Source organism: Lathyrus oleraceus, chromosome 7 (genome assembly GCF_024323335.1).
Source record: "Lathyrus oleraceus cultivar Zhongwan6 chromosome 7, CAAS_Psat_ZW6_1.0, whole genome shotgun sequence".
Lineage (NCBI taxonomy): Eukaryota > Viridiplantae > Streptophyta > Magnoliopsida > Fabales > Fabaceae > Lathyrus > Lathyrus oleraceus.
Genome location: NC_066585.1, coordinates 29,302,761 through 29,446,939, shown reverse-complemented (window position 1 = coordinate 29,446,939; position 144,179 = coordinate 29,302,761).

Below are 144,179 nucleotides of genomic sequence, written 5' to 3'. Positions count from 1 at the left end.
CGCGAATAATACGTTTACCACTGAAGGTTTGGCATTATTATGGGACAAAAGACCTCCACTGACTCCCCTCAACAGGACATCCTAAAGCAAGTTCCCAGTCTCGGGGTCCTCGGGTTGAGCAGCGAGAATGCGCCCACCAGAGCTAATAATCACATCTCAGAGGAGAGGCCTCGACTGAGTTCTCGGGAAATGGTCACCAGAGTCGACGATTTCTAGAGGAACATCCTGCCGTTACGGAACACCCGTAAGACATAATATATCCAAAAGAAACCTCGTCTGGGTGTGGTTCTTCATGAACGACTTAACGTAGCAACACACCACGCAAGCCTCATGATTATCCAGTCTAAAACCTATGTGTACACTCAAGCCTGGGTAATGGGCTTATCTCTCATAGAACACCCCATCCCAACAAACAAACAAACAGATCCAACAGATACAACAGATGCATGCAAGCAGGTAAGCAAATAAAGGTACAAAAGCATGAACACCCAATAAATAAGAAATCACACAAGCTAGGAGGGACTCGCTTAGGGAAGATGGACCAGCAAGAGGTCAACTTTTTTCAATCCCCAGTAGAGTCGCCAGCTGTAGCAACCTGAAAAATACAGTGCGCGAAAAAACAACCGGCGAAAGAAAATGACAGAAGAGTCGCCACCGTGCGTTATTCATCCCAAAGGAGGGAAAGGAAACGCTCGAAGTAAACCTGAAAAAGGAAAGGATAAGACGGGGTCTTGCAACCAAATCTTGGGTTCGGGAGTCGGTTATGCGAAGGGAAGGTATTAGCACCCCTACGCATCTGTAGTACTCTACGGGATCCACTTTTGTAGTTCTTGTCTAAAGGGTGTGGGTTTATCTAATGTGTTATTTACTAAAAAAAAAGGGTTAAACGAAAATGACTCGCGCGGATGTCGCATCCACTGCATACGTATCTCATCTGAATATGAGAATCAGAGTCTTCGTAGCTCGGCTGACCTATGGGTTGGGTAATTGTGCTCGCTAAGACATCGCGTCTTATGCCTACGTATCTCATCTGGAATGAGAATCAGAGCAAGCCGTAGTTCGGCTAACTACGGGGTTAAGGGTAATTGTGCTCGCTAAGACATCGCGTCTTATGCCTATGTATCTCATCTGGAATGAGAATCAGAGCAAGCCGTAGTTCGGCTAACTATGGGGTTATGGATTGGGTTTTGGACGAACGACGTCACTACGCAATCTATTGGATGCTCGACCTTTGGAGACTTACTCGCCTGTAGTAGAAGGAGTTAACGTGTTGCTTTGGGTTTTAGGGTTTGGGATGCTCAAGGGCAAAAAGGTAGTCCTTGACGAAGGAACCGCGCTACCTGCAGGGATACGAACATATACAAAACAAACATGTATAAAGTAAATGTGCCAACAAGGGGCTCAAAAGTAAATAAACAAAAGAAAACAAATGCCTCCTATCGAGGTCTTCCAGCTAAGAAAGCGATAAAATGCGGAAAAGAGGTAAAAGTACCACACGGATAAAGATCCGAAGTAACAGCAATTAAAGGAGCGATAAACCCTGAGATCCTTCCAAGCTAACATCATTAAAGAAAGTGGGTCAGTATAGTTAATCGGAATGAACCTCCAGGGGGTATCCCACAAATAAAGTGGGAAACCACGCAAGTTATCCCTGCAAACGTCATGTGAGCCCTCATACAAAAAAAACTCAACAAACAGGTTAGAGAGAAAAAAATAGGGTAATCAAGGGTTGCCCCCAAATCAAAATGTAACCACATGAATCATGCCCTTTCAATTCACAAAAAGCAACCAAGAGTATGAGGCCTAAACCTCTTGTCAAACACATGCCTCAAAAGGGTATCAAATTCACCCATAACACCTCATACATTTAGAGCATTCAAATTAAAGGCATAAAGATGATGGATATAGGGCAAACCTAATTGGAGAGATCGGTTGAAATCAAATGGCACGGCTGGATTTGCAAACCAATGTCAGGGTTTGCTTGAGCTGAAAGTCTGTGAGTCAGAATGAACCTTTTAGAGTTGCCTGGAGGTTGCTGCAGATTAATTCTCACAATCTCTGTCTAGGTTTCTCTCCAGGTTTTGTCCAGGGTTTTGTTCCAAGGAAACCTCAGAGTGTTTTTGCTTCCCTTCCTTTTTCTGTCTGATCTCCCTCTTTTATAACCTGATTTTCATGGCTTTGTGGGCTCAAATGAGAGAGGTCCAAGTCCAAGTTTTTTCTATTATATTTTATTTATTTTTTTATTATTATTTTTATTTATATATTTATTTATTTATTTATTTATTTATTCTTTTTTTCGTTTTTTTTTGTTTTTTTTATTATTTATTTATTTATTTATTTATTTTCTTGGATCTAATTCTGATTGACATGATGAAATGCAATATGAAATGCTAAATGAATGCATGAATGAGGAGGGCAAATTTTGGGGTGTTACACCAAGTCGTATGATTCAACATATACTGGTGTAAACGCTTAACGATCCAAGCCAAAACACAACATGTCTTCTCAAGCGTTGAGTACCGAGACTCATAATCAGTGAATTTCATACTCAAGTAGTATATTGCATACTCTTTCTTCCGTGATTCATCTTGCTGACCTAATAGACAACCCATAGAGTCATCAAGCACGGTCAAGTACATAATCAATGGTCTCCCTTCCACAGGCGGAGACAGAATCGGAGGCTCAGACAAATACTCTTTGATACTGTCAAAGGCCTTTTGGAAATCCTCGGCCCAATCATGACGCTGATCTTTCCGGAGGAGTTTGAATATAGGCGCACATGTGGCAGTCATGTGGGATATAAATCTGGAAATATAATTCAAGCAGCCAAGAAAACCTCGGACTTGCTTCTCAATTTTGGGCGCAGGCATCTCCTATATTGCTTTGACCTTGGCAGGATCAACTTCAATACCTCTTTCACTGACAATAAAGCCCAATAACTTGCCGGAACAGACTCCAAATGTACACTTGTTTGGATTCAGGCGGAGTTTGTATTTCCTCAAACGCTGGAAAAGCTTCAACAAGTGTTCTACATGTTCAACTTCCGTTTTCGAATTTGCAATCATATCATCAACATATACCTCAATCTCCTTGTGCATCATATTCCGAAACAAGGTAGTCATAATGCGTTGATACGTGGCTCCAGCGTTCTTCAAACCGAAGGGCATCACTCGATAACAAAATGTTCCCCAAGGTGTGATGAATGTTGTCTTCTCCATATCCTCGGGTGCCATTTTAATCTGGTTATAACCGGAAAATCCATTCATAAATGAGAAGACATTGAATTTAGCCGTATTTTCTACCAACATATCAATGTGTGGTAGAGGAAAATCATCTTTCGGACTAGCTTTATTCAAGTCACAGTAGTCAACACACATTCAGAGTTTTCCATCTTTCTTAGGCACAGGCACAATATTGGCCACCCATTAAGGATATGTAGAAGTCACCAGAAACCCCACATCAATTTGCTTGTGAACTTCTTCTTTAATCTTCACTGCCATATCAGGATGAGTTCTTCTAAGCTTCTGCTTCACAGGCACACACTTAGGCTTCAAAGGCAGGAAATGTTGCACGATATCAGTATCTAGACCAGGCATGTCTTCATACGACCAGGCAAAGACGTTGACATATTCTCGTAACAACTCAATCAACCCCTTCTGAACAGACTCTTCCAGGAGTGCCCCAATCTTCACTTCACGAATGCAGTCTTCAGACCCCAACTTGACTGTTTCCAGATTCTCAAGATGCGGCTGAATGATCTTCTCTTCGTGCTCAAGCAGACGGGTAATCTCATCAGGAATCTCTTCAACATCATCTTCTTCTGCTTCAAATACAGGGAACTCAAAGTTGGGAGATGGTGTTGGATCATTATGTTCAATGGGTTTGATCAACCTGCATAATGATTCTGAGTATAAAAGTTTTTTTAGAATTCAAACAAGGAAAATCATTATGCAGATGAAAAGATTGATTTTATTCTCTTTTTTAGGGTTTTATGGTGATCACCAATTTCATGCAAAAAGCAAAAAGGGAAAATAATTTGGAAAAACAAACATTTAACATGTAACTTTTGAATGAATATCATTGTATTAATCAAATATGTGCCAACAATGTCATCACTTATCCTTTTGGCATGGGAGAAGGGTTTTTAAACAAAATGAACATATTACGTGGACTTGTGGATAACAGTTGGAACATCAACAACGACCCAATTATTCCAGATTCCACCAGGTATGACGAAGTTGCCAAGATCTTCCTTTTCATCATCTTCAACAATGACAACAACTTCCTGATCTTCAACGGTGTGGATAAAACCACCACTCTGGAACAACCCTCACTCATTGGAAATACTTGAAGAATACCCTATGCCAACTCGGGATTTGTTATCTTACAGCTTGATCATTTGTCCTAAACCAGTAGTTGCACCATGCTCAATGTCCAACTTCGCATCACTGTAGGAAACAAATGAAGAAGGTCCTTTCCTTGAAGGTTCAGCAATAGACAAGGCTTGGAATGGAGTCCCAACCTCATCCTCAACATCTATATATGAAAAGGAAGATAAATGGCTGTAACACCCCAAAATTTGCCCTCCTCATTCATGCATTCATTTTTAGGTCATTTAACATTTCATATTGCATTTCATCGTGTCAATCAGGATTGGATCCAAGAGTCTATTCGTCAGTCAAAACGTTAATCTTGAAGGAGCAAAAGTTTGTTCAGGAGCTGTCATGCTCGCTAGGTTCTATTCGTCCGTTGACGTCTAGTTGTACCTTCTTCCAGTCATCCGTCGATGTCTGGTCACCTCTCCGTTGGTGTCGATAAACGTCGAACTTCTCCCGTTCGTCCGTTGACGTTTGGTTGAGTCTTCCCAGTTCGTCCGTTGATGTCTGGTCACCTCTCCGTTGGTGTCGATAAACGTCGAGTTTTTCCTAGTCGTCCGTTGGCGTCTAGTTGTGATTTCTTTGTTCCCACTCATCATCTTTCGATGTCTGGACGTGGTTCCTTTTTCTGAAAAAATCAAAATCCCCAGTGGAGTCGTTGGTAAACCTCTTGTCTGGTTCAGTGACAAATATCAGATCCCAGTGGAGGTTGCCATTGGTGAACTTTCTTTTCTTGGATCCCCGCAGAGTGCAAATTTCTACGGTTATTTGGTATTCAATCCTTGTTTACCTTGAAGTTCTGACAGATGTTGCTCTCATCCGTTCAGGTTCCCAGTTGATTGAATAGGGGCAGCTGTAGCACCTCAAATTTGCACCTCCCATTTGTACATACATTTCATTTTTAGGTCATTAGCATTGCATAGCATGTTGCATTTCATCAGTCAAAACTGATCAGGAGAATCCATCTGTGCAAGAGAGCAAGGGTTTTTCCATGAGATATAGGTTCTATGGTTGTTCTAGAGAGCTTGTGTGAATCAAGGATCATTTTGAAGCAACTTGACCAAGGACTAGAGGCTCAAAGTCCACAGTGCATGACCAAGTCATCTGAGGCCCATAAAAGTCAACTGAGGGCTAGGAGATGGAGAAATGGTTTGAGACACTTCATTCATGTCCCAAAGAAGGTTATTCAACATCTAAAACATCTACCTTGAAGATTTTGAAGCCATATCAAAAGTGTCCAAAAATGGAAAGTGACCTGTAATTTGAAAGTTTCCAAAAATGGCAAGTTTTTGGACCAACTTCAACTCAACTTTCCAACATCAAAGAAGCTTCAAATGAAATTATGTCCAACATGAAAGTTGAAGATCTTTCTCTCCCATTTCCAAAAAGTCCAAGATCATGAATTTCTAATGAATGGTTAAGGAGTTATGATCAAATCATTGCAAAGTGTGCTTGAAACTTCAAATGGCCATATCTTTTGAACCAAAACTCCAAATTTGGTGGTTCTTTTTGCATTGTTCTTCTTATGTCATGAGGTTTCCAAACCAACCATCACATTGCTTGAAATGTTAACACATGAGCATTTGCATATCCAAGTCAATTTTGGAGGGAAAAGTGGAAATTTAAAAATGGTGCATTGTATGGACTTTCTACCATTACCATTGAGTTTAAAAAAGGATTTTAAGTGAAAATAATCATTGGAATGGCACTGTTCACGTGTAATTATCCCATGCACCATGCAATTTCCAAAATTTGGTCATAACACCTTATCATGTTTAATTTTAACTAAGCCATGCCTAATGTTGATTAGTGAGAGTATATATTGCTAATCATAACAATTTTCCACAGATTTTCTGGATCTAGATCTCACATTTTCCTCTCCCTCCAAAAATTTCTCCTAATCACAATTCAAAATTCTTCAACATAACACCTTGTTTTTGTTGAAGATTCATGATCAGAGAGTGTGTTTGAGTGTGAATTCATCAATTGTTTGGAGGTTTGGAGCCATTTTTGAGCACTTGAAGCTCAAGAACCTTGCCATGGAAATTCAGAATTGAGCTAGATCTAGCACCTTTCAAGCTTCAATTGCTTCATCAAACATCATTTCAAGCATTTAGAGTGGATTTGGATACTTCAAAGCTGTGGATCGTGCAGTTCAAAGATTCTGCTCTACAAGAGGTCAATTTTCGAACCTTTTAATTCTCAAATCCATGAACATATTCGTGTAGATCTTTGTTTCCTGAGAATTCTGAGCTAAAAATCATGTGAAATGGTGCATTATTCATTGAGTTATGTGTGTTTGAAGTTTGAGATCCAAAAATGTTCATGCTCGATTCTTGTTGATCTTGATGTTTTAAGCTTAAATGTTTGTTGATCGGTGTTCTACATTGCAAGATCTTGCTAATGATATAAAAATCTTTGAGTTCTGGCAATTTCTGGATTTTCTGAAAAATTGATGCATGAAGTTCATGCATCTTCATCTTCATCTTCATGAAGAAGATGAAGATCATATCATTACGTCGTTTTCTGGACAATAGCGTCGGTTTGAACCGTCCAAATCTGGGCGAGCTTAGGGTTTTAATGAAACTGTGTCGTTTCAGGCTTAGCGCGCATTTCATTTGAATCCAAACACGGATCGAATCCCAGCGAGCGCAGTTTTCAAATCTTCATTCCATTTTACCATTTTCCCTCCTCTTTTGCCATGCTTGATCATTTTTTAATTTCATTTGGTATTTCAACTTAGAAAAATCATAATAAATTGGAAAATGCATCAAATCACTCCCAATTTTTTGCAAAATGATCCTTGTTTTGTCTAGTTTCTTATGATCATGAGTTTGAAAGTTGTGCCTGGCTGGAATTTTATTTGCTCTAGGTTGATTGAACACATGTGCACTTGTGACATTGCTTTGTTCAAACTATCATGAAATGCTTGTTTTTAATCCAATGGACTTGAAATTTTACATGCTGATTCTAGACACATTGATGGATGTTTTAGGCTTGGTTTGGTATTTTTCTCATGTACCATTTCTGTTTTATGCTCATGTTAGCATGGTGTGACAATTTGTGTCACACCTTTGGTTGTTCAACTTGTGCAATTTGATTTCCATTCCAAATGACCTCTAATGCTTCTGATTTTTTGCATGATGGATGTTTTGGATGTGTTGATTACTCATTATTTTTTCCATATTTGTTTGAATCATTTCTGTTTTGATTTGGAATTTTCATTCATGATGATCATTTGGATGCCTTGAATTGGTCATTGACTTCTCTTGCCTATTACATGAACTTGCATGATGATTTTGCTTTGGTCCTTTTTAGGACTTGTTCTTGATTGGTTAAGCATGATTCATGTTGAGTTTGAGCTTCTGTTTTGGATTTTTGATTCACTTTTGACCCTAGGCTTTGACCTAGTGGTTTGTTACTTACATTTGAGTTGTGAATTTCAGGTCCAAGTATGCATCTCCATGATTGATGTTGCTCCTTCATTTGAGCTTGATCATGTGTTATTATTGGCTAACATTGGTTTGTTTTGTAGGCTTTGAGGACAATTCACTTGTGTTTATGGCTTGCTCATTGTTGTTTGATTGGTTTTGTCTGTCTGTCTGATATTGACTATTAACTGTTTATCTGAGTGTACTGATTGGTTTAGCTGTTTCCACAGGTACCTAAGTTGCTTTAAGTTCATTTGAACTTGCTTTGCATTGCTTGTGGTTTGCATACCACTGAGGTATAATTCCTTGATCTTCATGTAGTCTGGAAGACCTGTCATGTTATGTTGGCAGGCACCTGTCTGAAGCCCTCCTTAAGAGGCAATGCTTGTGGTTGTTTAATTTTGTGCCAAGCAGGTAAAGACCTCTTAAGAGGCAATTGGCAGATAAAAGGGATGTGCAATCCATCCCCTGCTATTCAGTTGAAGCATTCACTTTGCTCACACACCATGTGTTGATGCATTGTGAATAAGAACCCAAGATCTTGTTGTGTTAGTCATGTGGAGAAGAGTTCCCTCATTCTGAACTCCCACACTTTCTATTTGATTCAAGCTCTCCCAGGCCAGGGATAAGAGCTATGAGCATAACCCTCATCTCCATTTCATCTGCTTCACCCTAACTCTCAATGTTAGAGTTAAGAGCTAAAAACACCCCATTCCAGTTGGCTTGTTTCTACAACCTAGCCTTGTGTGAGCCAATTGTTTGCATATAGTGTGTGTGCTTGCTCTCTTGTGCTTGTATTTGCTTGATTGTGCTGTTAGGCTAGCTTGCTTCCTGTGCAAGTTAGGATAGAGACCTCAACATAGGGATCGTATGCATGACAACTTCTAGGCTCGAGTCGTAGTCTCCCTAGTAGCTTGTTATCTCCCATTGTCTCTAGTTAGGATAGAAGTTCTTTCCCTGTTTAGGGGAACTACGTTGCCCTGATCCTCATACCAGATGAGGTACGTAGGCAGGAGATGAGCAGATCTCTCCGGGCGCCCTTTTTCTTTTTCAACCCCTTTGTGTGTGTTGGAGTCTGACATAAGTCCAGCGATTGGAAGTTGGTTTCCTATGTGTGTGTTTGTTGGTTCGGAGTCTGACATAAGTCCAGCGATTGGCAGTTGGTTTCCTGTGTGTGTGTTTGTTGGTTCGGAGTCTGATGTAAGTCCAGCGATTGGCATTCGGTTTCCGTGTTTGCCTGTTGGTGTGGAGTCTGATGTAAGTCCAGCGATTGGCATTCGGTTTCCTATTTGTGTTTTGTTTGGCGTGCGTTAGCCGAGCTACGAGTGCTCTGATTCTTCTCTGGTTAGAGAAGATACGTATGCATAGGATGCGACATCCTAGCGAGCTCGTTCCGCTTTCCCCCCGAACTACGTCGACTCTGATGTCTGTGTCTGGCAGGCTACGTAGGCTCAGGATGCGATATCCTGCCGAGTCCCGTTTCTTCCGTCCTTTCTGTGTTTGATTCCAGTCTTGTGCACTGTTTGAGCAATCTTTAGCAACCTTTCTTCTATTCTTTCTGAGCGTGGATCCCGTCGAGTACGACGGATGCGTAGGGGTGCTAATACCTTCCCTTCGCATAACCGACTCCCGTACCCATCCATCTCTAGTCGCGAGACCATGTCCTTTCCAGGTTTACTTCGAGCGTTTCCTTTCCCTCCTTTGGGATAAATAACGCACGGTGGCGGCTCTGTGTTTCTTTTTTCCGCCGGTTTTTCGCGTAATGCGACAGCTGGTGACTCTGCTGGGGATCTATCCGAGAAGTTGACCTCCTGCTGGTCCATCTTCCCTAAGCGAGTCAGTCCTAGCGCTCTCTAGGATAGCGTTGGTTGCTTTTACTGCTTTATTTATTGCATCCCTGTTTATTATGCTATGATTGTATATATTTGCATAGATACTTGCATGCATCATACTGTCATCATATTGGATTCTGTACAGGTGGGTTCCTCTGATTTGGGGTGGGTGTTCTGAGTGAGGCCCAATACCCAGGCCTGAGTATACACCTAGGATTAGCGTGGTCTCATGTTTCTTCACATGTTGTACGACATGATGAGGAGACGTGTCACCACAGCCGGACGAGGTTCATTTGAGAGAGTCCTTCTGTTTGGAGTTATTCCACTCAGGTTGGGTTATCTCATCTGAGCTATTGACTTCGGTGACCGTTCTTTCCCGGATCATTGGTTTAGATAATCTCAAGAGAGCTGCAACGGCACACCCGAAAGGGCAAACCCGTTGACTATCTTCGCCCGATTGTCGAGACCATTATCCGCCTTAGGATGGCCTTGTTAGAATTCACCTGTGAGGGGAGGGCTTGATTCTTGCAAGTACAGGGTCCGTCAGTGATTCTGTGATGACGACTATGGTTCAGATGGATTTATGGGTCTTTATTTTTTAAGACACCGGAGGTTTGACCTTGGAATGGATCAGAGGGTTCCGTTTATTTCGGATCCCTGGGCTGAATTTGAGGGTACTTGCTCAGATGGCGACTTGGTTCTGAAGTATGGGTTCCAGATGACCTTGGGTTCTAGTTGATTTGCGTCTGTGGTTTCCAGTGCCGAGTTCATGCCAAAGTTTTGATCCTGTGTCGTGTGAAACTCAGCCAACCTGCCATGGCGTCATCATTTGCATCATAGCATGTTTATTTTCAAAAATAATAATAATAAAAAAAAAGACAGTTAACCCGCATATGTATATCCTTTTCAGGATCATTCATGATAAACAACATACGCATCATGCGCATCATGCACATATCATCTTGCATTACAGGTGTTCTTGAACAAGACTTCTCACCCTGGTTCCTGTTTTAGGCAGGATTGTTGATCAACATCCGCACCGCTACGCTACCAGACTGAATCAACAGAGGAATATGGATCAAGTTCAAGCTGAGTTAGCAGAGATGAGGGCTAACATGGCCCAATTCATGACCATGATGCAAGGAGTTGTTCAAGGGCAAGAGGAGCTACGTGCCTTAGTCCAGAGACAGGAAGCTGTGATCCCACCTGCCAGTCGTGCTTCACCAGTGGGTGTTCCTGTGAATGATAATGTTGTTGCTGCCACCGTCCCTGTCAATGATTATGCTGTGGGTGATGAATTGAGGGGAATAAGAATTAATGGACAACCTCTAGCTGCAGAGACTGTTAATGCCAGAGTGACCCGTGCTCCAGTGCGCCATCCTGCTCCGTTGGTTGACAGGCAGGAATATATGTTCACCCTGCTTAGTGATGAAGACGAGGTTGGAAGGGTTGAAGAGAGGGACAGAAAAGTCGATGCCCTAGCTGAGAAGATCAGAGCCATGGAGTGTCAGAACTCTTTGGGGTTCGATGTGAAAAATATGGGCTTGGTTGATGGATTGAGAATCCCTTATAAGTTCAAAGCGCCTTCCTTTGACAAATACAACGGTACTTCCTGTCCTCGCACCCATGTGCAGGCCTATTACAGGAAAATCTCTGCTTACACTGACGATGAAAAGATGTGGATGTACTTTTTCCAGGATAGCTTGTCTGGAGCTTCCTTGAACTAGTACATGGAGTTGAAGAGAGAATCCATTCGAAGTTGGAGAGATCTGGGGGAAGCCTTTTTGAGGCAATACAAGCACAATATGGACATGGCTCCGAGCTGAACTCAGTTACAGAGCTTGTGTCAAAAGTCTAGAGAAAGTTTCAAAGAGTACGCCCAGCGATGGCGGGAATTAGCTGCAAGGGTGCAACCTCCTATGCTAGAAAGGGAGTTGACCGATATGTTCATTGGGACTTTACAAGGAGTGTTCATGGACCGGATGGGGAGTTGCCCGTTCGGTAGTTTTTCTGATGTAGTAATTTATGGAGAGAGAACCGAGAGCCTCATTAAAGCTGGAAAGATTCAGGATGCTAGTTCTTCGTCTTCAAAGAAGCCGTTTTCTGGGGCACCTCGCAGGAGGGAAGGTGAGACTAATGCGGTGCAACACAGAAGAAATGTGAACAGAGGACAGTATCGCCAGGTTGCTGCTGTAACTATCCCAGCACCTCAACCACGACAACAACAACAACAAAGAGGACCACAACCACAACAACAACAACAACAACAGCAACGTCCATTTCAGCCGAGGCAGAGAATGCCGGATCGCCGTTTCGACCCGTTACCTATGACATATGCTGAGTTGCTGCCCGAATTGCTCAGATTGGGGTTTGTTGAATTGCACACAATGGCTCCGTTGACGAAGATACCTGCTGGGTATGATGCCAACGTTTGATGTGACTTTCACTCCGGTGCATCTGGGCACCATATTGAGAACTGTAGGGCTTTTCATCATAAGGTCCAGGACTTGATTGACGCCAAAACAATCAATTTTGCTCCTGTGCCTAATGTTGTGAACAACCGTATGCCTCAACATGGTGGGCCTAGGGTAAACAATGTGGAAGATGGAGGAGCTGTGGATTTGGTGGTTAATGTTGAAGATATTCAGACGTCGCTGTTTGTTGTGAAAGAGCGTCTGTTGAATGGGGGAGTGTTCCCGGGCTATGGTAAGGGCTGTTTAGACTGTGCTGATTCAGAGAATGGTTGTATGCAGTTGAAGAATGGTATCCAGGGTTTGATTAATGAGGGCTGCTTGCAGTTTGCTCGGGCTGTGAAAGATCGTGGGGTGGTGTCAACTGTCACCATTTATTTCAAACCGTCTGAAGGTTCTGGACATGGCCAGAGAACTGTTAATGCACCTGCAACCGTTAGTGCTCCTGTTACTATATCTGCTCCAGTAACTGTCAGTGCTCCCACTACTATTGTTGCTTCTGGTAGAAGGGCTGTTGAGAATAGTAGGGTTGTGCCATGGAAGTATGATAATGTTGATCGCAATAACAGAAGGGCAGAAAGTCAGATCAGGCTAGTTAGTTAAGCTCCAGTGACTATTGGTTTGCCGAGTAGAGCTCCAGTGACTGTTGGTCCGGTTGTGGATAATGTAGGGGACCTGGAGGTTTTACAAGGAGTGGTCGTCTGTTTGCACCGCAGCCGTTGAGAGACAACAATGCTGAGGCTCTCGCCAAAGCGAAGGGTAAATAAGTTGCGGTTGATGAGGAACCTGTACAGAAGGAGGCGCCTGAGGGCTCATTTGAGAAAGATGTGGAGGAGTTTATGAAGATTATTAATAAGAGTGACTACAAGATTGTAGATCAGCTGAATCAAACTCCGTCCAATATTTCTATACTCTCATTGCTATTGTGCTCTGAGGCACACCGTAATGCCTTGCTGAAAATGTTGAATTTGGCTTACGTGCCTCAGGAGATCTCTGTCAACCAACTTGAGGGTGTTATTGCTAATGTGAGCACAAGACACGGTTTGGGGTTCACAAACTTGGATCTGACACCTGAAGGTCGTAACCATAACAAAGCCCTACATATCACCATGGAGTGCAAAGGCGCAGTATTGTCACATGTGTTGGTGGATACTGGCTCGTCTTTGAATGTATTGCCCAAGAAGACTTTGAGCAAGATAGATGTTGAAGGGGTTGTCCTCACTCCAAGCGATCTCATTGTCCGTGCATTTGATGGATCCAAACGGTCTGTTTTTGGTGAAGTCACATTGCCAGTGAAGATTGGCCTAGAGGTATTTGATATTATCTTCTATGTGATGGACATCCAACCAACATATAGTTGCTTATTGGGGCGTCCCTGGATACATGGGGCTGGGGCAGTTTCGTCAACTCTCCATCAAAAGCTGAAGTATGTTTGGAACGGTCAGATCGTAACCGTGTGCGGCGAGGAGGACATTCTGGTGAGTCACTTATCCTCTTTCAAGTATGTGGAGGTGGGTGGTGAGATCCATGAAACTCTATGCCAGGCATTTGAGACCGTTGCTCTTGAGAAGGTGGCTTTTGCTGAGCAGAAGAAGCCAAGTGCCTCAATTGCGTCCTACAAACAGGCTATGGAGGTTGTCAACTCGGGCAATGCAGAAGGCTGGGGCAAGATGGTTGATCTGCCCGTTAAAGAGGACAAGTTCGGTATTGGTTATCAACCTCTGCAGGCAGAGCAGGGTGAGCAGAAAGGGCCGAGTACCTTCACCAGCGCTGGGCTGATGAATCAAGGTGACGTCTTTGCAGCCAGTAGTGAAGACGAGGACAACGACTGTGATCTGAACAACTGGGTTCGCCCGTGTGCACCAGGGGAGTCGATCAACAACTGGACGGCTGAAGAAGTGGTCCAAGTTACTCTTCAAACAGAATAATTTTCTTTTGTTTTTCATTTTGCACAAAACCCTACGTCCTGCCCAAGGCGTAGTGGTTCATTGTAGGGCCTCAGCATGTTTTTCAATGATATCATTAATAAAGGACGTTTTGCAAACAATTTTGTGATCCCTGTCTTTCTGTTTTATTTTCATTTTTCAAAAACAATAAAATGGCAATGTTTTTTGTTTTTGTGACTTTCTTGAACTCTTTTTTCTAAAATAAAGCATTAAACATGCAGAATTGATCTTACGGACTCCACTATAAACAGTTCTGTTATGGCTCAGTATGATTTCAATAATCCCATCTACCAAGCTGAAGAGGAGAGTGAGGAAGATTGTGAACTCCCTAAAGAACTGGTCAGATTATTGAAGCAAGAGGAAAGGATCATCCAACCTCATCAGGAGGAGTTGGAGATATTAACTTGGGTACTGAGGACGCCAGAAGAGAGATCAAGATTGGGGCTGCTTTGAAGGAAGATGTCAAGAGAGGGATGATTGAGATGCTGAGAGAATATGTGGAGATATTCGCCTGGTCGTATCAAGATATGCCTGGGTTGGATACAAATATTGTGGTGCACAGGCTACCTCTTAGAGAAGATTGTCCTTCGGTGAAGCAGAAGCTGCGCAGAACTAGTCCTGATATGGCGGTCAAGATCAAGGAAGAGGTTCAGAAGCAGTTGGATGCGGGTTTTCTGGCAGTGACCAATTATCCCCCTTGGGTGGCCAACATCGTTCCCGTGCCGAAGAAGGATGGCAAAGTCAGGATGTGTGTCGATTACCGGGATCTAAACAGAGCAAGTCCAAAAGATGATTTCCCATTACCTCACATTGATGCATTGGTTGATAACACTGCCCAATCCTCGGTTTTCTCTTTCATGGACGGTTTCTCTGGCTATAATCAGATTAAGATGGCGCCAGAAGACATGGAAAAGACGACATTCATTACACCTTGGGGCACGTTCTGCTATAAGGTGATGCCATTTGGGCTGAAGAATGTCGGTGCTACCTATTAGAGGGCTATGACGACTCTCTTTCATGACATGATGCACAAAGAGATTGAAGTGTACGTGGATGATATGATTGCGAAGTCGCAGACAGAAGAGGAGCACCTGGTAAATCTGCAGAAGTTGTTTGAAAGGCTGAGAAAGTTCAAACTGAGGCTGAATCCAAACAAGTGTACGTTTGGGGTGAGATCCGGTAAGCTGTTGGGTTTCATTGTTAGTGAGAAAGGGATTGAGGTTGATCCGGCAAAAGTAAAAGCTATTCAAGAGATGCCTGAACCGAAAACTGAAAAGCAGGTTCGTGGGTTTTTAGGGAGATTGAACTACATTGCACGGTTTGTATCTCACCTAACTGCCACGTGTGAACCGATATTCAAGTTGCTAAGGAAGAATCAAGCAATCAGGTGGAATGATGACTGTCAGAAAGCTTTTGACAAGATAAAAGAGTATTTACAGAAACCTCCAATCCTTATACCTCCAGTTCCTGGGAGGCCTCTGATAATGTACCTATCAGTGACTGAGAATTCGATGGGGTGTGTATTGGGATAGCATGACGAGTCTGGTCGAAAAGAGCATGCCATATACTACCTTAGCAAAAAGTTTACCGACTGTGAAATAAGATATTCGCAGCTCGAGAAGACTTGCTGTGCTTTGGCCTGGGCTGCTCGCCGACTGAGACAGTATATGTTGAACCATACTACCTTGTTGATTTCTAAGATGGATCCAGTGAAATACATATTTGAGAAGCCGGCTCTCACCGGACGTGTCGCTCGTTGGCAGATGATTCTAACAGAATATGATATCCAGTACACGTCGCATAAGGCCATCAAAGGTAGTATTTTGTCAGACTACCTTGCCGAGCAACCAATCGATGATTATCAGCCGATGATGTTTGAATTCCCTGATGAAGACATCATGTATCTGAAGATGAAAGACCGTGAAGAGCCTCTTGTCGAGGAAGGACCGGATCCTGATGACAAGTGGACATTGATGTTTGATGGGGTTGTGAATGTGAATGGCAACGGTGTTGGGGCAATGCTTATCAATCCAAAAGGTGCAGATTGACTTTTGACGTAACCAACAACGAGGTTGAGTATGAGGCTTGTATCATGGGGATAGAAGAAGCCATTGATTTAAGGATCAAAACTATGGACATATATGGAGAGCGATCTAGTGATTAACCAGGTCAATGGAGATTGGAATACTCACCAACCGCATTTGATTCCTTACAGAGATTACACCAGAAGGATCCTGACTTTCTTCAAGAAAGTGAAGTTGTATCACGTCCCCCGAGATGAGAATCAGATGGCTGATGCCTTGGCTACTTTGTCTTATATGATCAGAGTTCATTGGTGGAATCATGTGCCACATGTTGCTGTGAATCGACTCGAGAGGCCTGCGTATGTGTTTGCAGCCGAGTCTATTGTGGATGAGAAACCGTGGTACTATGATATCAAGAATTTCCTCAAGAGCCAGGAATATCCTGAAGGTGCGTCAAAGAATGACAAGAAAACCCTGAGAAGGCTAGCTGGAAGCTTTTATCTAAATCAGGACGACGTGCTGTACAAGAGGAACTTTGACATGGTTCTGCTCAGATGCGTGGATAGACACGAGGCAGACATGTTGATGCAAGAAGTGCACGAAGGATCTTTTGGTACCAATGCTGGTGGTCATGCAATGTCCAAGAAATTGTTGAGAGCCGGTTATTATTGGATGACTATGAAATCTGATTGTTTCAAGTACGCTCTGAAGTGCCATAAATGTCAGGTCTATTCTTATAAGGTGCATGTACCACCAAGCCCTCTGAATGTCATGAACTCGCCTTGGTTGTTCGCGATGTGGGGCATTGACATGATTAGGAAGATTGAGCCTACTGCTTCTAATGGGCATCGCTTTATCCTGGTTTCGATTGATTACTTCACCAAGTGGGTAGAAGCAGCTTCCTATGCTAACGTTACCAAACAAGTGGTTGCCCGGTTCATCAAGAAGGAAATCATCTATCGTTATGGGGTTCCCGAGAGAATCATCACTGATAATGGTTCGAATCTCAATAACAAGATGATGAAAGAGCTGTGCAAAGATTTCAAGATTGAACATCACAATTCTTCTCCTTATAGACCGAAGATGAATGGTGCTGTAGAGTCGGCAAATAAGAATATCAAGAAGATTGTGCGGAAGATGGTCGTAACGTATAAGGATTGGCATAAGATGTTACCTTTCGCTTTGCATGGGTACCGTACCTCAGTACGTACGTCAACCGGGGCAACCCCTTACTCCCTTGTGTATGGTATGGAAGCGGTCCTACCTGTTGAAGTGGAGATTCCTTCGCTGAGAGTCTTGTTGGATGTCAAGCTTGATGAAGCTGAGTGGATTCGAACAAGGTTTAACGAGCTGAGCCTTATCGAAGAGAGGTGGTTAGCAGCTGTTTGCCATGGGCAGTTGTATCAGAGAAGGATGAAGAAGGCATTTGATCAGAAAGTGCGTCCTCGAAGCTATCAGACTGCTGATTTAGTTTTGAAGAGGATCCTTCCTCCCGGTACAGATAACAGGGGCAAGTGGACTCCTAATTAGGAAGGTCCATATGTTGTTAAGAAGGTTTTCTCCGATGGAGCCTTGATGCTTACAACTATGGATGGTGAAGATTTTCCGTCCCCTATTAACTCAGATGTAGTCAAAAAATACTTCGCATAAATTGACCCGCTGGACAAAAAAAAAGAGAGTCCAGGCAAAAAAGGGCATCCCGGCGAACAAAAAAAAAGAAGAAAAGGTTCGGGCAAAAGTAAGGGATAAAAGAATGAAGAATATGTACACCCGGTAAGTCAAAAACCCGCAAGGGCGGCTTAGGCAAAAATGGGTATCCCGGTGTATTGAAAACCCGAAAGGGCGATCCAGGCAAAAGAGGGATTAAAGCGAAGACTACAGTCTGAGTTATCTGTACTTCATCACACCTCAGTGTCTACCATCTCAAAGGATATGATCAGTCCAGTCATTCTTCTCAGAAAGCAAGGAATTTTGGGGAGAAAGTTGAGGATTTGTGAGTCATAATAGAATTGGAAAATGGTGGATGTCGTGTTCACATTGCCATTAGGATAGATTTTTCCTTTTGTGCGCAATTACCTCTTCCTAGGAATTGCTTCCTGATGTATTTGCCTTTTCAGGCCCATTTTCAATCAATAAAAGTCGTTATTCAGATAAATTGCTCTCTCATTTTTATTTTACTATTTTGTTTGCAAAAACGTCCGAATTTTTGATAAACATTGCATATAAAAACATGAAGGCTAGACAATAACGTGCGGAAAGATAAAACATTTGAAAATCATTTTGAATGTTGAGTACACTTGAGTGTATCTTGTCCATACAATCGCCTGGGGCATGTATGTCTTGTTGTTTTGCAGGTTATCACCTTTGGTTCCTGGCTAGAGCAGACAAGCCACGATTTGTTCAGAGATGTTTCAACACTGTCCGATAGTGTGAGAGGTTGGGTTGTCTGAAGCAAGTTCAGGACTTGTCTCCCCAGCATAATCCAGATAAGGGATTCCTCAGCAGGGTTGAGGATGTTTCCCCAGCAGGTTGGAAAGTGGCTAGGTCCCCAAGCAAGTCTGAAAGCTATTAGAGCTGTTTTTCCTTGGCAGAGGCGGCTGTGAGTAGTGTCCCTCAGCAGCAGGTTCAAAGGCTATCCTATCCCCAGCCAGTCTGAAGACTGTTAGTCCCCACTGAGTCGGAAGGTTGTTGTGTCCCCAGCGGAGGTATCGGTGAGTAGTTTGTTCCTCAGCAGTCGGGTATGAAGTACTGTAATCCTCAGCATGGTCGTGAATGCTTTTCCCCAGCAGGGTTGTGAATATTCTCCTCAGCAATTTTGAAGTGGGTAGTTTTCCCGGCGGAGGTTTGCATTGATGGTTTTCCCCAGCCAAGTCCCCGAGTGGATCATGTTCGGTGAAAATTATCCCCCAGTAGAGTTTATACTGCTCATGGGTTGACAATTATCCCCAGTAGAGGTGAGCTTTGGTTGTTTCCCCTAGCGGAATCCCTAAGTGGATTGGATTCGGTGGAAGTTGTCCCGGTGGGATTTATCCTTTCTCCAGTAGCAATTACTATTCCCCAGCATGTTTGAGAAGTTGGTGTGTTCCCCAGTCAGGGTCTCCGCATTTAGTTGGTTCCTCTGCCGTCCCCAGAGTATCAGATCAGCGAAGCACCCCCAGCAGTGCGTCTTCCCATAGAGTTGGAGAATCTAATCAGATTGTGCGCTCAAAGGAGCGACCATTTGCTGCCCAGCAGGAGTTTTCATAATTTGCATCTTGCATGTAGTAATCATTGCATCCTCAAATCGCGTAGCATTTCCATTCAATATGGAACATTACGCCATAGAAAAATTCAAACATATGCATTCATATGTCAAACCTAATTGGACCATATCCCCAGCAGAGGCGGATCATTGTTCAACATCTGTACAACACATTTGCTACAATTGCTCTTGACAGACAGCATTCAGGACTGATAATCCCCCAGAGAGGTTTATTTCCTCACCCGCCCGTGGAAGGAAAGTTTGATTCTCCCTAGTGATATCCCCAGCAAGTGTTGGCTCTGTCCTGACATATGTAGCTATTATCCCAGTCATCGGTAAGTGTCTGGTCGTCTTTCTTTGGTGTCGGTAAACACCATTTTTCGGTGTCGGTAAGCATCATAGCCTTTCCCAGTCATCCGTTGATGTCTGGTCACCTCTTCGTTGGTGTCGATAAACGCCGAGCTTCTCCCAGTCGTCCATTGACGTCTGGTTGAGTCTTCCCATTCATCCGTTGATGTCTGGTCACCTCTCTGTTGGTGTCGATGAACGTCGAGTTTTTCCTATTCGTCTGTTGACGTCTGGTTGTATATCCTCTTCCCATTCATCCGTTGATGTCTGGTCACCTCTCCGTTGGTGTCGATGAACGTCGAGTTTTTCCCATTTGTCCGTTGACGTCTGGTTGTATATCCTCTTCCCATTCATCCGTTGATGTCTGGTCACCTCTCCGTTGGTGTCGATAAACGTCGAGTTTTTCCCATTCATCCGTTGATGTCTGGTCACCTCTCCGTTGGTGTCGATAAATGTCGAGCTTCTCCCGTTCGTTCATTGACGTCTGGTTGAGTCTTCCCATTCATCCGTTAATGTCTGGTCACCTCTCAGTTGGTGTCGATAAACGTCGAGCTTCTCCCGTTCGTCCGTTGACGTCTGGTCGAGTCTTCCCATTCATCCGTTGATGTCTGGTCACCTCTGTGTTGGTGTCGATAAACGTTGAGTTTTTCCTATTCGTCCGTTGACGTCTAGTTGTACCTTCTTCCAGTCATCCGTCGATGTCTGGTCACCTCTCCGTTGGTGTCGATAAACGTCGAACTTCTCCCGTTCGTCCGTTGACGTTTGGTTGAGTCTTCCCAGTTCGTCCGTTGATGTCTGGTCACCTCTCCGTTGGTGTCGATAAACGTCGAGTTTTTCCTAGTCGTCCGTTGGCGTCTAGTTGTGATTTCTTTGTTCCCACTCATCATCTTTCGATGTCTGGACGTGGTTCCTTTTTCTGAAAAAATCAAAATCCCCAGTGGAGTCGTTGGTAAACCTCTTGTCTGGTTCAGTGACAAATATCAGATCCCAGTGGAGGTTGCCATTAGTGAACTTTCTTTTCTTGGATCCCCGCAGAGTGCAAATTTCTACGGTTCTTTGGTATTCAATCCTTGTTTACCTTGAAGTTCTGACAGATGTTGCTCTCATCCGTTCAGGTTCCCAGTTGATTGAATAGGGGCAGCTGTAGCACCTCAAATTTGCACCTCCCATTTGTACATACATTTCATTTTTAGGTCATTAGCATTGCATAGCATGTTGCATTTCATCAGTCAAAACTGATCAGGAGAATCCATCTGTGCAAGAGAGCAAGGGTTTTTCCATGAGATATAGGTTCTATGGTTGTTCTAGAGAGCTTGTGTGAATCAAGGATCATTTTGAAGCAACTTGACCAAGGACTAGAGGCTCAAAGTCCACAGTGCATGACCAAGTCATCTGAGGCCCATAAAAGTCAACTGAGGGCTAGGAGATGGAGAAATGGTTTGAGACACTTCATTCATGTCCCAAAGAAGGTTATTCAACATGTAAAACATCTACCTTGAAGATTTTGAAGCCATATCAAAAGTGTCCAAAAATGGAAAGTGACCTGTAATTTGAAAGTTTCCAAAAATGGCAAGTTTTTGGACCAACTTCAACTCAACTTTCCAACATCAAAGATGCTTCAAATGAAATTTTGTCCAACATGAAAGCTTAAGATCTTTCTCTCCCATTTCCAAAAAGTCCAAGATCATGAATTTCTAATGAATGGTGAAGGAGTTATGATCAAATCATTGCAAAGTGTGCTTGAAACTTCAAATGGCCATATCTTTTGAACCAAAACTCCAAATTTGGTGGTTCTTTTTGCATTGTTCTTCTTATGTCACGAGGTTTCCAAACCAACCATCACATTGCTTGAAATGTTAACACATGAGCATTTGCATATCCAAGTCAATTTTGGAGGGAAAAGTGGAAATTTAAAAATGGTGCATTGTATGGACTTTCTACCATTACCATTGAGTTTAAAAAAGGATTTTAAGTGAAAATAATCATTGGAATGGCACTGTTCACGTGTAATTATCCCATGCACCATGCAATTTCCAAAATTTGGTCATAACACCTTATCATGTTTAATTTTAACTAAGCCATGCCTAATGTTGATTAGTATGTGATTAGTGAGAGTATATATTGCTAATCATAACAGTTTTCCACAGATTTTCTGGATCTAGATCTCACATTTTCCTCTCCCTCCAAAAATTTCTCCTAATCACAATTCAAAATTCTTCAACAAAACACCTTGTTTTTGTTGAAGATTAATGATCATAGAGTGTGTTTGAGTGTGAATTCATCAATTGTTTGGAGGTTTGGAGCCATTTTCGAGCACTTGAAGCTCAAGAACCTTGCCATGGAAATTCAGAATTGAGATAGATCTAGCACCTTTCAAGCTTCAATTGCTTCATCAAACATCATTTCAAGCATTGTAGAGTGGATTTGGATACTTCAAAGTTGTGGATCGTGCAGTTCAAAGATTCTGCTCTACAAGAGGTCAATTTTCGAACCTTTTAATTCTCAAATCCATGAACATATTCGTGTAGATCTTTGTTTCCTGAGAATTCTGAGCTAAAAATCGTGTGAAATGGTGCATTATTCATTGAGTTATGTGTGTTTGAAGTTTGAGATCCAAAAATGTTCATGCTCGATTCTTGTTGATCTTGATGTTTTAAGCTTAAATGTTTGTTGATCGGTGTTCTACATTGCAAGATCTTGCTAATGATATAAAAATCTTTGAGTTCTGGCAATTTCTGGATTTTCTGGAAAATTGATGCATGAAGTTCATGCATCTTCATCTTCATCTTCATGAAGAAGATGAAGATCATATCATTATGTTGTTTTCTGGACAATAGCGTCGGTTTGAACCGTCCAAATCTGGGCGAGCTTAGGGTTTTAATGAAACTGTGTCGTTTCAGGCTTAGCGCGCATTTCATTTGAATCCAAACACGGATCGAATCCCAGCGAGCGCAGTTTTCAAATCTTCATTCCATTTTACCATTTTCCCTCCTCTTTTGCCATGCTTGATCATTTTTTAATTTCATTTGGTATTTCAACTTAGAAAAATCATAATAAATTGGAAAATGCATCAAATCACTCCCAATTTTTTGCAAAATGATCCTTGTTTTGTCTAGTTTCTTATGATCATGAGTTTGAAAGTTGTGCCTGGCTGGAATTTTATTTGCTCTAGGTTGATTGAACACATGTGCACTTGTGACATTGCTTTGTTCAAACTATCATGAAATGCTTGTTTTTAATCCAATGGACTTGAAATTTTACATGCTGATTCTAGACACATTGATGGATGTTTTAGGCTTGGTTTGGTATTTTTCTCATGTACCATTTCTGTTTTATGCTCATGTTAGCATGGTGTGACAATTTGTGTCACACCTTTGGTTGTTCAACTTGTGCAATTTGATTTCCATTCCAAATGACCTCTAATGCTTCTGATTTTTTGCATGATGGATGTTTTGGATGTGTTGATTACTCATTATTTTTTCCATATTTGTTTGAATCATTTCTGTTTTGATTTGGAATTTTCATTCATGATGATCATTTGGATGCCTTGAATTGGTCATTGACTTCTCTTGCCTATTACATGAACTTGCATGATGATTTTGCTTTGGTCCTTTTTAGGACTTGTTCTTGATTGGTTAAACATGATTCATGTTGAGTTTGAGCTTCTGTTTTGGATTTTTGATTCACTTTTGACCCTAGGCTTTGACCTAGTGGTTTGTTACTTACATTTGAGTTGTGAATTTCAGGTCCAAGTATGCATCTCCATGATTGATGTTGCTCCTTCATTTGAGCTTGATCATGTGTTATTATTGGCTAACATTGGTTTGTTTTGTAGGCTTTGAGGACAATTCACTTGTGTTTATGGCTTGCTCATTGTTGTTTGATTGGTTTTGTCTGTCTGTCTGATATTGACTATTAACTGTTTATCTGAGTGTACTGATTGGTTTAGCTGTTTCCACAGGTACCTAAGTTGCTTTAAGTTCATTTGAACTTGCTTTGCATTGCTTGTGGTTTGCATACCACTGAGGTATAATTCCTTGATCTTCATGTAGTCTGGAAGACCTGTCATGTTATGTTGGCAGGCACCTGTCTGAAGCCCTCCTTAAGAGGCAATGCTTGTGGTTGTTTAATTTTGTGCCAAGCAGGTAAAGACCTCTTAAGAGGAAATTGGCAGATAAAAGAGATGTGCAATCCATCCCCTGCTATTCATTTGAAGCATTCACTTTGCTCACACACCATGTGTTGATGCATTGTGAATAAGAACCCAAGATCTTGTTGTGTCAGTCATGTGGAGAAGAGTTCCCTCATTCTGAACTCCCACACTTTCTATTTGATTCAAGCTCTCCCAGGCCAGGGATAAGAGCTATGAGCATAACCCTCATCTCCATTTCATCTGCTTCACCCTAACTCTCAATGTTAGGGTTAAGAGCTAAAAACACCCCATTCCAGTTGGCTTGTTTCTACAGCCTAGCCTTGTGTGAGCCAATTGTTTGCATATAGTGTGTGTGCTTGCTCTCTTGTGCTTGTATTTGCTTGATTGTACTGTTAGGCTAGCTTGCTTCCTGTGCAAGTTAGGATAGAGACCTCAACATAGGGATCGTATGCATGACAACTTCTAGGCTCGAGTCGTAGTCTCCCTAGTAGCTTGTTATCTCCCCTTGTCTCTAGTTAGGATAGAAGTTCTTTCCCTGTTTAGGGGAACTACGTCGCCCTGATCCTCATACCAGATGAGGTACGTAAGCAGGAGATGAGCAGATCTCTCCGGGCGCCCTTTTTCTTTTTCAACCCCTTTGTGTGTGTTGGAGTCTGACATAAGTCCAGCGATTGGCAGTTGGTTTCCTGTGTGTGTGTTTGTTGGTTCGGAGTCTGACATAAGTCCAGCGATTGGCAGTTGGTTTCCTGTGTGTGTGTTTGTTGGTTCGGAGTCTGATGTAAGTCCAGCGATTGTCATTCGGTTTCCGTGTTTGCCTGTTGGTGTGGAGTCTGATGTAAGTCCAGCGACTGGCATTCGGTTTCCTGTTTGTGTTTTGTTTGGCGTGCGTTAGCCGAGCTACGAGTGCTCTGATTCTTCTCTGGTTAGAGAAGATACCTATGCATAGGATGCGACATCCTAGCGAGCACGTTCCGCTTTCCCCCCGAACTACGTCGACTATGATGTTTGTGTCTGGCAGGCTACGTAGGCTCAGGATGCGATATCCTACCGAGTCCCATTTCTTCCGTCCTTTCTGTGTTTGATTCCAGTCTTGTGCAGTGTTTGAGCAGTCTTTAGCAACCTTTCTTCTATTCTTTCTGAGCGTGGATCCCGTCGAGTACGACGAATGGGTAGGGGTGCTAATACATTCCCTTCGCATAACCGACTCCCGTACCCATCCATCTCTAGTCGCGAGACCATGTCCTTTCCAGGTTTACTTCGAGCGTTTCCTTTCCCTCCTTTGGGATAAATAACGCACGGTGGCGGCTCTGTGTTTCTTTATTCCGCCAGTTTTTCGCGTAATGCGACACCAGGCAATCAATTTTTCTCAGGTGCCTAATGTTATCCAAAACCCGATGCCAGCTCACGGCGGGCAGAGGGTTAATGCTGTTGATAGTGGGGAAACTTTGAATTTGGTTTCTGATGTGGCTAAAGTGAAGACTTCGCTATCGGTAGTTAAATACCGACTTTTGAAAGGCAGATTTTCCCGGGCTGTGGGGAAGAGTGCGGAAATTGTCAAGCTGTCGAGAATGGATGTGATAGTTTGAGAAGAGGTATTCAGCAACTGATAGATGAAGGTTGTCTTCAGTTCAACCAGGCCCGTCCAGTGAAGAATGATGTGTCAATAGTGACGATTTATTTTACTCTTGTAGAAATATATGTTCTCGAGAGACCCGCTTCGACAATAATATATTTCCCAGAAAGTCCAGCACCAATTTACTCTAACAACCCTCAACCGACTTTGGTTGGTCCGGTCACCATCACGGAACCAGGACATGTTCCGTATGAGAAAGACAGTGTTATCCCATGGCACTATGGGGCTGATGTCTACTGCCAGGGGCAGAAAGTTAACGAAGAAGACTTTGACATTGGTAGCTCCGTTGTAGACAATGTTGGAGGAGTTGGTGGCTTCACTCGCAGTGGACGCCTATTTGCACCATCAACATTGCGCACGAATGCTGAAGCTGAGGCAGCTGCCAAGGCTAAAGGAAAACATGTATCCACTGAAGAGGTTACTACTGAGGAAGCTCCTCCTAAGACCGCATTCGAGAAGGAAGTGGATGAGGTTATGGAGATTATCAAGAAAAGTGACTACAAGGTAGTCGACCAGCTAAATCAGACACCCTAAAAAATCTCCATTCTCTCATTATTGATGTGCTCTGAGGCGCACAGAGCAGCCTTGTTGAAAGTACTGAATATGGCCTATGTTCCACCAGGGATAACTGTTAACCAGCTGGAGTCGGTAGTTTCAAATGTAAACGCTAGCCATGCGCTAGGTTTCACCGATTATGACCTAACATCTGAGGGCAGGAATCACAACAAAGCCTTGCATATCACAATGGAATGCAAAGGGACGGTGCTTTCCCATGTTTTGGTCGATACAGGCTCTTCTCTAAATGTTCTTCCAAAGAAAGCCTTAATGAAGTTGGATTGTGATGACATCATCTTGAAGCCAAGTAATCTAGTTGTGAGGGCTTTTGATGGATCGAAGCGAGCTGTCTGTGGTGAAGTTGAGTTGCCAGTTAAGATTGGACCGTAGGTGTTCAAGAGTACCTTTTATGTGATGGATATCCAGCCTGCTTATAGTTGTCTGCTAGGTCGTCCCTGGATTCACGTTGCCGATGATGTTACTTCTACTCTCCACCAGAAGCTCAAATATGCACTAGAAGGTCGAGTCGTCACTGTCTGTGGTGAAGAGGATATTTTTGTTAGCCACCTGTCTACATTTAAGTATGTGGAAATGGACGGCGAGATGCATGAGATGCTGTGTCAGGGCTTCGAAGCCATAAACATCAGTGAGGTCACGCCCAAAGCTGTCTTTTCACCTGAGTCCGAGAAGGTCGGGACTTCTATCTCTTCATATAAGCAAGTTGTTGAAGTGGTTAAAGCTGGTAATGCCCAAGGCTGGGGCAAATTTGTGGAGCCAATCATAAAAGAAGACAAGTTTGGATTGGGGTATACTCCAGGGTTTCAGAAGAACGAAGCCGGTACTTTCTCCAGCGAGGGTTTGGTTTCTCCCCGCATCATCAATGCTACAGAGGAAGACAAGGTTGACGGTGACTGTGACTTAGATAGTTGGATTCGCCCGTGTGTCCCAGGAGAAAAGCTCGACAATTGGTCGTCTGAAAAGTCGTCCGGTTTACTCTATTGAAAGAGTAATTTTTATTGATTTCCTTTTATTACATGCATAATAAAGTCTTACACTTTGACCAAGGTGTAATGATTCATCTGTAGGGCCACACATTTAGTTACATTTTGCAATTATTTTCATCATCAATAAAGGACAGCTTTTGCAAACAATTTTGTGTTCTCTTTCTTTCAATTATTTTTACTTTTACAAAAACGGCAATGTTTCTTTTTCGTTTTCTTTCCAAAAAAAATCCTCCATCATGATCACCCGGATATCACTGCTAACGACACTGCTATGGCCAAGTATGACTTCGACAATCCTATCTATCAAGCCGAAGAAGGGGCTGAGGAAGATTGTGAATTTCCTGAGGAGTTAGCTAGGTTGTTGAAATAGGAGGACCAAGCTATCACACCTTATCAGGAGGTGGTTGAGACCATCAACATTGGTACCGAGGAAGACAAGAAAGAGGTCAAGACTGGGGCCAGCCTACAGGCCGAGAGGAAAAGACCATTGATCATGTACTTGACTGTGTTAGAAAGGTCAATGGGTTGTGTGCTCGGTCAGCATGACGAGTCAGGTCAAAAAGAGCACGCAATACACCACCTTAGCAAAAGTTTACCGATTGTGAACAAAGATACTCACTACTCGAGAAAACTTGTTGCGCTTTGGCATGGGCTGCTCGCCGACTAAGACAGTATATGTTGACTCACACAGCTCTATGGATACCAAAGGTGGATCCAGTCAAGTATATATTTTGAAAAGCCAGCACTTTCCAGAAGGGTTTCTAGGTGGCAAATGATACTGACAGAGTATGACATCCGATACACTTCACAAAAAGCCATCAAAGGAAGTGTCTTGCCAGATTTATGCAGATTAAGTGCATATCCCTCCAAGCCAAAAAAAAATGCTAGGGCAACACCTTATCAGCTGGTATATGGCATGGAAGCAGTTCTTCCGGTTGAAGTCGAAATTCCTTCTTCACGGGACCTGATGGATGTTAAGCTTGACGAAGCAGAAGGGGTCCGTTCTCGATACAATCAGCTGAGCCTAGTTGAGGAAAAGAGACTAGCAGCTATATGCCATGGCCAACTATATCAGAGACGGATGAAGAGGGCATTTGATCAGAAAGTGCGCCCTCGGGAGTATCAAGTCGGTGAAGTGGTACTCAAAAGAATTCTTCCTCCCCAACACAGATCATAGGGGCAAATGGACACTGAACTATGAGGGTCCATACGTGGTTAGAAGAGTTTTCTCTGGCAGAGCTTTGATGCTAACAACCATTGATGGCTAAGACTTCCCGTCCCCTGTCAACTCAGATGCAGTTAAAAAAAATACTTCGCATAAATTGACCCGCTGGACAGTAAAAAGAATGGTCCAGGCAAAAAAGGGGCATCCCGACGAACCAAAAAGAATAAAGAGGTTCGGGCAAAAATTAGGGATATAAGATAAAAAATAAAAAAATGTACACCCGGTGAGTCAAAAACCCGAAAGGGTGGCTCAGGCAAAAAAGGGTATCCCGGTGGATTGAAAACCCAAAAAGGGCGGTCCACGCAAAAGTTCGGGAATAAGCGAATGACTGCGATCTGAGTTCATCCGTGTCATATCACCGTTTCATTCAATCTGGCAATCTCCGAAGGTTAAAGATCGACTAATCATCCACTTCAGAAAGCAAGATGAGCAGAGCGTCTCGAGGACATACGAGCCATAGCAGAGTCGAAACTCAGTGGGACCCTGTTTCCACATTGCCATTAGGATAGTTTTCTCTTGTTCAATTTATAGCGATCACCTCTTTTCAGGGACCAGCTCCCTGGTGTACTCGCCTATTCCTGGCACAAATTTTTTCAAACAACAAAAGTCGAATATTCAGTTAAAAGAGCCTCATTATTTTTCATTTATCAGTTTGTTTGCAAAAAGATGTCTGAATTCTTGATGAAACATATTGCATATGAACATAATGGTGGCTTTTGCAGATGATTTGCACAGGAAAACTTTAAAAATTGCTTTGAATGTGCTTAATCCCGGACGGTGAGTTCAAACCGAGTAATTCCCTGGGGCATACGGGTACTTTTTGGTTACAGGTCACAGGAACCGGATGCCAAGTCATGAATCCCCATCCCCAAGCGGTTGACAAACCCTACCCTCAGCAGAGCATGTTCCCCAGCAGAGCATGTTCCCCAGCAGAGTTGACAGTATCCAGACTGTATATCCCCAGCGGAGTTGACAGTAGCCAAACTGTATCTTCCCGGCAACAGCGGAGTAGTTGCATACCCAACAGATAAGAGGGTGGTGTTCCCAGTGTTCATCTCTTCCCCCAGCAGATTATTTTTAACAGATTTGTTAATCCCCAGCTTGAGGGCGATTAACAAGTTCATATCCCCAGCAAAGGTCGATTTCTACGACATTTCCCCAGGAAGTGCTTTCCCCACAGACTCTCCTCACAGAGCCTCGCCGAACAAAGTTCCCATAGTTGATACTCCCCTAGCAAGGTCAACTTTTCAAGCAGCGAATTTATTTTTGGTGGCTCATTGGTCCCGGCAGACGGATCATTCCCCGCCAGAGCATTCAAGGATTGATACAACGATCTGTTCCCTATCGGAGTTTGCTTCCCCAAGCAGATTTCTTTTTACACCATGCATAACATTTTCATTTGCATGCATATCATATCAAGCGTACATATAAGCTGATAAACAGGTTCTTCCAAGCAGACTGAAGAATTACTTTACAACCAAAGTCATGAGATCCATCCAGAGGATCAAGCGTGAGTGGTCCAGCCTGAGGGTCATTTTGAAGATTCAGCCTGAGAATCGTTTTCCAAGGAGCCAACCTGAGGTTCAATTCGAAGATTCAGCCTGAGAATCGTTTTCCAATGAGCCAGCCTGAGGTTCAATTCGAAGATTCAGCCTGAGAATCGTGTTTTAGTGATCCAGCCTGAGGGTCATTTTGAAGATTCAGCCTGAGAATCGTTTTCCAATGAGCCAGCCTGAGGGTCATTTTGAAGATTCAGCCTGAGAATCGTGTTCCAGTGATCCAGCCTGAGGGTCATTTTGAAGATTCAGCCTGAGAATCGTGTTCCAGTGATCCAGCCTGAGGGTCATTTCGAAGATTCAGCCTAAGAATCGTGTTCCAGTGATCCAGCCTGAGGGTCATTTTGAAGATTCAGCCTGAGAATCATGTTCCAGTGATCCAGCCTGAGGGTCATTTTGAAGATTCAGCCTGAGAATCGTGTTCCAGTGATCCAGCCTGAGGGTCATTTTGAAGATTCAGCTCGAGAATCGTGTTCCAGCAAGCCAGCCTAAGGTTCATTTTGAAGATTCAGCCAGAGAGTCGCCTACAAGCGTTATTTCCCCAGCAAACCAGCTAGAGGAGTAGATTGACAGTTCAACAGAAAATCAACCTACAAGAGGATCCAGCCCGCAGATCGCAATTGAAGAGTCGTTACGACATGTTTTAGCCTGAAGAATGTGTACGAAGCCCAAAAGTGGAATATTCTCGAAGCTGCATATCTAACATGAAGATTGGGTGTAGGTTTCGAAAGAGGGTCAACAAGCGCATGCCTCAGATGCGAGATCCTGATAATGGGAATTTATCATCTAATCAATCCAGATCTAGCCAGAAGATCGAAGTCAGGTCTAGCCCAAAGACCGGAAATAGATTCAGCCAGAGAATCGAAACAATTCAGATCTAGCTAGAAGATCGAAGTAGATTCAGCCAGAGAATCAAAGAAAATAGATTCAGCCAGAGAATCGAAACAAAGGAGATCTAGCCAGAAGATCGAAGAAGATCTAGCCAGAAGATCGAGGTAGATTCAGCCAGAGAATCAAAGAGAATAAATTCAGCCAGAGAATCGAAACAATTCAGATCTAGCCAGAAGATCGAAGAAGATCTAGCCAGAAGATTGAAATCATATCCAGCCCGAGGATCAAAATCGTATCCGGCCCGAGGATCAAAATCGATATCCAACCAGAGGACTAAATTGAGTATGGATTCAGCCAGAGGATCGAAACTCCAGATTAAGTCAGAAGACTGATTCAAATTCAGCCAGAGGATCGGAAGAAAAATTTCAGCATTTTTATAATGTTCTCAGAGCGCAAATTTTCGGTCTGTCTTTGGTATTCAATCACAGCTCACCCTGTTTGTCTGATAAGCTGTTTGCTTTCATCCTGCTCGGGTCAGCTGATGATTGAATAGGGGCAGCTGTAACACCCTAAAATTTGCCCTCCTCATTCATGCATTCATTTTTAGGTCATTTAACATTTCATATTTCATTTCATCGTGTCAATCAGGACCGGATCCAAGAGTCTATTCGTCAGTCAAAACGTTAATCTTGAAGGAGCAAAAGTTTGTTCAGGAGCTGTCATGCTCGCTAGGCGAGCAGAATGGGTCGCCTAGCGAGTCCCAAGAAAAGCCACCACAATCACCTACGCTCAGAGGAATTTCTTGAACTGTCATGCTCGCTAGGCGAAGCCCACGTGTTTTAAAAAATAAATAAATAAATAAAAGAAATTTTTTGGACTTGGGCCTCTCTCATTTGAGCCCACAGGTCCACAAATATCAGGTTATAAATTCAGAGTTTCGGTGAAACAAAATTCCATTATATTCCTATTACCCTGGCTGGAGGAAAAAGATAGTGAGAGAAGAGCTAACAGAGTTCAGAGCAACCTCCAGAGACTGAAGGGAACTCATCTGCAAAGAATCAATTCCCTCTCATATAAACCCTAAGATTTGTTCTGCAAACCCAACCGGACAATTCAATTTCATTCGATCTCTCCAATCAGGTTTGCCCTATTTCCACTACTTTATACTTTCAACCTACATTTTTTGATACCCTTTTAATGCATTTGTTTGACAAGAGGTTTAGGCCTCCTACCCTTGGTTTCTTTTTTTGAGCTTTTTGTGAATTTTAATGGCATGATTCATGTGGTTACATTTTGATTTGGGGGTAACCCTTGATTACCCTATCTTGTTACTCTAACCCTTTTGTTGAGTTTTTATGAAGGCTCACATGACTTTTGCAGGAATAGCTCGCTGGATATTCCACTTTGCTCGTGGGATACCATTTGGGAGATTTATTCTGATTGCCTTGTTGGCTCATTTACTTTATACATGTTTGTTTTGTATGTGTTCGTATCCCCACAGGTAGCACGGTTCCTTCGTCGAGGACTGCCTTTTTGCATAAGCATCCCTAACCCTACAAACCCATTGATTTTTCTTCTCCTAACACGTTTACTCCTTCTACTACAGGCGAGTAAGTCTCCAAAGTTCGAGCATCCGGTAGATTGCGGAGTAACGTCGTTTGTCCAAAACCCAATCCATAACCCCGTAGTTAGCCAAACTACGTTTTGCTCTGATTCTTAGGTCAGATGAGATACGTAGGCATAAGACGCGATGTCTTAGCGAGCACACGTCCCCATAACCCCTAGGTCATCCAAGCTACGAAGACTCTGATTCTCATATTCAGATGAGATACGTATGCAGTGGATGCGACATCCGTGCGAGTCATTTTCTTTTGACCCTTCTTTCAGTAAACAGCACAAGATAAACTCACACCCTTTAGACAAAAAAAACAACAACCTTTGCAACAAATATGAAAAGGGCTCCCTAGGAGTACCTAGGATGTTTTGGGTGCCTAACACCTTCCCATTGCATAACTAACCCCCTTACCCAGATCTCTAACATTTTTACTAGTTTTTTATTCGATAAAACTTTTAGGTTTTTGTTCGCTTTCTAACCATTCCTTTGGATAAATAGAAGTGCGGTGGAGACTCGACTTGTATGATTTACCTTGGATTTAGTCAATATCTCCAATGGTAACGAATACCCCGCTGCAATGGCTAACCAAGAGAGCCTTCTCTCCCCTTATCACCACCGACTTCTTATTCTTGACGAATTTTAACTTCTGGTGTAGGGTGGATGTCACGGCGCCTGCCTCGTGAATCCATGGCCTGCCAAGCAAACAGCTATATGATGGATGGATATGCATGACTTGGAAAGTGATCTGGAAATCACTAGTTCCAATCTTGATTGGGAGTTCTACTTCACCGATCACAGTTTTCCGTGATCCATCAAAAGCTTTAACTACCACTCCACTTTGCCTCATGGGAGGCCCCTGGTAAGAAAGTTTAGCCAGAGTGGATTTTGGCAACACATTAAGCGATGATCCTATGTCTACCAACACATTAGACAAGGCGTCATCCTTGCAGTTCATAGAAATGTGTAGAGCCAAATTGTGGTTTTTTTCCTCCTCGGGAAGATCAGCATCACAGAAGCTCAAATTGGTAAAAGCAGTTATGTTTGCAACAATGCTATCAAACTGTTCAATTGTGACATCGTGGTCTACGTATGCCACGTCCAACACCCTCTGCAAAGCTTTGTGGCGTGGCTCAAAATTCATCAACAAAGATAATACTGATATCTTTGATGGAGTTTGTAGCAGCTGATTAACAACATTGTACTCACTCCTCTTGATGAGCCTCAACATCTCATCACAATCCTCTTTCAAAATGCCATGCTTGCCAACCAGGATAGAAGTTTTCACAAATTTATCAACAACAGGGTCAACGCCCTTCACAACAAGTGCCGGATTAGAAGAAGTCCCCACATGATCGGCAGAATTAACAATAGCAGTTCTTCTCACGACATCTTCGTGGGGTTTCGGTTGCGCCGTGAAAACACGACCACTACGGTCACACCACTAACATCTGAGATACTTACAACAGAGGTGGAGGGAAACAACACCTCCTTCCCATCTTCTAACATGACTGCATTGTACCTGTAAGGAACAACTTTATCTGAAGAATACGGGACAGGACCCACTGGCTTGATCACGAGAGATGGAGAAACCTTCTTCTTGTTGCCATCATACTTGACGACAACAGGCTCTGGTATTCTGAAAATAGGCTACATAACATCCACTTCATCCTCGTTACGATTCTGAAATATCTCGATCATACCCTGATCCAGCATCTCTTGGATGTCCTTCCTAACTTGTCGGCATCGTCTTTCGTTGATAGTGCACACCTGGCACCTATCATGGTCATGCTCATAGTGAATGTATCCATATAACAGTCTATGCATCTCAACCAAAGATTGCCTGATATCATTGACATACAAGACTTTATATTTTCCAGGGCAACCCTGGACCATATTCACAACAGCTTTCCCATGCTCGGGCAATGGGTTCTTCTTGACATTAGGACATACGTCCTCGAAAAACAAAATCCCACTTCTCACAAGGTTTTGCACCTTGGTCTTCAGGGGATAACAATTCTCCACATCATGTCCGGGAGCACCGGAATGATATACACATTGTAATTCAGGCTTATACCACCGCTGAGGGTTAGTCGGTACATCATGAGGGTTTCGTGGAGTAATCAGCTTTCTATCTATCAGAGATGGATAGAGTTCAGCATATGACATCGGAATTGGATCAAAAGTGACCCTCTTCCTCTTGTAGTTGGTGCTGGTGTTGTTGTTGTTTCGAGGCTGATAGGCCTGCTGTTGCTGACGATGTTGTTGATATTGTTGATGTTGTTGTTGTTGTTGATGATGTTGAGCTTCTCGAAAGGCAGGTGCTATATGAGCCACCTGGTGTTGGCTAATGGCGGGGCGCACGTTCTTCCTCTTCACAGAGGGTCTTCTTTTGATATGGGAGGACATAACATGTGCCTCTCCTTCCTTCTTCTTTGCAAAGCTCCCATATCTCTTTGCAGAAGACCTATCATCTCTAGATAGACGTCCTTCACGGATTCCTTCCTCTAGCCTCATTCCCATATTCACCATTTCGGTGAAGTCCGAGGGAGCACTAGCAATCATCCTTTCATAATAGAAATAACACAAAGTCTTCAAAAAGATCTTTGTCATTTCTTTCTCTTCAAGGGGTGACACAATCTCTGTTGCCAACTCACGCCACCTCTGGGCGTACTCTTTGAAAGCTTCCTTATCTTTTTGGGACATCGTCCTCAGCTGGTCCCTATCGGGAACCATATCCACGTTATACTTATATTTCTTGACGAAGGCTTCGCCAAGATCATTGAAGGAGAGGATGTTCACGCTGTCCAGACCCATGTACCATCTGAGTGCAGCACCGGATAAGCTGTCCTGGAAGTAGTGGATAAGAAGCTGATCATTATCCGTTTGTGTTGACATCTTACGAGCATACATCACAAGATGGATGAGAGGGCATGTGTTTCTCTTGTATTTCTCAAAGTCAGGCACTTTGAACTTAACAGGGATCTTAACATTGGGCACAAGGCACAACTCAGCAGCACTCTTACCGAAGAGGTATTTACCCCTTAGAGTCTTTAGTTCCTTGCGCAACTCAAGGAATTGGTCGTTCATCGCGTCCATCTTCTCATAAACATTTGGGCCCTCAGACGGCTCAGAATGATAGATGGTGTCTTCTACTCTTGGTAAAGTGTGCACAACGGGAGGTGGCACAGAAAGGATGGGGCTAGATGTCGGCAGAGAAGCGAGAGTTGAAGCAAAACCCTCGGGCACAAAATTGGCGGGAATTCCCCAGGGGAACCCGACTGGCATGGTAGGAGCGAAATGATCAGTGGCGGCAGGCACAGTTGAGGGAGCTACCTCAGAAATAACCGTCCTCGCGGGAGGAGTTGCAGGAGTTGGAGACGATTGGCTTTGGGCAGCCAATACTGACTCCATCATGGCACTCATCCTAGCTACTTCCTCTTTCAGTTCCTGGTTCTCTTGCTCTAGATGATCCATCAGTCTTGGAAGATTTGCCCTGGTGTTATACCGGTGCGTCAGCTTGTCTTCAAAATAAATGAAGAGCAAAGAGTTAGACCACTGATCAGAGCTGAACAAAACCTGCTTATGCATATGATGCATGCAATGCTTGTGCATATGATTTGTTTTTATTTGAGGAACTTTATAAAGATCTATTTGCAAATATTTGAAAATATTAATTTTTTAAGACATATATGGAATGCTCATAGCAATAATATTTGGGAAAAACTTTTACACCAAAGAAGCAGTACAATTTTGGTAACCAAATACAATACAAGAGGAAAGGAGAATAAACATCCTATGGATCCCTAGAAACAATCGTCCAAAGCTCTCGAGATCGGAAGATACGTTGCACAAAGCCTCTTCACCTCTCTCTCATAAGCTGCCTCAATATCGGCCTTCTCTTTGGTGAGTCGATCATACTTCCTCTTCCAAAACTTGGATGACTGAGGAAGAAGAGAAGTAACCACATCATCAGGCTCATCAATAACCTGATGCTCCAGAAATTTTATCACATCATCCTTATCTCTGAGTTGCTGAAGTAGTTCCTCTCGCTCACGAACCCAAGCACGCGAGCTGTCTTCATCTCTCAACTCCTCTACTCCTTGGTTAGGGAGGGTTGAAGGCCCAACCATAACTATATGGGTAGGTCGGATAGTCATAGGGCATGCGGTACTCAAGTGCTCTCCTCCTCACCCAAGCGGTGTAGGGTTCCAAAGCAATACAATTCTTCGGACCAAGCTCTTTCCTTCCCTTCCTATGAATCTTGCGCCAGACGCGGACCATTCTGCCCTTCAAGTTATGGGGATCTTTACCCTCTTGAAAGAACACACCTTCCAACAGAATGTTGTTAGGTTTATCCTTTAAGGGGAACCCAAGCTGACAGCGAGCCAAAATAGGATTGTAGTTAATTCCACCACATGTCCCAAGAAGAGGCACATTGGAGAATTCACCACAAGAGTCAATAATCTGCACATCATCATACACACGGTTGTACCAAAAGATATCATCATTAGTGAGAGACATAAGTCTCGTAGACCATCGTATACATCCCTTGTTCTCCTTGAAGGCAAGCGTCTGAGGCAAGTGTGAAATAAACCACTTGTACAACAGAGGCAAACAACACACAATGGCACCACCACCCTTTGCATTCCTCATATGCAAAGAGAAATAAGTGTCTCCCAACATAGTACGGGATTAAGAGTAGAGAAAATCCTAATAGCGTTCACATCCACAAAATTTTTGATGTTGGGGAATAACACTACCCCATAGATGAGAAGTACAAATATGGCTTCAAAGGCGTCCTCACTCATGGTCTTCCCAAACAAAGTAGCTTGGGCAATGAGAAAATCAGATGGGAGACCTTGAATTCCACCTTTGGTAGTCATATGAGCACCAATATTAGATACATCTATATGAAGCAGATCAATAATCTCTTAGGAATAAGGAACCCTCTCCAAGCCACTGAACGACAACTGATCCAGGATAGGTATACCCACAAGATAGGCATACTCCTCAAGTGTAGGCAAAAGATGGAAATCCGGAAAAGTGAAGCAACGGTACAGAGGATCATAGAACTGCACCAACACACTCATCAGACTTTCATCCACCTGAGTAGAAAGAATAGACAGAAGCTTCCCATGACGAGCTTTGAACTCCAAGGGATCTAATACATAAGATGTCAAACTCCTTAACTCTTTCCAGTCGGGTTGTCTGAAACTGTACTTCTTCGTATTCCTTCTTTGCTTATCCATGTCTAAAAATTTGCAAATAGACCTCTTAAGTTCCTTGGAAATTTTCTCATTGTTGATGATATGGATGCAAATGAATGCATGAATGCATGGATGCAACAATCACACTCAAGGATCAAGCGAGTCACACCACACAAAAGTCACGGGATAGATCAAGTCATCCTCAATATCAATCATCCATTTTGGTGGATTATGGTTTACACCTTATCAACACCCAAGTTCCATTGATATTAAGGATATACGCGAACGGATCAACCGCGAATCAAGGCCCATTTCCATTTTGGTGGATTATGGTTTACACCTTACCTACACTTTAAGCTCAAATTTCACTAATTTCCAAGGCCCATTTTGAGTTTTGATCAACATATCATTTGTTCCTTATGCAATAAGCTTTCTAACCATTACTCATGAGGCGGCATTTGGAGTTTAGAAGCACCATTTTCGAAGACATGAAAGATTAAGTGCATTTTGTGAAATTCAATTCAAATTGTTATGCATGAGCTGTTTACACTTCATATACACGTCCATTTGCAATTCACATGAACTCAGCAGGTCATTTCAGTCTTCATTGGGTCTTCCACATGATCATACAAGCCCATGCAATGAAAATCCATTTGCCATGCACACGAGATAACTCATGCACTCAGCCCTTTCCAGCTATAAATACATATGTTATGCTTCATAATTAACCAACCTGAAGGCGCCTGAAATGCTGCAAGAGTGAATCCATAACCATACCAAAGGAACCAAGTTCATTTTTCTTCAAAAATTCAGATCTGAAATTCAATTGCATTTGGTTGAATTTTCAGATCTAAAGGTCCTAGACCTTCATCATTTGACCCATTGAAGTTTCTGTTTGCAAAAGGAACCAAGGAAAGGGACTCAAATCTTCATAATCCAAAGGTTTTGATCAACTGTTTTTTCTTCGAATCTCCTTATACTTTGATCCATTGGCCTTGGATTTGTGTTGTCTGAAGTCCTCTCTATAGAGGCATCATTATTGAGAGCTTAATTGTTGAAATCGAGCAAGTTCAGTTGAACATCACCAAACTTCCATCTCTGATTTCTCTCTTAATAGGAATCTAGAGTGGAAGTGAGTGGTATAGGAGTGATGTACATCACTTCACCTTTAGAATGATGCTTGGATCGTCCCTTTTAGTAAGCATTTGAACCTCTGTGTTTTTTAACCTTCGTCGGAGCTCACCGCGCCACCGTCTCATTGCCATATTGATTGTGAGCCACACGATGCGTTTGCCAGATCTAATCCCAGCGCTCCATTGTTATAACTTTTATTTAATATCCATGTGGTTGCATTGACTGAGGACTCTGGTGCGCGCGCATGCCATAGCCGTTTGATGATCCAACTCAATTAATGAGCTTAGATCCAACGTGTGTGGATTTTCCATATTTTCCAATTTCTGATTTTATTTTCTTTATTTCCTTTTATTTCAAAAATTCATATCTCTTTTATTATTGGTACAAAAAATATGGGACCAATTACATTATTTCTCTTTTAATTTCTAGTTTCTAAAAATGATTTTTAATATTTTTTATTTTACGATTTGCTATTTTTTAATAATTTTCTCTTTTCTGGTCATTTTTAATTCATTTTAAATAGTTTTTTATATTCAAAAAATACAAAAATATTTTTCTAACCTCTTTGAATGATGATGGATCTATGAAAAATATTCTCATCAATTTATTAATTGATTTGAGATTTATTTGATATTTTAGTTCAATTAGGTTATTTTTCTTCATTTTTTAATTGATTAAAAATAGTTTCTGACTTTTAAAAATGCTGAAATTTTTTGTCAAACTTTGTTTGACCTTGTTGAACTTGGGATAATTCACTTGGACCTTTCAAAGTTGATTTGAAGTGAATTTGAAGTTTGACCTTTCTTTAATATTTTAATTCAAGTTTATTTTCAAATATTTAAAATGCCAAAAATATTTTGTTTATTTCTTGACTTCCAATCTTCATCTCATTTCTGATTTTTATGGTTTGACCTTGATCTTCCCTATCTTTGGTCATTATTTAGGGATTTGTACATTCCTTTTCATTTGATGCACTTTATTTTCTTCATTTCCATTATCCATCTTCTCCTTCTTTTTCTTTTCTTTTTGATCAATGAGTTAAAGGTTGATAAGTTAGCATTGATTAGGGAGGTTTAATCTTCCTTGATTCAAATCTAATTCATCTTGATCAAATGATCAAGTGAATGGCTTTGCATTAAGGATAGATTGCTTTCTAAATCATGCAAAAGACTTAAACCAATACAAGATCATTTCTCATCTTCTTTTTGGCATGGCAAGTTGTTGGAACTTGGTTCACTAATCAAGACTTCTAACTTGTGTTGTTGCCTACATTATTATTGACCGGCCTCAGATAGTTGTGACTTCTATATAAGTCCAATTACGATTATCATTTACCTTATGGCTCACTAACTACTAACCCTAACCATTAACCATTATCATTTACTTTTTGCTCTTTACTTTTATGCAATTTACTATTCTTGTACATATTATTCATTTGATTTTTCCTTTGCTCACTTGAGCACATGTTTATGTTAATGCAATTTGCCTTTTGCTCACTTGAGCATATAATTGTGTATATATCATTGTGCTTGTGTTTTGTTTTGAATGTTGTGGACCAAATGCAAAGAAATGGACAAATGGACTTAGACTTTAGAACTTTCCCTATGCAAATTGGAGTAAAAGGACCTTAATGTTGAAGATGGATTAGAAGGACCAAACCTCTAAACTCACTCTTGTCCATTCTTGATTTACTTCATGGAACTTTTGATGTGTGTGCTTTTGTGCTAGGGAATTCTATGAGAGCTCAAATTGAAGAACCATTGCCATGTTCATCCAAAGTGAAAGATACAAGATGCATTGAGGATCTCTTAAGAGACTTGTTTGATTGTTGCTTGAGCTTACTATTATTTTGCTTGCATATTCCAAAGGATGGGAGCAACTTGGATCATCAATATGATCTCAAGAGAGGAACTCCATTTGTGGTCTTGTTTCTTATCCCTTATCTCTTATATGATTAGGACTTTAGCCATTCTTCTTCTACCCTCCACTCTAACCCAAGCCAAAACTTTTTGTGCAAACATTTAACACTTCTTTTCAAACATTAGAAACCTAAGCCTTATGATTTTGATTTTCAAACTCTCTTTCCATAACACTTATTTTGAATTGAACTCCTAAGTCAACTTTGACCATATTTTGTACATACTTTTCATTGGTAAATATAACCCATTCAAATACCTTTTTGTGGTTTCAATGGCCACTCTTTTAATCAATACTTTTCATAACCTTTAGCTATTAGGTTTGAGTTATCCTTAAGGTAGATGTAATACTCACCTATATCCTTAGTGATGGACAATGAGTCTTCCGAGCTTATTATAGGGTTAACCCCTCACTAGCATGTTGAAGCTATCCTCACATGGTGGATTTGTGGTTTTAGGTTGAGTTTTCTCCCTTGGATAACAAAAGACCTTAAGGCTTTTAGACCAATCAATTCACCAACTCATTTTGAGATTTTTACCCCGAACTACGAGATTTTGATCCTAATGTTTTAAGATGGTACGTAGGCAATGAGTTTATCCATTCAAACACAAAATGTAAATAAACTTGTATATTCTCTCCTACGGTGGCGACTCGACTTGTATGGTTTACCTTAGATTTAGTCAATATCTCTAATGGTAACGAATACCCCGCTACAGGAAAGTGGCGACTCTGCTGGGGACCATTTGCCTACTTTTCATATTTGTTGTATTGTATTGTATATTGTTTTGTGACATATTTTTTGTGCAATTTGGGATTACTGTATTGTATGTAATGATTGAATTACTTGATATTAATTCCTTATATGCTTGGTGATCTTTGTGAGATGAGTTCTATACCCGAACTCGAGTGCACTTAGGATTGGAGAATGGCATAATCTTGTTGACTTGTGTGGAGTTATTCCTTAGAAAGTTGACTTGCAAGCCCATTCACTTGGTGGAGGTTATGTTGGGATCAATAATGTCACACAAGTAGTTGTGGTTAGACATTACTCTTTCCAATATAGACCTTAGAAGTCACACTACGCCAAATAAGGGAAAAGAGGGCGCTTATTTTGGCCTATAACAGCGCTTTTAAGCGCCCTCTAAAGTGGCGCTGACATAGGTAAAGACAGCGCTTTGTTTTCCTGGAGAAAGCGCTCTCTAAAGTGGCCCTTTAAGGGCTACATTATAGTGCGCTTTCAGAAAAAAGCGCCCTCTGGAGTGGTCCATAAAGGGCCACCTTAGAGGGCGCTTTCTGGACAAAGCGCCCTCTAAAGTTGTCAATGTAAAGTGTTTAGAGGGCGCTTCCTACAAAAAGCGCCCTCTAAAGTGTTAGTTATTTTTAAAAAAATTGTTTGAAAAACAGTGGGTATTTAATTGGGAACCTGTTCGCATGCTGCAAAAGTGTAAAGTTCATATTGATTTCATCCTTTAATCCAATGTTATACACCATTAATCCATTGATATATACAACATGAATCCATTTATATACAACATTAATCCTCCATATATACAACATTAATATATTGATATTCATGCATGTACAACAACATTCCATACATATATGTACAACAACTACAACCTATATGATTCTATGATCAATAATGAATTGACACAATTCATCCTTCATTTCATCCAAATGAGCTCTTGAGTAAGATTTGTATTCGTCAAAGTACTACAATTAAGAGAATAAAACATATTCATGATTTAGTAACAAATTAGATGAAATATCCGATAATATTAAAATAGACCCTAAGTTATTATTCCATACCATTTTTGGGATGTCTATACGATTCATCGCAATGATATCTCTCATAAATCTCAATACAAAAAATCCGCAATCGATCGAATTGTTTTGCTGAGGACACTACACAGAAAAACAAACAAACAATATATATATATATATATATATATATATATATATATATATATATATATATATAGTTAATTTCTTACAAACACTATTATAAGCAAAAAACAAACACTATTATAAGCAAAAATAAGAAACTTAATATATACCTGAACTCTGACCCAGGTAATGTCCTTCCTATTACGATAATTCTTTTTCGATCTAAATTTTAGTATTGCCCTAACAAAATAAAAACGTATATTGAGATCAATCGGACAGACATAATTCATATACAAATACACACGAATATTTAGGGGAATTTCACTTACGCGTCAAGCGTCTTCTTCATACTCGGATATTTACTCCAATCACCCGGTAACGAATCGAGATAATACACCATTAGTCTCGAAAGATCCATAGCAACCAACACCCAGTGACCACTGTAAAATAAAACAAAAATTTAGATGCATGAAAATTTTCTACGTAAAAGATATACATAGATTAGAATGAAATTATTAGAAAGAAAATCTAACCCGTTGCCAGAATTAAACGGTAAAAAATACAAACTGGGTGTAGTATTATCGCCGGCCACCATGAATCTATCGACTAGTTCATTCATTACGGATGTTGGATTTTTCGTTATAAACGTTGTGTTGATACGGGAAGCAGCAATAAAATTGAATCGGTTACACAATTCAGTTCCCCGCATCAATGTGTCATACATATACCTTAAATAGAAACATAATAAACATTAGACTACTCATTGAAATGTGTAAATAAATTTTTCAACTAAGTAAATAATAGATTGATCGGAGTACCATATGTATGTATGAATGACAGCGATGCCCTATTCTTCGTGTTCAAAAAGTTGTTGCATGTCCTCCTTTGCAATTAATTTGAAATGAGCAATTCCGAAAACACCTTCATCCATATCTACACTACGGATGGCGCCGTGCATAATATCTGACTCTTCCACCATTTTCTCAAGACGCATCATAATTTGAGATTTTGTCCCGGACGTCATTGGAATTTCCTTACTATATTGTGACAATGTATAAGCTCATAGCATTTGAATATACTTACAATTCTTTGTTGTAACCGTGCATATCCCGTAAGCCCTTTTTTGTACGGATACGCGGGTGTTGATGCCCTTTTCCGATTTTTGTCGCTTACTTCCTGGATAAAAAAGATTAAGGAATATCAGAACCAGGTAACTTAACAATTGTATAATACCATAATTAATAGAGATTAGATGGAATTTTTCGTTTCTTCGTTTGGCGACAAAGTTATCCCATTCTTTGGCTGAAATAATCTCCGCATACTTCATTGGCCGTTATGCTTCAACAAATTTTCCTTCCTCATCCTTGAGAAATTTGTTGGACAAAAAGGATCGAAATCCTCGGAGTCTTTTTCCGGCCAATTGAATACAATATTTTTGCCGGCTTTCATCGATGTGAAAGGATCTCTAAAAAACATACACATGGAGTGTGTTATTATAAGTAATATTATAACAATATATGGTCAACAAATAGTCAACAAAAAAAACATATAATAATATATGGTAAGTACCTGTATCTCGGACCATATTTTTTCTTTGCCAACCTTCAATTCCGGACTTCTCCAATTATCACATGTAATCGGAATATGTTGTCGAACAAGGAAACCAATGTAACTTGCCAACATTGAACCGTTAGGCTCAATTAGTTGGTCTTCAGCACTCCAATGTACTTCGAATTTTTCACCCTTGTCTCTTGCACGAATGATTGACTTCATAACAGTCAATCCTCGTTTGATTTCATTTTCAACATTGTTACGTGATCCACTCGCGTCATGGGTATCGTCTTGGTTACTAGCCATTTTATCTGTAATATAGAAATGATTCAATAAGACCCAAGTAAGACAATGACCATATTCGTGAAGCTACACAAAAAACACATTCATATACCTTCCATTTCTCTCATGTTACAACAATCTAAACTCTCTTTTTTTTCATCATTATTGAATACAAACTCACACACACCTACTGCATACAAAAGACCAATGCAAACTTATGGTGTTTGGAACATGAACAAACTTGCATCCATAATCATCAAACTTCCAAGCACAAGCTCAAACACACTCCAAATGACATCAGTTTTCAATCAGAAATAAAAAACCTTAAATAACCATACAACATACAACATTCAGTGATCCAAACCATACACAAAAAATAACAAAAAATGATTTTCAACAAGGTGCTCATGAACACCATACAGTGCTCGTTTTCCCTAAACAACATTAATCAACATAATGCATAAAAAGTAAAACTCAGTTTAGAAAATGCCCTAATCAAACACCTGAAAATACAAACTATTGAGAGAAATACCTTCAAGGTGACGGTAACAATGGAGAAGAAAGTGAACAGCGACGGTGGACGCAGATAACTCAGTGAACGTGAACGCAGCAGCAGAAAAAGGCGACGACGACGACGACGGTGAGGGAGGGAGAACGAACGGAGGACGAGAGTAATCACAGTAGAGAGTAATCGCAGTAGAGAGAAAACCCAGTTACGTAAACGAAATAGCATATAGCGAGGGAAAATAAAGAGACATGCGGTATATGTTATAATTTTAAAGCGCCTTATAAACTGGAAATGTACATGGACTTAGAGAGCGCTTTTTTAAAAGCGCCCTCTAAGGGTACCCTTAGAGGGCGCTTTCATAAACGCACCCTCTATTGGTGTCCCTCCATTTCCTCATTATTTTTTCGCTTCACTTTAGAGGGTGCTTTGTTACAAAAGCGCCCTCTAAAGTGCGCTGTCTATTCCAGTTGTTCGCTCCTTATTTTTTCTCTTCACTTTAGAGTACGCTTTTGTAATAAAGCGCCCTCTAAGGCGCGCTGTCTATTCCAGTTTTTGGCGTAGTGTCAAGGACCTTAGTTTACCAAACCCATCTTGATCTATTCTTAGGATGTAGTGCGAAAGTCGTTCAAGTGTAAGATTTAATACGATTGTTGGAATACGAGTAGTCACTTATCCGATAATATCCGAAAGATGGGATGATGACTATGGGAACCTCTTGTAGAACATGTTTGGCAGGTTTAAACCCTAGTACACTCCCTTTGGGTGGTTCTTAACCGAGACTCCATGCTCGTGACTTGCAACAAACCCTTGATTCATGGTTGATCCGTTCATGTATCCTTAATATCAATGGAACTTGGGTGTTGATAAGGTGTAAACCATAATCCACCAAAATGGATGATTGATATTAAGGATGATATGATCCATCCCATGACCTTTGTTTGGTGTGCTTTGCTTGATCCTTGAGTGTGATTGTCGCATTCATGCATTCATGCACCCATTTGCATCCATATCATCAATAATAAGAAAATTTTCAAGGATACTTAAGAGGTTTATTTGCAAATTTTCAGACATGGAAAGACAAAGAAGGAATACAAAGAAGTACAGTTTCAGACAACCCGACTTGAAAGAGCTAAGGAATTTGACATCCTATGTACTAGATCCCTTGGGTTTCAAAGCTCATTTTGGGAAGCTTCTTTCTCTTCTGACTACTCAAGTGGACAAAGGATTGATGAGTGTATTGGTGCAGTTCTATGATCCCTTGTACCGTTGCTTCACTTTTCCGGACTTCCAACTTTTGCCTATACTTGAGGAGTATGCCTACCTCGTGGGTATACCTATTCTAGACCAGTTGCCATTCAGTGGCTTAGAGAGTATTCCTACTTCTCAAGAGATAGCTGACATGTTGCATATAGATGAATCTCTGGTTGGTGCTCATATGACTACCAAAGGTGGAATTCAAGGTCTCCCTTCTGAGTTCCTTATTGCTCAAGCTACTATGTATGGGAAGGCCATGAGTGAGGACGCCTTTGAGGCCATATTTATACTTCTCATCTATGGGCTAGTGTTATTCCCCAACATTGACAAGTTTGTGGATGTGAACGCTATTAGGATTTTCTCTACTCTTAATCCCGTTCCGACCCTGTTGGGTGACATTTACTTTTTTTGCATATGAGGAATGCAAAGGGTGGCGGTACCATTGTGTGTTGTTTGCCTCTGCTGTACAAGTGGTTTATTTCTCACTTGCCACAGACGGCTGCCTTCAAGGAGAACAAAGGATGTCTACGGTGGTCTACGAGACTTATGTCTCTCACTAATGATGATATCTTTTGGTACAACCGTGTGTATGATGGGGTGCAGATTATCGACTCTTGTGGTGAATTCTCCAATGTGCCTCTTCTTGGTACATGTGGTGGGATTAACTACAACCCTATTTTGGCACGTCGTCAGCTTGGGTTCCCCCTAAAGGATAAACCCAATAACATTCTGTTAGAGGGTGTGTTCTTTCAGGAGGGTAAAGATCCCGAAGGCCTGAAAGGTAGAATGGTCCGCGCTTGGCGCAAGGTCCACAAGAAAGGAAGGAAGGAGCTGGGACCGAAGAATTGTATTGCTTTGGAACCTTATACTTCTTGGGTTAGGAGGAGAGCTGCCGAATACCTCATGCCTTACGAGTATCTGAGACCTACACCTTTGGTTGTGGTTGGGCCTTCAACCCTCCCTGACCAAGGAGTAGAGGAGTTGAGAGACGAAGACCGTTCACGCGCTTGGATCCGCGAACGAGAGGAGTTTCTCCAGCAGATCAAGGAGAAGGATGCTTTGATTGAATTCCTCGAGCATCAGGTCATTGATGATCCTAATGATGCATGGACTTCTTTGCTTCCTTAGTCTTCCAAATTTTGGAAGAGAAAGTACGATCGACTCGCCAAGGAGAAGACGGATATGGAGGCAACCTATGAGGAGGAGGTGAAGAGGCTTCGCGCATCTTATCTTCCTATCTCTTGAGCTTTAGATGATTGTTTCTAGGGATCCATAGGATGTTCATTTTCCTTATCTCTTGTATTGTATTTGGTTACCATTGCTGTACTTCTTTGGTGTAAAAATATTTCCAGATATTATTGAAGAGATATTTCCATATGCGATAATTGTTTAAAAATTTCAAAGTTTGCAAATAGAACTCTAAAAATTCCTTTGATAAGTAAAAACAAATCATACGCACAAGCATTGCATGCATCATGTGCATAAGCAGGTTTTGCTCCAGGCTTCTTATTCTATGGTCTAACTCTGTGTTCTTCATTTATTTTGAAGACAAGCTGACTCACCGGTACTACACCAGAGCCAACTCTTCGAAACTGATGGATCATTTGGAACAAGAGAACCGCGAGCTGAAGGAGGAAGTAGCCAGATTGACTGCCCTGATGGAGTCATTCATGGACGCTCAGAGCCAGTCTCCTCCAACACCCTTAACTCCTCCCCAGAGGACGGTTATTTCTGAGTCGTGACTTCTACTGTGCTTGCTGTAACAGCCCACTTTGCGCCATCTATGTCAGCCGGGTTCCCGTGGGGGATGCCCGCCAGTTTTAGGCCAGAAGGTTTTGCTCCTACCTTTTCTTCTTTGCCGGCATCTAGCCCGGTCCTTTCAGTGCCACCTCCCGTTGTGCACACCCTACCAAGAGTTGAAGATACCATCTACCACTCTGAACCATCTGAAGGTCCAGATGTTTATGAGAAGATAGATGATATGAAAGACCAATTCCTTGAGCTTCGCAAGGAACTGAAGACTCTAAGGGGGAAGGACCTCTTTGGTAAAAGTGTTGCTGAGTTGTGCCTTGTGCCCAACGTGAAGATCCCTATTAAGTTCAAAGTACCTGACTTTGAGAAGTATAAGGGAAACATGTGCCCTCTCAGCCATCTTGTGATGTATGCTCGCAAGATGTCGATGCAAACTGATAATGACCAATTGCTCATCCACTATTTCCAGGACAGTCTGTCCGGTGCCGCTCTCCGGTGGTACATGGGTCTGGAAGGTTCGAACATCCGCTCTTTCAATGATCTTGGCGAGGCCTTCGTCAAGCAATATAAATATAATGTGGATATGGCTCCTGATATGGACCAGTTGAGGGCAATGTCCCAGAAAGAGAAAGAGACCTTCAAAGAATACGCCCAAAGATGGTGCGAATTAGTAGCTCAGATAGTGCCGCCCCTTGAGGAGAAAGAGATGACCAAGATCTTTTTGAAAACCTTGAGTTCATTCTACTATGAGAAAATGATAGCCAGTGCTCCCTCGGACTTCACCGAGATGGTGAATATGGGAATGAGACTAGAAGAGGGGGTCCGTGAAGGACATTTAACTCGAGATGAAGGCTGTTCAGCAAAGAGATATGGAAGCTTTGCGAAAAAGAAGGAGGGAGAGGCACATGCTGTGTCTTCCCATGTCAACAGAAGACCCTCTGTGAAGAGGAAGATTTCTCGCCCCAATAACAACCAGCATTAGGTGGCTCATATAGCACCTGTTTTCAGAGAAGCCAAACATTATCAACCACAACCTCAACAATATCAGCAACAACAGCAGCGTCCACAACAGGAGGCCTACCAGCCTCAAAATAATAACAACAATGCCAACACCAACTACGAGAGGAAAAGGGTCACCTTTGATCCAATTCCGATGACTTATGCTGGACTCTATCCATCTCTGATTAATAGAAAGTTAATCACTCCGCGAGACCCTCCCGCTGTACTTACCAACCCCAAGTGGTGGTATAAGCCTGAACTTCACTGTGTATATCATTCCGGTGCTCCCGGACATGACGTAGAGAATTGTTATCCCTTGAAGACCAAGGTGCAAGACCTTGTGAGAAGCGGGATTTTGTTTTTCGAGGACGTAGGTCCGAACGTGAAGAAGAACCCATTGCCCGAGCATGGGAAATCTGTCAATATGGTCCAGGGCTGCCCTGGCAAGTAGAAAGTCAAATATGTCAGTCATATTCGACAATCTCTGGTTAAGATGCATCGTTTGCAGTGTGATTATAGCCATTATGAACATGACCACGATAGATGTCGAGTCTGTTATGTCAATCAGAGAGGTTGTCGCCAGGTGCACAAGGATGTTCAGGAAATGCTGGATGAGGGAGTCATTGAGATCCTTCAAACTAGAAATGTTGACGAAGATGCTGTTGAAGTCAACGTAATTTCTCCGGTATTTCGGATACCCGAGCCTCTTGTCATCAAGTATGATGGTAGCAAGCAGAAGGTCTCTCCTACTCTGACTATTATGCCAGACGGCCCTATATCGTAATCTTCTAAGAAGGCGGTCCCCTATCGCTACAATACTGTGGCATTGGAAAATGGGAAAGAGGTGCCCCTATCCTCTTCATCTGTTGTTAATATTGCCGACGTCAGTGGCCTGACCCGCATCGGTCGTGTTTTCTCGGCTCCGCCAAAGCCGCAAGCTGATGCTCGAAGGAATGATAATGCTGATTATGCTGAATGCTCGATTGGGAATGCCGTGAACGCTCCGAATCCGACACTTGCTGTTAAACCCACCTCTACGTTGAAAACTTCTGTCTCTGTTGGCCCGAGTGGCAATGCTAAAGAAGATTGTGATGAGATGCTGAGGCTCATCAAGAGAAGTGAGTACAACGTTGTAGATCAGCTTCTACAAACGCCATCCAAAATCTCTGTATTAGCCTTGCTGATGAATTCAGAACCACATCGAGAAGCTCTGCAGAAGGTGTTGGATGTGGCATATGTGGATCACGACGTCACAATTGAACAATTTTACAGTATTGTTATAAACATTACCACTTGTAACAATTTAAGTTTCTGTGATGCTGATCTCCCCGAGGAGGGAAGAGACCACGACTTGGCATTACATATATCTATGAGCTGTAAAGATGACGCCATGTCCAATGTGCTGGTGGACACTGGGTCGTCACTAAATGTATTTCCAAAGTCCACTCTTACGAAGTTATCATATCAGGGGCCTCCCATGAGGCAGAGTGGAGTAGTTGTGAAGGCTTTCGATGGGTCTCGCAAAACTGTGATTGGTGAGGTTGATCTCCCAGTCAAAATCGGACCAAGTGATTTCCAGATTACCTTCCAGGTTATGGACATTCACCCATCATATAGTTGTCTCTTAGGCAGACCATGGATTCACGAGGCAGGCGCCGTGACATCCACCCTACACCAGAAATTGAAATTTGTGAAGAATAAGAAGCTGGTGGTGGTAGGGGGAGAGAAGGCTCTCCTGGTTATCCATTTGTCTTCCTTCTCATATATAGATGCTGAGGATTAGGTTGGAACTCCCTTCCAAGCTTTATCTATTGCTGAACCTATTAAGAAGGGAACTCCTTCATTTGCTTCCTATAAAGATGCGAAGTTGGCCATTGAGCATGGTGCAACTGCTGGTTTGGGGAAAATGATTGAGTTGGAAGACAACAAATCCCGGGCTGGCATAGGCTATTCTTCTGGTGTCTTCAACAAGCAAGGGTTGTTCAAGAGCGGAGGTTTCATCCACACCGGTCAAGATGAAGAGGCTGCTGCCATTCTAGAAGATGAAGAGGATTCTGGCAATTTCATCATCCTTGGAGGGATCTGCAATAATTGGGTCGCTGTTGATATTCCGACAGTTATCCATAAGTCAAATTAATGTTCATCGTGTTTAAAAACCCTTCTCCCATGACAACAGGAGAAGTGATGACATTGTTGGTACATAAATACAATGATATTTTCATTCAATAAACTCATGTTAAATGTTTATTTTTTCCAATTATTTTCCCTTTTCGCTTTTGCATGAAATTGGTGATCACATAAAACCCTAAATAAGAATAAAATCAATCTCTTCATCTGTATAATGATTTGCTTTGTTTGAATTCTAAAATCTTTTATATCCAAAATCATTATGCAGGTTGATCAAACCCATTGAACATAATGATCCAACACCATCTCCCAACTTTGAATTCCCTGTATTTGAGGCGGAAGAAGATGATGTTGAAGAGATTCCTAACGAGATTTCCCGTCTACTTGAGCATGAGGAGAAGATCATTCAGCCGCATCTTGAGAATCTGGAAACAGTCAACTTGGGGTCTGAAGATTGTGTGCGAGAAGTGAAGATTGGGGCACTCCTGGAAGAATCTGTTAAGAAGGAGTTGATTGAGTTGCTACGAGAATATGTTGACGTATTTGCCTGGTCATATGAAGACATGCCTGGTCTAGATACAGATATTGTGCAACATTTCCTGCCTTTGAAGCCTGAGTGCGTGCCTGTGAAGCGGAAGCTCAGAAGAACTCACCCCGATATGGCAGTGAAGATCAAGGAAGAAGTTCAGAAGCAAATTGATGCGGGGTTTCTGGTGACTTCTACATATCCTCAATGGGTGGCCAATATTGTTACCGTGCCTAAGAAAGATGGAAAAGTCCGAATGTGTGTGGACTATAGAGACTTCAATAAAGCTAGTCCGAAAGATGATTTCCCTCTACCACACATTGATATGTTGGTAGACAATACAACTAAATTCAATGTCTTCTCATTTATGGATGGATTTTTCGGATATAATCAGATCAAAATGGAACCCGAGGATATGGAGAAGACAACATTCATCACACCTTGGGTTTGAAGAACGCCGGAGCCACGTATCAACGAGCTATGACTACCCTGTTTCACGATATGATGCACAAGGAGATCGAGGTATATGTTGATGATATGGTTGCTAAGTCAAAAACGGAAGTTGAACATGTAGAGCACTTGTTGAAGCTTTTTCAGCGTTTGAGGAAGTATAAGCTTCGCCTGAATCCGAACAAGTGTACATTTGGAGTCCGTTCCGGCAAGTTATTGGGCTTTATCGTCAGTGAAAGAGGTATTGAGGTTGATCCTGCAAAGGTCAAAGCAATACAAGAGATGCCTGCGCCCAAAACTGAGAAGAAGTCCGAGGGTTTCTTGGCCGCTTGAATTATATTTCCAGATTCATATCCCACATGACTGCCACATGTGCGCCCATATTCAAGCTCCTCCGGAAAGATCAGTCTCATGATTGGACCGAGGATTGCCAAAAAGCTTTTGATAGCATCAAAGAGTATTTGTCTGAACCTCCGATTCTGTCTCCGCCTGTGGAAGGGAGACCGTTGATTATGTATCTGACAGTTCTTGAAGACTCAATGGGTTGCTTCCTTGGTCAGCAAGATGAATCAGGAAAGAAAGAATATGCTATCTACTACCTGAGTAAGAAGTTTACTGATTATGAATCTCGATACTCAATGCTTGAGAAAACATGTTGTGCTTTGGCTTGGGCTGCTAAGCGCTTACGCCAGTATATGTTGAATCATACAAATTGGTTGATATCTAAAATGGATCCAATCAAGTACATCTTTGAGAAGCCTGCTTTAACTGGGAGGATTTCCCGTTGGCAGATGTTGTTATCTGAGTATGATATTGAGTATCGAACTCAGAAGGCTATCAAAGGTAGTATCTTGGCTGATCACTTGGCACATCAACCAATCGAGGATTATCAGTCGGTCCAGTACGACTTCGCAGATGAGGAGATTCTGTATTTGAAGATGAAAGATTGCGATGAGCCTACGCTCGATGAGGGGCCAGAGCCTGGTTCCAGATGGAGTATGGTGTTTGATGGCGCTGTAAATCAATATGGAAATGGTATTGGGGCAGTGATTATTACTCCTCATGACACACATTTTCCGTTTACAGCAAGGCTAACTTTCAAATGCACGAATATTATGGCTGAGTATGAGGCTTGTATTATGGGATTGGAAGAGTGCATTGATCTTAGGATCAACCATTTTGATGTTTATGGTGATTCGGCCCTCGTTATTAATCAGATTAAGGGTGAATGGGAAACGAATCAGCCTGGCCTCATCCCATACATAGATTATGCGAGGAGGATGAGAATCGGATGGCAGATGCTCTTGCTACACTTGCTTCGATGATTGTGGTCAGACTTTGGAATGAAGTTCCCAATATCACTATGATGCGCTTGGACAGACCGGCTGATGTATTTGCAATAGAGGAGGTGCAAGATGATAAGCCATGGTATTATGATATCAAGTACTTTCTTCAGAGCCAGATTTACCCGCCTGAGGCATCTGCAAAAGATAGAAAGACTTTGAGGAGATTATCAGGCAGTTTTTACCTCAATGGCGATGTGCTTTATAAGAGAAATTTTGACATGGTTCTGCTCAGATGCGTGGATAGACACGAAGCAGACCTGTTAATGACTGAGGTCCATGAGGGTTCATTTGGTACTCATTCCAATGGACATGCTATGGCTAGAAAGATATTAAGAGCAGGCTACTATTGGCTGACGATGGAGTCTGACTGCTGCAAATATGTGAAGAAATGCCATAAGTATCAGATTTATGCGGATAACATTCATATTCCTCTGACACTTCTAAATGTGATTTCATCACCATGGCCTTTCTCTATGAGGGGAATTGACATGATTGGCATGATAGATCCAAAAGCGTCCAACGGTCATAGATTTATTCTAGTAGCAATTGATTACTTCACCAAATGGGTTGAAGCGGCATCATATGCAAATGTGATCAGGCAGGTGGTCGTGAAATTTATCAAGAATCAGCTTATATGCCGTTATGGTGTGTCAGATAAGATCATTATTGATAATGGATCTAACTTGAACAACAAGATGATGAAAGAGTTGTGTAGCGAGTTCAAGATAGCTGTAACACCCCAGAATTTGCCCTCCTCATTCATGCATTCATTTTTAGGTCATTTAACATTTCATATTGTATTTCATCGTGTCAATCATGATCGGATCCAAGAGTCTATTCGTCAGTCAAAACGTTAATCTTGAAGGAGCAAAAGTTTGTTCAGGAGCTGTCATGCTTGCTAGGCGAGCAGAATGGGTCGCCTAGCGAGTCCCAAGAAAAGCCACCATAATCACCTACGCTCAGAGGAATTTCTTGAACTATCATGCTCGCTAGGCGAAGTCCACGTGTTTTAAAAAAAAACACGAAAAAAAAAGAAAAAAAAAAGAAAAAAAAAAGAAAAACGAAAAAAGAAAAGAAAATAATAATAATAATAATAATAATAATAAATAAATAAATAAATAAATAAAAGAAAATTTTTGGACTTGGGCCTCTCTCATTTGAGCCCACAGGTCCACAAAAATCAGGTTATAAATTCAGAGTTTTAGTGAAACAAAATTCCATTCTATTCCTATTACCCTGGCTGGAGGAAAAAGATAGTGAGAGAAGAGCTAATAGAGTTCAGAGAAACCTCCAGAGACTGAAGGGAACTCATCTGCAAAGAACCAATTCCCTCTCATATAAACCCTAAGATTGTTCTGCAAACCCAACCGGGCAATTCAATTTCATTCGATCTCTCCAATCAGGTTTGCCCTATTTCCACTACTTTATACTTTCAACCTGAAATTTTTGATACCCTTTTAATGCATTTGTTTGACAAGAGGTTTAGGCCTCCTAACCTTGGTTTCTTTTTGTGAGATTTTTGTGAATTTTAATGGCACGATTCATGTGGTTACATTTTGATTTGGGGGTAACCCTTGATTACCCTATCTTGTTACTCTAACCCTTTTGTTGAGTTTTTATGAAGGCTCACATGACTTTTGCAGGGATAGCTCGCTGGATATTCCACTTTGCTCGTGGGATACCATTTGGGAGATTTATTCTGATTGCCTTGTTGGCTCATTTACTTTATACATGTTTGTTTTGTATGTGTTCGTATCCCCACAGGTAGCGCGGTTCCTTCGTCGAGGACTGTCTTTTTGCATAAGCATCCCTAACCCTACAAACCCATTGATTTTTCTTCTCCTAACACATTTACTCCTTCTACTACAGGCGAGTAAGTCTCCAAAGGTCGAGCATCCGGTAGATTGCGTAGTAACGTCGTTTGTCCAAAACCCAATCCATAACCCCGTAGTTAGCCGAACTACGTTTTGCTCTGATTCTCAGGCCAGATGAGATATGTAGGCATAAGACGCGATGTCTTAGAGAGCACACATCCCCCTAACCCCTAGGTCAGCCGAGCTACGAAGACTCTAATTCTCATATTCAGATGAGATACGTATGCAGTAAATGCGACATCCGTGCGAGTCATTTTCTTTTAACCCTTCTTTCAGTAAACAACACAAGATAAACTCACACCCTTTAGACAAAAAAAACAACAACCTTTGCAACAAATATGAAAAGGGCTCCCTAGGAGTACCTAGGATGTTTTAGGTGCCTAACACCTTCCCATTGCATAACTAACCCCCTTACCCAGATCTCTATCATTTTTACTAGTTTTTGATTCGATAAAACTTTTAGGTTTTTGTTCGCTTTCTAACCATTCCTTTGGATAAATAGAAGTGCGGTGGCGACTCGACTTGTATGATTTACCTTGGATTTGGTCAATATCTCCAATGGTAACGAATACCCCGCTACAGAAAGTGGCGACTCTGCTGGGGAAAACTCTAGTGGGTTTTGCCTACTTCTCATGCTTGTTGTCTTATATTTGTTTTGTGACATATTTTTGTGCAATTTGGAATTACTGTATTTAATGATTGAATTGCCTGAATATTAATTCCTTGTATGCTTGGTGATCTTTGTGAGATGAGTTCTATACCCGGACTCGAGTGCAATTAAGATAGGAGAATGGCATAGTCTTGTTGGCTTGTGTGGAGTTATTCTTTAGCAAGTTGACTTGCAAGCCCATTCACTTGGTGGAGGTCATGTTGAGATAAATAATGTCACACAAGTAAGTTGTGGTTAGACATTACTTTTTCCAATATAGACCTTAGAAGCCAAGGACCTTAATTTACCAAACCCATCTTGGCCTATTCGTAGGATGTAGTGCGAAAGTCGTTCAATTGTAAGATATGATACGATTGTTACGCGATACTACTGTAGCGGTGTATTCGTCGCTATATGATTTATTGATTAAACCATAAGCAAAGCATACAATGAATCGAGTTGCCACCGCACTTTTATTTATCCAAAGGACTGGCTAAAAAGCGAACAAAAGCCTAAGAAGTTTTACACATAGAAAACTAATGAAAAGATCAGAGAGTCTGGGTAAGGGGTAAATTACGCAATGGGAAGGTGTTAGGCACCCACTACGTCCTAGGTACTCCTAGGGAGCCCTTTTCACACTTGTTGTATAAAATTGTTCTTTGTTATGAAATATTTATTGTGCAAACATGAATGGGATGATGAGAAAAGAATATACAATTTTTATTATTTTTGTGTTCGAACGGATGAACCCGTTGCCTACGTACCTTCCATCAAAGGTAAGGATCAAAACGCCGTAGTTCGGCTAAAAGATTTCCAAAAGTTAGTGGATTCAATTTTAAACACAAGCCCTAAGGTCTTACGTTATCCACGGGAGAAAACTCAACCTTATACAAACAACAAGTCCACCATGCGAGAAAAGCTTCAACTTGCTAGTGAGGGGTTAACCCTATAATAAGCAAGGAAGACTTACAATTCAATCAACTAAGGACAAATAGGTGAGATTAACATCAACCAACTAGGATAAATCAAACCTATGGCTAATGTACGAAAACTTAACAAGAATGGACAAAGCCACAAAACAATTGAATGGGTGAAGTTAATTGATTATGAGTATTTACAAAAGGAGGGTCAAAGTATGATTAAGATTGATTCAAAAGAAGTACTATGAAATGGAGTTTGAAAAAGTCAAGGACTTGGGGTCTAGGTTTTTAATTTAAAAGCATGAAGATGTTTGCACAATATTTATCTCAAGTTTTAAAAGCAACGTGTGAAAAGGTTTAGGACAAAATGGGATGAATGGAGGAAGATGGAGTGTAAAACTTCCTAGAAGGTTCACCTCTTGAAATCATATAGAAGATGACTCAAGTGTGTCCTTTGGAATAGGAAATGAGCAATCAAGCAAAGGAAAGGAAGAAAGTCAACAAAAGCGGATACCGGATGCCAATTACTGGACTTATACCAATCTCCTAAAACAAAACTGGATATCAGGGGCCACTCTATGGACTTATACCAATCTCCTCAACAAAGAAATAAAAAGTGGATACCGGATGCCAATCTATCTGGGCTTATACCAATCTCCAACAAAAACAAAGCAAACACTTGGATGTCAGATGCCAATCTATCTGGGCTTACTCTAACCTCCAACATATGATCATAGGAAAACAAATGCCAAATTACACGGACTTACAATTGCATCCTCACATACAACAAACAAATTCATCAAGCAAAGAGAATATGAGTGGCCAATGAAATGGTCTTATACTCACTTCCATATCATAGGAACAATGGCCAATGGAAGGTCTTCCAATTGTCCTCAATGGGCAACCAACAAAGATATGTCACAAAGACAAATGAAATGATCATGCACTAATGAGCAATTAATGATGATAAATGCACAAAGCATAACAGCAGACATGTACAAATGAACTAAGTAATTAATCAACCAAAGTCATTCAGCACACTCTATAACCAAACAATGAGGCTCATACAAAGGGTTAGGCATTGAAGCCAACTGGAATAGGGTTAAAGGTGCTCTTAACCTTGACATTGAGAGCCAAGGTGAAGCAGATGAAAGGATATGAGGGGTGTGCCTCATGCTCTTATCCCTGGTCAGGGAGAGCTTCAAATGATAGAAGGTGTGGGAGTTCAGAAAGATGGAACTCTCTCCACAAGTTAGACTCGATAGATCTTGGGTATTTACTCACTATGCATCAACACACGTGGTGTGAGCAAGGTGAGTGACTCACAGAATAGTAGGAGATAGGCTACATATCTCTTTTGTCTACCAATTGCCTTATTCAAATTACTTTTCCTGCTTGGGACAAAAGTAAACAATCACAAACATTGCCTCTTAAGGAGGACTTCAGACAGTTGCCTGGCCAAGTAACAGGCCAGGTCTTCCAGACTACATGAAGAAAAAGGATTCTACCTCAATGCAAATGCTATCAAGCAAAGCAATGCAAGTTCTCAAAGAACTATTAGCAACTAAGGGTACCTGAAACCAATCAAATAAAATCAGTACACAACTCAAATTCAAAACCAATATAAGATAAGGGTCAACACAATCAGTCAAATGTGCAATGCACAAAGCTCAAAGCATATGAGCTAAGCATCCTACAAAACAAACAAGTTAGTTCATGATAATCAATCAAACTTAATCAACTTGCATAAGTCTCCTTAAGGCATCTGCTTCTTAACCTGAAAAGCAAACTTAAACATGAGAAACAAGACCACTAGGACAAGCCTAGGGTCAAAAAGAGATAAGAAATCCAAAACAGCAAGTGAAAGCTATCCAAAATCAAGTTCAAACAATTAAGAAACAAACCCAAGTGGTTTCACATTCATATCATTCATCATTATCATTTCACAAACAAATTAGGTCAAAACATGTCATATAAAAGCTCATAGAAGTTAACAGAATGATTCAATTCAAATCCAATCACAAACATTTCAATAAATCCTCAAATAATTCATGATCAAACATCATCCATAACATGATAAGCATACCAAATTTCAGCTCATTTGGATCAAGGGAAGTGGGTCAATGAAAATCAGAAAGTCAAAGCAAGTTCAAGCAAACTCATACAAAGCATCAAAACATGCACCAACTTCAATAAATCATAAAATAGTGACAACACATGATAAATGAATGGGACTAAAACCATGACAAACTTTAAGATGTCTACAATTCACATGTCAAATTTCAAGTCCATCCAATAATGCATGAGGATTTCACAAACCAAATACAAACATGTATCACAAAAAGTCAACAAATGACCAAACAGGGGAGAAAATTCCAATCAAATAGGAAATTCCATCAATAATTCCAGAAAAATTCACATGTATTCTCAACATCCATAAGTATGTTCATGAAAAATTCCAGACCATTTTGAGTTAAATAAGCATGTTAATTAAAATCATGAAGTTGGACATGAATGGTGTGACACAAATTGTCACACCTCTATTCAAAAAATCATATCTCATCAACAAGCAATGATAAATTCACAAACTCTACACCAAAATCACCATGAACATGTCTAGTTTAAGCACAAAAAATTTCAGAGGCATTGGATTAAGTATCATCATTTCACAAGCAAAATGGCATGGCATACACAAAATGGACACACATGAACAAACCCTAGCACATTTTAAAATCCACACGTGCAAAAAATCTGGAAAAATCATCATAATAAACTAGAGATCATGAGGAGTATTTCACAAAAAACCCCATCAAATTTGGACAAATATTGAAGAACTTATGAATTTTTGAAGATTGGAATACAAAATGAAATAAATATTGAAATAATGAAATGATTTAATTAAAATTAAAACCGGCAGTGGCAAAACCGTAAATATTTGATCCCTTAAGTGAAACGCTGCGTTTCACTTAAGGATGTGTCGCGTGATGATTCGCTCATGGCAATGCAACAGTGACTCTCATGCAGACGCGATTCCAGCAAGCCAAACACGAGTTCTGGGTTTTTTTAAAAATTAGGGTTTGGGTACTGTTCATCATGTTCCTCATTCGTGATGAACTTTTTTCCCAGAATTTGAAAACAAGCACACCATTCAAATCAGCAAACCATGTACATCAATAATCCAACCTCGATTTTCATTAATTCAAGCTAACAAAGAAGAACTAAGCACAAACATATTTGACCAACAAACTTTAAATCGATGTTTCTCTCTCAATAATCAATGGTTTTTCATGATTCGAAGCTCATTGTAATCAGCATGGTAAGATCTTTATAAAGCATAGCATGATTTTGAAAATAAAGAGGTTCGAAAGTTTACTTGTTTTGAAGAGCAGTGATGAAATGATGGTTTTCTAGCCGTGGAAAGCTGAAACAGATGCACAATGAGGTTTGTTTTGATGAATGGAAACAGGACTTGAAGCTCAGCTGGCACGATTCAGCTCCAAATTCGAACTGCCATGTGAGAAGCTCAATGGAACAGTGGTGCTTTGATGCTTTACAGTTGTGAAACAAAGCTTGCAAATGCTTCCAAGATGATGGTAGGTGATAGCACAATCAACAAAGGCTCGAGCTCTTTTGAGATTTTCAGAAAAAAGCAAGATGAAAAAAATGAGAGAGTTTGAGAGAAAATGAATTTTTAGATCTGGTTTGGTGAATAGTGGCTAGGGCTTTTTCTGTCTGAAATGTGAAATATATACTCTAATTAATGAAGCTTAAGTTTGGTTAATGGAATGGTAATTGGATTTAGTTCAAATGGAAAAGTTTTGGTTAATTGGTAAAAACTCAAATGTTGCATGTGCATGTGCTACAGTGCGAAATTGGGCTTAGACATATCCAAAATGCAATTTCTGAACATTGGCAAATGGTAAAAAGTATTGGAAATGGTTAATTTGAAAGTTCATTTTTTCACCTCCCTTTTTAAATTCAATGCACTTTGAAAAATGCCATTTTGATTGGTTGATTTTTGGTAAAATGTGATAAAGGATTTGGATAGAGCACATCAAATATGACTTGTAGCAAAAAACCTCACTCAATTTGGCCAAATGGTTTGAAAGTTATCTCACTTTGAAGTTCAAAACTTTTTGAGAAAGATTTGACCATAACTTGCCAACCACACATGAGAAATGAGTGTTCTTGGACTTTTTGGAAATGGGAGAACCAGATCTTCAACTTTCATGTTGGACAAAAATTCATTTGAAGCTTGTATGATGAAGTAATTTAGAGGAGAAGAACTTTCCATTTTTGGCAAATTCCAATTACAGGTCAACTTACTATTTCTGGAAACTTGTTGTCTGACCTTAAATTCTTCACTGTGGATGTTTGACATGTTATATGAGGCTTATATGGACATGAATGAGACCTCTCAGACCAATTCCCACCATCAAATCACTGATTAAATGCACAGTTGACCACAGTTGACTTTGCTAGGGTTTTGGTTGACTGAACCATGTTCTGATGAATTCCAAGCCTCTACCACTTGAGATCTTGATTCCAAATGATGTCACAACTCATATGAACTCTTGATGAATGATCATGGTGCCCAAATTCTTCAAGAATGGCCACCATCTATTGCTCAATGACTGTTTTGACTGATTTGACCTAGTTGGCTTCATCTGCAAGTAACATTGTTAGATGACAATATTTTCGTACCTTTGGTTAATAGACAGATGAAAAGCAATGATATACAAATGCAATACATGCTTGGTGATCAAGAACCAAACTCACAAGATAACCCACCCACTAGGAGGGAAGCAAAGGTGTACAAAGATCCTTAAGGCAATGATATGGTATGATATGATGCCATGAGGGATCTTAGGGACAAAATTGGGGTCTTACAGATGCCCCTATTTAAGGTCATTCTAGCCGGAGAAGTGAAGTTTAGAAATCTTCATCTCGACGCGGTAGAATGGGCTTAAATAACAGTAATGAGACAAATTTTGGTCCCTAAGAGACCTCATGATGCAAATGTCTGTATGCAAAAGACACAAACTCTGTGGGGAATATGATTCACATAGAAGAAAAGACGATCCATCGGAGTAATACACTCACCAGGAACAGAGACTCTAACAAGACTCTCAATGGGGATAGTAAAAGAAAAAGAATGCGTGAGCAGGACACGACTTCAAGTTGGGGAAAAACAAAACTGACATAGCGTGAACAAGACACGACTCTGATTAGGGTAATAACAGAAATCAGACTAGAGACCTCACTGGGGAGTGAAGGACTCACACTGGGGAAAAGAAAATCCCAAAGGAAGAACATCCATTGGAGAGACACAAGCTGACTCTTGGGAAAAAGCAATAGGAAACTCCACTGAGGAAGCACCAAAGAATGAGGTGTTACCGGTATAAGGGCAACAAAACTCAGGAAGAATGAATATCTAAGACCGGTATAAAGGTGAGAGATATCAATCAACCATACGTCTGAGAAAGACCTGAAAAAAGGTACATAAACTCAGGAAAATCTGACTCCGCAGGGGACCGAGGTCATAATAGGGAGCAGAAAGGAAGGAACACCAGGGATACCGAGGTATATAATAGGTGACCAACCAAAACGTGAATTGGTATATGTGCCAAAACACTCATCATCTGAAAGGAGGGCTTGAAAAAGCAAATCGACTTACAGGATGGACATCCGAATCCACAACAGGAAAACGAACCTTACTCAACTGGGGACACAAACCCAAAGAGTGCATGAGATATAATATCCATTACCGGCAGACCGTGGATAAGAAAACTCGCATGAGATATATTATCTATTACCGTCAGAACGTAGATAATAAACTCGCATGGTAAGAAACACCAGAGATACCAAGGTATATAATAGGTGATCTACCGAAAATGTGAATTGGTATATATGCCAAAACACTCATCATCCGAAACACAAACTAGTTAAAGGATGGATATTCGATTCTACAAAGAATACGAATCTTGCTCAGCTGGGGAAAATCAATAAAGGATTCCAACTAAAGAGCGCATGAGACACATTATTCATTACCGGCAGACCGTGAATAATATACTCGAAAGGAAAAGACACCAGAGATACCGAAGTATATAATAGGTGACTAACCAAAAAGAGAGACAATCGATACCAAGCATCCGGGTAAACGAAAGATAACTCAAAGGGATAAACTGCAAGCATCCGGCAATTATCCAACACAACAAAAATTCGATTCCGCAAAAGGGAAATAACAAAACTTACTCGACCAGGGAAACACAAAAGGCTTCGACTGAAGAGCGCATGAGATATATTATTCATTACCGGCAGACCGTGAATAACATACTCGCATGGAAGATTATCCACAACCGCTACTGGGTTAATAAAGGATAAATCAACCGAAAAGAAAGGCATCGGGATACCAAACTAGGTATATAATGATGACCAATCAAAGGGAACAACAACATTACCAACACAAGGGTAAATGAAAGGAGACCCGCTGGGGACAAATTGCAAGCATCCGACAATTATCCAACTGTACCACAAGGCACAAACTCCGCTGGGGAGAAAGAATCAACACCTGGGATTTACAACTACCGAATACGGGGTAGAAGACCACAGACTCAACTGGGGATAGAAATCACCACAGGGAGACACCAACTATGTTAGGGATAAAAACCACAACAACAGAAATCCACTTACAATCAGGACGAACCACAAAGGTTACCTCTGTTAGGGAAAAAGAGATAGGACTTACAACTACCGAATACGAGGTAATAGCCATACTCTGGTGGGGATAACCATGAATTAGGGTTTACATCTACCGAATACTGGGTAGAAGACCAACTACTCTGCGTGGGGATAGAACAAATCACAAATCCGCACAGGAAACCAAAATAGGGCTCATAATAAACCACAAGCTGCTGGAGAGCAGGAAAAAAAGGATTTACAACTACCGATTGCTAGGTAGAAAATCAAAACTCTTGCCGCGGAATAAAGGTATATAACCACCAATTCCAACAAAAGGGCAAGGAAAATAGGACTTACAACTACCGGTATGAGGGTAGAGGCCCGAAAAACTCCGCTGGGGAACAACCCACTGGGAAGCACAAGACAGTTGACAAATAGCCAATTCGGGAATAATCCGAAAAGACAGACTGAATCAAGACACGTTCTAATGAGGATGTAACTCAAATAGGAAAATCCGTCTCAATATATATGTTGGGAGGAAACGGAAGAAACCGTCATCCACGAGGATATATCTCAGTGGGGAACTGCAGAAGGAAAGACAACAAACACTTTCTGCTTATGGGGTTGACTCTATATGGAGAGATTTAACACCCGACATCTGCTAGGGGAGATCTATTGGGGATCTGCACCACCATAGCAAGGAACAATCAACAAAAGATATATGGCAAGAAATGCAACATGAATATCTGAATGTTTATGAATATGCATGAATATGCGTGATTTATGTTTGATGAATGCTGACAAAACAGACATATCTAACTCAAACAGGTCCAGGAATCAAACGCCCGGTACTATACTTCCAGGGGAAAACCAACTGGAAAATCAATCTGCGGAGATCTATATGCCATAAAGCATAGATCTACGGGTACTTCTGGGGAAGCAGAGGATCAAAGATATCAGGAAACACCAAATCTCTGAGTGATGGATCAGCAAACAACCCAACCAGGGTACGGAAAGTCACAACGGGCAAAACAGCCACCAAGACTAATCTGTTGGGGGAACAAGAGAAAATCTCGAAGATCCGCAGGGGATCTCAGCATCAACTGAGAAATAAAGAGCTTTTCAACTCCAAACAACTCCGGGAAACAACCCATTGAAGGAGAAAAACATCATCCAAGTAGAATCCAACTGCATAAGCAACTCTACTGGGGAAAACTGCTGCTGGAGAAAACTGAGTCTTCAACAACACTCTGCTTGCAACTATGCTGGGGAACAACCCCATCACAAGATCTGAAGAAAGAAGATACAACCAAACCAGGAATATGAACCAAATGTCTTACCTGTTGGAGATCATGCCACCCTTGGGAGAGCACTGAGATATTCTTGAGTATCCTTTCAACCTTATGGATATTCACTTTGTTTAAAAAACAGCAAATTTTGAAAAATTTGATTTGTTTAAAAAACAATGACATTTTATCAATTAAAACATGCAAAACATTTGTTGAATTGAAATAAATAAGAGTGCAAATAATTGGATAAAAGCTCAAATTCATTTGATGGAATGGTAGCCTGCAAATGGCAAGACTCCATAGATCTGTACAAATTTGAAATCAGTGATATATATTGGAAGAGGGCTACATTGAACATAATGATCCTTTCTCTACCAATTTGAATCTCGATGTATTCGAAGCTTCAGTTTGACGACGAATCGAGAATCTTCTGACAAAATAACAGCTGTGGAACAGAAAGTCTTGTCAGGATGCAGTTACTTGCCAAATCCCTAATTTTTGCCTAGATTGCCCCCAGAGTGAGGTACTCAATCTATCGGGATGCAAATATTCTTTTTTTCAAGTCTCTAATTTTTGCCTGGATTACCCTTGCGGGTTCTCCACCGAGACGCTCATTTTTGCCTAAGCCGCCCCTTCAGGTTTTCAACTTAGCGAGCTATTCTGTTTTTTTTCATTTGCATATACTTTTTTTCTAGGCAAAGTATCTCTTGACTGCATCTGAATTCATAGGACGAGTGAAATCCTCCCCATCCATTGTTGTAAGCATCAAAGCTCCGCCTGAAAAGGCTCTCTTAACAACATATAGACCCTCGTAGTTTGGAGTCCACTTGCCCCTGGAATCGGGCGCGAAAGACAAAACTTTCTTGAGCACGAGGTCACCTTCTCGGAACACACGAGGTTTGACCTTCTTATCGAATGCTTTCTTCATTCTCTGCTGATATAACTGACCATGACACATGGCAGTTAACCGCTTCTCTTCAATCAAATTCAATTGGTCATAACGACTCTGAATCCATTCAGCATCAGTCAACTTGGCTTCCATCAAGACTCTCATTGATGGGATCTCCACCTCTACTGGGAGAACAACTTCCATGCCATAAACAAGAGAGAAAGGGGTTGCCCCTGTTGAAGTGAGTACCGACGTACGATATCCATGCAAAGCAAATGGCAGCATCTCATGCCAATCTTTGTACGTGACAGTCATCTTCTGGATAATCTTCTTGATATTCTTATTAGCAGCTTCAACAGCCCCATTCATCTTAGGTCTGTAGGGAGAGGAATTATGGTGTGCAATCTTGAATTCAGCGCACAACTCATCCATCATCTTATTATTCAGATTAGATCCATTATCAGTAATGATCCTCTCTGGCACACCATAACGGCAAATCAGCTGGTTTTTGATAAACTTCACAACCACCTGCCTGGTTACATTTGCGTACGACGCGGCTTCAACCCATTTGGTGAAGTAATCAATTGCTACGAGGATAAACCGGTGTCCGTTGGACGCTTTCGGTTCAATCATGCCGATCATGTCAATTCCCCACATAGAGAAAGGCCATGGTGATGAAATCACATTCAGAAGTGTCGGAGGAATATGAATCTTATCCGCATAAATTTGACACTTGTGACATTTCTTCACATACTTGCAACAGTCGGACTCCATTGTCAGCCAATAATAGCCTGCTCTCAACATCTTCTTAGCCATGGCATGTCCATTGGAATGAGTACCAAATGAACCCTCATGGACCTCAGTCATCAACAGGTTTGCTTCGTGTCTATCCACGCATTTGAGAAAAACCATATCAAAATTTCTCTTATACAGCACTTCACCACTGAGGTAGAAACTGCTTGACAACCTTCTCAACGTTTTCTTATCTTTCACAGATGCCCCAGGCGGGTGGACCTGGTTCTGGAGGAAATTCTTGATATCAAAATACCAAGGCTTGTCATCTTTCACTTCTTCGATTACAAATATGTGAGCTGGTCTATCCAAGCGCATCACAGTAATATTGGGGACATCATTCCACCGTCTGACCACAATCATGGAAGCAAGCGTAGCAAGTGCATCTGCCATCCGATTATCCTCTCGAGGAATGTGATAAAATTCAACTTCTGTGAAGAATGTTGAAATTCTCCTTGCATAATCTCTGTACGGAATGAGACCAGGTTGATTCGTCTCCCATTCTCCCTTGATCTGATTAACAACCAGGGCCGAATCACCATACACATCAAGATACTTGATTCTCAAATCAATGCATTCTTCAAGTCCCATAATACATGCTTCATACTCCGCCATATTATTCGTGCATTTGAAAGTTAGCCTTGCTGTAAACGGAATGTGTGAACCTTGAGGAGTAATGATTACTGCCCCAATTCCATTTCCATGTTGATTAACAGCGCCATCAAACACCATCGTCCATCTGGAACCAGGTTTCGGACCTTCATCAAGTGTAGGCTCATCACAATCTTTCATCTTAAAATCCAGAATTTCCTCATCCGGGAAGTCATACTGAACAGGCTGATGATCTTCAATCGGCTGGTGCGCTAAATGGTCAGCCAAGATACTACCTTTGATAGCTTTTTGAGCTCGATACTCAATATCATACTCAGACAACAACATCTGCCAACGGGCAATCCTCCCAGTTAAAGCAGGCTTCTCGAAGATATACTTAATCGGATCCATTCTGGATATCAACCAAGTTGTATGATTTATCATGTACTGGCGCAAACGCTTAGCAGTCCAAGCTAAAGCACAACACGTCTTCTCAAGCATAGAGTACCGAGACTCACAATCAGTAAACTTCTTACTGAGGTAGTATATAGCAAATTCCTTCTTCCCTGATTCATCTTGTTGACCGAGTACACAACCCATTGAGTCTTCAAGAACTGTCAAGTACATAATCAGAGGTCTTCCTTCCACAGGCGGAGACAATATCGGAGGTTCAGACAGATATTCTTTGATACTGTCGAAAGCTTTCTGGCAATCCTCGGTCCAATCATGAGACTGATCTTTCCGGAGGAGCTTGAATATCGGCGCACATGTGGCAGTCATGTGGGATATAAACCTGGAAATGTAGTTCAAGCGGCCAAGAAAACCTCGGACTTGCTTCTCAGTTTTGGGTGCAGGCATCTCTTGTATTGCTTTGACCTTTGCAGGATCAACCTCAATGCCTCTTTCGCTTACCACAAAACCCAACAATTTGCCAGAACGGACTCCAAATGTACATTTGTTTGGATTCAGGCGGAGTTTAAACTTCCTCAAACGCTGGAAAAGCTTCAACAAATGCTCAATATGCTCAACTTCCGTTCGGGACTTAGCAATCATATCGTCAACGTAGACTTCTATCTCCTTGTGCATCATATCATGAAACAAGGTAGTCATAGCTCGTTGATAAGTGGCTCCGGCGTTCTTCAAACCGAAGGGCATCACTCGATAACAGAATGTTCCCCAAGGTGTGATGAATGTTGTCTTCTCCATATCCTCTGGTGCCATCTTGATTTGATTATATCCGGAAAATCCGTCCATAAAGGAAAAGACTTTGAATTTGGCTGTATTGTCTACCAACATATCAATGTGTGGTAGAGGAAAATCGTCTTTCGGGCTAGCCTAATTCAAATCTCTATAATCAACGCACATACGGACTTTTCCGTCCTTCTTAGGAACAGGCACAATATTGGCCACCCATTGAGGATATGTAGAAGTCACCAGAAACCCCGCATCAATTTGCTTCTGAACTTCCTCTTTGATCTTCACTGCCATATCTGGATGAGTTCTTCTGAGCTTCTGCTTCACAGGCACACACTCAGGCTTTAAAGGCAGGAAATGTTGCACAATATCTGTATCTAAACCCGGCATGTCTTCATAGGACCAAGCAAAGATATCTGAATATTCTCGTAGCAAACTAATCAAATCTTCCTTGACAGACCCTTCAAGAAGTGCCCCAATCTTCACCAGACGAACACACTCTTCAGACCCCAAGTTGACTGTTTCCAAGTCTTCGAGATGCGGCTGAACGATCTTCTCTTCGTGCTCAAGGAGACGGGTAATCTCATCAGGAATCCCCTCAACGTCATCTTCCTCTGCCTCAAATACAGGGAATTCAAAATTGGGAGATGGCGTTGGATCATTATGTTCAATGGGTTTTAGGATCAACCTGCATAATGATTTTGGTTAATGAAAAACTTTAGAATTTAAACAAGCAAACCATTATGCAGATGAAAAAGATTGCTTTTATTCTTGTTTTTTATGGGTTTTTTGTGATCACTGATTTCATGCAAAAGCAAAAAGTGAAAACAAAGGAAAAACAAATGTTTAACAATGCATTAATTGAATGAAAACATCATTGTATATATGCTTTGCCAACAATGTCATCACTTCTCCTTTTGGCATGGGAGAAGGGTTTCAAACAAAGTGAACAATTACTCTGATCTATGGATGACTGTAGGAACATCTACAGCGACCCAATTGTGGCAGACACCACCAGGAATAACGAAGTTGTTCACATCCTCTGTATCCTCTTCCAAGATAGCAGCAACTTCCTCTTCAGGTTGATCAGCATGGATGAATCCTCCACTTGTGAACAAACCTTGCTCATTACATGCCCCAGAACAGTAGCCAATGCCAGCCCGGGATCTATTATCTTCAAGCTCGATCACCTTCCCTAATCCAGCAACTGCACCACATTCAATGGCCAGCTTTGCATCACGGTAGGAAGTGAATGAAGGAGACTTCTTCTCGATTGGTTCATCAATTGATAAAGCTTGGAATGGCATTCCAACTTCATCCTCAGCGTCAATGTACGAGAAAGAAGACAAATGGCTAACCAGGAGAGCCTTTTCTCCCCCTACTACAACCAATTTCTCATTTTTCACAAATTTCAGCTTCTGGTGTAGGGTGGATGTCACGGCGCCAGCCTCGTGAATCCATGGTCTGCCTAAGAGACAGCTATAGGATGGGTGGATATCCATTACCTGGAAGGTAACTTGGAAATCACTTGGTCCAATTTTGATTGGGAGATCCACTTCCCCAATCACGGTCTTACGCGACCCATCGAATGCTTTCACAACAACCCCACTCTGCCTCATAGGAGGACCTTAATATGACAATCTGGAGAGAGTGGTTTTTGGCAATACATTTAGAGAAGATCCAGTGTCCACCAACACATTGGACATTGCATCAGATTTGCAATTCATGGAGATATGTAAAGCCATGTTGTGGTCTCTTCCCTCCTCAGGGAGATCAGCGTCACAAAAGCTCAAAGTGTTGCAAGCGGTGATGTTTGCAACAATACTATCAAATTGCTCAATGGTGACGTCGTGATCAACATACGCCAGATCCAAGACTTTCTGCAGAGCCTCCCTATGGGGTTCTGAATTCAACAGCAGAGAAAGAATGGAAATCTTGGATGGCGTTTATAGAAGCTGGTCTACAATGTTGTACTCACTCTTTCTGATGAGCCTCAGCATCTCATCAGATTCTTCATCTACAATACCACTCGGGCCAACTGAAGAAACGGGAGTTTTTTGTACAGAGGAGGATGGTTTGGCAACATCACATGCCTGATTTTGAATATTAACAGCTGTCCCTACAGGACGCTCAGCGGAATCAGAAGCAACAGCCTTAGGAGGCGCAGAAAACACACGACCACTTCGGGTCAACCCACTTACATCAGCGACGTTGGTCACAGAAGTTGAAGGTAAAGGCACTTCCCCCCCATCTTGCACAGCGACAGGATTGTATCTGAATGGTACGGCTCTGTCTGAAGAGTAAGGCACAGGGCCTGCAGGTTTAATGACCAGAGAAGGGGAAGCCTTCGGCTTGCGGCTATCGTAGCGGATAACAACAGGCTCGGGTAATTTGAACACTGGTGAAATCACATTCACCTCAGGCTCGTCTTTATCAACATTGCGATTCTACAGAATCTCAATGGTACCCTCATCCAACAACTTTTGGAGTTCTCTTCGTACTTGATCGCAACCCAAGCGGTTAACCGAGCAGACGCGGCACTTGTCGTGGTTATGCTCCAAGTAGTTGTACTGACACAGCAAACGATGTAATTCAACCAACGACTGCCTAATGTGGCTTACATATCTGACCTTGTACTTCCCAAGGCATTCCTGAACCATATTAACTGACTTCCCATGCGCAGGCAACGGGTTCTTGGTGACATTCGGGCCTGAATCTTCAAAACTCAAGATTCCACATCTCATAAGGTCTTGAACCTTAGTCTTGAGTGGGTAGCAATTCTCGATGTTATGACCCGGAGCACCGGAATGGTAAACACAATGTTGATCTGGTTTGTACCACCATTGTTGATTTGCAGGAATGGCAGGAGGATCCCTGGGAGAAACCAATTTCCTTTCCAACAAGGAAGGATAAAGCTCTGCATATGTCATAGGAATTGGATCGAAGCTGATCTTCTTCCTATCATAACTCAAGTTAGCTTGATTGGTTGTACTTCCACGAGGCTGGTAAGCCTGTTGCTGTGGACGATGTTGTTGCTGGTACTGAGGCTATTGATATTGCTGTTGATGCTGATATTGCTGATGTTGCTGATATTGCTGAGCAATGTCTTTGAATACAGGTGCTATATGAGCCACCTGGTGCTGATGACCGGCACGACGTGCAGGCTTCCTCTGAGCAGAGGGTCTTCTATGCGTGGGATGGGATTGCACAGCATGTGCTTCCCCATCCTTCCTCTTAAACGCCCCATATCGTTTAGAGGAAGAGCTCTCATCTTTCGCCAATCGTCCTTCACGGACACCTTCTTCAAGACGCATCCCCAGGTTCACCATCTCGGTGAAATCAGAGGGAGCGCTTGCTACCATCCGCTCATAATAGAATGAGCCAAGAGTCTTTAAAAAGATCTTGGTCATTTCCTTCTCCTCTAGCGGTGGAGTAATCTGAGCTGCCAGCTCTCGCCATCTCTGGGCGTACTCCTTGAAAGTCTCCTTGTCCTGTTGCGACATGGACCTGAGTTGATCTCGGTCAGGCGCCATATCGATGTTGTAATTATATTGCTTGACGAAAGCTTCGCCAAGGTCATTAAAGGATCTGATGTTGGCACTGTCTAAGCTCATGTACCATCTGAGCGCGGCACCAGACAGACTGTCTTGGAAATAATGAATCAAAAGCTGATCATTATCAGTCTGGGTGGACATCTTCCTGGCGTACATGATCAGGTGAGCGAGTGGACAGGTGTTCCCTTTATACTTTTCAAAGTCGGGTACTTTGAATTTAATCGGTATCTTCACACCGGGAACAAGGCACAACTCAGCAGCAGACTTGCCGAACAAATCTTTGCCTCGAAGAGTCTTCAATTCCTTTCTCAGCTCAAGGAATTGGTCGTTCATGGCGTCCATCTTTTCATAAACGTCCGGGCCCTCAGACGGCTCGGAGTGATAGATGGTGTCGTCTACCCTTGGCATGGTATGCACGACAGGAGGAGCGGGAACAGGGACTGGGCTAGATGCCGGCATGTGAGCAAAAGTTGGAGCAGGCCGATCAGGCATAAAACCTGGAGGCATCCCCCAAGGGAACCCGACTGGCATAGCATTGGGCACTGGATGAGCACTGACTGGCACAGTCGAAGTAGAGACCTCTGAGATGACCGTCCTCTGGGCAGGAGTTGCAGGCGATTGAGCAGGTTGATTTTGAGCAGCGAGGAGCTGCTCCATCAAAGCGCCAAGTCTGGCGACCTCTTCTTTCAGTTCTCTGTTCTCTTGTTCTATCTGCTCCATGACTCTCGCAGAATTGACTCGAGTATAATACCGGTGAGTCAGCTTGTCTTCAAAATAAATGAAGAACAAAGAGTTAGGACAAGAAGACCAGAAACAAAGGGTACCTGCTCATGCGAAAATGATGCATGAAATGCTTGTGCAGATGCTTTGTTTATTTTCAAGGAACCCTTAGGGTATTATTTGCAATATTTTGAATAGTTAAAGCATTCTAATTTCTCATGGAAAATATTTCATTCAATATATCGAGACAAAGAAGTACAACATTTTTGATTATTACAAAGAGAAAAGGGAAATAAACATCCTATGGATCCCTAGAAGCTCGGGATGCTGGAAAACGAGAAGTACACAGCTTCTTGATCTCTCTCTCATAGGCCGCTTCCATATCTGCTTTCTCCTTTGCAAGTCGATCATACCTCCTCTTCCAGAATTTGGAAGATTGAGGAAGCAGAGAGGTCCAAGTGTCGTTCGGATCGACGATCACTCGATGCTCGAGGAACTCAATCATAGCGTCCTTCTCCTTAAGCTGCTGAAGCAATTCTTCTCTTTCACGGATCCAAGCACGTGAAAGGTCTTCTTCTCTCAACTCCTCTACACGTTGGGTAGGGAGGGTTGAAGGCCCAGCCACATCCAACCGTGTAGGTCTCGGATGATCATACGACATCAAGTACACGACAGCTCTCTGTCTGACCCAAGAGGTGTATGGTTCCAAAGCAATGCAGTTCTTTGGACCCAACTCGTTCCTACTCTTCTTGTGAATACTGCGCCAAGCACGGACAAATCTGGCCTTCAGGCCTTGGGGATCTTTACCCTCCTGGAAGAACACACCTTCTAACAGAATGTTATGAGGTTTATCCTTTAGGGGGAACCCAAGCTGACGTCGTGCGAGAATAGGATTGTAGCTGATCCCACCACATGTGCCAAGAAGAGGCACATTAGGGAATTCACCACAATAGTCAATGATCTGGACGGTATCATACACGCGATCATACCAGGTGATATCATCATTGGTGAGAGACATAAGTCTCTGAGACCACCGTAGACATCCCTTGTTCTCCTTGAAAGCAATTGTCTGCGGCAAGTGCGAAATAAACCACTTGTACAGCAGAGGTAGACAGCAGACAATAACTCCTCCACCCTTTGCATTCCTCAGATGCAAAGAGACATAGGCATCGCCCAACAAAGTCGGAACGGGATTAAGAACTGAGAAGATCCTAATAGCGTTCATGTCCACGAACTTGTCGAAGTTGGGAAACAACACCAATCCATAGATGAGCAGCACAAACAAAGCCTCAAAGGCATCCTCACTCATGGCCTTCTCATAAAAGGTAGCTTGAGCAATGAGGAACTCGGAAGGAAAACCCTGAATTCCGCCTTTGGTAGTCAGATTAGCCCTAATCAGATCTTCATCTATGTGCAACAAGCTGGCAATCTCTCGAGCAGTCGGAATACTCTCTAGGCCATTGAACGACACTTGATCCAGAATCGGAATCCCAATGAGATGAGAATACTCCTCCAAAGTTGGCAACAGCTGGAAGTCCGGAAATGAGAAGCAATGATACAGCGGATCATAAAACTGAGCCAGAGTACTCATCAACCCTTTGTCAACCTGAGTAGTCAGCAGAGGTAGAAGCTTTCCATAGCGAGCTTTGAAACCCAAGGGATCTAATACATAAGATGTAAGATTCCTTAACTCTTTTACATCGGGTTGTTTAAAGTTGTACTTCTTCGTATGCCTTTTTGGTCTTTCCATGTCTGAAAATTTTGCAAATAAACCCTTTTAAGTTCCTTGAAAATTTTCTTTTTTCTGATGACATGAAGTGCAGATGAATGCATGAATGCATGAATGCAACAATCACACTCAAGGATCAAGCAAGTCACACCAAACAAAGGTCATGGGAAAGCTCATAGTATCCCTAATATCAATCATCCATTTTGGTGGATTTAGGTTTTCACCTTATCGACACCCAAGTTCCATTGATATTAACGGTACATGAATCGGCTCAAACATCCTTAATATCAACCATCCGTTTTGGGGGATTTAGGTTTTATACCTGATCAACGCCCAGGTTCCATTGATATTAAGGTTGTCTGAACGACTCAACCACGAATCACGGGTTTGCTGAGAGTCACGAGCATGGAGTCTCGGTTAAGAACCACCCAGAGGGAGTGTACTAGGGTTTAAACCTGCCAGACATGTTCTACCAGAGGTTCCCATAATCATCGTTCCATCTTTCGAATATTATCGGAGGAACGAATACTCGTATTCCAAAAATATTCTCAAGAGAAACTCTTATGAGTGTAGTATCGCGTGACAATCGCATCAGAACTTACATCTGAACGACCTCCGCACTACGTCCTAAAAAAAAAATAGGCCAAGATGGGTTTGGTAAACTACGGTCCTTGGCTTCTGCGGCACATGATTGAAAGAATAATGCCTAACCACAAATAACTTGTGTGACATTATTAATCCAACATGACCTCCACCAAGTGAATGGACTCGCAAGTCAACTGGCTAAGGAATACTCCACACCAGTCAACAAGACTATGCCATTCTCCTATCCTAGAGTGCACTCGAGTTCGGGTATAGAACTCATTGTAGCACCTCAAATTTGCACCTATCATTGTACATACATTTTCATATTAGGTCATAGCATATCGTGGTCCATTGCATAGCATTGCATTGCCTCTTTTGCCTCAAGTGCAAGCCAATCAAGAAATTAGGTCAAACTGATCAGGAGATCAGTCAACCAAGCAAGCAAGCACAATTCTCAAGGAGCCAAGGCCCTAGGGTTGGTCCAAGATGTTCACATGACTTGGGGGTCCATTTGAAGTGTTTAAGTCAAGGATTGGATGTTCAGAAGTCTCCAGTCAATGCACAGTCAGTCAGAAACCCTAAAAGTCAACTGTTGGTCAACTGTCCATTTAATCAGAGATTTGATGGTGGAAATTGGTTTGAGAGGTCTCATTCATGTCCAAATAGTCCTCATATATCATGTCAAACACCATCATGGAAGAATTTGAAGCCAGATCAGAAATTTCCAAAAATGGAAACTGGACCTGTAACTGAAACTTACCAAAAATGGAAAGTCTTGATCCTCAAACATACATCATGATAAAAGCTTCAAATGAATTTTTTCCCAACATGAAAGTTGAAGATCTTGTTCTCTCATTTCCAAAAAGTCCAAGAACTCTCAATTCCCATGTATGGTTGGCAAGTTATGATCAAATCATTTTCAAGAATTCTTGAACTTCAAAAGGCCATATCTCTCAAACCATTTGGCCAAATTGGGTGGGGTTTTTTCCTACAAGTCACATTTGTTCCCCTCTTTCCAAAAATATAAATTTCATGAGCCAAAACATTGCCAATCAAAATGGCATTTTTTGACTTGTCTCATTTAAATTCAAGTTTGACCAAGGGTTGACTTTTTGATATAATCATTTTTTTACCATTTGGCCATTGGAATATGTTCAGAAATGTTATTTAAAAGATGTTTGCAAGCCCATTCCCATGAAGTACATAGCCATGCCTAACTTGCTTGAAAATGGGAAGAAAAGTACACTTTTAACCACTCTACTCCATGCTTTCATAAACCATGCCTTGTACCACAAAACAACAGAGGTATGGATGTTTTTCTGTCATTTTGAAACATTGGTAGCAGCATCAAACACATTGCAACACAGAATTCACTCATTCTAAAAATGTCATCTTTTACACTTTTGCAAAAAACCAGTCAAGAAACTTCAAAAGAACTGAGCTTGGCCATGGATTGTTTCACCAACAGCAGACCTTAATATCATTTTTCTGTCAATTGAAACCAGTAGGAGCAGCCACAAACCAACAGAAAATCACTCATTCTCTCAAACCTCATTTTTGCATTTTTCAACTTTCTGTCAAAAACTCCATAGGCCACGATCTGGACCTTGTTGCAGCTTCATCCAAGCAACCTTGTGAGCACTTTAGAGCCATCATTCTTCAACTGTGAGAAGCTCTGGACCAACTGTTTTTGCAAAGCTCCTTCAATAGCAGGTTTGATTTAGAGCCAAGTCAGTTTGTGTCAAGCCAAGAATCTGCAACCAGGGACCGTGTGGGAGGCTGAAGTATATCTGTTTTGGTCCATCACTGCCAGAAAACCACTGAATCACTGCTGCCTTGCAAGAACAGGTAAAATTCGCATTTAACCATTCACGAAATCATGTAATACATCTTATAGGTCTTTTCACCATGAACATGATGAGCTTTGAATCGATGCAAATGGTTAAGTATCTTGAAAGTTATGTTGAGTTGAAAGTTGATGCATGAATATGTTTTTACTTTGTTCTTCCTGGACAGCATGATTCATTGGAAATAGATGTTGTATTGTGCATGAGTGTTGTTCAATGGTTCGATTGATGTGCTTGCTGTTTTTTTTTTAGCCAATTTGTTTTTCACGATTTTCTGAAGAGGATGAAGGTTGCTGTTCAAACCCTAGCTTCATGCTGTGCTCAGAAAAACCACATGTTGCATGCCTCGTTACTGTTCATCAAACACCAACCAATCATAACATTTCCCTTGCATGGCCTGTACGCACCGTTTCACTTAAACATCCAAACAATTACCAAACTGCCATTTCGTCCCATTTTATTTATTTAAATCAAGATTAATTCATTTTCTTTTTAATATTTACTTCATTTTGTTACACAATTTACAAAAATCATAACTCCTTCATTTTAAACCCAAAATTCATGGGACTTTTTGCATCATGATCATCACAATCTCTAGTTTTTATCACATTTTTTCCAGAATTTTTGGATGGTTGGATTTTAAATGGCATTAGGGTTTTGTTCATGTATGCATATTTTGTACACTTTGCCAAAACATTTGTGAAATGGTGATACTTTATCCAATGGCTCCCAAATTTTTTGTGCTTAAACTAGACACATTCATGGTGATTTTGGTGTAGAGTTTGTGAATTTATCATATGTGGTTTGTGAGTTATGATTTTTTGAATTAGGGTGTGACAATTTGTGTCACACCATTGATGTCCAACTTCATGATTTTTGTTACCATGCTTCTTGACCCCCAATTGATCTGATTTTTTGCATGAACCTACTCTTGTATGTCTAGTTTACATGTGAATTTTCTTGGAATTATTTGTGGCATTTCCTAATTGTTTGAGATTTTCTCCCCTGTCTAGTCAAATGTTGACTTTTTGTGATACATGTTCCCATTTCATTTGTGAAATTCTCATACTTTACTAGATGGACATGAAATTTGACATGTGATAACTAGACATCTTAAGGTTCATCATGGTTTTAGTCCCATTCATTTATCATACTCCATCTCTGACTTATGATTTTTCTAAGTTGACGCATGTTTGGTTGACTTCTTTGAGCATGTTCAAAATTGCTTTGACTTTTTGATTTTCATTGACTGCCTTCCACTTGTCCAAATGGGATGAAATTTGACATGCTTACCATGCTGTGGGTTGTGATTGATCATGATTTATTTGAGGATTTTTGGAAATGTTTGAGATTGGTTTTGATGCAAGTCTTGCTGTTGACTTCTATGAGCTTCTAAATGCCATGTTTTGACCTAATTTGTTCATGAAATGATGATAGTGATTGATATGGATGTGAACCCAATTGGTTGTGTTTCTTAATGGTTTGAGCATGATTTTGGACACTTGTCCCTTGCTGTTTTGACTTTCTCATTCTCTTTTGACCCTAGGCTTGTCCTAGTGGTCCTGTTACTCACTTTTGAGCTTATGTTTTCAGGTTGACCAACAAATGACCAATGAGACCAATTCTTTTTGATTGAGCTTGCCTAAATATCATTGTCTAACTTGTTTGTTTTGTAGGTGGCTTGGCTCACATGCCTTAAGCCTTATGCCTTGCACATCCATTTGCTTCTGTGTTGACTGTTGGCTTCTGTTTCTTTTTGCTTTGTTTTGAACTTGCATACTAACATCTGCTTGACTGTTTCAGGTGCTTTTAGTTGCTTAGTTCCTTGTGAACTTTTGTTTTGCTTTGCTTGTATAAGCAATTTGCATTGAGGTACATCTTCCTAACTTCATGTAGTCTGGAAGACCTGGCCTGTTACTTGGCCAGGCAACTGTCTGAAGTCCTCCTTAAGAGGCAATGTTTGTGGATGTTTAATTTTGTCCTTGCATAGAGTCAAAGTCCTCCTAAGTGAAGAGGCAATTGGCAGAACCCAAGGGATATGCAACCTATCCCCTGCTATTCAGTGTGTCATCTGCTTTGCTCACACCACTGTGTTGATGCATTGTAGATACAAACCCAAGATCTTGTACAATTGAGTCAGTATCAAATGTGTAGAAGGGTTCCCACTTTCTGAACCCACACATTCTTGTCATAAGCTCTCCCAGGCCAGGGATAAGAGCTGTGAAGTCTTATCTTCACTCACCTTTCATCTGCTTCACCTTAGCCCCTCAATGGCAAGGTTAAGAGCTAACACTCACCCAGTTCCAGAGGTTTGTTTGTTGAGGTTGATATGACCCCTCGACTAAAACCTAACCCTTGTTTGAGCCGCTTGCTTGTGTATAGTGTGTGCTATCTGTGCTTGTAGGATTGTTTGACTTGCTTCCTGTGCAAGTTAGGATTGTTTGACTTGCTTCCTGTGCAAGTTAGGTTTAGTTTAGACTTGCTTCCTGTGCAAGTAGGTTTTGCTTGGCTTGCTTCCTGTGCAAGTTAAGTGTGTGTGTGGCTTGCTTCCTGTGCAAATCATGACTAGGATAGTCTGGCTCCCTGTGCCAGTTAGCTAGAAACCTTAACTTAGGGTTGATTTTGCATGACAACATCTAGGCTCGAGTCGTAGTCTCCCTAGAGTTGTGTCTCCCTCTGTTATCTGGTTAGGCTAGTCCTTTATCCCTCTGTAGGGGAACTACATCGCCCTGATCTTCATACCAGATGAAGTATGTAGGCAGGAGATTGAGCTGATCTCTCCGGGCGCCCTTTTTCTTTTTTTGTGTGTGTTTGACAGTTATAGGCTGAGTCCCCGACTCCCTATTAACTTGTTGTGCTGTTGTGTGCTTGGAAGCTGATGTAAGTCCATCGAGTGGCATTTGGGTTTCAGTGTGCGTGTGTTTGGTTCGGATGCTGATGTAAGTCCAGTGATTGGCATTTGGGCTCTACGTTTGCCTGTGTCTTGTTTGTCTGTGTGCGTGTCAGCCGAGCTACGAATGCTCTGATTCTTCTCTCGTCCGAGAAGATACGTATGCATGGGATGCGATGTCCTAGCGAGCATGTGTCGTTTCCCCAGTCCGAACTACTTCGACTCTGATGTCTATGCTTGATAGACTAAGTAGGCCCAGGATGCGGTATCCTGCCGAGTCAGTTTCAGTCAGTTTCTTGTGTCTCTTTCAGCCAGTGTGTGTGTGAGTGTGAGTAGTGTTATAGCAACCATATTCCTTCCTTTTGTGCGTGGATCCCGTAGAGTACTACGGATGCGTAGGGGTGCTAATACCTTCCCTTCGCATAACCGACTCCCGAACCCTTTCTCTTTGGTCGCGAGACCACGTTCTTTCCAGGTTTACTTCGAGCGTTTCCTTTCCCTCTTTTGGGATAAATAACGCACGGTGGCGGCTCTGTTGTTCTTGTTTCCCGCCGGTTTTTCGCGTGATGCGACAGCTGGCGACTCTGCTGGGGATATCAAGAAGTTGACCTATGCTGGTCCATCTTCCCTAAGCGGGTCTCTCCTAGCGCTCTCTAGGTTAGGGTTTTGGTTGCTATTGGCTGTTATTTATTGCATTCATTTGTATATATTTGCATTTACTGTTTGCATTTGTGTTTGCACTTATGTTTGCATTCATATTCATCTGTTCACCTGGCTGGTTGTCTGTTTTTCTTTGTGGGGTGGGAGTCAGTTGAGGTAAAAGGTCCAATACCCAGACCATGAGTGAAATCTAGAAAACCTAGGAATAGGGTGATTCATGGGAAGCGGGTGGTGTACGCCACTTAGCGGAACATTGATATCACGAGCAGTTCAGACCCTGGTGGGATATTATCGGTGCATACATCGGGTGTGCACAGGATGATATTCTGCGAAAGGTTATTTATGTTGCGTTTCTCTCGACCTTACCCTGGCCTAGACTACACCCGTGAGTGGGGAAGGGTTGATCATTACAGGTACCGTTGGTGACTCTTGGTTCTGTTGGTGACTTTGAATTCAGACAACAGTGTATTCAGTTGACCTTGGGTTTTCAAGTTGGATTTGGGTTCTGATTTTGACTGAAGCTTCGACCTAGTGATCAGAGTTTGCACAACCAGCCAGTCCAGTCTGCATCATTTGCATCATAGCATATTTGTTTTTCAAAAGAAACGCAATGAAAAAAATCAAAAAAAAAGAAAAAAAAGAAGAAAAAAAAGAAAAGAAAAAAACTAATCTCTGCATGCATATCATTTCTCAGGTACATTCCAGAGCTTGGTCTACTAAGAGGGATGGCAACAGTCCCAGAGCTGAAGCGGAAGACTTGTGTCTACAATTTTCACCGGGAGCCTTTGACATCTCTGATTGAGTTGAGCAGTTTGGTAACCAATGATCATCAGAGGGGTTTCATTGACCAGTTTGGGGATATCCTGACAGTGTTGAAGACAGTAGTTGATCCAGTGCCGCTGCAGACACTTCTTCAGTTCTATGACCCGGAGCTTAGATGTTTTACTTTCCAGGACTACCAGTTGGCGCCTACTCTCGAGGAGTATTCTATCCTATTGGGTGTCCCTATTCAGCATCAGGTTCCTTTTTTGGACGTCCCAAAAGAAGTTGACTTTAGGGTGATTGCCAGAGCTCTCCGGTTGAGTGTCAAAGAAGTTTGTGATAATTGGAAGCCCTGTGGGGAAGTTGTGGGTCTGCCGTTGAAGTTCCTTCTGAGAGTTGCTAGAGATGAAGCCGAGAAGGGGAATTGGGAAGTTTTTCATGCCCAGCTTGCTGCTATGATCTATGGGATCGTCCTATTCCCAAGCATGCCCAATTTCATTGACCATGCAGCTATCAGTATCTTCATTGGAGGGAATCCAGTCCCTACCCTGTTAGCAGACACTTACTATGCTATTCACAGTAGGCATGGTAAGGGTGGAGCCATCAGGTGCTGTCTACCTCTTCTGCTCAGATGGTTCTTGTCTCTCCTGCCAGTCAGTGGACCTTTTGTGGATACTCAGAGCACTCTTAAGTGGACTCAGAGGGTCATGTCGCTCACCTCCTATGACATCAGATGGCAGTCTTACCGGATGGATGTAAAGGATGTTATTATGAGTTGTGGAGAATTCCGGAACGTGCCACTCGTGGGGACCAAAGGTTGTATAAACTATAATCCAGTTCTTTCTCTGCGTCAGTTGGGATTCGTTATGAGTAGAAGACCACTTGAAGCTGAGATAGCTGAAAGTGTATATTTTGAGAAGCGTACTGACCCCGTTAGATTGGAGCAGATGGAGAGAGCTTGGAAGTCTATTGGTGTCAGGGATGGATCCGTCTTAGGGAAGAAATTTTCCATTGCAATGCCCGATTACACTAATTGGGTAAAGAAGAGAGTGGAAACTTTATTGCTACCCTACGATAGGATGGAGCCGTTGCAGGAGCAACCACCTTTAGTTCTTGCTGATAGTGTGCCTGCTGAGCACTATAAGCAAGCTCTGATGGAGAATCGTCGGTTGAGAGAGAAAGAGCAGGATACCCAGATGGAGCTGTACAAAGCCAAAGCTGATAGGTTGAACTTGGCCCATCAACTCAGGGAAGTACAAGGAGAAGATGCTAGCAGAGCAAGGAGCAAGAAGAGATCTTACAAGGAGATGGAATCCATGTTGGATACAGAGCATAGGGAGTGTTTGAGGTTGCAGAGAGCAGAAGTCAACTATCAGAAGAAGATCAGAGACCTAGAAAAGCAACTCAAAGACAAAGACACTCAGTTGAAGAAAGAAATGGAGTCGAGACAGAAATCAGAGGACTATCTTGGAGGAGAAGTCTTGGAGCTTAGAAGACAACTGAAGGAGAAGATCACCCCCCTACCAGAATGTTCAGAATGCACACTGTTGATAGACCAGTGCCATTACCTGAAGACCCTCATTCCGGAAGACCGTTTGTCTTAGATAGTATCTTTGATGTATTTTGTTGAGAATCACCTCCAGGCTTGTTGGAAGGGATTCATTTGCTTGTACTCCGTCTTTTGGATCTTTTTGTTGAGAATCACCTCCAGGCTTGTTGGATGGGATTCGTTTCTTTGTACTCTGTTTATTCGAATGTTCGGTCGACTTGGTTGTATGACCTGTTTACCCTTATTTATAGATAAGGATGTCAGTATTTCCCTGTTGTTCTCATATTTCCCTGTATCTGTTGTTCTCTTGTTGCTGCAGGTTGCCATCTTTTCAGGATGGGTCAGACTCTTTGAATGCCTGAGAAATGAGCATATCATGTGCATCATACGCATCATTTAGCATCATACTCATCTCATTTGCATAACAGGTGTTCTTGTGCCGACTTCTCACTGTGATTTCTGTGCCCAGGCAGGATAGCTGATCAAAGACCGCACCGCTACTCAACGAGACTCAACCATCAGAGGAATATGGACCAGGTTCAAACTGAGTTAGCTGAGATGAGGGCTAACATGGCCCAGTTCATGCACATGATGCAAGGGGTTGCGCAAGGACAAGAAGAACTCCGAGCTCTAGTTCAGAGGCAAGAAGCTGTAACTCCACCGCCCAACCAGGCTCTGCCGGAGGGAGGCCCGATTACTGATAACCCTGCTGCTGCTGTGCCCATCAACAACTATGCTGTAGGTGAAGAGTTGAGGGGTATTCGAGTCGACGGTCAACCGATTGTTCCAGATACTGCTAATACCAGAATCATTCATGCTCCGGCCCGTAACAGAATGCCGATTGTTGACAGACAAGAGGATTTGTTCACTATGCTCAGCGAAGACGAAGATATTCCGGGAAGAAATGATGCGAGAGATCGTAAAGTTGACGCCCTTGCTGAGAAGATTAGAGCTATGGAATGTCAGAATTCTCTCGGTTTTGATGTCACCAATATGGGATTGGTTGAAGGTTTGAGAATCCCTTACAAATTCAAGGCACCGTCATTTGACAAATACAACGGTACTTCTTGCCCTCGCACCCATTTGCAGGCTTATTATCGAAAAATTTCTGCATACACTGACGACGAGAAGATGTGGATGTACTTTTTCCAAGACAGCCTATCTGGGGCGTCTTTGTATTGGTACATGGAATTGAAGAGAGATTCTATCAGATGCTGGAGGGATTTGGGTGAAGCATTCCTCAGACAATACAAACACAACATGGACATGGCACCTAGCCGGACTCAGCTGCAGAGTCTATGTCAGAAATCCAATGAAAGTTTCAAGGAGTATGCCCAGAGGTGGCGTGAACTGGCTGCTAGAGTTCAACCCCCTATGCTGGAGAGGGAGTTGACAGACATGTTTATCGGTACTCTTCAAGGTGTGTTTATGGACCGGATGGGGAGCTGCCCATTAGGTAGTTTTTCTGATGTTGTCATTTGTGGAGAAAGGACTGAGAGCTTGATTAAAACTGGGAAGATCCAAGATGCTGGTTCCTCTTCTTCTAAGAAGCCGTTTGCTGGGGCACCTCGTCGAAGAGAGGGTGAAACTAATGCTGTTCAACACCGCAGAGATCAGAACAGAATTGAATCCCGTCAGTCTGCTGCAGTGACTATTCCGGCACCTCAACCTCGTCAACAACAACAACAAAGAGTTCAACAACCGCAACAACAACAACAGCAACGTCCGTATCAGCCCAAACAAAGGATGCCTGATCGACGTTTTGATTCACTACCTATGTCATACGCCGAACTGCTGCCCGAACTACTCAGGTTGGGGTTGGTTGAGCTGCGTACAATGGCTCCGCCTACAGTATTGCCTCCTGGATACGACGCCAACGTCCGTTGTGACTTTCACTCTGGGGCACCAGGGCACCATACTGAGAAGTGTCGAGCTCTCCAGCACAAGGTCCAAGATTTGATCGATGCCAAGGCGATCAACTTCGCTCCAGTGCCTAACGTTGTAAACAACCCTATGCCTCAGCATGGTGGGCATAGAGTGAACAATATTGAGGGGAAAGAAGCTGAAGATCTGGTTGTTGATGTTGATGATGTTCAGACTTCTCTGCTAGTCGTGAAGGGCCGTCTGCTGAATGAGGGTGTCTACTCGGGCTGTGATGAGGATTGTTTGGGCTGTGCAGAATCTGAGAATGGTTGCGACCAGTTAAGGGCCGGTATCCAGGGTATGATGGATGAGGGTTGTTTGCAATTCAGTAGGGCTGTAAAAGATCGTGGGACAGTGTCAACTATCACCATTTACTTTAAACCGTCTGAGGAACGTGGACAAAGGGTCGTCAGTACACCTGCAACAAATGGTACCCCAGTTACCATTCCCGTGCCTGTAACCATCAATGCTCCAACTACTATCGTTGCATCTGGAAGAAGGGCTGTTGAGAATAGTAGAGCCGTGCCGTGGAAGTATGATAATGCTTATCGCAGTAACAGAAGGGTTGAAAGTCAGACGAAACCAGTGAATCAAATTTCAGTGACAATTGGTTTACCGAATAGAGTTCCTGCAACTGTTGGTCCAGCTGTGGATAATGTAGGGGGTCCAGGAGGTTTTACCAGAAGCGGTCGTCTGTTCGCACCGCAGCCTTTGAGGGACAATAATGCTGAGGCTCTCGCCAAAGCAAAGGGCAAACAAGCTGTGGTTGAGGAAGAGCCTGTCCAGAAGGAAGCGCCTGAGGGGTCATTTGAGAAGGACGTGGAGGAGTTTATGAAGATGATCAAGAAGAGTGACTACAAGATTGTAGATCAGTTGAATCAAACTCCGTCCAAAATTTCTATACTTTCACTGTTGTTGTGTTCTGAAGCACACCGTAATGCCTTGTTGAAGATGTTGAATCTGGCTTACGTACCTCAGGAGATTTCTGTCAATCAACTGGAGGGTGTGATGGCCAATGTGAGCACCAGGCATGGAGTAGGATTTACCAACCTGGATTTACCGCCTGAAGGACGAAACCATAACAAAGCCTTGCACATCACCATGGAGTGCAAGGGGACAGTGTTGTCTCACGTATTGGTAGACACCGGGTCGTCGCTGAATGTGCTGCCTAAGCAGATTCTGAAGAAGATTGATGTGGAAGGGTTTGTGCTTACTCCCAGTGACCTGATCGTTCGTGCTTTCGACGGATCCAAACGTTCTGTGTGTGGGGAAGTTACCTTGCCTGTGAAGATAGGTCCTGAGGTATTCGATATCATCTTCCATGTTATGGACATCCAGCCCGCCTATAGTTGTTTATTGGGGCGTCCATGGATTCATGCAGCAGGGGCAGTCTCGTCGACTCTCCATCAAAAGCTCAAGTATGTCTGGAACGGTCAGATTGTGACTGTGTGCGGTGAAGAAGAGATTCTGGTGAGTCATCTATCCTCGTTCAAATATGTTGAGGTGGATGGCGAGATCCACGAAACCTTATGCCAGGCGTTTGAGACTGTGGCTCTTGAGAAGGTGGCGTATGCTGAGCAGAGGAAGCCTGGTGCTTCAATTACTTCTTACAAACAGGCTAAGGAGGTTGTTGATTCTGGCAAAGCTGAAGGCTGGGGCAAGATGGTGGATTTGCCGGTTAAAGAAGACAAATTTGGCGTTGGTTATGAGCCTCTCCGAGCAGAGCAGAATGGTCAAGCGGGTCCGAGTACCTTTACCAGCGCTGGGCTGATGAATCATGGCGACGTCTCTGCAACCGGTAGTGAAGACTGTGACAGTGACTGTGATCTGGACAACTGGGTTCGCCCGTGTGCACCAGGGGGGTCTATCAACAACTGGACGGCTGAAGAAGTGGTTCAAGTTACTCTTCTGACAGAGTAATTTTCTGTTGTTTTGTCATTTTGCATGAAAATCCTACGTTCTGCCCAAGGCGTAGTGGTTCATTGTAGGGCCTCATCATGTTTTAATGATTATCATTAATGAAGGACATTTTTTGCAATCAAACTTTGTGATCCCTGTTTTTCTATTTTTGTTTTCATTTTTTTCAAAACAATAAAAATGGCAATGTTTTTGTTTTTTGTGACTTTCTTGAACTCTTTTTCTAAAATAAGCATTAAACATGCAGAAGCGATCTTATGGCATTCACTATGAACAGTTCTGTTATGGCTCAGTATGATTTCGATAATCCCATCTACCAAGCTGAAGAGGAGAGTGAGGAAGACTGTGAACTCCCTGCAGAGTTGGTCAGATTGCTGAAGCAAGAGGAAAGGGTCATCCAACCTCATCAGGAGGAGTTGGAGGTTGTTAATTTGGGTACTGAGGACGCCAAAAGAGAAATCAAGATTGGGGCTGCTTTAGAAGACTCTGTCAAGAGGAGGCTGATTGAGATGCTGAGAGAATATGTGGAGATATTCGCCTGGTCATATCAGGACATGCCTGGGTTGGATACAGATATTGTGATGCATCGATTACCTCTTAGAGAAGGATGTCCTTCGGTCAAGCAGAAGCTTCGTAGAACGAGTCCTGATATGGCAGCTAAGATCAAGGAAGAGGTCCAGAAGCAGTGGGATGCTGGTTTTTTGGCTGTTACAAGTTATCCCCCATGGATGGCCAACATCGTTCCTGTGCCGAAGAAGGATGGTAAAGTCAGAATGTGTGTCGATTACCGGGATTTGAATAGAGCGAGTCCGAAAGACGATTTCCCATTACCTCACATTGATGTATTGGTTGATAATACGGCTCAATCCTCGGTATTCTCTTTCATGGATGGTTTCTCTGGATATAATCAGATCAAGATGGCGCCAGAGGACATGGAAAAGACGACATTCATTACACCTTGGGGCACGTTCTGCTATAAGGTGATGCCATTTGGGCTAAATAATGCTGGTGCTACCTATCAGAGGGTAATGACGACTCTTTTTCATGACATGATGCACAAAGAAATTGAAGTGTACGTAGATGATATGATTGCGAAGTCGCAAACAGAAGAGGAGCACCTGGTTAATTTGCAGAAGCTGTTTGACCGATTGAGAAAGTTCAAGCTGAGGTTGAATCCGAACAAGTGTACGTTTGGGGTGAGATCAGGGAAGCTTTTAGGCTTCATTGTCAGTGAGAAAGGGATTGAGGTTGATCCAGCAAAAGTCAAAGCTATTCAAGAGATGCCTGAACCGAAAACGGAGAAGCAAGTCCGTGGGTTTTTAGGGAGATTGAACTATATTGCAAGGTTCATATCTCACCTAACGGCCACGTGTGAACCAATTTTCAAATTGCTAAGAAAGAATCAAGCAATCAAGTGGAATGATGACTGTCAGAAAGCTTTTGACAAGATTAAAGAGTATTTACAGAAACCTCCGATTCTGATACCTCCAGTTCCAGGGAGACCTCTGATAATGTACCTGTCAGTGACTGAGAACTCGATGGGGTGTGTATTGGGACAGCATGACGAGTCTGGTCGAAAAGAGCATGCCATATACTACCTTAGCAAAAAGTTTACCGACTGTGAAACAAGATATTCACTGCTCGAGAAAACTTGCTGTGCTTTGGCCTGGGCTGCTCGCCGACTAAGGCAGTATATGTTGAACCATACTACCTTATTGATTTCTAAGATGGATCCAGTAAAGTACGTCTTTGAGAAACCGGCTCTCACCGGACGCGTTGCTCGTTGGCAGATGATTCTAACAGAATATGATATTCAGTACACGTCACAAAAGGCCATCAAAGGTAGTATTCTGTCAGACTACCTCGCCGAGCAACCGATTGATGATTATCAGCCTATGATGTTTGAATTCCCTGATGAAGACATCATGTATCTGAAGATGAAAGATTGTGAAGAGCCTCTTGTAGAGGAAGGACCAGACCCAGATGACAAGTGGACACTGATGTTTGATGGGGCTGTGAATATGAACGGTAACGGTGTTGGGGCAGTGCTGATCAATCCTAAAGGTGCTCATATACCTTTTTCTGCCAGATTGACGTTTGACGTCACCAACAACGAAGCTGAGTATGAGGCTTGTATCATGGGGATAGAAGAAGCCATTGATCTGAGGATCAAGACTCTTGACATATTTGGAGATTCCGCTCTAGTGGTCAATCAAGTCAATGGAGATTGGAATACGAACCAGCCGCATTTGATTCCGTATAGAGATTACACCAGAAGAATACTGACGTTCTTCAAGAAGGTAAAGTTGTATCATGTCCCCCGGGATGAGAATCAGATGGCTGACGCTTTGGCTACTTTGTCGTCTATGATCAAAGTTCATTGGTGGAATCATGTGCCACATGTTGCGGTGAATCGACTTGAGAGACCTGCGTACGTGTTTGCAGCCGAATCTGTTGTGATTGATGAGAAGCCGTGGTATTATGACATCAAGAACTTCCTCAAGACTCAGGAGTATCCTGAAGGTGCGTCGAAGAATGACAAGAAAACCCTGAGGAGGCTAGCTGGAAGCTTCTATTTGAATCAGGATGATGTGTTGTATAAGAGAAACTTTGACATGGTCTTGCTCAGATGCATGGACAGACCCGAGGCAGACATGTTAATGCAGGAAGTTCATGAAGGTTCCTTCGGTACTCATGCCGGCGGACATGCAATGGCTAAGAAATTGTTGAGAGCGGGTTATTACTGGATGACTATGGAATCCGATTGTTTCAAGTATGCTCGGAAGTGCCATAAGTGTCAAATTTATGCTGATAAGGTGCATGTACCACCAAGCCCTCTGAATGTCATGAATTCGCCTTGGCCGTTTGCCATGTGGGGCATTGATATGATTGGGAAGATTGAGCCTACTGCTTCGAATGGACATCGCTTCATCTTGGTTGCGATTGACTATTTCACCAAATGGGTGGAAGCAGCTTCCTATGCTAACGTTACCAAACAAGTGGTTACCCGGTTCATCAAGAAAGAAATCATCTGTCGTTATGGAGTTCCTGAGAGAATCATCACTGACAATGGTTCGAATCTCAATAACAAGATGATGAAAGAGCTTTGTAAAGATTTCAAGATCGAACATCACAATTCTTCTCCTTACAGACCGAAGATGAATGGTGCTGTAGAAGCGGCGAACAAGAATATCAAGAAGATTGTGCAGAAGATGGTCGTTACGTACAAGGATTGGCATGAGATGCTGCCTTTCGCTTTGCATGGGTACCGTACCTCCGTACGTACGTCGACCGGGGAAACCCCTTACTCACTTGTGTATGGTATGGAAGCTGTCCTACCTGTTGAAGTGGAGATTCCTTCTTTGAGGGTTTTACTGGATGTCAAGCTGGACGAAACCGAGTGGATTCGAACAAGGTTTAACGAGTTGAGCCTTATTGAGGAGAGACGGCTAGAAGCTGTATGTCATGGACAGTTGTATCAGCGAAGGATGAAGAGAGCCTTTGATCAGAAAGTGCGTCCTCGGACATTTCAGATCGGTGATTTAGTTTTGAAGAGGATCCTTCCTCCCGGTGCAGATAACAGGGGCAAGTGGACTCCTAATTACGAAGGTCCATATGTTGTGAAGAAGGTATTCTCCGGTGGAGCCTTGATGCTTACAACTATGGATGGTGAAGATTTTCCGTCTCCTGTTAACTCAGATGTAGTCAAAAAATACTTCGCATAAATTGACCCGCTGGACAAAAAGAATAAAAGAGTCCAGGCAAAAAATGGGCATCCCGGCGAACCAAAAAACAGAAAGAAAAGGTTCGGGCAAAAATTAGGGATAAAAATAAAAAGAATTTGTACACCCGGTAAGTCGAAAACCCGCAAGGGCGGCTTAGGCAAAAATGGGTATCTCGGTGGATTGAAAACCCGAAAGGGCGATCCTGCCAAAAGAGGGATTAAAGCGAAGACTACAATCTGAGTTGTCTGTACTTCATCGAGCTTTGTCGTCTGCCATCTCGAAAGATGTGATCCGTCCAGTCATTCTTCTCAGAAAGCAAGGAGTTGGGAGGAAAACTGATGATCTGTGAGTTATAACAGAATCGGGAAATAGTGGATGCCGTGTTCACATTGCCATTAGGATAGATTTTTCCTTTTCGTGCGCAATTACCTCTTTCTAGGAATTGCTTCCCAATGTATTTGCCTCTTCAGGCACATTTTCAATCAATAAAAGTCGTTATTCAGATAAATGGCTCTTTTGTTTTTATCTTTACTGTTTTGTTTGCAAAAATGTCCGAATTTTTGATAAGCATTGCATATAAAAACATGAAGGCTACACAATAACGTGCAGAAAGATAAAACATTTGAAAATCATTTTGAATGTTGAGGACACTCGAGCGTATCTTGTCCATGTATCCCCTGGGGGCATTTTTGTTTTTCAGGATGGCGTCTGTGAGGACGTTTCCTCAGCAGATATTTTCCCCAAGCAAGTTTGGAAGCTATCAGAGCTATGTTCCCCTGCTAAGACGTCTGTGGATAGTGCCTTCTATTCCCCAGCAGATCTAAGGATTGCCTATTCCCAGCAGGCCTGTATTTGCCGTTTCCTCCCCGAGTGAGGCGGGTTCATTGACATTTATTTCTCCAGCAGAGTTCATCCTACCAGTGGATTGGACGAGTTTCTGTAGCAGATTGGTATCTGCATCCCCAGCTGAGTTGATTCTACCCGTGGATTGCACGGGTCATCCCCAGCAGAGTAACAGACATTCTCCAAGCAGAGTTTATCCTATCCGAGGATTGGTTGGGCCTTCTTCCCAGTGAAGTCGCTTTGCCATTCCCCAAGCAGAATCCCCCGCAGAGTATTTCCTCAGTCAGAGCTTCCCCACAGAGTTGGAGTACCTGATCTTTTGGCTCCCTAGCCAGGGTTCATTTGCATTTTGCATGTAGTGATCATTGCATCCTCAAAAATCGCGTAGCATTTCCATTCATAAATGGAGCATTACGCCATAGAAAATTCAAACATATGCATTCATGTGTTCAAAACCCAATCAAACCATATCCCCGGCAGAGGCAGATTTTTGTTCAACCTATACAACACGTTTACTACAGCTGCTCCAGTCAATATTTGGCGTCGATAATCCCCACAAAGGTTTATTTCCTCATCCGTTGGTGAAAGAAAAGCCTGCTTCTCCCCAGTGAGACCCCCTGCAAGTGTTCAGCCTTGCCCGGTCATCTTGTGGATGTCAGTATCCCGTCAGCACCCGCGTGTGTTTGTCTTCTTCGGTGTCGGTAAACGCCATCTTTCGGTGATTCCCAGTCATGCGTAAGTGTCTGGTTTTCTTTTGATGTCTGTAAACATCATCTTTCGATGTTCGTAACGTCGTCCTCCCTTCCCTAGTAAAGATTTCTCCTCTCCGTTGGTGTCGATAAACGTCGAGTTTTTCCTAGTCATCCGATGATGTCTAGTTGTATCATTCCCCACGTGGATTTACCTCTCCGTTGATTTCGATAAACGTTGAGTTTTTCCCATTCGTCCGTTGACGTCTGGTTGTATTTCTCCTATTCCCATTCATCTGTAAATGTCTGGTTGATCTTTTTGGTGTCTGTAAACATCATCTTTCGATGTCTGTAAACGTCGAGTTTTCTCCCATTCATCCGTCGATGTCTGGTCGAGTCTTCCCATTCATCAGTAAATGTCTGGTTGATCTTTTTGGTGTCTGTAAACATCATCTTTCGATGTCTGTAAACGTCGAGTTTTCTCCATTCATCCGTCGATGTCTGGTCGAGTCTTCCCATTCATCAGTAAATGTCTGGTCGATCTTTTTGGTATCTGTAAACATCATCTTTCGATGTCTGTAAACGTCGAGTTTTCTCCCATTCATCCGTCGATGTCTGGTCGAGTCTTCCCATTCATCAGTAAATGTCTGGTCGATCTTTTTGGTGTCTGTAAACATCATCTTTCGATGTCTGTAAACGTCGAGTTTTCTTCCATTCATCCGTCGATGCCTGGTCGAGTCCTCCCATTCATCAGTAAATGTCTGGTTACCTCTCCGTTGGTTTCGATAAACGTCGAGTTTTTCCTGGTCGTCCCCAGTTGGTTACCTCTCCGTTGGTCTTGGTAAACGTCGAGTTTTTCCCATTTCGTCCGTCGACGAATGGTTGTATCCTTTCCAGTCATTCATTAATGTCTGATTACCTCTCCGTTGGTCCCGGTAAACGTTGAGTTTTTCCTAGTTGTCCGTTGGCATCTAGTTGTGATTTCTTTTCCCATTCATCGTCGTTGCGATGTCTGGATGTGGCCGTACCCTTTGAAAACAAAAACCAAAATATATACCCAGTAATAAAATCAAATCCCAGTGGACGTTTCCATTGGTGGATCCCTGTTGTGCAAATTCTACGGTTCTTGGTATTCAATCCCTGTTTACCCTGAAAGTCTGACAGCCGTTGCTCTCATCCATTCGGTTTCCCAGCTGATTGAATAGGGGCAGCTGTAGCACCTCAAATTTGCACCTATCATTGTACATACATTTTCATATTAGGTCATAGCATATCGTGGTCCATTGCATAGCATTGCATTGCCTCTTTTGCCTCAAGTGCAAGCCAATCAAGAAATTAGGTCAAACTGATCAGGAGATCAGTCAACCAAGCAAGCAAGCACAATTCTCAAGGAGCCAAGGCCCTAGGGTTGGTCCAACATGTTCACATGACTTGGGGGTCCATTTGAAGTGTTTAAGTCAAGGATTGGATGTTCAGAAGTCTCCAGTCAATGCACAGTCAGTCAGAAACCCTAAAAGTCAACTGTTGGTCAACTGTCCATTTAATCAGAGATTTGATGGTGGAAATTGGTTTGAGAGGTCTCATTCATGTCCAAATAGTCCTCATATATCATGTCAAACACCATCATGGAAGAATTTGAAGCCAGATCAGAAATTTCCAAAAATGGAAACTGGACCTGTAACTGAAACTTACCAAAAATGGAAAGTCTTGATCCTCAAACATACATCATGATACAAGCTTCAAATGAATTTTTGCCCAACATGAAAGTTGAAGATCTTGTTCTCCCATTTCCAAAAAGTCCAAGAACTCTCAATTCCCATGTATGGTTGGCAAGTTATGATCAAATCATTTTCAAGAATTCTTGAACTTCAAAAGGCCATATCTCTCAAACCATTTGGCCAAATTGGGTGGGGTTTTTTTCCTACAAGTCACATTTGTTCCCCTCTTTCCAAAAATATAAATTTCATGAGCCAAAACATTGCCAATCAAAATGGCATTTTTTGACTTGTCTCATTTAAATTCAAGTTTGACCAAGGGTTGACTTTTTGATATAATCATTTTTTTACCATTTGGCCATTGGAATATGTTCAGAAATGTTATTTAAAAGATGTTTGCAAGCCCATTCCCATGAAGTACATAGCCATGCCTAACTTGCTTGAAAATGGGAAGAAAAGTACACTTTTAACCACTCTACTCCATGCTTTCATAAACCATGCCTTGTACCACAAAACAACAGAGGTATGGATGTTTTTCTGTCATTTTGAAACATTGGTAGCAGCATCAAACACATTGCAACACAGAATTCACTCATTCTAAAAATGTCATCTTTTACACTTTTGCAAAAAACCAGTCAAGAAACTTCAAAAGAACTGAGCTTGGCCATGGATTGTTTCACCAACAGCAGACCTTAATATCATTTTTCTGTCAATTGAAACCAGTAGGAGCAGCCACAAACCAACAAAAAATCACTCATTCTCTCAAACCTCATTTTTGCATTTTTCAACTTTCTGTCAAAAACTCCATAGGCCACGATCTGGACCTTGTTGCAGCTTCATCCAAGCAACCTTGTGAACACTTTAGAGCCATCATTCTTCAACTGTGAGAAGCTCTGGACCAACTGTTTTTGCAAAGCTCCTTCAATAGCAGGTTTGATTTAGAGCCAAGTCAGTTTGTGTCAAGCCAAGAATCTGCAACCAGGGACCGTGTGGGAGGCTGAAGTATATCTGTTTTGGTCCATCACTGCCAGAAAACCACTGAATCACTGCTGCCTTGCAAGAACAGGTAAAATTCGCATTTAACCATTCACGAAATCATGTAATACATCTTATAGGTCTTTTCACCATGAACATGATGAGCTTTGAATCGATGCAAATGGTTAAGTATCTTGAAAGTTATGTTGAGTTGAAAGTTGATGCATGAATATGTTTTTACTTTGTTCTTCCTGGACAGCATGATTCATTGGAAATAGATGTTGTATTGTGCATGAGTGTTGTTCAATGGTTCGATTGATGTGCTTGCTGTTTGTTTTTGAGCCAATTTGTTTTTCACGATTTTCTGAAGAGGATGAAGGTTGCTGTTCAAACCCTAGCTTCATGCTGTGCTCAGAAAAACCACATGTTGCATGCCTCGTTACTGTTCATCAAACACCAACCAATCATAACATTTCCCTTGCATGGCCTGTACGCACCGTTTCACTTAAACATCCAAACAATTACCAAACTGCCATTTCGTCCCATTTTATTTATTTAAATCAAGATTAATTCATTTTCTTTTTAATATTTACTTCATTTTGTTACACAATTTACAAAAATCATAACTCCTTCATTTTAAACCCAAAATTCATGGGACTTTTTGCATCATGATCATCACAATCTCTAGTTTTTATCACATTTTTTCCAGAATTTTTGGATGGTTGGATTTTAAATGGCATTAGGGTTTTGTTCATGTATGCATATTTTGTACACTTTGCCAAAACATTTGTGAAATGGTGATACTTTATCCAATGGCTCCCAAATTTTTTGTGCTTAAACTAGACACATTCATGGTGATTTTGGTGTAGAGTTTGTGAATTTATCATATGTGGTTTGTGAGTTATGATTTTTTGAATTAGGGTGTGACAATTTGTGTCACACCATTGATGTCCAACTTCATGATTTTTGTTACCATGCTTCTTGACCCCCAATTGATCTGATTTTTTGCATGAACCTACTCTTGTATGTCTAGTTTACATGTGAATTTTCTTGGAATTATTTGTGGCATTTCCTAATTGTTTGAGATTTTCTCCCCTGTCTAGTCAAATGTTGACTTTTTGTGATACATGTTCCCATTTCATTTGTGAAATTCTCATACTTTACTAGATGGACATGAAATTTGACATGTGATAACTAGACATCTTAAGGTTCATCATGGTTTTAGTCCCATTCATTTATCATACTCCATCTCTGACTTATGATTTTTCTAAGTTGACGCATGTTTGGTTGACTTCTTTGAGCATGTTCAAAATTGCTTTGACTTTTTGATTTTCATTGACTGCCTTCCACTTGTCCAAATGGGATGAAATTTGACATGCTTACCATGCTGTGGGTTGTGATTGATCATGATTTATTTGAGGATTTTTGGAAATGTTTGAGATTGGTTTTGATGCAAGTCTTGCTGTTGACTTCTATGAGCTTCTAAATGCCATGTTTTGACCTAATTTGTTCATGAAATGATGATAGTGATTGATATGGATGTGAACCCAATTGGTTGTGTTTCTTAATGGTTTGAGCATGATTTTGGACACTTGTCCCTTGCTGTTTTGACTTTCTCATTCTCTTTTGACCCTAGGCTTGTCCTAGTGGTCCTGTTACTCACTTTTGAGCTTATGTTTTCAGGTTGACCAACAAATGACCAATGAGACCAATTCTTTTTGATTGAGCTTGCCTAAATATCATTGTCTAACTTGTTTGTTTTGTAGGTGGCTTGGCTCACATGCCTTAAGCCTTATGCCTTGCACATCCATTTGCTTCTGTGTTGACTGTTGGCTTCTGTTTCTTTTTGCTTTGTTTTGAACTTGCATACTAACATCTGCTTGACTGTTTCAGGTGCTTTTAGTTGCTTAGTTCCTTGTGAACTTTTGTTTTGCTTTGCTTGTATAAGCAATTTGCATTGAGGTACATCTTCCTAACTTCATGTAGTCTGGAAGACCTGGCCTGTTACTTGGCCAAGCAACTGTCTGAAGTCCTCCTTAAGAGGCAATGTTTGTGGATGTTTAATTTTGTCCTTGCATAGAGTCAAAGTCCTCCTAAGTGAAGAGGCAATTGGCAGAACCCAAGGGATATGCAACCTATCCCCTGCTATTCAGTGTGTCATCTGCTTTGCTCACACCACTGTGTTGATGCATTGTAGATACAAACCCAAGATCTTGTACAATTGTACAGTTGAGTCAGTATCAAATGTGTAGAAGGGTTCCCACTTTCTGAACCCACACATTCTTGTCATAAGCTCTCCCAGGCCAGGGATAAGAGCTGTGAAGTCTTATCTTCACTCACCTTTCATCTGCTTCACCTTAGCCCCTCAATGGCAAGGTTAAGAGCTAACACTCACCCAGTTCCAGAGGTTTGTTTGTTGAGGTTGATATGACCCCTCGACTAAAACCTAACCCTTGTTTGAGCCGCTTTCTTGTGTATAGTGTGTGCTATCTGTGCTTGTAGGATTGTTTGACTTGCTTCCTGTGCAAGTTAGGATTGTTTGACTTGCTTCCTGTGCAAGTTAGGTTTAGTTTAGACTTGCTTCCTGTGCAAGTAGGTTTTGCTTGGCTTGCTTCCTGTGCAAGTTAAGTGTGTGTGTGGCTTGCTTCCTGTGCAAGTCATGACTAGGATAGTCTGGCTCCCTGTGCCAGTTAGCTAGAAACCTTAACTTAGGGTTGATTTTGCATGACAACATCTAGGCTCGAGTCGTAGTCTCCCTAGAGTTGTGTCTCCCTCTGTTATCTGGTTAGGCTAGTCCTTTATCCCTCTGTAGGGGAACTACATCGCCCTGATCTTCATACCAGATGAAGTATGTAGGCAGGAGATTGAGCTGATCTCTCCGGGCGCCCTTTTTCTTTTTTTGTGTGTGTTTGACAGTTATAGGCTAAGTCCCCGACTCCCTATTAACTTGTTGTGCTGTTGTGTGCTTGGAAGCTGATGTAAGTCCATCGAGTGGCATTTGGGTTCCAGTGTGCGTGTGTTTGGTTCGGATGCTGATGTAAGTCCAGTGATTGGCATTCGGGCTCTACGTTTGCCTGTGTCTTGTTTGTCTGTGTGCGTGTCAGCCGAGCTACGAATGCTCTGATTCTTCTCTCGTCCGAGAAGATACGTATGCATGGGATGCGATGTCCTAGCGAGCATGTGTCGTTTCCCCAGTCCGAACTACTTCGACTCTGATGTCTATGCTTGATAGACTAAGTAGGCCCAGGATGCGGTATCCTGCCGAGTCAGTTTCAGTCAGTTTCTTGTGTCTCTTTCAGCCAGTGTGTGTGTGAGTGTGAGCAGTGTTATAGCAACCATATTCCTTCCTTTTGTGCGTGGATCCCGTAGAGTACTACGGATGCGTAGGGGTGCTAATACCTTCCCTTCGCATAACCGACTCCCGAACCCTTTCTCTTTGGTCGCGAGACCACGTTCTTTCTAGGTTTACTTCGAGCGTTTCCTTTCCCTCTTTTGGGATAAATAACGCACGGTGGCGGCTCTGTTGTTCTTGTTTCCCGCCGGTTTTTCGCGTGATGCGACACTCATCTCACAGATCACCAAAGCAAACAGCAATTGTATATCAAGCAATTCAAACATTACAATCAATACAGTCATCCCAAATGGTACAAAAATATGTCATATAACAAATAACAATATAGCACACAACAAGGGTGAAAAGTAGGCAATACCACCAAGGATATGTTCCCCAGTGAGGTCGCCACTTTTCTGTAGCGGTGTATTCGTCGCTATATGATTTATTGATTAAACCATAAGCAAAGCATACAATGAATCGAGTCGCCACCGCACTTTTATTTATCCAAAGGACTGGCTAAAAAGCGAACAAAAGCCTAAGAAGTTTTACACATAGAAAACTAATGAAAAGATCAGAGAGTCTGGGTAAGGGGTAAATTACGCAATGGGAAGGTGTTAGGCACCCACTACATCCTAGGTACTCCTAGGGAGCCCTTTTCACACTTGTTGTATAAAATTGTTATTTGTTATGAAATATTTATTGTGCAAACATGAATGGGATGATGAGAAAAGAATATACAATTTTTATTATTTTTGTGTTCGAACGGATGAACCCGTTGCCTACGTACCTTCCATCAAAGGTAAGGATCAAAATGCCGTAGTTCGGCTAAAAGATTTCCAAAAGTTAGTGGATTCAATTTTAAACACAAGCCCTAAGGTCTTATGTTATCCACGGGAGAAAACTCAAACTTATACAAACAACAAGTCCACCATGTGAGAAAAGCTTCAACTTGCTAGTGAGGGGTTAACCCTATAATAAGCAAGGAAGACTTACAATTCAATCAACTAAGGACAAATAGGTGAGATTAACATCAACCAACTAGGATAAATCAAACCTATGGCTAATGTATGAAAACTTAACAAGAATGGACAAAGCCACAAAACAATTGAATGGGTGAAGTTAATTGATTATGAGTATTTACAAAAGGAGGGTCAAAGTATGATTAAGATTGATTCAAAAGAAGTACTATGAAATGGAGTTTGAAAAAGTCAAGGACTTGGGGTCCAGGTTTTTAATTTAAAAGCATGAAGATGTTTGCACAATATTTATCTCAAGTTTTAAAAGCAACGTGTGAAAAGGTTTAGGACAAAATGGGATGAATGGAGGAAGATGGAGTGTAAAACTTCCTAGAAGGTTCACCTCTTGAAATCATATAGAAGATGACTCAAGTGTGTCCTTTGGAATAGGCAATGAGCAATCAAGCAAAGGAAAGGAAGAAAGTCAACAAAAGCGGATACCGGATGCCAATTACTGGACTTATACCAATCTCCTAAAACAAAACTGGATATCAGGGGCCACTCTATGGACTTATACCAATCTCCTCAACAAAGAAATAAAAAGTGGATACCGGATGCCAATCTATCTGGGCTTATACCAATCTCCAACAAAAACAAAGCAAACACTTGGATGTCAGATGCCAATCTATCTGGGCTTACTCTAACCTCCAACATATGATCATAGGAAAACAAATGCCAAATTACACGGACTTACAATTGCATCCTCACATACAACAAACAAATTCATCAAGCAAAGAGAATATGAGTGGCCAATGAAATGGTCTTATACTCACTTCCATATCATAGGAACAATGGCCAATGGAAGGTCTTACAATTGTCCTCAATGGGAAACCAACAAAGATATGTCACAAAGACAAATGAAATGATCATGCACTAATGAGCAATTAATGATGATAAATGCACAAAGCATAACAGCAGACATGTACAAATGAACTAAGTAATTAATCAACCAAAGTCATTCAGCACACTCTATAACCAAACAATGAGGCTCATACAAAGGGTTAGGCATTGAAGCCAACTGGAATAGGGTTAAAGGTGCTCTTAACCTTGACATTGAGAGCTAAGGTGAAGCAGATGAAAGGATATGAGGGGTGTGCCTCATGCTCTTATCCCTGGTCAGGGAGAGCTTCGAATGATAGAAGGTGTGGGAGTTCAGAAAGATGGAACTCTCTCCACAAGTTAGACTCGATAGATCTTGGGTATTTACTCATTATGCATCAACACACGTGGTGTGAGCAAGGTGAGTGACTCACAGAATAGTAGGAGATAGGCTACATATCTCTTTTGTCTACCAATTGCCTTATTCAAAGGACTTTTCCTGCTTGGGACAAAAGTAAACAATCACAAATATTGCCTCTTAAGGAGGACTTCAGACAGTTGCCTGGCCAAGTAACAGGCCAGGTCTTCCAGACTACATGAAGAAAAAGGATTCTACCTCAATGCAAATGCTATCAAGCAAAGCAATGCAAGTTCTCAAAGAACTATTAGCAACTAAGGGTACCTGAAACCAATCAAATAAAATCAGTACACAACTCAAATTCAAAACCAATATAAGATAAGGGTCAACACAATCAGTCAAATGTGCAATGCACAAAGCTCAAAGCATATGAGCTAAGCATCCTACAAAACAAACAAGTTAGTTCATGATAATCAATCAAACTTAATCAACTTGCATAAGTCTCCTTAAGGCATCTGCTTCTTAACCTGAAAAGCAAACTTAAACATGAGAAACAAGACCACTAGGACAAGCCTAGGGTCAAAAAGAGATAAGAAATCCAAAACAGCAAGTGAAAGCTATCCAAAATCAAGTTCAAACAATTAAGAAACAAACCCAAGTGGTTTCACATTCATATCATTCATCATTATCATTTCACAAACAAATTAGGTCAAAACATGTCATATAGAAGCTCATAGAAGTCAACAGAATGATTCAATTCAAATCCAATCACAAACATTTCAATAAATCCTCAAATAATTCATGATCAAACATCATCCATAACATGATAAGCATACCAAATTTCAGCTCATTTGGAATAAGGGAAGTGGGTCAATGAAAATCAGAAAGTCAAAGCAAGTTCAAGCAAACTCATACAAAGCATCAAAACATGCACCAACTTCAATAAATCATAAAATAGTGACAACACATGATAAATGAATGGGACTAAAACCATGACAAACTTTAAGATGTCTACAATTCACATGTCAAATTTCAAGTCCATCCAATAATGCATGAGGATTTCACAAACCAAATACAAACATGTATCACAAAAAGTCAACAAATGACCAAAGAGGGGAGAAAATTCCAATCAAATAGGAAATGCCATCAATAATTCCAGCAAAATTCACATGTATTCTCAACATCCATAAGTCTGTTCATGCAAAAATCCAGACCATTTTGAGTTCAATAAGCATGGTAATTAAAATCATGAAGTTGGACATGAATGGTGTGACACAAATTGTCACACCTCTATTCAAAAAATCATATCTCATCAACCAGCAATGATAAATTCACAAACTCTACACCAAAATCACCATGAACATGTCTAGTTTAAGCACAAACAATTTCAGAGGCATTGGATTAAGTATCATCATTTCACAAGCAAAATGGCATGGCATACACAAAATGGACACACATGAACAAACCCTAGCACATTTTAAAATCCACACGTGCAAAAAATCTGGAAAAATCATCATAATAAACTAGAGATCATGAGGAGCATTTCACAAAAAACCCCATCAAATTTGGACAAATATTGAAGAACTTATGAATTTTTGAAGATTGGAATACAAAATGAAATAAATATTGAAATAATGAAATGATTTAATTAAAATTAAAACCGGCAGTGGCAAAACCGTAAATATTTGATCCCTTAAGTGAAACGCTGCGTTTCACTTAAGGATGTGTCGCGTGATGATTCGCTCATGGCAATGCAACAGTGACTCTCATGCAGACGCGATTCCAGCAAGCCAAACACGAGTTCTGGGTTTTTTTAAAAATTAGGGTTTGGGTACTGTTCATCATGTTCCTCATTCGTGATGAACTTTTTTCCCAGAATTTGAAAACAAGCACACCATTCAAATCAGCAAACCATGTACATCAATAATCCAACCTCGATTTTCATTAATTCAAGCTAACAAAGAAGAACTAAGCACAAACATAGTTGACCAACAAACTTTAAATCGATGTTTCTCTCTCAATAATCAATGGTTTTTCATGATTCGAAGCTCATTGTAATCAGCATGGTAAGATCTTTCTAAAGCATAGCATGATTTTGAAAATAAAGAGGTTCGAAAATTTACTTGTTTTGAAGAGCAGTGATGAAATGATGGTTTTCTAGCCGTGGAAAGCTGAAACAGATGCACAATGAGGTTTGTTTTGATGAATGGAAACAGGACTTGAAGCTCAGCTGGCACGATTCAGCTCCAAATTCGAACTGCCATGTGAGAAGCTCAATGGAACAGTGGTGCTTTGATGCTTTACAGTTGTGAAACAAAGCTTGCAAATGCTTCCAAGATGATGGTAGGTGATAGCACAATCAACAAAGGCTCGAGCTCTTTTGAGATTTTCAGAAAAAAGCAAGATGAAAAAAATGAGAGAGTTTGAGAGAAAATGAATTTTTAGATCTGGTTTGGTGAATAGTGGCTAGGGTTTTTTCTGTCTGAAATGTGAAATATATACTCTGATTAATGAAGCTTAAGTTTGGTTAATGGAATGGTAATTGGATTTAGTTCAAATGGAAAAGTTTTGGTTAATTGGTAAAAACTCAAATGTTGCATGTGCATGTGCTACAGTGCGAAATTGGGCTTAGACATATCCAAAATGCAATTTCTGAACATTGGCAAATGGTAAAAAGTATTGGAAATGGTTAATTTGAAAGTTCATTTTTTCACCTCCCTTTTTTAATTCAATGCACTTTGAAAAAGGCCATTTTGATTGGTTGATTTTTGGTAAAATGTGATGAAGGATTTGGATAGAGCACATCAAATATGACTTGTAGCAAAAAACCTCACTCAATTTGGCCAAATGGTTTGAAAGTTATCTCACTTTGAAGTTCAAAAATATTTGAGAAAGATTTGATCATAACTTGCCAACCACACATGAGAAATGAGTGTTCTTGGACTTTTTGGAAATGGGAGAACAAGATCTTCAACTTTTATGTTAGACAAAAATTTATTTGAAGCTTGTATGATGAAGTAATTTGGAGGAGAAGAACTTTCCATTTTTGGCAAATTCCAATTACAGGTCAACATACTATTTCTGGAAACTTGTTGTCTGACCTCAAATTCTTCACTGTGGATGTTTGACATGTTATATGAGGCTTATATGGACATGAATGAGACCTCTCAGACCAATTCCCACCATCAAATCACTGATTAAATGCACAGTTGACCACAATTGACTTTGCTAGGGTTTTGGTTGACTGAACCATGTTCTGATGAATTCCAAGCCTCTACCACTTGAGATCTTGATTCCAAATGATGTCACAACTCATATGAACTCTTGATGAATGATCATGGTGCCCAAATTCTTCAAGAATGGCCACCATCTTTTGCTCAATGACTGTTTTGACTGATTTGACCTAGTTGGCTTCATCTGCAAGTAACATGGTTAGATGACAATATTTTCGTACCTTTGGTTAATAGACAGATGAAAAGCAATGATATACAAATGCAATACATGCTTGGTGATCAAGAACCAAACTCACAAGATAACCCACCCACTAGGAGGGAAGCAAAGGTGTACAAAGATCCTTGAGGCAATGATATGGTATGATATGATGCCATGAGGGATCTTAGGGACAAAATTGGGGTCTTACAACTACACTCATAAGAGTCTCTCTTGAGAATATTTTTGGAATACGAGTAGTCGTTCCTCCGATAATATCCGAAAGATAGGATTATGACTATGGGAACCTTTTTGTAGAACATTATTGGCAGGTTTAAACCTTAGTACACTCCCTTTGGGTGGTTCTTAACCTAAACTCCATGCTCGTGACTTGCAACAAACCCTTGATTCATGGTTGATCCGTTCAGGTATCCTTAATATCAATGAAACTTGGGTGTTGATAAGGTGTAAACCATAATCCACCAAAAATGGATGGTTGATATTAAGGATAACATGATCCATCCCATGACCTTTGTTTGGTGTGCTTTGCTTGATCCTCTTAATTTCTTTCTAGGCAGTGCAACCTAACAGATGTTCAAGCCGATCCATCCATCCTGATTGACATGCCATTGCATTGCATAACATCATTCGCATATTTGCATCCAACATCTCATGCTTATTCATTGGCAGGGTATTCCCTTTTTGGGGGGGGGGGGGCTTAAAATTGAATAAGCAGTGCATCGCATACCATGCATACTAACCCTTGTTTGTTTTGTAGGTGTCACCGCAGTGTCTAATGTTTGTTTCCTGTTTCATGCAGTTATTGGTCCCAAGCGAGTTCACAGGTACCCGACAAAGGAAAACCGTCCACTACTAGCAATGGACCAGATACAGAAAGAACTGGTTGATATGCGTGAAAGGATGGATCAGTTCATGACATTGATGACTGGTATGGCAGCAGGCCAGGAGAAGCTGATGGAATTGGTTGAGCAACCGAGGCCCGGTCCAGAGGTGGAAATACCAAGTGCTGAGGGTAACCCTGGGAACCCTGATAACCCTATGAACACTGGTAACGCGGGTAATGCAAATGCTGAAGGAAACCCGGGTAATGTTGGCAACACGGGGAATGTTGGAAATGGTATTGGCGGAAGATACAATGTGAATCAAGGAATTCGGATTAACGGGCGCCCCGTTACTGAAGATTATCAGTATGATCAATTCTCTTTGCACGACGAGGCCCACGAGACCACTCTCCGTATGGATGAGCTTGTTGAGAAGCTCAAATCTTTGGAGTCTCAAAATTCCTTAGGTTATGATGTCACAAATCTTGGTCTGGTTCAGGGAGTAAGGATTCCTCACAAGTTCAAACCCCCTACTTTTGAGAAATACAACGGGGCTTCTTGCCCACGCACTCATCTCCAATCTTATCTGGGAAGGTTGGGAGCTCACACTGAAGATGAAAAACTATGGATGTACTATTTTGAAGACAGTCTAACTGGAGCTTCTCGTGAATGGTATTCTCATTTGTCTCGTACTACCATCAAGAGCTGGAAAGACTTGGCATAGGCTTTTGTCAAGCAATATCAATACAACTTGGACATGGCTCCAAATCGGACCTTGTTGCAAGGAATGTCTCAGACTGCCAAGGAAACCTTTAGAGAATATGCTTAGCGTTGGAGATAGATTGCTGCATCCGTCCAACCCCCTATGTCTGAAAGGGAGATGGCGGACATGTTCATGAACACTCTTCAAGGCAATTATATCGAGAGATTGGTTGCTTGCCCGTCAATCAGCTTTGCAGAGATAGTAATTGCTGGAGAAAGAATCGAGAGTCTGTTAAACATGGGCCGAATTCAAGACAACAGTGCTTCCAACTCATCAGTTCCCAAGAAACCATTTGCTGGTAATGGTCAGCGAAGAAGAGAAGGTGAGACAAGCGCTGTGTATGCCGACAGAGGCAGGGGCAGAGGACACCCTAATTATTATCAAGATCAAGTGGCCACAGTCACTATTCCAACACCTGTTCCTCAACCGCAGTATCATCCGCAACCCAGGTACAACAATCAACAACAAGGAGGTAATCCGGGTCAGCAAAGACACTATCAACAACGTCCAAGGCAGACGGACCGGGTCATTGAGCCAATCCCAATGCCTTATTCTGTATTACTTCCCAAGCTGATTGACATGAATCTGGTTACGTTGAAAACTCTGGCCCCACCGTTCGATCCCAACAATCTGCCTAGAGGTTATGATGTCAACGCCAGATGTGCTTTTCACTCCAACGCACCTGGCCATACTACAGATAATTGCAAGGCTCTCCAGCTAAAGGTACAAGATTTGAGAGATGCCCAGGCCATCAATTTTTCTCCAGTGCCTAATGTTATCCAAAACCCGATGCCAGCTCACGGCCGACAGAGGATTAATGTTGTTGATAGTGGGGAAACTTTGAATTTGGTTTCTGATGTGGCTAAAGTGAAGACTTCGCTATCGGTAGTTAAAGACCGACTTTTGAAAGGATAGATTTTCCTGGGCTGTGGGGAAGAGTGCAGAAATTGTCAAGCTGCCGAGAACAGATGTGATAGTTTGAGAAGAGGTATTCAGCAATTGATAGATGAAGGTTGTCTTCAGTTCAACCAGACCCATCCAGTGAAGAATGATGTGTCAATAGTGAGGATTTATTTTACTCCTGAAGAAATATATGTTCCCGAGAGACCCGCTCCGACAACAATATATTTCCCAGAAAGTCCAACACCAATTTACTCTGACAACCCTCAATCGACTTTGGTTGGTCCGGTAACCATCACGGTACCAGGACCTGTTCTGTATGAGAAAGACAATGCTATCCCGTGGCACTATGGGGCTGATATCTACTGCCAGGGGAAGAAAGTTAACAAAGAAGACTTTGACATTGGTAGCTCTGTTGTAGAAAATGTTGGAGGAGTTGGTGGCTTCACTCGCAGTGGACGCCTATTTGCACCATCAACATTGCGCAGTGGACGCCTAAGACCGCATTCGAGAAGGAAGTGGATGAGTTTATGAGGATTATCAAGAAAAGTGACTACAAGGTAGTCGACCAGCTAAATCAGACACCCTCAAAAATCTCCATTCTCTCATTATTGATGTGCTCTGAGGCGCACAAAGCAGCCTTGTTGAAAGTACTGAATATGGCCTATGTTCCACCAGAGATAACTGTTAACCAGTTGGAGTCGGTAGTTTCAAATGTAAACGCTAGCCATGCGCTAGGTTTCACCGATTATGACCTAACATCTGAGGGCAGGAATCACAACAAAGCCTTGCATATCATAATGGAATGCAAAGGGACGGTGCTTTCCCATGTTTTGGTCGATACAGGCTCTTCTCTAAATGTTCTTCCAAAGAAAGCCTTAATGAAGTTGGATTGCGATGACATCATCCTGAAGCAAAGTAATCTAGTTGTGAGGGCTTTTGATGGCTCTAAGCGAGCTGTCTGTGGCGAAGTTGAGTTGCCAGTTAAGATTGGACCGCAGGTGTTCAAGAGTACCTTTTATGTGATGGATATCCAGCCTGCTTATAGTTGTCTGCTAGGTCGGCCCTGGATTCACGCTGCCGGTGCTGTTACTTCTACTCTCCACCAGAAGCTCAAATATGCACTAGAAGGTCGGGTCGTTACTGTCTGTGGTGAAGAGGATATTTTTGTTAGCCACCTGTCTACATTTAAGTATGTGGAAATGGATGGCGAGATGCATGAGATGCTGTGTCAGGGCTTCGAAGCCATAAACATCAGTGAGGTCGCGCCCGAAGCTGTCTTCTCACCTGAGTCCGAGAAGGTCGGGACTTCTATCTCTTCATATAAGCAAGTTGTTGAAGTGGTTAAAGCTGGTAATGCCCAAGGCTGGGACAAATTTGTGGAGCCAATCATAAAAGAAGATAAGTTTGGATTGGGGTATACTCCAGGGTCTCAGAAGAACGAAGCCGGTACTTTCTCCAGCGGGGGTTTGGTTTCTCCCCACATCGTCAATGCTGCAGAGGAAGACAAGGTTGGCGGTGACTGTGACTTAGATAGTTGGATTCGCTCGTGTGTCCCAGGAGAAAAGCTCGACAATTGGTCGTCTGAAAAGTCGTCCGGTTTACTCTACTGAAAGAGTAATTTTTATTGTTTTCCTTTTATTACATGCATAATAAAGTCTTACACTTTGACCAAGGTGTAATGACTCATCTGTAGGGCCATCCATTTAGTTACATTACACAATTATTTTCATCATCAATAAAGGACAGCTTTTGCACACAATTTTGTGTTCTCTTTCTTTCAATTATTTTTACTTTTACAAAAACGGAAATGTTTCTTTTTCATGTTTCTTTTTCGTTTTCTTTCCAAAAAAAATCCTCCATCATGATCACCCAGATCTCACTGCTAACGACACTGCTATGGCCAAGTATGACTTCGACAATCCTATCTATCAAGCCGAAGAAGGGGATGAGGAAGATTGTGAATTTCCTGAGGAGTTAGCCAGGTTGTTGAAACAGGAGGACCAAGCTATCACACCTTATAAGGAGGTGGTTGAGACCATCAACATTGGTACTGAGGATGACAAGAAAGAGGTCAAGACCGGGGCCAGCCTACAGGCCGAGAGGAAAAGACCGTTGATCATGTACTTGACTGTGTTAGAAAGGTCAATGGGTTGTGTGCTCGGTCAGCATGACGAGTCAGGTCGAAAAGAGCACGCAATACACCACCTTAGCAAAAGTTTACCGACTGTGAACAAAGATACTCACTGCTCGAGAAAACTTGCTGCGCTTTGGCATGGGCTGCTCGCCGACTAAGATAATGTATGTTGACTCACACGACTCTATGGATACCAAAGATGGATCTAGTCAAGTATATATTTTGAAAAGCCAGAACTTACCGGAAGGGTTGCTAGGTGGCAAATGATACTGACAGAGTATGACATCCGATACACTTCACAAAAAGCCATCAAAGGAAGTGTCTTGCCAGATTTACGCAGATAAAGTGCATATCCTTCCAAGCCAAAAAAAATGTTGGGGCAATACCTTATCAGCTGGTATATGGCATGGAAGCAGTTCTTCCGGTTGAAGTCGAAATTCCTTCTTTACGGGTCCGGATGGATGTTAAGCTTGACGAAGCAGAAGGGGTCCGTTCTCGATACAATCAGTTGAGACGGATGAAGAGGGCATTTGATCAGAAAGTGCGCCCTCGGGAGTATCAAGTCGGTGAACTGGTACTCAAAAGAATTCTTCCTCTCCAACACAGATCACAGGGGCAAATGGACACCGAACTATGAGGGTCCATACGTGGTTAAAAGAGTTTTCTCTGGCGGAGCTTTGATGCTAACAACCATGGATGGCTAAGACATCCCGTCCCCTGTCAACTCAGATGTAGTTAAAAAAAATACTTCGCATAAATTGACCCGCTGGACAGTAAAAAGAATGGTCCAGGCAAAAATGGGGCATCCCGACGAACCAAAAAGAATAAAGAGGTTCGGGCAAAAATTAGGGATATAAGATAAAAAATAAAAAAATGTACACCCGGTGAGTCAAAAACCCGAAAGGGCGGCTCAGGCAAAAAAGGGTATCCCGGTGGATTGAAAACCATAAAAAGGGCGGTCCACGCAAAAGTTAGGGAATAAGCGAATGACTGCGATCTGAGTTCATCCGTGTCATATCACCGTTTCATTCAATCCGGCAATCTCCGAAGGTTAAAGATCGACTAATCATCCACTTCAGAAAGCAAGATGAGCAGAGCGCCTCAAGGACATACGAGCCATAGCAGAGTCGAAACTCAGTGGGACCCCGTTTCCACATTGCCATTAGGATAGTTTTCTTTTGTTCAATTTATAGCGATCACCTTTTTTCAGGGATCAGCTTCCTGGTGTACTCGCCTATTCCTGGCACAAATTTTTTCAACCAAAAAATGTCGAATATTCAGTTAAAAGAGCCTCATTATTTTTCATTTATCAGTTTGTTTGCAAAAAGATGTTTGAATTCTTGATGAAACATATTGCATATGAACATAATGGTGGCTTTTGCAGATGATTTGCACAGGAAAACATTTAAAATTGCTTTGAATGTGCTTAATCCTGAACGGTGAGTTCAAACCGAGTAATTCACCGGGGCATACGTGTATTTTTTGGTTACAGGTCACAGGAACCGGATGCCAAGTCATGAATCCCCATCCCCAAGCGGTTGACAAAGTCTACCCTCAGCAGAGCATGTTCCCTAGCAGAGCATGTTCTCCAGCAGAGTTGACAGTATCCAGATTGTATATCCCCAACGGAGTTGACAGTAGCCAGACTGTATCTTCCCGGCAACAGCAGAGTAGTTGCATACCCAACAGACAAGAGGGTGGTGTTCCCAATGTTCATCTCTTCCCCCAGCAGATTATTTTTAACAGATTTGTTAATCCCCAGCTTGAGGGCGATTAGCAAGTTCATATCCCCAGCAAAGGTCGATTCCTACGACATTTCCCCAGGAAGTGTTTTCCCCACAGACTCTCCTCACAGAGCCTCGCCGAACAAAGTTCCCATAGTTGATACTCCCCCAGCAAGGTCAACTTTTCAAGCATCCAATTTATTTTCGGTGGCTCATTGGTCCCGGCAGACGGATCATTCCCCGCCAGAGCATTCAAGGATTGATACAGCGATTCGTTCCCTACCGGAGTTTGCTTTCCCAAGCAGATTTCTTTTTACACCATGCATAACATTTGCATTTGCATGCATATCATATCAAGCATACACATAAGCTGATAAACAGGTTCTTCCAAGCAGACTGAAGAATTACTTTACAACCAAAGTCATGAGATCCAGCCAGAGGATCAAGCGTGAGTGATCCAGCCTAAGGGTCATTTTGAAGATTCAGCCTGAGAATCGTTTTCCAATGAGCCAGCCTGAGGTTCAATTCGAAGATTCAGCCTGAGAATCGTTTTCTAATGAGCCAGCCTGAGGTTCAATTCGAAGATTCAGCCTGAGAATCGTGTTCTAGTGATCCAGCCTGAGGGTCATTTTGAAGATTCAACCTGAGAATCGTTTTCCAATGAGCCAGCCTGAGGGTCATTTTGAAGATTCAGCCTGAGAATCGTGTTCCAGTGATCCAGCCTGAGGGTCATTTTGAAGATTTAGCCTGAGAATCGTGTTCCAGTGATCCAGCCTGAGGGTCGTTTCGAAGATTCAGCTTGAGAATCGTGTTCCAATGATCCAGCCTGGGGGTCATTTTGAAGATTCAGCCTGAGAATCGTGTTCCAGTGATCCAGCCTGAGGGTCATTTTGAAGATTCAGCCTGAGAATCGTGTTCCAGTGATCCAGCCTGAGGGTCAGTTTGAAGATTCAGCCCGAGAATCGTGTTCCAACAAGCCAGCCTAAGGTTCATTTTGAAGATTCAGCCAGAGAGTCGCCTACAAGCGTTATTTCCCCAGCAAACCAGCTAGAGGAGTAGATTGACAGTTCAACAGAAAATCAACCTACAAGAGGATCCAGCCCGCGGATCACAATTGAAGAGTCGTTACGACATGTTCTAGCCTGAAGAATGTGTACGAAGCCCAAAAGTGGAATATTCTCGAAGCTGCATATCTAACATGAAGATTGGGTGTAGGTTTCGAAAGAGGGTCAACCAGCGCATGCCTTAGATGCGAGATCCTGATAATGGGAATTTATCATCAAATCAATCCAGATCTAGCCAGAAGATCGAAGTCAGGTCTAGCCCGAAGACCGGAAATAGATTCAGCCAGAGAATCGAAACAATTCAGATCTAGCCAGAAGATCGAACTAGATTCAGCCAAAGAATCAAAGAAAATAGATTCAGCCAGAGAATCGAAACAAAGGAGATCTAGCCAGAAGATCGAAGAAGATCTAGCCAGAAGATCGAGGTAGATTCAGCCAGAGAATCAAAGAGAATAGATTCAGCCAGAGAATCGAAATAATTCAGATCTAGCCAGAAGATCGAAGAAGATCTAGCCAGAAGATTGAAATCATATCCAGCCCGAGGATCAAAATCGTATCCGGCCCGAGGATCAAAATCGATATCCAACCAGAGGACTAAATTGAGTATAGATTTAGCCAGAGGACCGAAACTCCAGATTAAGTCAGAAGACTGATTTAGATTCAGCCAGAGGATCGGAAGAAAAATTTCAGCATTTTTGTGGTCTTCTCAGAGCGCAAATTTTCGGTTTGTCTTTGGTATTCAATCACAGCTCACCCTGTTTATCTGATAAGTTGTTCGCTTTCATCCTGCTTGGGTTAGCTGATGATTGAATAAGGGCAGCTGTAACACCCCAAAATTTTCTCTCCTCATTCATGCATTCATTTTTAGGTCATTTAACATTTCACAATGTATTTCATCGTGTCAATCAGGATCGGATCCAAGAGTCTATTCGTCAGTCAAAACGTTAATCTTGAAGGAGCAAAAGTTTGTTCAGGAGCTGTCATGCTTGTTAGGCGAGCAGAATGGGTCGCCTAGCGAGTCCCAAGAAAAGCCACCATAATCACCTACGTTCAGAGGAATTTCTTGAATTGTCATGCTCGCTAGGCGAAGCCCACGTGTTTTAAAAAAAAAGAAAAAACGAAAAAAAAAAGAAAAAAAACGAAAAACAAAAAAAAATAAAAAAAATAAAAAAAAGAAATAATAATAATAATAATAATTAATAAACAAATAAATAAAAGAAAATTTTTGGACTTGGGCCTCTCTCATTTGAGCCCACAGGTCCATAAAAATCAGGTTATAAATTCAGAGTTTCAGTGAAATAAAATTCCATTCTATTCCTATTACCCTGGATGGAGGAAAAAGATAGTGAGAGAAAGCTAACAGAGTTCAGAGCAACCTCCAGAGACTGAAGGGACCTCATCTGCAAAGAACCAATTCCCTCTCATATAAACCCTAAGATTGTTCTGCAAACCCAACCGGGCAATTCAATTTCATTCGATCTCTCCAATCAGGTTTGCCCTATTTCCACTACTTTATACTTTCAACCTGAAATTTTTGATACCTTTTTAATGCATTTGTTTGACAAGAGGTTTAGGCCTCTTACCCTTGATTTCTTTTTGTGAATTTTAATGGCATGATTCATGTGGTTACATTTTGATTTGGGGGTAACCCTTGATTACCCTATCTTGTTACTCTAACCCTTTTGTTGAGTTTTTGTGAAGGCCCACATCACTTTTGCAGGGATAACTCGCTGGATATTCCACTTTGCTCGTGGGATACCATTTGGGAGATTTATTTTGATTGCCTTGTTGGCTCATTTACTTTATACATGTTTGTTTTGTATGTGTTCGTATCCCCACAGGTAGCGCGGTTCCTTCGTCGAGGACTGCCTTTTTGCATAAGCATCCCTAACCCTACAAACCCATTGGTTTTTCTTTTCCTAACACGTTTACTCCTTCTACTACAGGCGAGTAAGTCTCCAAAGGTCGAGCATCCGGTAGATTGCGTAGTAACGTCGTTCGTCCAAAACCCAATCCATAACCCCGTAGTTAGCCGAACTACGTTTTGCTCTGATTCTCAGGCCAGATGAGATACGTAGGCATAAGACGCGATGTCTTAGCGAGCACACATCCCCCTAACCCCTAGGTCAGCCGAGCTACGAAGACTCTGATTCTCATATTCAGATGAGATACGTATGCAGTGGATGCGACATCCGTGCGAGTCATTTTCTTTTGACCCTTCTTTCAGTAAACATCACAAGATAAACCCACACCCTTTAGACAAAAAAACAACAACCTTTGCAACAAATATGAAAATGGCTCCCTAGGAGTACCTAGGATGTTTTGGGTGCCTAACACCTTCCCATTGCATAACTAACCCCCTTACCCAGATCTCTAACATTTTTACTAGTTTTTGATTCGATAAAACTTTTAGGTTTTTATTCGCTTTCTAACCATTCCTTTGGATAAATAGAAGTGCGGTGGCGACTCGACTTGTATGATTTACCTTGGATTTAGTCAATATCTCCAATGGTAACGAAAACCCCGCTACAATAGCACATCATAACTCCTCTCCTTACAGACCCAAGATGAATAGGGTTGTTGAAGCTACTAATAAAAATATCAAGAAGATTATCCAGAAGATGGTTGTTACATACAAAGATTGGCATGAGATGTTGCCATTTGCTTTGCATGGATATCGTACGTCTGACCGCACTTCAACAGGGGCAACCCCTTTCTCTCTTGTTTATGGAATGGAGGTTGTACTCCCAATAGAGGTGGAGATCCCATCAATGAGAGTCTTGATGGAAGCCAAGTTGACTGATGCTGAATGGGTTCAGAGTCGTTATGACCAACTAAAATTGATTGAAGAGAAGAGATTGATTGCCATGTGCCATGGCCAGTAATATCAGCCAAGGATGAAGAAGGCCTTTGATAAGAAAGTCAAGCCTCGTGTGTTCCGAGAAGGTGACCTTGTGCTCAAGAAAGTCTTGTCTTTCTCGTCCGATTCCAGGGGCAAGTGGACTTCAAACTATGAAGGTCCATATGTTGTCAAGAGAGCCTTTTCAGGCGGTGCATTGATACTTACAACTATGGATGGGGAGGATTTCACTCGTCTTGTGAATTCAGATGCAGTCAAGAAATACTTCGCCTAAAGATAAAAACAGAATAGCTCGCTAAGTTGAAAACCCGAAAGGGCGGCTTAGGCAAAAATGAGCGTCTCGGTGGATTGAAAACCCGAAAGGGCGATCCAGGCAAAAGTTAGAGACATAAAAAAAAATACGTATCCCGCTAGATTGAGTACCTCATCCTATGCAATCTATGCAAAAATTAGGGATTTGGCATGTAACTGCATCCTGACAAGACTTTGTTTTACAAACTGTCATCCGTCAGAGATTCTTGCTCAGTCATCATCAACTGAAGCTTCAAATACATTGGATTCAGAGTTGGTGGAGAAATGATCATTATGTTCAATGTAGCCCTTTTTCCAATATATATCACCAATTTCAAAATTGTAAAGATCCATGGAGTCTTGCCATTTGCAGACTACCATTCCATCAAATAAATTTTGAGCCTTTATCCATTTATTTACACTCTTATTTGTTCCTATTCAACAAATGTTTTGCATGTTTTAATTGAGGAATATCATTGTTTTTAAATGATTGAACTTTTCATAACTTGTTTTTAAACAAAGTGAACATTCACAATGACAAAAAGGATACTAGGGATGTCTTCAGTGCTCTCACAAAGATGGTATGATTCTCAATAGGATAAGAAATTTGTTCATATTCCTGGCGTGTTTATATCCTCTTCCTCCAGTGCCTTTTGTGGTTTCCTCTCCCGAGTGTAACACCCCAAAATTTGCCCTCCTCATTCATGCATTCATTTCATATTGCATTTCATCATGTCAATCAGAATTAGATCCGAAAAAAAAAACAAAAAAAAAAAAAATATAATAATAATAATAATAATTTTTTACAAAAAAAATAAATAAATAAAAATAATAATAAAAAAACTAAATAAAATATAATAAAAAATTTTGGACTTGGGTCTCTCTCATTTGAGCCCACAAAACCATGAAATACAGTCTATAAATACCAAGGCTTCACTTGAGAAAAAGGAAGAGAAGTAAAATACTCTGAGGTTTCCTTGGAAAAAAACCCTGGACAAAACCTGAAGAGAAACCTGACAGAGAACTCAGAGCAGCCTCCAAACCCTGAAGGGCCTCACGGGTGCAACTCAATTTCAATCAAGCTCTCCAATCAGGTTTGCCCTATTCCCATTATTTTACGCCTTCAATTTGAATGTTCTAAATGTGTGATGTATTATGAATGGGTGAAATCTATGCCTTGAATGTTTAATCACATGATTTCTGAAGCGTATGCCACAGGGTTTGAGGTTTCTGAAACCATACTGTTATCCATGAAAAAAATGCTTATGGTGTTTCACTAACCCTTTTGTTGAGTTTTTGTGAGGGCTCACATGACTTTTGCAGGGATAACTTGCGTGGTTTCCCACTTTATTTGTGGGATAACCCCTGGAGGTTCATTCCGATTACTTGTACTGACCCACTTTCTTTGATGATGTTAGCTTGGAAGGATCTCAGGGTTTCCCATTCCTCTAATTGCTGTTACTTCGGATCTTTATCCGCGTGGTACTTTTACATTTTTCCCGCATTTTACTGCTTTCCTAGCTGGAAGACCTCGATAGGAGGCAATGTTTTTTGTGTTTACTTTATGCAGGTTCCTTTGTCCAGGGTTAAGAGCTATGAGGTCTTATCCTCATTACCCTTTTGCATGCGCGTTCCTACAATGCAAACAAACCCTTCATTGCTTTTTCTTCCCCAAAGCAACACGTTAACTCCTTCTACTACAGGCGAGTAAGTCTCCAAAGGTCGAGCATCCGGTAGATTGCGTAATGACGTCGTTCGTCCAAAACCCAATCCGTAACCCCATAGTTAGCCGAACTACGTTTTGCTCTGATTCTCAGGCCAGATGAGATACGTAGGCATAAGACGCGATGTCTTAGCGAGCACACATCCCCCAACCCATAGGTCAGCCGAACTACGGCTTGCTCTGATTCTCATTCCAGATGAGATACGTAGGTGTAGCACCTCAAATTTGCACCTCCCATTTGTACATTCATTTCAATATTTAGGTCATTAACATTGCATTCACATTGCATAGTCCATTGCATTGCATCAGTCAGGACTGGCATCAGGAGAAGTCAACTGTGCGAGAGATCAAGTTTTTCCATGAGACAAAGGCTCTATGGGTGTTCCAATGAGCTTATGTGAACCCAAGGTTCATTTTGATGCAATTTGGCCAAGTGTTGAAAGCTCAAAGTACACAGTGCGGTTTCAGGTCATCTGGGCCCCATAAAAGTCAACTGCAAAGTCAACTGAGGGCTGGGAGGTGGATAGATGGTTTGAGACACTTCCTTCATGTCCCAAAGAAGGTCATTTGTCATTACAAACACTTGTCTGGAAGAAGAAATCATTTCGTTCTTTTCTCGAATTAATCTTGGAAAGTCAAGTTGGGTTGGATGATCCTGGTTGATTACTGAAGAGTTGATTTGGTTGTGGAAATTTAATCATGGCTGTATTGAGCCCATTCATTTCTTTTTGTTAAGCCCTTAATTTTAGCCCATTAACCATTTTTCAACCGCCCATATCCAATTAGGAAACAATTATCCATTTTCATAATCTAGTTCGCTAACTCCATTTCCATAATCAACTTCCATCGAACCATGCAAGAAGTTGCCAATAGCATTCATTCATAACGTTCATTTCATCCTTAATTTTACAACCAAATTCCAAACATTTCCATATTGCATACATTCCAAAACCATTATCAAAATTCCACAAGCAAATTCAAATAACCATTCTTACTAATTACAATACCATTGCATATTCATTCTACTTTATCCTAATTTTTCAAATTACACTGAAACAGTACCATGAGAATTAAGTCAGTGCCATCCCAACCGTTACCTAATGCAATCCTTAATATATTATCCAAACAGTGGTTTACACAAGCCAATGAATTGAAAAAAGGCATAAGCTGCCAGTGCCGCCGAGAGAACCGCAAGCAAAACGCACAGCCAAAAGTTGTTGTAGCTCATTCACAAACCGACAAAACAACGCAGTAGCTGCATAGCCCAAACCGCCTAACAAAATTCTGCTACCAAGCCAGCTCTAAACGCACAGCAGAGGCAAGCGAAATACATCACAAAGCTTCCAAAACTACAAGCTACCAATTCACTGCATAACAGAATTCCTGCAAAATTTCACAGAAAAATAACAAAATTGGACAGCAGTTTTTCCTAACAAACTTCATCTAATCTCTCACAACTCTATAAAAAAATCTTCACCTCTCTCTAACAATTTTGAGAGCTTCTTCTTCCTCTCTTCAAATTCCTTCAACCATACTCACAGAACCTTCAACCATCTTAACAAATTCAGAAACCTTCACCGAACCCTCACCCTCACCATACTCCATAACAGCAAGAAAAACAAAAAGAGAAGGAAAACTAAATTCACAATCGGAAGGAATTTTGAAACACTTCACAATCTCGATCTGGAATCGTCTTCAACCAATCCTTCAACCTCAACCTCCAACCGTAACCAATCTCCCTTCACCAACTACCTTCACCAAGTCTTCAACAACCTGCAACGATTCACCAAACCTTCCACCATTGAGAATCCGTAACTCCACCGCTCACCATTCACGTTGATTTCTAGAATCACCAAGCATCATCGTCTGTGTTTCCTGTGGCTAAATCACAATCCTGCAAATCAAGCCACCACCTGCAAAGCTGAGCGAACTACAAATCATTGATAATCGAATCAGGCAACGAGGTCATCGCGATAGAAGCGATTCGCAACAGAACAGGAGAGGAGGATCGGAGAATCAGAATTTCGTGATACCTGAGTTCCGAATACGGCTTCACCGACGGATCCTCTTTCGCCATTGCCGGTAGGATCTTTTGTCCTTTCGTGTTGTTAATTCGTGCATAGTGGTAGCGGTTTTTCTTTCGCCATTGCCGATGTTTGCTTCGCTTCGTGGGAGAGCCATCGCGGTAGCTCCGTTCGATTTGGCGGAGTTTCGTTCCTCTTGTCGGTCAAGAGGCGTGTGGCGGTGTGAGGTATGGTTTTACGGTCGCCGCCGTTGGTTTAGGCCGGCGCATCTAGGTAGGTCTTGGAGATGTGGTTCTCCCTGTGTCTGTTGTTACTGACCGAAGAAGGTGAAGGAGATGGAGTCTCCGCTACTTGTCCATTTTGCCTGGGCCTTGCCTTCACATTTCAGGCCCGAAGGCTTGGTTTCTTTGCACACCCCCTCCAATCCGGGCCTGCGCCCCCAGTCCATAAGGCCCCTTTCATTTTATGTTAAGTGCATGATATTTAGTTTTAGAAATAGTTTTTTTAGTTTTTAGAATTAGGTATTATTAGACTTTAGTTAGAATATAAATAATCTTAAGAATATTAAACCTTGATTAACTTTTAGGATTTTAGAATATTGATTAGATTAGTCTAATAGAATTTTGGATGATTAGTTTTTTTAGAATTTTAATTAGGTATTAAAATTTGGTTAGAATTTAATTAGAAAGTGATTAGAAATAATTTTAGGATTAGAATTATGTTAGAAATAATCTTAGAAATATTAAATCTAGTTTAGATAATTAGAAATTTCATGTATAGATATTACTCCCTAATTGTGAAATGACTATTCTACCCCTAGGCTTAGAAATAATTCAATCTTGCATGCTCCTTTAATTTTAGGACATATTATCTCTTGATTAAATGAATTTTATGTGGAGTTTGAGCTTCCGTTTTGGATTTCTGTTCCTCTTTGACCCTAGTCTTGGACTAGTGGTTTGTGATCTCACTGTTGAGTTGTGTTTCAGGTTAATAGCACAAATGGCCTATGCTTGATGATGTGCTTCCATTGGAGTTGACTTGTGACTTGTATATAGCTAATTTTGACTTTGTTTTGCAGGGTTTGACACTTGAGTTTGAGCCTTAATAGCCTGCACCTTTGTGCATTGGATTGTGTTTGTCTGTTTATAGCTAATTGTGAACTATTTGCTGTTTAGTTGTGTGATTAGTATACTGATGATATTTGATTGATTTCAGGTACATTAAGTTGCTAATATTGCTTTGCTTTGCTTGATAAGCAATTTGCACTGAGGTATAATATTCCTGATCTTCATGTAGTCTGGAAGACCTGGCCTGTTACTTGGCCAGGCAACTGTCTGAAGTCCTCCTTAAGAGGCAATGTTTGTGTATCTTTAAATCTTGTCCCTGTACATACTCAAAGACCTCCTAAGTGAAGAGGCAATTGGCAGAACCCAAGGGATAAGCAATCTATCCCCTGCTAGTCTGTGTGTCACTCACATTGCTCACACTACCTGTGTTGATGCATAGTGAGTAAAAAACCCAAGATCCATAGAGTCTAACTTGTGGATAGAGTTCCCCCATTCTGAACTCCCACACCTTCTGATATTGAAATGCTCTCCCTGGCCAGGGATAAGAGCAATGAGGCACACCCCTCATCTCCTTTCATCGGCTTCACCTTGGCTCTCAATGTCAAGGTTAAGAGCAAACTTTACCCTGTTCCAGAGGTTTGTTTGTTGAGGTTGATATGACCCCTCGACTAAAACCTAGCCTTGTTTGAGCCCCTTGCTTGTGTATAGTGTGTGCTACCTGTGCTTGTATGTTTGTTTGACTTGCTTCCCGTGCAAGTTAGGTTTAGTTTAGACTAATCCTTGTTTGCTTTCGCCCTCGTTGCGATCCTTTCTCTCGCCCTCGTTGCGATCGAGACTTTTCCTTTCTCTCGCCCTCGTTGCGATCGAGACTTTCCCTTTCTCTTGCCACTTGTTGCAATCGAGACCTTTGTCCTGCGTAGCCGAACTACGGCAACTCTGATTCTCATGTTCAGATGAGATACGTAGGCACGAGATGCGATGTCTTGTCGAGTTTGACTAACAACTAACACTAATCCTTTCTCTCGCCCTCGTTGCGATCGAGACTTTTCTCTTCTCTCGCCCTCGTTGCGATTGAGACCATCCCTTTCTCTTGCCCTAGTTGCAATCGAGACCCTTGCTTCCTGTGCAAGTCATGATTAGGATAGGCTGGCTCCCTGTGCCAGTTAGCTAGAAACCTTAACTTAGGGACGATTTTGCATGACAACATCTAGGCTCGAGTCGTAGTCTCCCTAGTGTTGTGTCTCCCTCTGTTATCTGGTTAGGCTAATCCTTTGTCCCTGCGTAGGGGAACTACGTCGCCCTGATCCTCATACCAGATGAGGTACGTAGGCAGGAGATGAGCTGATCTCTCCGGGCGCCTTTTTCTTTTTTGTGTGTGTTGTCTGACAGTTGCTAGGCTCGAGTGCCTGACTCCTTAGCAATCTGTTGTCCGTTTGTTTGAGTGTGTGCTTGACAGTTGTAGGCTCGAGTCCCCGACTCCCTATTAACTTGTTGTGTTGTTGTGTGCTTGGAAGCTGATGTAAGTCCATCGAGTGGCATTCGAGTTCCAGTGTGCGTGTGTTTTGGTTCGGATGCTGATGTAAGTCCAGTGATTGGCATTCGGGCTCCACGTTTGCCTTTGCCTGCGTTTGTTTGTGTGCGTGTCAGCCGAGCTACGAATGCTCTGATTCTTCTCTCGTCCGAGGAGATACGTATGCATAGGATGCGATATCCTAGCGAGCATGTGTCGTTTCCCCAGTCCGAACTACTTCGACTCTGATGTCTATGCCTGATAGACTAAGTAGGCCCAGGATGCGATATCCTGCCGAGTTCAGTTTCAGTCAGTTTCTTGTGTCTCCTTCAGCCAGTGTGTGTGTGTTTGAGCAGTGTTTTAGCAACCATTTTCCTTTCTAGTGTGCGTGGATCCCGTCGAGTACGACGGATGCGTAGGGGTGCTAATACCTTCCCTTCGCCTAACCGACTCCCGAACCCATCCTCTTTGGTCGCGAGACCATGTTCTTTCCCAGGTTTACTTCGAGCGTTTCCTTTCCCTCTTTTGGGATAAATAACGCACGGTGGCGGCTCTGTTGTTCTTTCTTTTCCCGCCGGTTTTTCGCGTAATGCGACAGCTGGCGACTCTACTGGGGACATAGAGAAGTTGACCTATGCTGGTCCATCTTCCCTGAGCGAGTCTCTCCTAGCGCTCTCTAGGATTAGGGTTTTGGTTGCTTTGTGCTGTGTTTATTTATTGCATTCATTATTTACTGTTTGCATTCATTGTCTATTGTTTGCATTTATGTTTGTAATTATGTTTGCATTTATTCATTATTCATTCTGCCTGGCTGGTTGTCTGTTTTTCTTTGTGGGGTGGGAGTCAGTTGAGGTAAAAGGTTCTATACCCGAACTCGAGTGCACTCTAGGATAGGGGAATGGCATAGTCTTGTTGACTGGTGTGGAGTATTCCTTAGCCAGTTGACTTGCGAGACCATTCACTTGGTGGAGGTCATGTTGAACTAATAATGTCACACAAGTTATTTGTGGTTAGGCATTATTCTTTCAATCATGTGCCGCGGAAGCCAAGGACCTTAGTTTACCAAACCCATCTTGGCCTATTTTTTAGGACCGTAGTGCGGAGGTCGTTCAGATGTCAGTTCTGATACGATTGTCACGCGATGCTACACTCATAAGAGTTTCTCTTGAGAATATTTTTGGAATACGAGTATTCGTTCCTCCGATAATATTCGAAAGATGGAACGATGATTATGGGAACCTCTGATAGAACATGTCTGGCAGGTTTTAACCCTAGTACACTCCCTTTGGGTGGTCCTTAACCGAGACTCCATGCTCGTGACTCTCAACAAACCCATGATTCGTGGTTGAGTCGTTCAAACATTGTTAATATCAATGGATCCCGGATCAGGTGTAAAACCTAAATCCACCAAAGCGGCTGGTTGATATTAAGGATGTTAGAGTCGGTTCATGTACCGTTAATATCAATGGAACTTGGGTGTCGATAAGGTGAAAACCTAAATCCACCAAAATGGATGATTGATATTAGGGATACAATGAGCTTTCCCACGACCTTTGTTTGGCGTGCTTTGCTTGATCCTTGAGTGTGTTTGTTGCATCCATGCATTCATACATTCATCTGCATCCATATCATCAGAAAAAAGAAAATTTTCAAGGAACTCAAAGGAGTTTATTTGCAAAAGTTTTCAAAACATGAAAAAACCGGGAAAATTTTTTCACCTGATATATCTGATGAGATATTCTCATATATGATCAAAATGCTAAATATTTCAAAGTTTGCAAATAAAACCCTCGAGTTCCTTTGAAATAAAAACAAGCATATGCATAAACACTTCATGCATCATTTGCATCAGCGGGTGTTTTGTTCCGGTCTCCTGTCCTGTGGTTTGACCCTGCGATCTTCATTTATTTTGAAGACGCACTTTGCCGGTATTATACCAGAGCCATCTCCGCCAGATTGATGGATTATCCTGAGCAAGAGAATTGTGAACTCAGAGAGATATTTGCCAGACTTTGTACTGTTGATGGATTTATTCCTGGTTAACCGATCCCGGGCTGGCATTGGCTACTGTTCTGGGGCATGCAATGAGCAAGGTCTGTTCAAGAGTGGAGGATCCATCCATGACGATCAACCTGAAGAAGAGGATGCTGCTATCTTGGAAGAGGACGCAGAGGACTTGAACAATTTCATCATTCCTGGTGGTGTCTGCCACAATTGGGTCACTGTGGGCTTTCCTACAGTTTGTTCATTAAGTCAGAGTAACAATCACTTTGTTTAAAAAACCCTTCTCCCATGCCAAAAGGAGAAGTGATGGCATTGTTGGCAACATTTTGTGCAATGATATTTTCGTTCAAATAAATTCATGTTAAAACATTTGTTTTTCCATTTGTTTTCCCTTTTCGCTTTTTGCATGAAATTGGTAATCACAAAAAAACCTTAAAAAACAAGAATAAAAGCAATCTTTTCATCTGCATAACGATTGTCTTGTTTGTTTTTCAAAAAGCTTTTCATATCAAATCATTATGCAGGTTGTTTCTTAAACCCATTAAACATAATGATCGGACGTCATCTCCCAATTTTGAATTCCCTGTATTCGGAGCGGACGAAGATGATGTTGAAGGGATTCCTGATGGTATTTCCCGACTTCTTGAGCAAGAAAAGAAGATCACTCAGCTGCATCTCGAGAATCAGCAGAACAGCCAACTGGGGCATCAAAAAAAAAAAACAAAGAAAAAAGAAACAAAAAAAAAAGAGAAAAAAGAAAGAGGAGGGTGCAGAATCAAAAGAAATCAAAAGCAAAATCAAAAGAAATCAAAAGCAAAATCAAAAGAAAGAAAAAGAAAAAAAAAACAAAAGAAAGATAGCACCCTCAAAGTCCCAAGTTGACTAATGCCGAATTCGACTGAAAGAACGAAGAGATCAACTGCCATGTGTCATGGTCAAGTTATATCAGCAGAGAGTGAAGAGAGCATTCGACAAGAAGATTAAGCCTCGTGTGTCCCGAGGGACCTTGTGCTCAAGAAAGTCTTGTCTTTCGTGCCCGATTCCAGGGGCAAGTGGACTCCAAGCTAAGAACGTCCATACGTTTTCAAGAGAGCCTTTTCAGGCAGTGTTCTGACACTTACAACAATGGATGAATAAGTTCACTCGTCCTGTAAATTCCGATGCAGTCAAGAAATACTTCGCCTAAAACAAAAAAAGCAGAAAAGCTCGCTAGATTGAGCACCCCACACTGGGGCAATCTAGGCAAAAAGGAGCGTCTCGGTGGATTGAAAACCCGAAAGGGCGATCCAGGCAAAAGTTAGAGACATTGAAAAAAAAAGAATTTGCATCCTGCTAGATTGATCACCTCACACTGGGGCAATCTAGGCAAAAATTAGGGATTTGGCAAGTAACTGCATCTTGACAAGACTGTGCTCTATATCTGTCATCCGTCAGGGATTCTCGATTCGTCATCGACTGAAGCTCCGAATACATCGAAAATTCGGAATGGTAGAGGAAAGGTCATTATGTTCAATGTAGCCCTCTCCAATATATATCACTGATTTCAAACTTGTACAGATCTGTGGAGTCTTGCCCTTTGCAGACTACCATTTCTTCACATCAATTTGAGCTTTCATCCAATTATTTGCACTCTTATTTGTTTCAACTCAACAAATGTTTTGCATGTCTCTAATTGATAAAGTATCATTGTTTTCAAAATAAACAAATTTTTCAAAAAAAATTGCTCTTAAACAAAGTGAGCATTCACAATGATGGAAGGATACCTAGGAGACCCGCAGTGCTCTCCCGAGGGTGGTATGATTACCAACAGGTAAGACAATTGTTCGTATCTCGAGCATAACTGTATCTTTGTCCTGTAGAACCTCTCGTGGTTACTCCCCAGCAAGGTTGCTCAGTGCAGTGTTGGTTGAAGTTGTTTATCTTCATGTCCCCGGCAGTACAACATCCTTCTTCCAAGTCCCTATTAGCACCTATGGTGGGGCATCCCCGGTAGAGTGCTGTTTGAGCCCTATTGTGGGGCATCTCTAGCAAGTTTGCAAGTTTATGGGCCAGTTCCCAGGCAGACCGTTGATTGAAGACTTCAACTTTCCTCTCTCCAGCAGAGCAGTCTTCCCCAGCGAAGCATTCATTTCTCCGGCGGAGTTCATCCCACCAGTGGATTGGACGGGTTTCCATAGCAGGTCGATACCTGCGTCCCCAGCTGAGTTAATCCTACTTGTGGGTTATGTGGGTCGCCCCCGGCGGAGTAACAGTTATTCCCCAAAGTAGAGTTATCATATCTGAGGTTTGTATGAGCCTTATCCCCAGAGAGTTGCCTGTTGTATCTTCCCCAGCGGAGCAGTTATTTCCCCAAGCGGAGATTATCTTACTTGTGGATTGGTTGGCTCTCCCCAGTGAAGTCGTCTGATCATCCCTAGCAAGTCGTCTTGTTACTCCCAAGCAAGGTTTGTCTTTCCCCAGCAGGGTGGAAGTTGACATGGTTGTAAGATCCTCAGCACCGTTCTTGGAGTTCCCCGGTGATGTCTCTAAAGGAGACGTGTGTTTATGCATTCATCATTTAGATAAGCATAGCATATCGCATCATTAGTGCATAGCATTTCCATGATCATGGGGCATTGTGTAAAGAAAAAACTCATGCATCAACATTGCAAACATATCCATTAGCCCTGGGCCGTGGTGACCAGCCGAGATTGGATTGTTGGAAAGAGTTTAGCATCGTGCCGTCGGATCGGTTTTAGAATTGGGTTCGTCAGCATGGTTGAGAGGTTGGTGTTTTCCCAACAAGTGATTCCTCAGTCGAGTGGGTACTCCCAGCAGTGTTACTCCCCAATTGTCAGCATCTTGCAAGCTTGGGTCTTTTCCCTTAAGCAGATATGGGTGTGTCTGATCTCTCCATGTAGAGTCTACCCCTTAAGCAGAAAGTGTCAATCTTTTCCTGCCATTTCCCCACTGAGATACATCCTCGTGGATGACGGTTGCTTCCGTTCCCTCCCTAATGGGATGGGTTTTCCCTATTGAGTTCTTTCCTCATTAGGATGAGTCTTGATTCAGTCTGCCTTTTTGGATCGATCCTAAATTGGCTTCTTGTTGACTATCTCTTGTGCTGCCCTGGGGCATAAATGAGTAGTCGCTCACTAACCGGCACTCATTCATCTTATCCTCAGCGGAATTTGTGGGCTTCTACCTACAAACCGGTAGTTGTAAGTCCTATCTTTGTGGTTTTCTACCTACAAGCTGGTAGTTGTAAAATCCCACTTTCACCCCCTAGCCGAGGTAACCTTTGTGGTTCATGCTGTTTGTTGGCCTCTACCTACTAACCGGTAGCTGTAAGTCCTTTCTTTACGGTCTTCTACCCACTACCCGGTAGTTGTAAATCCTTTTTCTCACTTTGTCTCTCAGCAGACTGTTTGTGGCCTCTACCTACAAACCGGTAGTTGTAAGTCCTATCTCTGTGGTTTTCTACCCACAAGCTGGTAGATGTAAAATCCCACTTTCCTCCCCTTGGTGGAGTTAACCCTTTTGTGCTCATCCTATCGATGACTGGTTACTTTTCTGTGGTTTTCTACCCACAAGCTGGTAGATGTAAAATCCCACTTTCATCCCCTTGTTGGAATTAACCCTGTGTGCTCATCCTATCGATGACTGGTTACTTTTCCGTGGTTTTCTACCTACTAACCGGTAAATGTAATCCCCTCTTTGCAGTTATCAGTATCCCGTTCGCGGTATTGATATTCTTGTCCCCCCTGGATACTTGCCTTGATCAAGCAGTATTGTCCCCAGTGGGTCTTCCCTTTCTTTTTGGATACTTGCTCCGAGTAAGCAACTTTATCCTCTTTTGATTGGTCATCTTTTGCATACCTAGTCCTGGTACCGATGCCCTTTCTTTTCGGTCGATTATTCATTTAACAACCTACAAACCGGTTATGGATAATCTTCCATGCGAGGTTATTATCTACGTTCTGACGGCTATAGATAATATATCTCATGCACTCTTTGGTCAATCTTTCGATTGTTATCTCCAGCAGAGTAAGATTCGTATTCCCTGTGGAATCGAATGTTCATCCTTTAACAAGTTTGCTTTCGCTCTCTTCAGGATGTTTTCGGTCGATTATTCATTTAACAACCTACAAACCGGTTATGGATAATCTTCCATGCGAGTGTATTACCTACGTTTTGACGGCTATAGATAATATGTCTCATGAATTTTCCGGTATTCAGACCGAAGAAGTTTCCGACGATCAGGTCGATGTACTTATTTTTTTCCGGTATTCAGACCGAAGAAGTTTCCGACGATCAGGTCGATGTACTTATTTTTTTTCCGGTATTCAGACCGAAGAAGTTTCCGACGATCAGGTCGATGTACTTATTTTTTTCCGGTATTCAGACCGAAGAAGTTTCCGACGATCAGGTCGATGTACTTATTTTTTCCGGTATTCAGACCGAAGAAGTTTCCGACGATCAGGTCGATGTACTTATTTTTTCCGGTATTCAGACCGAAGAAGTTTCCGACGATCAGGTCGATGTACTTATTTTTTCCGGTATTCAGACCGAAGAAGTTTCCGACGATCAGGTCGATGTACTTATTTTTTCCGGTATTCAGACCGAAGAAGTTTCCGACGATCAGGTCGATGTACTTATTTTTTCCGGTATTCAGACCGAAGAAGTTTCCGACGATCAGGTCGATGTACTTATTTTTTCCGGTATTCAGACCGAAGAAGTTTCCGACGATCAGGTCGATGTACTTATTTTTTCCGGTATTCAGACCGAAGAAGTTTCCGACGATCAGGTCGATGTACTTATTTTTTCCGGTATTCAGACCGAAGAAGTTTCCGACGATCAGGTCGATGTACTTTTTTTTCCGGTATTCAGACCGAAGAAGTTTCCGACGATCAGGTCGATGTACTTATTTTTCCCGGTATTCAGACCGAAGAAGTTTCCGACGATCAGGTCGATGTACTTATGGCATTCAGGCCAATTTTCCGGTGTTCAGACCGAAGTGGCGTTCAGGCCAATTTTCAATTTTCAGATCAACACCAAATCTCTCATATACGTGCTCAGTATTCGGACTGACGAGCGGCGCTCGGGCCGTGGTTATCCCTGTGTTACCATTTATTTTGGTATCCAGGTCGACGTTTCTGTTTCGGTATTCGGGCCGATTTCTTTTTTCCGTTCCAGACGGATTCTTTTTCAAGACTGTTTCTTTGCCGATCCTGACAGGCATTGTAAATATATTTTCCCAGCAGAGTGCAAATTTCTACGGTTCTTAGTATTCAATCCCTGTTTACCCTGAAAGTCTGACAGCCGTTGCTATCATCCGTTCGGGTTCCCAGCTGATTGAATAGGGGCAGCTGTAGCACCTCAAATTTGCACCTCCCATTTGTACATTCATTTCAATATTTAGGTCATTAACATTGCATTCACATTGCATAGTCCATTGCATTGCATCAGTCAGGACTGGCATCAGGAGAAGTCAACTGTGCGAGAGATCAAGTTTTTCCATGAGACAAAGGCCCTATGGGTGTTCCAATGAGCTTATGTGAACCCAAGGTTCATTTTGATGCAATTTGGCCAAGTGTTGAAAGCTCAAAGTACACAGTGCGGTTTCAGGTCATCTGGGCCCCATAAAAGTCAACTGCAAAGTCAACTGAGGGCTGGGAGGTGGATAGATGGTTTGAGACACTTCCTTCATGTCCCAAAGAAGGTCATTTGTCATTACAAACACTTGTCTGGAAGAAGAAATCATTTCGTTCTTTTCTCGAATTAATCTTGGAAAGTCAAGTTGGGTTGGATGATCCTGGTTGATTACTGAAGAGTTGATTTGGTTGTGGAAATTTAATCATGGCTGTATTGAGCCCATTCATTTCTTTTTGTTAAGCCCTTAATTTTAGCCCATTAACCATTTTTCAACCGCCCATATCCAATTAGGAAACAATTATCCATTTTCATAATCTAGTTCGCTAACTCCATTTCCATAATCAACTTCCATCGAACCATGCAAGAAGTTGCCAATAGCATTCATTCATAACGTTCATTTCATCCTTAATTTTACAACCAAATTCCAAACATTTCCATATTGCATACATTCCAAAACCATTATCAAAATTCCACAAGCAAATTCAAATAACCATTCTTACTAATTACAATACCATTGCATATTCATTCTACTTTATCCTAATTTTTCAAATTACACTGAAACAGTACCATGAGAATTAAGTCAGTGCCATCCCAACCGTTACCTAATGCAATCCTTAATATATTATCCAAACAGTGGTTTACACAAGCCAATGAATTGAAAAAAGGCATAAGCTGCCAGTGCCGCCGAGAGAACCGCAAGCAAAACGCACAGCCAAAAGTTGTTGTAGCTCATTCACAAACCGACAAAACAACGCAGTAGCTGCATAGCCCAAACCGCCTAACAAAATTATGCTACCAAGCCAGCTCTAAACGCACAGCAGAGGCAAGCGAAATACATCACAAAGCTTCCAAAACTACAAGCTACCAATTCACTGCATAACAGAATTCCTGCAAAATTTCACAGAAAAATAACAAAATTGGACAGCAGTTTTTCCTAACAAACTTCATCTAATCTCTCACAACTCTATAAAAAAATCTTCACCTCTCTCTAACAATTTTGAGAGCTTCTTCTTCCTCTCTTCAAATTCCTTCAACCATACTCACAGAACCTTCAACCATCTTAACAAATTCAGAAACCTTCACCGAACCCTCACCCTCACCATACTCCATAACAGCAAGAAAAACAAAAAGAGAAGGAAAACTAAATTCACAATCGGAAGGAATTTTGAAACACTTCACAATCTCGATCTGGAATCGTCTTCAACCAATCCTTCAACCTCAACCTCCAACCGTAACCAATCTCCCTTCACCAACTACCTTCACCAAGTCTTCAACAACCTGCAACGATTCACCAAACCTTCCACCATTGAGAATCCGTAACTCCACCGCTCACCATTCACGTTGATTTCTAGAATCACCAAGCATCATCGTCTGTGTTTCCTGTGGCTAAATCACAATCCTGCAAATCAAGCCACCACCTGCAAAGCTGAGCGAACTACAAATCATTGATAATCGAATCAGGCAACGAGGTCATCGCGATAGAAGCGATTCGCAATAGAACAGGAGAGGAGGATCAGAGAATCAGAATTTCGTGATACCTGAGTTCCGAATACGGCTTCACCGACGGATCCTCTTTCGCCATTGCCGGTAGGATCTTTTGTCCTTTCGTGTTGTTAATTCGTGCATAGTGGTAGCGGTTTTTCTTTCGCCATTGCCGATGTTTGCTTCGCTTCGTGGGAGAGCCATCGCGGTAGCTCCGTTCGATTTGGCGGAGTTTCGTTCCTCTTGTCGGTCAAGAGGCGTGTGGCGGTGTGAGGTATGGTTTTACGGTCGCCGCCGTTGGTTTAGGCCGGCGCATCTAGGTAGGTCTTGGAGATGTGGTTCTCCCTGTGTCTGTTGTTACTGACCGAAGAAGGTGAAGGAGATGGAGTCTCCGCTACTTGTCCATTTTGCCTGGGCCTTGCCTTCACATTTCAGGCCCGAAGGCTTGGTTTCTTTGCACACCCCCTCCAATCCGGGCCTGCGCCCCCAGTCCATAAGGCCCCTTTCATTTTATGTTAAGTGCATGATATTTAGTTTTAGAAATAGCTTTTTTAGTTTTTAGAATTAGGTATTATTAGACTTTAGTTAGAATATAAATAATCTTAAGAATATTAAACCTTGATTAACTTTTAGGATTTTAGAATATTGATTAGATTAGTCTAATAGAATTTTGGATGATTAGTTTTTTTAGAATTTTAATTAGGTATTAAAATTTGGTTAGAATTTAATTAGAAAGTGATTAGAAATAATTTTAGGATTAGAATTATGTTAGAAATAATCTTAGAAATATTAAATCTAGTTTAGATAATTAGAAATTTCATGTATAGATATTACTCCCTAATTGTGAAATGACTATTCTACCCCTAGGCTTAGAAATAATTCAATCTTGCATGCTCCTTTAATTTTAGGACATATTATCTCTTGATTAAATGAATTTTATGTGGAGTTTGAGCTTCCGTTTTGGATTTCTGTTCCTCTTTGACCCTAGTCTTGGACTAGTGGTTTGTGATCTCACTGTTGAGTTGTGTTTCAGGTTAATAGCACAAATGGCCTATGCTTGATGATGTGCTTCCATTGGAGTTGACTTGTGACTTGTATATAGCTAATTTTGACTTTGTTTTGCAGGGTTTGACACTTGAGTTTGAGCCTTAATAGCCTGCACCTTTGTGCATTGGATTGTGTTTGTCTGTTTATAGCTAATTGTGAACTATTTGCTGTTTAGTTGTGTGATTAGTATACTGATGATATTTGATTGATTTCAGGTACATTAAGTTGCTAATATTGCTTTGCTTTGCTTGATAAGCAATTTGCACTGAGGTATAATATTCCTGATCTTCATGTAGTCTGGAAGACCTGGCCTGTTACTTGGCCAGGCAACTGTCTGAAGTCCTCCTTAAGAGGCAATGTTTGTGTATCTTTAAATCTTGTCCCTGTACATACTCAAAGACCTCCTAAGTGAAGAGGCAATTGGCAGAACCCAAGGGATAAGCAATCTATCCCCTGCTAGTCTGTGTGTCACTCACATTGCTCACACTACCTGTGTTGAGGCATAGTGAGTAAAAAACCCAAGATCCATAGAGTCTAACTTGTGGATAGAGTTCCCCCATTCTGAACTCCCACACCTTCTGATATTGAAATGCTCTCCCTGGCCAGGGATAAGAGCAATGAGGCACACCCCTCATCTCCTTTCATCGGCTTCACCTTGGCTCTCAATGTCAAGGTTAAGAGCAAACTTTACCCTGTTCCAGAGGTTTGTTTGTTGAGGTTGATATGACCCCTCGACTAAAACCTAGCCTTGTTTGAGCCCCTTGCTTGTGTATAGTGTGTGCTACCTGTGCTTGTATGTTTGTTTGACTTGCTTCCCGTGCAAGTTAGGTTTAGTTTAGACTAATCCTTGTTTGCTTTCGCCCTCGTTGCGATCCTTTCTCTCGCCCTCGTTGCGATCGAGACTTTTCCTTTCTCTCGCCCTCGTTGCGATCGAGACTTTCCCTTTCTCTTGCCACTTGTTGCAATCGAGACCTTTGTCCTGCGTAGCCGAACTACGGCAACTCTGATTCTCATGTTCAGATGAGATACGTAGGCACGAGATGCGATGTCTTGTCGAGTTTGACTAACAACTAACACTAATCCTTTCTCTCGCCCTCGTTGCGATCGAGACTTTTCTCTTCTCTCGCCCTCGTTGCGATTGAGACCATCCCTTTCTCTTGCCCTAGTTGCAATCGAGACCCTTGCTTCCTGTGCAAGTCATGATTAGGATAGGCTGGCTCCCTGTGCCAGTTAGCTAGAAACCTTAACTTAGGGACGATTTTGCATGACAACATCTAGGCTCGAGTCGTAGTCTCCCTAGTGTTGTGTCTCCCTCTGTTATCTGGTTAGGCTAATCCTTTGTCCCTGCGTAGGGGAACTACGTCGCCCTGATCCTCATACCAGATGAGGTACGTAGGCAGGAGATGAGCTGATCTCTCCGGGCGCCTTTTTCTTTTTTGTGTGTGTTGTCTGACAGTTGCTAGGCTCGAGTGCCTGACTCCTTAGCAATCTGTTGTCCGTTTGTTTGAGTGTGTGCTTGACAGTTGTAGGCTCGAGTCCCCGACTCCCTATTAACTTGTTGTGTTGTTGTGTGCTTGGAAGCTGATGTAAGTCCATCGAGTGGCATTCGAGTTCCAGTGTGCGTGTGTTTTGGTTCGGATGCTGATGTAAGTCCAGTGATTGGCATTCGGGCTCCACGTTTGCCTTTGCCTGCGTTTGTTTGTGTGCGTGTCAGCCGAGCTACGAATGCTCTGATTCTTCTCTCGTCCGAGGAGATACGTATGCATAGGATGCGATATCCTAGCGAGCATGTGTCGTTTCCCCAGTCCGAACTACTTCGACTCTGATGTCTATGCCTGATAGACTAAGTAGGCCCAGGATGCGATATCCTGCCGAGTTCAGTTTCAGTCAGTTTCTTGTGTCTCCTTCAGCCAGTGTGTGTGTGTTTGAGCAGTGTTTTAGCAACCATTTTCCTTTCTAGTGTGCGTGGATCCCGTCGAGTACGACGGATGCGTAGGGGTGCTAATACCTTCCCTTCGCATAACCGACTCCCGAACCCATCCTCTTTGGTCGCGAGACCATGTTCTTTCCCAGGTTTACTTCGAGCGTTTCCTTTCCCTCTTTTGGGATAAATAACGCACGGTGGCGGCTCTGTTGTTCTTTCTTTTCCCGCCGGTTTTTCGCGTAATGCGACAGTAGGCATAAGACGCGATGTCTTAGCGAGCACACATCCCCCCAATCTATAGGTCAGCCGAGCTACGAAGACTCTGATTCTCATATTCAGATGAGATACGTATGCAGTGGATGCGACATCCGCGCGAGTCATTTCTCTTAACCTTTTTAGTAAATAAACACATTAGATAAACTCACACCCTTTAGACAAGAACTACAAAAGTGGATCCCGTAGAGTACTACGGATGCGTAGGGGTGCTAATACCTTCCCTTCGCATAACCGACTCCCGAACCCAAGATTTGGTTGCGAGACCCCGTCTTGTCCTTTCCTTTTTCAGGTTTACTTCGAGCGTTTCCTTTCCCTCCTTCGGGATGAATAACGCACGGTGGCGACTCTTCTGTCATTTTCTTTCGCCGGTTGTTTTTTCGCGCACTCTATTTTTCAGGTTGCGACAGCTGGCGACTCTGCTAGGGATTGAAAGAAGTTGACCTCTTGCTGGTCCATCTTCCCTAAGCGAGTCCCTCCTAGCTTGTGTGATTTCTTGTTTATTGGGTGTTCATGCTTTTGTACATTTATTTGCTTACCTGCTTGCATGCATCTGTTGTATCTATTGGATCTGCTTGTTTGTTTGTTGGGATGGGATGTTCTATGAGAGATAAGCCCATTACCCAGGCTTGAGTGTACACACAGGTTTTAGAGTGGATGATCATGAGGCTTGCGTGGCATGTTGCTACGTTAAGTCGTTCGTGAAGAACCACACCCAGACGAGGTTTCTTTTGGATATATTATGTCCTACGGATGTTCCGTAACGACATGGTGTTCCTTTAGAAATCGTCGACTCTGGTGACCATTTCCCGAGAACTCAGTCGAGGCCTCTCCTCCGAGACGTGATTATGTTAGCTCTGGTGGGCGCATTCTCGCTGATAAATCGAGGACCCCGAGACTGGGAACTTGCTTTAGGATGTCCTGTTGAGGGGAGTCAGTGGAGGTCTTTTATCCCGTAATAATGCCAAACCTTCAGTGGTAAACGTATTATTCGCGACTGAAGGGCTAAAGCTGACGAACTTCTGTTCTTAGAACCTACCAATGAGGGGTGGGCTAAATTCAGGAAACCTTAACCTCCAACCAACCCGGTTTTCTGGAGCAGAGTTTTGGTCTTGTATTATATTCCTCAGTGAATTTCTCTCCAGGAAGTGCAACCTGACAGATGTTCAAGCGGATCCATCAATTCTGATTGACATGCCTTTGCATTGCATAACATCATCTGCATATTTGCATCCAACATCTCATGCTTATTCATTTGCAGGGTATTCCCTTTCAAAACGGGGGTGCCTTAAAACTGAACAAGCAGTGCATCACATACCATGCATATTAACCCTTGTCTGTTTTGCAGGTGTCACCGCAGTGTCTAATGTTTGTTCCCTGTATCAGGCAGTTATTGGTCCCAAGCGAGTTCACAGATACCCGACAAAGGAAAACCGTCCACGACTAGCGATGGACCAAGTACAGAAAGAGCTGGCTGATATGCGTGAAAGGATGGATCAGTTCATGACATTGATGACTGGTATGGCAGCAGGTCAAGAAAAGATGAGGGAATTGGTTGGGCAACCGAGGCCTGAGGTGGAGATACCAAATGCTGAGGGAAACCCTGGTAACCCTGTGAACACTAGTAACGCGGGTAACGCAAATGCTGATGGAAACCCGGGTAATGTTGGCAACACAGGGAATGTTGTAAATGGTATTGGCGGAAGGTACAATGTGAATCAAGGAATTCGGATTAACGGGCACCCCGTTACTGAAGATTATCAGTATGATCAATTTTCTTTGCACGACGAGGCCCTCGAGACCACTCGCCGTATGGATGAGCTTGCTGAGAAGCTCAAATCTTTGGAGTCTCAAAATTCCTTAGGCTTTGATGTCACAAATCTGGGTCTGGTTCAGGGAGTAAGGATTCCTCACAAGTTCAAACCCCCTACTTTTGAGAAATACAACGGGGCTTCTTGCCCACGCACTCATCTCCAATCTTATCTGGGAAGGTTGGAAGCTCACACAGAAGATGAAAAGCTGTGGATGTACTATTTTGAAGACAGTCTAACTGGAGCTTCTCGTGAATGGTATTCTCATTTGTCTCGTACTACCATCAAGAGCTAGAAAGGCTTGGCAGAGGCTTTTGTCAAGCAATATCAATACAACTTGGACATGGCTCCAAATCGGGCCTTGTTGCAAGGTATGTCTCAGACTGCCAAGGAAACCTTTAGAGAGTATGCTCAGCGTTGGAGACAAATTGCTGCGTCCGTCCAACCCCCTATGTTTGAAAGGGAGATGGCGGACATGTTCATGAACACTCTTCAAGACAATTATATTGAGAGATTGGCTGCTTGCCCGTCAATCAGCTTTGCAGAGATAGTAATTGCTGGAGAAAGAATCGAGAGTCTGTTGAAGATGGGCCGAATTCAAGACAATAGTGTTTCCAATTTATCAGGTCCCAAGAGACCGTTTGCTGGTAACGGTCAGCGAAGAAAAGAAGGCGAGACAAGCGCTGTGTATGGCGGCAAAGGCAGGGGTAGAGGACGCCCTAATTATTATCAAGATCAAGTGGCCGCAGTCACTATTCCAACACCTGTTCCTCAACCGCAATATCATCCGCAACAACAACCCAGGTACAACAATCAACAACAAGGAGGTAATCCGGGTCAGCAGAGACACTATCAACAACGTCCAAGGCAGACGGACCGAGTCATCGAGCCAATCCCAATGCCTTATTCAGTATTACTTCCCAAGCTGATTGACATGAATTTGGTTACGTTGAGAACTCTGGCCCCACCAATCGATCCCAATAATTTTCCTAGAGGTTATGATGTCAACGCCAGATGTGCTTTTCACTCCAACGCACCTGGCCATACTACAGATAATTGCAAGGCTCTCCAGTTAAAGGTACAAGATTTAAGAGATGCCCAGGCTATCAATTTTGCTCTGGTGCCTAATGTTATCCAGAACCCGATGCCGGCTCACGGTGGGCAGAGGATTAATGCTGTTGATAGTGGGGAAACTTTGAATTTGGTTTCTGATGTGACTAAGGTGAAGACTTCGCTATCGGTGATTAAAGACCGACTTCTGAAAAGACAGATTTTTACGGGCTGTGGGGCAGAATACAGAAATTGTCAAGCTGCCGAAAACGGATGTGACAGTTTGAGAAGGGGTATTCAGCAACTGATAGATGAAGGTTGTCTTCAGTTCGATCAGGCCCGTCCGGTGAAGAATGATGTATCGACAGTGACGTTTTATTTCACTCTTGAAGAAATATATGTTCCCGAGAGACTCGCTCCGACAATAATATATTTCCCAGAAAGTACAGAACCAGCAGCGGTGAACATCGAAAGTTCAGCACCAGTCGCAATTTACTCTGACAGCCCTCAACCGACTTTGGTTGGTCCAATCACCATCACGGTACCAGGACCTGTTCCGTATGAGAAAAACAGTGCTATCCCGTGGCACTATGGGGCTATTATCTACTGCCAGGGGCAGAAAGTTAACGAAGAAGACATTGACATTGGTAGCTCCGCTGTAGACAATGTTGGAGGGGTTGGTGGCTTCACTCGCAGTGGACGCCTATTTGCACCATCAACATTACGCGCGAATACTGAAGCCGAGGCAGCTGCCAAGGCTAAAGGGAAACAGGTATCCACCGAAGAGGTTACTACTGAGGAAGATCCTCCTAAGACCGCATTCGAGAAGGAAGTGGATGAGTTTATGAGGATTATCAAGAAAAGTGACTACAAGGTAGTCGACCAGCTAAATCAGACACCCTCAAAGATCTCCATTCTCTCACTATTGTTGTGCTCTGAGGCGCACAGAGCAGCCTTGTTGAAAGTACTGAATATGGCCTATGTTCCACCGGAGATAACTGTTAACCAGCTGGAGTCGGTAGTTTCCAATGTAAACGCTAGCCGGGGGCTAGGTTTCACCGATAATGACCTGACACCTGAGGGCAGGAATCACAACAAAGCCTTGCATATCACAATGGAGTGCAAAGGGGTGGTGCTTTCCCATGTTTTGGTTGATACAGGCTCTTCTCTGAATGTTCTTCCAAAGAAAGCCTTAATGAAGTTGGATTGCGATGGCATCATCCTGAGGCCAAGTAACTTAGTTGTGAGGGCTTTTGATGGCTCTAAGAGAGCTGTCTTTGGCGAAGTTGAGTTGCCAGTTAAGATTGGACCGCAGGTGTTCAAGAGCACCTTTTATGTGATGGATATCCAGCCTGCCTACAGCTGTCTGCTAGGTCGGCCTTGGATTCATGCTGCCGGTGTTGTTACTTCTACCCTCCATCAGAAGCTCAAATATGAACTAGAAGGTCAGGTCGTCACTGTCTGTGGTGAAGAGGATATTTTTGTTAGCCACCTGTCTACATTTAAGTATGTAGAGATGCATGAGATGTTGTGTCAGTGCTTCGAAACTACAAACATCAATGAGGTCGCGCCCGAAGCTGTCTTTTCACCTGAGTTTGAGAAGTTCGGGACTTCTATCTCTTCATACAAGCAAGCTGTCGAAGTGGTTAAAGCTGGTAATGCCCAAGGCTGGGGCAAATTTGTGGAGCCAGTCATCAAAGAAGATAAGTTTGGATTGGGGTATGCTCCGGGATCTCAGAAGAATGAAACTGGTACTCTCTCCAGCGGGGGTTTGGTTTCCCCCCACATCGTCAATGCTGCAGATGAAGACAAGGCTGCCAGCGACTGTGACTTAGATAGCTGGATTCGCCCGTGTGTCCCGGGAGAAAAGCTCGACAATTGGTCGTCTGAAAAAACCGTCCGGGTTACTCTGCTGAAAGAGTGATTTTTATTGTTTTCCTTTATTACATGCATAATAAAGTCTTACACTTTGCCCAAGGTGTAACGGCTCATTTGTAGGGCCATCCATTTAGATACGTTTCGCAATTATTTTTATCATCAATAAAGGACGGCTTTTGCAAACAATTTTGTGTTCTCTTTCTTTCAGTTTTTTTTACTTTTTACAAAAAAAATGGCAATGTTTCTTTTTTCTTTTTTCCTTTCTTTCAGAAAAAAAAATCTCTCATTCTAAGGTAAATCATGATCCTCCATCATGCAGAGCCGACCACTCGGATCTCACTGCTAACGACACTGCTATGGCCAAGTATGACTTCGACAATCCTATCTATCAAGCCGAAGAAGGGGCTGAGGAAGATTGTGAATTGCTTGAAGGGTTAGCCAGATTGTTGAAACAGGAGGACCGAGCTATTACACCTTATCAGGAGGTGATTGAGACCGTCAACATCGGTACCGCAGACGACAAGAAAGAAATCAAGATCGAGGCCAGTCTACAGGCCGAGAGAAAAAAACCGTTGATCATGTACTTGACTGTGTTAGAAAGGTCAATGGGTTGTGTGCTCGGTCAGCATGACGAGTCAGGTCGAAAAGAGCATGCAATATACTACCTTAGCAAAAGTTTACCGACTGTGAACAAAGATACTCATTGCTCGAGAAAACTTGCCGCGCTTTGGCATGGGCTGCTCGCCGACTAAGACAGTATATGTTGACTCACACGACTCTATTGATATCAAAAATGGATCCAGTCTAGTATATTTTTGAAAAGCCATCACTTACCGGAAAGGTTACTAGGTGACAAATGATACTGACAGAGTATGACATCCAATACACTTCATAAAAAGCCATCAAGGGAAGTGTCTTGTCAGACTATCTTGCAGAGCAACCGATTAATGATAACCAACCTATGAGGTTTGACTTTCCTGATGAGGACATCATGTTTCTCAAATCGAAAGATTGAGAGGAACCACTCCCGGAGGAGGGGCCTGACCCTGAATCCAAATGGGTTATGATGTTTGATGGGGCGGTCCACGTCAATGGTCGCGGAGTTGGTATAGTGTTGATCACACCGGAAGGGGGTTCGTATGCCATTTGGTGCCAGAATAACTTTTCCCTGCACCAACAATGAAGCCGAATACGAAGCTTGTATCCTAAGACATGAGGAAGCCGTCAATATACAGATTAAAACCCTGGATGTATACGGGGATTCAGCTTTGGTCATCAATCAAACCAACGGGAAATGGTGCTATGCTGGAACTACATACCCAGAATTGACGTATCTCGGTCAGAGACGAATGAAGAAAGCATTTGGTCAGAAAGTGCACCCTCGGGGGTATCAAGTCGGTGAATTGGTACTCAAAATATTTCTTCCTCCCAACACAGATCACTGGGGCAAATGGACACCGAACTATGAGGGTCCGTACGTGGTTAAAAGGATTTTCTATGGCAGAGCTTGGATGCTAACAACCATGGATGGCAAAGGATTCCCGTCCCCTATTAACTCAGACGCAGTTAAAAAAAATATACTTCGCATAAAATAGACCCGCTGGACGATAAAAGGAATAGTCCAGGCAAAAAAAGGGCATCCCAACGAACCAAAAAAAAAAGAATAAAGAGGTTCGGGCAAAAATTAGGGATATATAAAAAAAAAAGAGTACACCCGGTGAGTCGAAAACCCAAAAGGGCGGCTCAGGCAAAAATGGGTATCCCGGTGGATTGAAAACCCGAAAAGAGGGCGATCCAGGCAAAAGTTAGGGAATAAGCGAATGACTGTGATTTGAGTTCATCAGTGTTATATCACCGTTTCATTCAATCCGGCAATCTTCGAAGGTTAAAGATCGACTAATCATCCACTTCAGAAAGCAAGATGAGCAGAGCGTCTTGAGGACATACGAGTCATAGCAGAGTCGAAACTCAGTGGGACCCCGTATCCCCATTGCCATTAGGATAGTTCTCTTTTTATAGCGATCACCTCTTTTCAGGGATCAACTTCCTGATACCCTCGCCTATTCCTGGCACAAATTTTCTCCCCAGTAAGAGTCGAATAATTCAGTTAAAGAGCCTCTTTATTTTTCACTTATCAGTTTGTTTGCAAAAATGTCCGAATTTTTGATAAAACATATTGCATATGAACATAATGGTGGCTTTTGCAGATGATTTGCACAGGAAAACATTTAAAATTGCTTTGAATGTGCTTAATCCCGAACGGTGAATTCAAACCGAGTAATTCCCCCGAGGCATACGTGTATTTTTGGTTGCAGGTCACAGGAACCGGATGCCAAGTCATGAATCCTCATCCCCAAGCGGTTGACAAAGTCTCTCCTCAGCAGAGCATGTTCCCCAACAGAGTTGACAGTATCCAGACTGTCTATCCCCAGTAGAGTTGACAGTATCCAGACTATATATCCCCAGTGGAGTTGACAGTGTCAGATTGTATCTTCCTAGCAACAGCGGAGTGGTTGCATAACCAACAGATGAGAGGGTGGCGTTCCCAGTGTTCATCTCATTCCCTAGCAGATTATTTTTAACAGATTTATTAATCCCCAGCTTGAGGGCGATTAGCAAGTTCATATCCCCAGCAAAGGCCGTTTCCTACGACATTTTCCCAAGAAGTGTTTTCCCCACAGACTCTCCTCACAGAGCCTCGCCGAACAAAGTTTCCATAGTTGATACTCCCCCCGCAAGGTCAACTTTTCAAGCAGCCAATTTATTTTTGGTGGCTCATTGGTCCCGGCAGACGGATCATTCCCCACAGAGCATTCAAGGATTGATACAGCGATCTGTTCCCTACCGGAGTTTGCTTCCCCAAGCAGATTTCTTTTTACACCATGCATAACATTTGCATTTGCATGCATATCATATCAAGCATACACATAAGCTGATAAGCAGGTTCTCCCAAGCAGACTGAAGAATTACTTTACAACCAAGGTCATGAGATCCAGCTAGAGGATCAAGCGTGAGTGATCCAGCCTGAGGGTCATTTTGAAGATTCAGCTTGAGAATCGTTTTCCCGTGATCCAGCATGAGGGTCACTTTTTGAAGATTCAGCCTAAGAATTGTTTTCCCGTGATCCAGCATGAGGGTCATTTTTGAAGATTCAGCCTGAGAATCGTTTTCCCAAGAGTCAGCCTGAGGCTCAATTTGAAGATTCCCCAGTGAAGTCGCCTACAAGCTTTATTTCCCCAGCAAGCCCAAGTCTAATTGAGGAGTCGTTACAACATGTTCTAGCCCGAAGAATATGTACGAAGCCCAAAAGTGGAATATTCTCGAAGCTGCATATCTAATATGAAGGTTGGGTGTAGATTTCAAAAGAGGGTCAACCAGCGCATGCCTCAGATGCGGGATCCTAATGATGGGAATTTATCATCAAAACAATCCAGATCTAGCCAGAAGATCGAAGTAGATTCAGCTAGAGAATCGAAACAAAGAAGATCTAGCCAGAAGATCGAAAATCGCAACAATTCAGATCTAGCCAGAAGATCGAAGTAGATTCAGCCAGAGAATCAAAGGAAATAGATTCAGCCAGAGAATCGAAACAAAGGAGATCTAGCCAGAAGATCGAAGAAGATCTAGCCAGAAGATCAAAATCGTATCCAGCCCGAGGATCAAAATTAATGTCCAGCCAGAGGATCGAAACTCCAGATTAAGCCAGAGGATCGGAAGAAAAATAAACAGCACGGTGTATTTCCGCGTTTTTGTGGTGTTCTCGGAGCGCAAATTTTCGGTCTATCTTTGGTATTCAATCACAGCTCACCCCGTTTGTCTGATAAGCTGTTCGCTTTCATCCTACTCGGTTTAGCTGATGATTGAATAGGGGCAGCTGTAACACCCCAAAATTTGCCCTCCTCATTCATGCATTCATTTCATATTGCATTTCATCATGTCAATCAGAATTAGATCCGGAAAAGAAAAAAAATAATAATAATAATAATAATAATAATTTTTTACAAAAAAAATAAATAAATAAAAATAATAATAATAAAATAAATAAATTATAATAAAAAATTTTGGACTTGGGTCTCTCTCATTTGAGCCCACAAAACCATGAAATACAGTCTATAAATACCAAGGCTTCACTTGAGAAAAAGGAAGAGAAGCAAAATACTCTGAGGTTTCCTTGGAACAAAACCCTGGACAAAACCTGAAGAGAAACCTGACAGAGAACTCAGAGCAGCCTCCAAACCCTGAAGGGCCTCACGGGTGCAACTTGGCGCGTCGCGCGAAAAACCGGCGAGAAAACAAGAACAACAGAGCAGCCACCGTGCGTTATTTATCCCAAAAGAGGGAAAGGAAACGCTCAGAGTAAACCTGGAAAAGACATGGTCTCGCGACCAAAGAGACAGGGTTCGGGAGTCGGTTATGCGAAGGGAAGGTATTAGCACCCCTACGCATCCGTCGTACTCGACGGGATCCACGCACAATAGGAAGGAAAATGGTTGCTAAAAAACGCTGCTCACACACACACACTGGCTGAAAGAGACACAAGAAAACAGACAAGAAACTGACTCGGCAGGATACCGCATCCTGGGCCTACTTAGTCTATCAGGCATAGACATCAGAGTCGAAGTAGTTCGGACTGGGGAAACGACACATGCTCGCTAAGGTATCGAACCCTATGCATACGTATCTTCTCGGACGAGAGAAGAATCAGAGCATTCGTAGCTCGGCTGACACACACACAAACAAACACAGGCAAAGGCAAACGTGGAGCCTGAATGCCAATCACTGGGCTTACATCAGCATCCGAACCAAAACACACGCACACTGGAACCCGAATGCCACTCGATGGACTTACATCAGCTTCCAAGCACATTACAACACAACAAGTTAATAGGGAGTCGGGGACTCGAGCCTACAACTGTCAAGCACACACTCAAACAAACGGACAACAGTTGCTAAGGAGTCGGGCACTCGAGCCTAGCAACTGTCAGACAACACACACAAAAAAAAGAAAAGGGCGCCCGGAGAGATCAGCTCATCTCCTGCCTACGTACCTCATCTGGTATGAGGATCAGGGCGACGTAGTTCCCCTACGCAGGGAAAAAGGACTAGCCTAACCAGATAACAGAGGGAGACACAACACTAGGGAGACTACGACTCGAGCCTAGATGTTGTCATGCAAAGTCAACCCTAAGTTAAGGTTTCTAGCTAAGTTGCACAAGAAGCAAGCCTATCCTAAACATGACTCGCACAGGAAGCAAGCCACACCTACACTAACTTGCACAGGAAGCAAGAAGGGTCTCAATTGCAACTAGGGCAAGAGAAAGGGGAGATCTCAATCGCAACGAGGGCGAGAGAAGAGAATTAGTGTTAGTTGTTAGTCAAACTCGACAAGACATCGCATCTCGTGCCTACGTATCTCATCTGAACATGAGAATCAGAGTTGCCATAGTTCGGCTACGCAGGGACAAAGGTCTCGATCGCAACGAGGGCGAGAGAAAGGAGGAAAGTCTCGATCGCAACGAGGGCGAGAGAAAGGATAAGTCTCGATCGCAACGAGGGCGAGAGAAAGGATCGCAACGAGGGCGAAAGCAAACAAGGATTAGTCTAAACTAAACCTAACTTGCACAGGAAGCAAGTCAAACAAACATACAAGCACAGGTAGCACACACTATACACAAGCAAAGGGCTCAAACAAGGCTAGGTTTTAGTCGAGGGGTCATATCAACCTCAACAAACAAACCTCTGGAACAGGGTAAAGGTTGCTCTTAACCTTGACATTGAGAGCCAAGGTGAAGCAGATGAAAAGAGATGAGGGGTGTGCCTCATTGCTCTTATCCCTGGCCAGGGAGAGCATTTGAATATCAGAAGGTGTGGGAGTTCAGAATGGGGGAACTCTCTCCACAAGTTAGACTCTATGGATCTTGGGTTTTTACTCACTATGCATCAACACAGGTAGTGTGAGCAATGTGAGTGACACACAGACTAGCAGGGGATAGATTGCTTATCCCTTGGGTTCTGCCGATTGCCTCTTCTCTTAGGAGGGCTTTGAATATGTACAGGGACAAGATTTAAACATACACAAACATTGCCTCTTAAGGAGGACTTCAGACAGTTGCCTGGCCAAGTAACAGGCCAAATCTTCCAGACTACATGAAGAAAAAGGGATTATACCTCAAAGCAAGTTGCTATTAAAGCAAAGCAAAGCAAGTTCAAAGAACTAAGCAACTAATGGTACCTGAAATAGTCAAACAGATCAGTACACAATTCACAGTTTAAAACAAAAGGAGAATAAGATCAACAGTCAAACAGAATCAGATAAATGTGCAAAGCACAAGACCCAAATCATATGAGTCAAGCCACCTACAAAACAAAGAGGTTAGCTCATGATAAACAATCAAGCTTAATCAAATTGTAATGATCTCTTTGAAGCGTTTGTAGCTTAACCTGAAAACAAGAACTCAAACATAAGCCACAGGACCACTAGGACAAGCCTAGGGTCAAAAATGAATGAGAAAGTCAAAACAGCAAGCATTGTCCAATCAAAATCAAATTCAAACATTTAGGAAGCAAACCCAATTGGTTTCATGTTCATATCATGCATCATCATCAATTCATAAGCAAAGGAAGTCAAAGCATGGCAAATGAGAGCTCATAGAAGTCAACAGAAATACTTGCATCAAAAGTCAACTCAAACATTTCCAAAAATCACCAAATAAATCATGATCAATCCTAACACATAGCATGGTAATCATGTCAAATTTCATCACATTTGGACAAGTGGAAGGCAGTCAATGAAAATCAGAAAGTCAAAGCAATTTTGAACATGCTCAAAGAAGTCAACCAATCATGTATCAACTTCAAAAAATCATAACTCAATAATAACAGATGAGAAATGAATGGTATCAACACCATGGCAAAGCATAAGATGTCTAGTATGCACATGTAAAATTTCATGATCATCCAATAAAGTGTGAGAATTTCCCAAATGGAATGGCAAGATGTGTTACACAAAGTCAACATTTGACTAGACAGGGGAGAAAAATCTCAAACAATTAGGAAATGGCATAATTAATTC